This window comes from Phyllostomus hastatus, unplaced genomic scaffold (genome assembly GCF_019186645.2).
Source record: "Phyllostomus hastatus isolate PE091 unplaced genomic scaffold, TTU_PhHast_1.1 phas_contig_17, whole genome shotgun sequence".
Classification (NCBI taxonomy): Eukaryota; Metazoa; Chordata; class Mammalia; order Chiroptera; family Phyllostomidae; genus Phyllostomus; species Phyllostomus hastatus.
Window position 1 is genome coordinate 13,927,607 of NW_025333664.1, and position 109,600 is coordinate 14,037,206.

A 109,600-nucleotide genomic window follows, 5' to 3' on the forward strand; every position below is an offset into this window, starting at 1 on the left:
AAAACAGCCCTGCATATTCTTGCTCCGTGTGTCCCTTCCCCCAACTCACACCTGTGGGGTAAGGGGTGAAGACATCTTAAAATCTCCTGGACACCTTGAGTTCTGGACTCTATTTGGAATGCCCATTGGGGTTCCCCCTCTTGGCTGCACCCTGTAACAGTGTTGCTCGTTCCAGTAAAACTGAGCTCAACTTATAACTCTGTTGCATCAACTATACATTTGACAGTTTCTTTCCCGCTTGAGAAAGTTCATCAGAATGTGAGTACAGGTGACATTATAGGGACCACCTGGAATCTGCTTAAATCTTTTTTAAAAAAGAAAAATAATGTGCTTTGTTGATAAACATGATTGTGATACACCTCCCCAAACTGGTATGAAGTGCATGCTGTTTTCTCTGCCTAGAGTCTTGTCCTTACTCTTTCTTTAAATCCAGCGTAATGTCCGCCCAGCCACCTGCTAGTCTTCTAGTGTAAGTGTAGGTTCAGGATTCCAGCTCTGGTTCCATTAGACTGCAGAGCTCTTCGTCAATCACTAGATTAATCACTGATCCTACAGGTGGGGGCCACTTTCTCAGCACATTTGCTATAGGTTCTGTGACGAAAAATGGTGCCTGGAGCATGTGACAAAACCTCAGAAAAGGGTCCACTCCCACCCCAGGGTTGCAGGTTACACAATAGAGGCTGTGAAGAAAGGCCGTACCTGAAGGCACTAATTGATGCTTTATAGTTCTCAAGTGCCTGAAGATTGATTGTTAAGGAAAGCAGTTATCAGAAGTTGTTGATCTGTTTAAGAAACAGGCGAGTTTCAAAACTGCAGTGACGTGCTGGTTGGTGGGATAAAAGAAAGGCTGACTCCCCAGGTGACCCACGTTGGGAAACGCCGGACTAGGGGAGGGGGAGGGGACGGCCTCTGGCCCCTGCCCTGCCCACTTCCTTTTGAAAGTGTAACCTGGCGTGGCCTTCCTTAGTTGTTTCTCTGGAAAGACCAGGATATGGAGTACAAAAGCCGGGAACCTCTGGGGCCGCAGCATCCGCCCCTGCCCCTACTCTCCCACCCGCTTCAGGTTGCCTGCCGGGGAAAAGCGGGACGGAAGCCCGCGCATGCGCCAGAGGGGCGAGGTCTGCTCACTGCGACGTCAGGGGGCTAGCGCCCGCGCGAAAGACCCGCCCACCAGGAGCCAAGGGCGGCCTGGGCGGGGGCCTCGGACCACGCCCCCAGCCGAGCCGAGCGGGGCCGAGCGGAGCCGGGCGTCTCCGAGCACAGCCGAGCCCAGCCGAGTGGCCGGGAGTCGGTTGGTGCAGCTGCGTCCCCGCCGCTCAGCAGTCCGCGGCTCCGGCGTCGCCGGCGTCGCCGCCGCCGCCGCCGCCTCAGCGGGGCCTGCGCCGGCCCGCCGGCCGGCCGCCAGGAGGGAGGCCCGGAGCGCGGCAAGAGCGGCCCGGCCGCGGGCGCCGCCGCCGCAGCTGCCAGGTGAGCGCCTGCCGTGGCCCGCCGGCCCCGTGTGCTCCCCGCGAGTGTCAGTTCCCGTGTCGGTGTGTCTCTCTGCCTGTCAGCCCTCTGTGTCTGCGCGAGCTCCTTCCCGCCACGCCTGACCCTCAGCCCTGTCCGTAGTGCCCGCCAACCCCTCCCGCCCGCGGCTGCCCTGGGTCTTTCTGTCAGCCGCCAGCACCCCCATGCTGGGAGGCTCCGCCCCTTCCCCCCGAAGCCCCGCCCTTCGCCCATCTGTCATCACCCCCTCCCCCAGCTCAAGTCTAGGGCGTCCTGGGGGCGCGGGGTGCCCCCGCTCCCGGGGGGTTACCGTAGCTCCCGTCAGGCAGACAGCTGCGCAAGGAGCAACCAGGGGGGTGTGGAGGGGGAGTGGGGGTCTGCCGATGCCCTCCTGCCGAGTGAGGGTGTGTGTCCGAGGGTGCGCCGGGTGGGCTCGGCGTGTGCACCCGAGAGCAGGGAGGGGAGCGCGGGGGACGGCTTGATGGACGTGAGGCGGAGATGCTGGGAGGCCAGAGCCACTTGCTGCAACTCCCGCCAGCCGGTTTGCCCCGCGGAGATGGGCTGGCTCCTGCCTCCGGGAGGCGAGTGAACCCAGACTCGACCCGCTGGCGTCCAGTAGGATCCTGAGCCCTGGGACCCTCGTTTGGCCACGCGGGAACAGAAGACCCGGGCGCCACGTTCCCGGATTCCACGAGTGGAGTGTGAGCGGAGTTTGGGGCTAGTGAAACCTTCTGGGCTTGGGATTTTCATTCAGGGAACCTTGTTGGAAGTGATTGCGGAGCGGGTGGGATGCGGCGCTCAGGTGCCTGGGTGAGAGCTGGAGTCACTTGGAGTCGAGTGGTTTGCATTTCTGAGCTGTGATTGCCTTGGGCTTGCGCCCTGGGAGAAGCTGTTCTGTGATGGCGGGGGGGGTTAGGCAGAGGGGGCGGGAGGCCAAACTACTTTCTGTTTTTATCTGGGTTACGTGAACACACAGTATATTTATTCATGAGACCTCTACACATTCTCACTTTAAAAAGGGATTACTGCAGTTTCCATTTATATACATGTTCTCCTATGTTGTTATCTTGATGTTCTTTATTTGTAGTAACTTAGTATTGCAGTATTTCAAAACGAAGAGAAAATGCATCCCAGAGCGATTTGGTATTTTGCCGGATAATTCTCAACCATGGGGAAAGAACCAAAAGCGCACTTCATTAGCTGGAACAACTTATTTGGGCTTAATTTGTTTCTAAGAGACATACAGTGGAAAAATCCAGAAGCAGCAAAATAGTATCAAAGAGTCTTAGGAAATTAATGAAAAGGGCTTTCTATTGCTGCGGTGGAAAGATGGTAATCAAAGTTGCTTTAGAGGACAGAGCTACTATGTAATGATAAACATATTAACCAAGTGGGTTTTGTGACCTTGATACATGGAGCAGCCGCTTGATCTGTGCAGTGCTCCACGACAGGCAAACATTGCATGGGCAGTCGGGTAATTTTTGGAGAAACGTTCTCTTGTGTTTTGTTTTTCGGTTTTTCATAATTAAGATTTCAGACTGAGGCAGTTTCACGGTGGGAGTGGGTTTTTTTTTCCCTCTTAAGATAACATTAAAAGTTTCAAAAGTGATTCATGTGTAAGGCAGAAAAGCCTAAGGAAAAATTCACTGTCCCACAAACCATAAGTAATCCAGTTTGGTATTTATCTTTTTTAATCGTTTGTTCCCATGTGTTAGTATTTTTTCTTACAAAAAATGCAACCATACTATAAGATTGTTTTATTGTTTTTTTTTTTTTACTTATAAATAGATTATGAGAGGTATCTATTTGGTTTGTTTTTATGAGTAAGAACTTACATTCCCTGTGTGATCTTTTTAAAAAGTTAGAACCTCTGCTTAGAGCATTGAATAGCTTCTTGTTATATAGTATAATCTGAAGTCCTTGCCTGCTGGGCTGCTCCCCGTCCTCACTTTCAGCCCTGCTGGACAGATCTCTTTGCTATGCCTTACAATCTTCAGTGCCTTTACACTTGCTGTTCCCTCTACCTAGAACTCTGTTTCCTGGGTATGAGAGTTCTGGCTGGAGGTTTCTGCTCAGATATAACCATCAGCCTTTCCCTGACTACTGTGTGTACAATACATTCCATTCTCCAATCCTCCTTAAACCCACCTCACTTGTCTTCATAGCACTTACCACCGCTTGGTAAATACATACGGAGTTATTTGTTATTTTATCATCTCTTCCCCCTATTAACCCAGAAATGTGAGACTTTTTCACTGATAGAACCTGAGGGCCCAGAAGAGCACCTGACACATCCTGGGTGCTTAATCAACATTTGTTGAGTGAATGAATGAATGAATGCTCATTATCCATCTATTCACGTGACCTTCCTGGTGACCTCCTAGGCTTTTATGTAGCTAGATCATGAAATGGGATAACAATCCCTTAAAAGTCAGCATAGCCCTGTCCTTTACATATCTGAGAAGAAGAATTTTACAAAGTGAGCCTCGATTGTAAAAAAGAATTAGTCTTGATTTAACTTCACAATTGAGATAAGGAACGTTTTTGGCAAATATTACTGACTTTCCTTCTAATACACCAACCTTTGTGTCTCAGTGGAAATCTCTGAAACGTATAAAGTGCCTCAGTAATGTTTACAACTGTGATTTCAGTTGGGTGGTTCTTAAGTGAGAGTATAAACCTCAAGAACGTAGTGAGTTTTTGGGGTTAACAGATACCCAGAGATGTAATTACAGCTTTGATGTGTTTTCATTTGAGGAGTAGCTGTTACACTTACATATTTTTTTTCCTGGCAATTCTACCCTTTTCAGTGCCTTGCTTATCAGTTTTTGGATGGCTAACAGGTATAGTTAAGGTTTTTGTTCTTGTTTTTCAACATTTTAAAATAAATCCTTGATCTCTTGGGCATTTTATCTCTCATGTGACTCTTGAACTGTTCAACAGGACCAGTTTCATCTTTCAGGACAAAATGACATCAGTAATAAAACATATCATTGCATTTTTATTATAAGAATGGGAAAAACTGAATCTTAAGGTAGAATGTTTACAGAGAGGACATAGAATGAGAGTAAGCTTTTTAAAGCCTTGAATTTCAAGTAGGTTACTTGTAGTTTTAGTGAGTTTTTGAAAAAACCCTTGCTTTTGCTCTTAAGGAAAAGGATCCCTCTGAACACAATCCATGCGGAGAACTTCAAATATTTTTTTATTTTCAAAACATTTAAAAAATATTTTTTAAATTTATTTTTAGAGAGAGGGAGAGAAACATCAATGTGTGGTTGCCTTTCACATGCCTCCCACTGGGGACCTGGCCTGCAACCCAGGCATGTGCCTTGACTGGGAATTGAACTGGCAACCATTTGGTTTGCAGGCCCGTGCTCAGTCCACTGAGCTATACCAGCCAGGGTCAAAACATTTTCTTTAAAAAGATTTTATTAATTTTTGAGAGAGGGCAAGGGAGGAAGAGAGAGGGAGAGAAACATCAATGTGAGAGAGAAACATCAATCAGTTGCCTCTAGTAGGCACCCCTACTTGGGGACCGAAGCCGCAATCCAGGCATGTGCCCTGACTAGAAATCGAACTGGCAACCTTGTGCTCTGTGGACAATGCCCAACTGAGTCCAAACCGGTCAGGGCCAGATTATTTTTCTTTTTTTTTCTTATGATTTCATTTATTTATTTTAGAGAGATGGGAAGGGAGGAGGAAAGAGAGGGAGAGAAACATCAACGTGTGGTTGCTTCTTGCAAGTCCCCTACTGGGAACCTGGCCCACAACCCAGGCATGTGCCCTGACTGGGAATTGAACCAACGACCCTTTGGTGCAGGGCCAGCACTCAATCCATTGAGCCACACCAGCCAGGGCTAGATTATTTTTCTTATGACCCAAATATACAAGAACTTGTGGAAAAAATCCTAAATGAAAATTTTATTCTTTTAAAGGCCTAAAGGGAATATGTTAAGAATTTGTTTTTAATTTTCCTACAGGCATTTATTGAGAACATATTTGGAGTACTTCTCTGTGTTTTTGTATGGGTTACAGTACTATGTTCAGTTTTAGATTACCAAGTGATTTTTTATTATGTCCTTTGTCATTTGATTACCTCCCTTCTCTCATCATATTTTCTCCCTAAATGATCTCATTTATTCCCAGGACTTTAATATCCTCTGGATACAGATGACTCCCTCAGTTACACCTCCTGCCTGGGCCTTTCTCTGGTTCCAGACTTGCATTTTCAGCTACAGCCCTCCTATTATCTTGACTCACTTGCCTCACAGTGATCTCAAAGTCCACATATCCAAAACCGACCACTTCCAAATTAGTGTTCTCATTTCTGACCCCTTCCTCCCCTCTCCTCCAGCCTTCCCTGTCTTTTTGTCACTACTACTCACTCATTGTTCAGGCCAGACACCTGAAAGTCATCTTTGATTCTTCCTGATTCCTCACCCCATGTTCAATCTGTCAATGTGGCCTGTTGGCCTACCTGCCAGAACACCACAGATCCTTCATTCCCTCCCCACTCCTAATCCACCCACCATCCTCAGCTGGATCCCTACCTTTTATTGCGGTACCTAGCTTCCACTCTTACCCTCTCCTAACCCATGCTCCCCTGTACAGCCAGAGAGACCCTACCAAAAACATAAACCAGGCACGTCAGCCCCCTGCTCGGTGGCTCCCTGCAGCAGTTAGCCCATGTCTGCACTTCTTACACTGAGGTGTCCAGCCCTTGTCATCCTCTCCAGCCTCCTGTCCTTGCTCACCATGCTCCTGTCAGGTTGGAGCCCCCTCAGTCCCTCATGGGGCTGCAACAGAGATGCCAAGTGCCCCTCTGTAGACCTTCTCCCTGCCCGGCAGCCCCCAGCCCCTTTCTTCTCATAGAAGGATCCTTCTCGAACTTCAGTCTCAGCCAAAATACCCCGCAGAGGGCCTGTCCTGCTCAGCCCTTCTACAGTACATGTAAATTTCCTGCTTAGCTGACATTCCAAGTATTTCATTTATATGTTTGTCTTCTTCTTTATTGTCTACTCCCTCAGTAGACTGCAAGATCTACAAAGGCAGAGGAAACTTTGTCCTGTTTATTGTGCAGTCCTGGTACCTGGTGCTCTGCTTACAATCCAATAGATGCAGGGCCTTTGTATATTTTGAATAGTTATTATTATAACAGGTAACTCTTTTTGAGACTTACTTTTGAAAAAAATTCTCACCCAAGGATAGGTTTTTATTGATTTTAGAGAGAGAGGAAGGGGAAGAGAAAAAGAGAATGTGAGAGAGAAACATCGATGGGTTGGTTGCTTCCTGCACAAGCCCCAACAGGGAAGGGGGCAGGGTGGATCAAACCCACAGCCTTTTGGTGTATGAGACAGCGCTCCAACCAACTGAGCAACCCAGCCAGGGCGTTTTGAGACTCACTTTGTGCCAGGTCCATTGCTAAGTGTATTCACTCATATCTCTCAATATTGGGGAGAATAAAAAAATTAAAAAGAAAAATATAAACAAAAGGAAAGGAAAGAAAAATATTTAAAAATAAACAAATAAATATCTGAGAGAGCCTTTAACCAAGGTGGTGATGGTTTTACATGATTTCTATTTTTAGTTGAGAAAATTGATCTGAGAGAAGTTAAGTCATTTTTATTTATTTATTTTGAATTTTATGTAATTTTAAAGATTTTATTTATTTTTAGAGAGAGGGGAAATGGGGGAGAAAGAGAGGGAGAGAAACATCAGTGTGTGGTTGCCATTTGCACACACCCTACTAGGGACCTGGCCGCAACCCAAGGCATGTGCCCTGACTGGGAATTGAACCAGCGACCCTTTGGTTCACAGGCCAGCACTCAATCCAATGAGCCACATCAGCCACAAAAGTTAAGTAATTTTTAAAGTTAAACAGCTAAGAAAGTGTTGGAGCTAAGATTGGAATCTATATGATATGACTATAGAAATGCCCCCTTATGCATTACTACCTTCTGATATACCTATAGGAAGGAATGAATATGAAATGTGCAATAATATTAATATTTATGATCCCTTATGTTTTTATTTCTAAGCATATATTGGAGTATAAAAAATCAGAATGCTTGGGTTTGGATTTTGCATTTCCTGGGAAGTTTCTGGTAATAACCACTATGCCAAAGCACATAGATTAATTTATGTTCAGGCTCTGTGTTTTAATTTTACCTTTGCCACTTTCAGCTGTAAGCCCTTGGGCAAATTACTTAACATGTCTAGGTATGTTTTTTCAGCTGTAAATGGAGAAAAATAACAGTTCTTATCTCACAGGGTCATTGTGAGGAACATAATTATACACACACACACACAAATCAATATTAGCTTAATATTATAAGGAGGGGGGAAAAGCCCCCAGGAAAAGACCTGTAGCCCCATCAACAAATTAGAGTTCTGGTAAGAGTGAAAAACAGATCATAATGGTATTTGTTTCACTGACTCTGGTTTTGAATTTATAAAAACTATCAGGGAATTGACTATTTGGCTTGGGATTTATAATTACTGTATTGTTGTGTAGCGACTTTCTGTTTGGATTTCAACTTGTTAAATGTCTGTAGGCAAGACAGCTTTCTTTCTTTTTTTAAACTCCTTCCTATCCTAAGGAAGATTCTCAGGATAGAGAGATCTTTAGAGAAGCTGGCCATTTTTGAGAGGCTGGTTAGTTTTATACTTTTCACCAGAAAGGCGCTCATCACCATCACTGCATACTTCAGGAAGAATTACCACCAGGAGCTCCCTTCATATACCCAAACAAACAGTAGCCTAGTACAGATGCAGTAGGCGCAACAGACCTTATGATGAAATATGTGGGCACAGTTGTATTTTCTGGGCTTATGAACAAGTGCCAGACTGGTGGCTTCCATTATCTCTGTGAAACAGGGTGAGGTTTTCTGCTAAAAGTGGGAAGAGATCAGAGAAAAAACAAGGAGATTTGACATACAATTGAGGTCAGGAAGAAGAGTGACCTTGGGGCAATGTCTGTGACCTCCAGGCAGTATGTAGGGCTCTGTTGAGGTAGGAGACCATGGATTAATCGGGACACCAGTAGCAGGCAACTGCCTGATTTTAGGAGCAAAGAAGATGTATAGTTGGATTGAGCCAGGGTTGGGATTTGCAAGGGGTGAGCAGCAGAAGGAGTAGAGCCGAGGAACTGAGGGTATTGGCCAGGGAGTGATTAACACGATAGGTAACAGTGTCTAGGCTGGATGGGGAGGAGAAGAGGACCAGAGGTGTTGATGAAGTCAGGGAATGGGTATATTGCAGTGTTAGAGTAATGGGAGGATATGGTTGGGAAGGAACACGTGAGTGGAAGATTTCAGAGTGGGAGCAATAATTACTGGATGTGCCGGGCTCCCGGGTTTTGCCACTGATGTGAATGGCTGAAGTGAATGAACTCAGTGAAGATCAGTGAAGTCAAGGGGTAATCGAGAGCTGGAGAGTTTGGGTTGTCCATGTGGTCAGAGAAACCATCAGAAGGATGCCAGGACATTTGGGGTGGAGAGAAGGAAGGTGTGCCGGGTCTTCAATGAATGAAGTACCAGCAATGAGAAGTGTGATGGCCAGCCTGCAGGAGTCTCAGCAGATCAGGGGATTTTGCCTGAGGGCCACGGGAGAGCAGTGAGCTGGAAGCTTGATTGATTACAAGGCTGGCCCAGGTTCGTCTTGCTTCTGAAGGAATCCTTACCCCAATGGGCAGCACTGATGACTTTTAGTATTGGTTAAACTTGGTCATGAAAGTAATTTGAGGGTGTATGTTAAAAATACAGATTTCAAGGCTCCATCCCAGGCCCACTGAATTAGATTTCTAGGAGAGGGGACTGAGAATGTATATTTTTACTCCCTCCCCCCTCAACATACACAGCTGGTAGTTCTTCATAATTAAGCCCCTTCGGGAGTTCAGCTGTAGTGGATGAAAACGTGGGGTCTGGAAGCCAACTGCCTGGGTCCAAAGCTTGAGACATGGGAATGAGCCTCAGTCCGTGACCCTTTGCAGACTGCCTTTCTAGGTCTCTCTGGTATCAGAAGCTATGAACTGAGGGACCCTCCATTACGGGCAAGCACACTGACAAAAGCAAGAAGAGACAGCTAGCTGGTGATGAAAGAGGCAGAAATGTTATACAAAATAATTCAAAATATAGCAGTCTTGTTAGCCTCAGTGGTCTCTGAATACAGTAATTAATCATCATTGTTATTCTGTTCAACAAGAATAGATCAAATTATGATTTGGTTCAGAAGTAAGTAGTACATTTTAGAAAGCTTTTCATCATAACGTTGCATGTTCTGTTGCCTCAGTTATCCATAAAATTAACATATGTGGCACAATTCTGTCTCTGGAGATACTGGATTAAAAAACCATTTACTCCCTCCTCTCTCCAGCTGAGCTCAGGGAGAGTTGCCTGTCCTTCGAGGCCCTTGTGGCTGTGTTGTTGCAGTTTCTTTCACATTGTAGCCTCTGTAGGAAGGACTCTGGGAGACCCGGGAAATCTGGAAATGAAGTCATGTGGTAGATAGAATGTGTGGTGGGAAAGAGGGTAGTCAGTGTGAAGAAAACATGAACCTTATTCTAAACCTCTCTGAACAAGAAAGCTCTTCCTGGAGTAAAACCATGGGAATACAGTGTGTGTGCGTGTGCGTGTGCATGTGTATGTGTGTGAGAAAATCTTTATTCATTATTCATCCCATAACATTCACATCAGATGTCAAACTGGACACAAGCCATATGAGTATCAGAATCATGGAGAGAAGCCATATGTATGTAATGTATCTGGGAGAGCTTTCAGTTTTCTCCAATGGTTTTGAAAAACATGAAATAAAATACAATAGAGAGAAGACCTGTGAATGTAAGGAATATGGCGAAACCTTTAGTTTTTCACCATCCCTTCAGATACATGAGAGAACGCCCATGGAGAGAAACTGGATCCATGTGAACAATATGGAAGTCTAGAGATGCATCAAACTTTCAAACATGCGAAAGGACTCACACAGGAGACAAACCCTGTGAATGTAAAAAATGTAGCAAAGTTGCCTCAGTTTTCTTCGAATACATGCAAGAACTCACAGCACAGTGAATGTAAACTCACTGTGAATGTAAACAGTGTGGCAAAACCTACATATACCAGAGTGCCTTACAAACACACCAAAGAACTCATGCAGGCGAGACGCCCTGTAATGTAAGCGATGTGCCGAAACTTTGAGTTTCATCTAGGTTTCCAAAAACGTGGAAGAAGTCACACTGGACAGAAGCCCTGCGCGTGTAAGGAGTGTGGAAAAGCCTTCACCTGTTATCATCATTTTTGAAGATATGAAAGAAAATTCCCTGGAGAGAAGCCCTGCAAAAGTGAGGCATGTGGGAAAGCCTTCAGGTGTTATCAAAGGTTTCAAACACAGGAGGAATCCCCCAGGCAGAAACCCCGAGAATGTGAGCCGTGTGGGACAGCCTGAAGACACTCCAGCACCGTGCGAAGACAGAGGGACACGCACTGGAGAGAACCCCGTGGAAGTAAGTGATGTGGTGAAACCAACAGAGGTCACAGTTCCTTGAAAACACAGCTCAAGCTGGGGAGAGAATTCTTACATTCCCTGCATTTGTGAACAATGTAGTGAAGCATTTAGTTGTCTCAGTTCTCTCCAAAAACTTGAAAGAAACCACACTGGAGAGAAATGTAGTGAAATGTGAATGTGAATGTGAATGTGAATGTGAATGTGAAAATGTAGTGAAGCAGTTGGGTATCCCAGAGAGCTTCAAAACCATGAAAGAAACCTCACTGGAGACCACCTGTCTGAATGCAAGCACTGATGGAGCCTTCTGAGATCCCAGTTCCTTACAAACACAGGAAAGGACTCTTTGGAGAGGAACCCCAAGAACGTAAGGAATGTGGAAAAGGCTTCATTTATCACACAGATTTTTGAAGACATGTAACAATGTCTTCTGAAGGGAAACCTTGCAGAATTGCAGAATTTGGGAAAGGCTTCGGTTACCCTAGTTCCTTTCCAACACATGGAAGGACTCACTGGGTAAAACCTCTCGAATGTAAACAGTGTGAGAGACTTAAATTGGCACACACCATTATTTGTGAAGACGCCCATGGAAAAAAAAATAGAAATGTAAGTAACAGGAGAAAGCCTGGTAGAAATTAAGCCATGTACAATGTGACAGAGAACTTTCAACATGGAAGTTCTTATTAATGCAGTAGATATATTGTGTGTATTGAATCTCTGTGTATAAGTACATCACTGGTCTGAGAAGTTCTACTAATTTCAGAAGTGACTATTTATGTGAGATAATTCAGAGCATTTTCTTTCAACAATAGTACATAGATTAATAGGTAGTGCTTTTCCCTTCAAACATTTAATAATGTTTTCTCTCCACTTTGAAGCCGGTTAGATTTACGGGTGAATTGAAGTGTATTTTTATACGCAGTTAGGTTAGGTATCTCTTTATAATGCTTTATTTGTTCTGTGTTAAGGGGCCATTGAAAAAGGACCGTTTGGTATTTGGGTTTGCCAAGTGACCTTGTGGAGGTCCTTTATATCCCTAGTCCATTCTCTCTATTCTGCCTTTCCCTCTGACACAGCTCCTTTTTTGGGGGATTGGGAATAGGAGCCTTTTTCTGTTTTCCATACTAACAAATAATTGGAATAAATTCTATGTATGGCAAAGTTATGAAAGAATATAGTTTCATGCAAAACATTTTAATTTTTGGCCTTGTACTTTTGTCGTCTTCTTCTTCTCCTTCTTTTTTTTTGGCTGGTATTTGGTGAATAAATTTTGATTTAAGATGAGGGATCTGTGATAGGTCAACAAAATCTAGAGTTGGAGACATTCTTCCCTGGGGGTAATGTTAGGAACTTGATTTTCCAACATCCATCTTCAATGTGCTTCCAGGTTAGAATTCATGAATTCTAACACTTGCATGAGATTGGAAGGCAAAAATGAAGAAGGCACTAATCAGATTTTGGAGCCACCATACAATACAGACAGACAGACACACACACATAGTGGCTATGGGAACGCCATCTTCCAACCTATTATCTGGATTCTTTGACCTTCCAATCGAAACCACCACCGAGTGTCTGATATTGTCGCTTTGCATTGGTTTCTTCACAAGGTCCACATCGAAGACCCGTCAGAGCTTGGATTTTTCTGCAGGCCCTCTTGTGTCCAGCAGGAACCTAATTCAAACTTTTATGCTTATATCTGAGTCCTGTCTTCTCTAGATTGCACCTGTGTAAGGTCTAATTTGAATAGGAAACATCTTACGCACTTAGCAATGCTAGTGAGTGTGCTTTTCTGATTGGCCCTGCTGTCCACAGTGGTGCAGTGAGCGAGGAGGACTGGGAGTTTGTTTCCCCGCTGCAGGTGCAGTGGCTGCCCTGACCTAGACCTTCCCTCTGTAGGGAAGATGGTGGGTGTGTCCTGTTACTTGTAGCTGAATGTAATCCCTCATTTTGTGTTCAATTATGTTTGATTGTGATTAAAAGTATGCAGAGTGTCTTTTGTTGCTGAACAAATGAACACCTCTCTAGGTGTTTCATAAAAAAAATTTATTAACTGTTTCCAAGCTGTTGTATGCCAACAAATATTGTTTTTCATTTCCTGAGAAAAATATGTTAAGATGTTCCATTATAATTATGGATTTTCAAATAAACTTTGAAAATTATCTTTATTTAAAAAACATATTTACTCCATGACAAGCCAAAGGCAAGCAGTTTCCCCCAAGAGGCCATGGACATGATTAGATACTTAGTATCATGATGCCAGTAGCGCTACCCTCCCATTCTCCCTATTTTCTCCGAGAAACTTCTGTTCCTTTTCATGACAAGGAAGAGGAACCCTGCAAAACAATAGCTGCTGGAGAGGGAAGCTGGGAGGTAGCTGTTCTCAGCTGGCCAATTAGAATCCGCTATTGCCAGTAAGGAGGCTGTGAGTTTGAGGTGCAGTGTTCCACCCAAACACTGAATAAAGCTTCGGGAAAAGAATGCTGTCAGCCCTGCTAGAAGTGGTTGCTATGGACCTTGAGCCTAAAACTTGATTTGCTGCAGCATGTGTTCCATTTCTAACTTCCTCTGAGCACTGCTGGCCCTGTGAAGCCTGGCTCTCAAACTGGTGAATGGGGCGCCAAACATGGCATGGCGTCTCGGTTATATTCCTCTCACTTACCGCATCCTTCCACTCGCCGACTCATCTCCCTGGTGAAGTGCAGGGAGCCGCTTGAATGCGCGTCCTGAGACCTAGAAAATGTGGCAGCGGAGGGTCAGCAGTGCCAACTCAACCAGAACTTTCAGTTTGCAAGTTGAGAGTTTTAAAAAGTAATTCTATTTTTTTAATTGGAGTTCAGAGTATTTTTTCCGTTAGACATTTTCTTCTAAAGCTGGGAAATACTGATCCAGACGCCAATGAGTATTTTAATGATAGTGACATGTTCCCTAATATCACACTTTCCTGCCCTATGCGGAGCTCAGGAACTCTTGAAGTTTCTGCTTTATTCCAGTGTTCCTTATAATGTTTGAATCACATTGGAGTATTCCTTTTGTGAAGTGTTTATGTGCCTGTTGTGAACTAGGCCCCTTGGGGTTAAAAAGGAAGGTCTCTAGTCTCAAGGAACTTATTTTTTTAAAAGTTAGACAAGGTGCATTTAAGTCTCTCACCTCAGGCAGAACATGCTGTGCGCTACAAAGCAGGTATAATCAGAATGTGGGATCACAGACAAAAGAGGTTTTTTCTAGTGGCGGGTGGAAGTGGTGGGTGGGGATCAGTGGGTGCTTTCAGTGGGAGTGTTTGTAATTAGATTGCACCTTGAAGGCTGGGTAGAATATTGAATGATTATATTCGATATTCTCTGTTTACTAAGGCATCCTGTATTTTGGTAAGACTACAGAAATATTTTGGTGCTGAATGAATTAGCTTTCACTAATCCAGAATGCCTCATTTCTCAATTATTTTGGATAACTTGTCTTTGTAATTAACATATGAAATAATAAAGGAAGTATGATGGACAAGGGCTTTTATGAAAGCCCTTAAAAATAATTTGGGATCATAGTGAATGTCTCAAGTGGTGGTGAATAGGAAATCAGAATAATGGAAGGTATGTGTTTTAATGCACGATTTAGGGTTTGGGGGAAGATGGAGCTCTAAGTGACGATGGTGAGGCCCTCACAGGAAAGGAGTAGTCTGCCAGGCAGGAGGCCTCTCGACCTCTCACCATCTCATTCCTGAATGTCTTTCTCAGGGGTGGTTGGCAGTGAGGGCGGGAGAGCGCTGTGGGCTGGGGCCGTAATAAACTGAAGGGAGCCAGCTCCTCCTCGTTCTCACTTACTCTAGCTAAGCAAGAGGGGTTCACAGCAAGGCTGTGAAGCCCTGCCTGCCCAGAGTTTCTCTCCCTGCCCCCAGGCCTCTGTGTGCCTTGTTTCTGGGCTTGTCCTGCCTCAAAGCCATATCTCTCCTTACCACAGAGCAGTTTTCCTCTCGCTGATGTGTGCCCCTCTGGGTGGATCCTCTCTCCTTTAGCAGTCCCATTTCTTTGCATGTAAGTTAGCTACAGCTGGACCATTGCACAGTTTGCCAGTGTTGCAAATAGTTATTATGCCTGAAATCTGGCAATTTTTCCTTTCCTCTCTTAAGGCTCTATTTTCCTTTACTTTCCTTTCCTCCCCCCCCCCCCCACTTCCTTCTCACCTGAGGATATGTTTATTGACATTAGTGAGAGTGAGGGGATTGGGGGGAGAGAGAGAGAGAGAGACAGGGACAGACAAACTGAGAGAAACAGATTGGTTGCCTCTTGTACATGCCCTGACTGGGGATGGGGACTTGAACCTGACACCTATGTATGTGCCCTGATCAGAGATCGAACCCACAACCTTTGTAGTGCATGAGACAATGCTCCAACCAACTGAGCCACCTGGCCAGAGCAAGGCTCTATTTTCAATCTTCCATTTGTCCCATTAGTTCAATACCTAAATTTCCAGGAAGCTGAAAACCACATCACCTGTACATACTGTGCTGAAATGGGGCTCTGTCTGGCTCAGAATTCTGATCTCTTTGGGAATCATCATGTATGGGTTTGAAAGACAGTATTTTCCTTCTGTGTCCTGGTCATGCCAACAGCATTTTAAGTCCAGCTTATTTGGCAAAGCTATATGGCCAATTTTACCATACTGGTGACTAAAGCAGCTCTAAGAAAATGCATTCAGTTTCTCACCAATAGTGCACTTACTGTGTGCCTAGTATGTGTCCGGTACTATGCTAGACACCATTGGGGAGTAAGTTAGACATGGTCTCTCTGGTCTCATGATACTTACTGTCTGGTGGCCCCACAGCCAGGGGCCATGATAGATTCATAGCATAGCTGTCATCCAGGGGGCAGAAAGGCCTGGTCTCTAGTCTTGCTTTTGCCTTTTATCCATTACATGAGCTCATGCATTTGCCTCTATTTTCTGTCAACTGGGATAAAACACCTTTTAAAAAGACTTATACAAGTTTTATAATACTGAAATGACAGTACATAGAAAGAGCTTTGAAAAGGTCAAGTTACTATAGATGCAAATGTAAGTGGGGGTAATCAGCCTTGCCTTGTTTAATTGGAATAGCTAATGGAGGTTTCTAGTACTTCATGGCTTCAGAGAATGCCATATAGCTTCAGAAAATCACCAAATGCAATACGTGGCCTAAATATTTTAATTTTCACTAGTTCTAATGTTTACTAATAAATAAGACAACCTGTTGTTTTGGGGTGGCTTGGTTAATATAGGCTACTTAGTCATTCCTAAAGAACTGTAGATTTATGGAGATCACATGGAGGGTTAGCAACAGGGGAGTGGGAGGAAGAGAGAGGGGGAAGAGGTACAGAGAATAAGTAGCATAGATGGTAGGTAGAAAACAGATAGGGGGAGGGCAGGAATAGTATGGGAAATGTAGAAGCTAAAGAACTTATAAGTATGACACATGGACATGAACTAAAGGGAGGGAATGTGGGTGGGAGAGGGTGTGCAGGGTGGAGGGAAGGGGAGAAATGGGACAACAGCAATAGCATAATCAGTAAAATATGTTGAAAAAGGAACTGTAGATTTAATACATATTGGCATTATTTCAGAAAACAGTGCTTCTGGATATTTATTTTACAACCAGAAATTTTATTACTACAACAGTAGATATATGATAATGCTAATAATCTAATATGTACCTGGAATTATAGTGCAGCAAGACAAAAAATGATCTGAATTATAATTAAAATAAAAAGTATCCTTTGTAAATAGTAGAAGATATCTTTAGTTTTTGCAGATTTAGGTGCATAAGGAACTTGGAATTTATTTCATGCTTCCCTTGTGGTTCTGACCATCTGTTATTTTACGGTCCCTCTCATGGGCATATCACTGAGGAACTAGGACCTTTCATTGTAGACATTTTCTCTAGCAACCTAGAGAAGACCCTTAAGTCTTTTCGAGCCTTAGTTTACTCATACACTGTAGCCTTTTCTTCACCACGCCAACTTCACAGAGTTGGTGAGACATGCAGATGAAGTATTGGAATGGACGTGCTTCTAGCTGCGTGGTGGTCCTCCTTCAGTCAGAGTTGTAGTGGTCAGGTCATCCTGGCAAAGGCACGCCGCAGCAGGGCTGTGTCTTGGTTTATAGCATAGCCCTTGTTCAAGTTTCCCAGTTCTTCCCCATCATGACTTAGTGCCTTCCACCTCCTTTTGTTTCATTCTCACTTAATAGCATTTCCCTTCCTACCTGCTGGCCGTTGGCTAATATTTGAGCTTCTGCTCTGTGTCAGGCATTTTTTAGCCTGCTGGGAAGATGGAGGTGAGAGAGCCAGACCCTGACTCCAGAGTGTCCTTTTGAGTAGTGTATGAGCTCAAGACTCCAACGTCAAATTGTTGCCTGAATTTTCAGCCTGCTAGCCTTCATATAGATTTCAGACTCACCAGTCCATAATCGTTAGGTGAGCCAATTCCTTAAAATGAAATTCTTAAATTTCATTTGTGTGTGCATACATGCATGCACACACACCTACCTGCTTACATATATCCCACTGGCCCTGTTTCTCTGCAGAACCCAGGCTGATAGTACTCAACAAATGCTCTTACACTCAATGCAGAACAAAGGGAAACAAATATGGTAAGCAAGCTGCTTAGGTGGTTTTTTCCATGTTGAGTTTGTGATGCTATGGAATCCACATGGAAATGCTTACTGGCAACCAAATGTAGCCCGGGGATGGGGAGGTCACATGAGTGGTCTGGACTGCGGATATGTAAGTTTTCAAGTCACCAGTGTGTAGCTGTCAGTTGAAGCTGTTTTTTATGGATGATTTCACACAGAGGAAAGAGTATGTAAGGTAAGAGGAGGTATCCAAATGGAACCCCAGGAAACACTAACATTAAGGGGAGAGGTGGAGGGAGAGAGGCCAATAGGAAACCAAAAAGGAGTAGCCAGAGAGAGGAAGATCAGGAGAGAGTGGGTCTTCGAACTCAAGGCAGGAGAGAATCTCAGGAAGGAGAGAGTGCAGCCTCAAAAAGGTTGAGAGAAATGTTGGTTTCTGCCCAGTGAACTTAAGCTCCTGGGTGGTGTTGTTAGAGGTCTATTTCAGTGTCATGGCACATTCCAGAGGGTGGAATAGAGAACCCATGGTGATGAAGTGGAAATGCGTGTTTGCTGCTGCCCTTTCTGGAAGGAGCTCAGTAATGAAGCAGGATGAGGGGGGCTGGGGCTTCCTGAGGAAGGGATGATTTTTAGGATAAAAGGGACTATGTGACTGTAGCACATCAGAGGCTGAAGAGATGGGGCTGGAAGACAGGAAGAAGGCAGAGATTCAAGGGAGAGAAAGGACAGTGATTGGTCTAGGTCTCCTCCGTGGAGGGAGGGACGTGCACGGGGATGGTCAGTAGCATGGCCAGAGGAGGGATGCCTTTTTCACTTGGCATGGCAAGAAGAAGGCTATCTGGGGATAGAGCAATGTTTATAGAAAGTAGGGTTCTGGAAAATTTGCCATCACAAAAGCTTCTATTTTCTTTGTGAAGTGAACCTTTGGCAACAACTGATAGCCAAGAGGAGATGGTGCAGTCAGGTCTTTGAAGACAGAAGTGGGTATAAAATTACTGCTGTGAGGCTTGAAAGTGGAGGCTGATGATTGTTCTCATTGTCTGTGGAATGTAAGTTATACTCCCCAGTCTGATGTTTATAAAGTCCTCCGCAGTCTGCCTTTAACCAATTCTGTTAGACTACCGATCTTCTTTGTTTCATTCCAGCACTCTTGTGCTTCAGCCAGGAGTAGCTCTGCTGTAGCACTAGAATGTGGCTGTGAGAGACTGGAGGCTGTGGCGAGAGTGCCACTGGGCCGCGAGTCAGGAGAACTGTGGTTCAGTCTTGCCTCCTCCATTTCTAAGCTATGGGACCTTGGACACACCTTAACTTCTCTGTCTGTTTCTTTTTTCATTTGTAAACTGTTAATTACAACAAAAACAAAAGCGATGATGGTGGTGGTTGTGACCGATGAGAAGATGTATTTTAAAATACTTTGAAGGTGATAAGTAAGTATATAAACGGAGCTGGCGTCATCAGCCGTGAGTAACCCTAGCTCCAGGTTTTCGTGCAAACTTTCTTCGTTACCACTAGAGTCCTCCCCCTGCTCTCCAGAGATCTAAATTCAGCCCGTATTACGCAGAGAAATGCTAGCTTCTATAACTGATAAATGCTGCTGAAATCTTTTATTTTTTAACCTTTTTTATTTTTAGTTTCTTCATAAAGTGAGGAGTTAGGTACAGAGGATTTTTAAGGTCCCTTTTATAATTATTTATTTTTAATTCCAGTTGACATACATTATTACATTAGTTTCAGGCGTACACCCCAGTGATGAGAGATGACTTGCTAAGTGATCACCCGGATAAACCTCATACCCATCTGACACGCGCGTAGTTACTCGAATATTGTTGACTGAGTTCCCTGCGCTGTGCTTTACGGCCCATGACTGTTCTGTAACTACCAGTTTTACCTATTAATCCTCTCACCTTTTTCACCCAACCCCCTCCTATATGGCAACTGCCAAAATGTTCTCTGTGTCTACAAATATGTTTATGTTCTGCTTGCTCATTTTGTTGTTTAGATTCAATTATTGATAGATATGTAATTATTGCCATTTTGTTGCTAATATTTTTGATATTCTGTTTTTCTCTTCTTCTTCTTAAAGAAGACCCTTTAACATTTCATATAATACTGGTTTGGTGTTGATGAACTCCTTTAGCTTTTCCTGCTGAAATCCCAGTGGCTTAAAGCAGTGGTGTACTTCAAATCCAGTCAGCAGTGGGGGCGGAGGGGATCCAACTGGTGGATGCTGTGCCATCTTCATGGCTTCCAAGGTTGCCCTGGGTGTCTGTGCCCAGCCAGCAGCGTGGGGGAAGAGAAAGAGTAAAGGATTGTCTGAGAGGCTTTTATGCACCAAACCTAGGATGGGAGCTGTTGACTAAGGCCGAAGGAGAGATGGTTGAGAGGAGGCATTCACCGGCTGGGAGGTGCATTTGGGGTGTGTGGGTTTTACTGGGCATAGCTTGGTGGAGGGGAAGCTGAGGAGAGTGAGGCAGGACCTGTGCAGCCCTAGGACAGAGCAGAGAGGCCACTCCTCCTGCCTCGATAGACAGAGACTGGGAAGGGCTAAGGGGCTTAGGGCTGGTTTCCAATAAGACAAGTGCTACAAATGTGGGAAAGAGGCCCTCGGGTCATGGGAGATAGGTGAATGAAAACTGGGGTGTTGACATTCCTTCTGAGATGAGCTTTTTAACATCTGGGGAACTGGACCCTGTTCATCTTTTCTAAGATGAGAAAACTGATGAGGTGGTGCCTTGACAAAAGCCACACAACTAATAGGCAGCCGAGAAATGAGCTAAGTCTTGAGTCTTTTGCTGTAAAAGCCCCTGCTGGTAAGAGCCTGGATATACCCCACCTGGAGAGCTGGAAAACCTGGAGTCTGACGTTGCTTTAGGTGAACCCCTGAACACAGGGCGGAGGAAGAACTGTGGTGGCTGTTCCTTTATAAGTGACTCACCCTTTGGCAGCTGTGGTTGGAGGAGGGAGGGCAAGAGAGGAGCATTCCAGGCAGAGGGAGCAGCCTGAGCAAAGCTCCTAAGGCAGAAACATGCTTAAAGGGTTTGTGGGCTGAAAGAAGAACAGATTGGTCCAGGACCAGCGGGAGGGAGAGATGCATGAGAAGATGCTGGGGAGGGGAACAGGGCCCAGGTCACAGAAGAACATACAGGCCAAGGCAAGGAGTTAATTTTTCTAAGGGCAGCAGGAAACCACTGCACATTTTGAGTAGAGACTAAGATAGTCCCATTCACAATTTAAAAAGACCACTCTGGTTGGTTATTGTACGGAGAATGGGTGATGGAAGGAAGGCCAAAGTATATACTGAATGTAATGGTAAGGGAAAAGGAGAACTTCAGGAGGAGAACTGAGTCTGGAGCTCAGAGCAGAGAAGTTCAGGTTAGCGAAGAAAATTTGATCCTCTATTTCCTATCAGCTCACTCCCTGTTCTTAGCCAGACTTTCTGTGAGTAGCCTTATCCACAGTCTCTACTTCCTCAACCCAACTCTGTGCTCTGGCCTCTATCATTGGCCACTTCTCTGAAATGTTTCAGGCAAAGGGCACCTGGGGCCCTTTATGGTTGGCCAAGTCTAGGCCTTTGGCCCTCCCCTGGCTTGACTAGCATCCAGTCAGATGAGCCCCTCCTGCCTTGAAATGCTCTCCTCCTTAGCCTTCTGTGTCCTCTGCTTCCTTATCCAGTGGCCCTTTTGTGGTCTCCAAGTCCTCTGGCCAGTCCTGAAATGATAGCATCCTCAGGCTTCTAACCTTGGTCCTCCAGGGTTTCCTCTGTCCCTTTCTGAATAGAGAGAGCCCCTCCCTCCATCATCAAGCCAATTTCTACTTTTCTTTCCAGCTTCATTTTAGGTGCCCCCTCTTCCAGGAAGCTTTCTCTAACCTCTCAGACTGGGTTAAGCACGGCTGCTCCTCCTTTTCCATTTCTCCTGGAGCATAAAGTGGATTCAATAGGTAGCACCCTGCTTACTTATTTGTCTCCTCAGTCTAATAGTACTTGAAGGATAGAGTTACAACAAAGTACCAGTGATCTAGGTCAAAGATTGCTTTCTCTAGTTCAGATGAAAGCCACACTTTATAATGAAGGTATCTACACCTGATTGTATGTCCTTTGGTAGACCATTCATTTCTCACTGAGTCTCAGGGCTGTGAATTCTGGTATAATATCTCCTGTGAACAAAGGAATTAATTTAACTCAAAAGAACTAGTAATTGTCTCCATCTTGTGCAAGGAAAAAAATCTGAGAATTTAAGAATATTAATTGCTTCAGAAAAGCTTCCAAAGACCTGTATTGCCTGGTAATTTGGTTCTCACCTCCCTTGCTCCTACCCTAAAACATATTACATGTCCCTCATTTTGTGATCTCACAGTTCTGGGTTTGACATTACAATTGCCTCCATGGTGATGAGCACTAATGTTCTCCTGGGCTGAATTGTGATAGCCGTGCAAGGCAGCAAATAGGCTGAATGAAAGATGAGCTTCTGCCTTTATAGCCTTCCCTCCTGCTAACCTGCTCAATGTGTGCATGAAAAGAGAACTGGGTAGGAGCAGTGCAGTGAACATACACTTAGGTGTACAAGTCACACAACTGGGATTTCAGTGAGGTTCTGGGTGGTTAATGTCAGTAGACTCTTATGTTTCTCTCTCAGATGTCTTTTTCTGCCCTTTTGAATTCTTTATTTTTGTCTTTCTCACAGTTCCAAACCCACTTTATCTTTTTTGGCAGGTGGAACAAAGAAAATAAAATGTTAAATTACTTTCTTCCAAGTGGCTTGATTTTTAGAATCTTTCTTGATTTTTTTTCAGTGTTTAGTTTTCTGAGTTTAGCAGAATGAAAAGAAGAGATGCCTTTGACTAAAGAAAACTCTTAGCTTCATTAGTCAAAATAATGCTATGGTTGTACTTGTGCCTTTTTTGTTTATTTTGTGGTACTTGTGCCTTTTTGCTGTGGCGTTGGGATGATTATTTTTTAAGAAGAAACACTATGGGTTTCTATATTTTTTAACTATAGACATCTTGCAAGTGAAATAAGACTGCCTCAGTATGTGTAATAGTGGACTCCATGTGGTCCCATATTACCCCCTCACGGGTTTATTGCTATGAGGGCGAGAAGTGCTTACGTACAGGAGCTGAACTCTGTCAGTTCCACCTTGTTTGCTTCTGGTGTTCAGACAAAACATTAGGATTTCAGATGGTCAGACAGGAAACAACACAGGGTTTTGCATCATGCCTACCGGTGTGATGCCAACTCTTCTTCTTATGTGGGGGCCTCTCTGTTAGCCTGAGCACATTCTTTCTCACAGGAAGCTACAGTCTGTGCCTTGTGACCTTTGACCCATTCACTAAGTGACTCTTTACCGTATACAACATACGGATCCTTCCCTGTACTTGAAGGCAGCTACCACCTTCCCTTTCATCCCCCAGCGCCCTTCTCTCCAGACTCCAGGTCCTGGGTTTCTTCAGATGGAGCCTCCTTCCTTATTCTGTATTTTGTGATCCTAAGAGATGATCCCAAGATTTTGTTGGCTTTTTTTTTTTTTGGTGGCTTAATCTCGTTTTGAACTTTCCTCATGGAACCCCCCGCCCCTGAGTGGAGGTTCTAAAATGTCTTATTTAATGGAATATTTTTATCTCAGTGGTCTTACTTAACAGTACAGCATTTTGTTACATTCAATAATATTGCAATCTACTTCTCTCTAAAAGAAAACAAAGGCTTTTAAGTCCTGGAGTGCAGGTAAAATGCCAGTAAGGCCGTACAATTTGATTTCTAGCCAGAGGAGACTTAAGCGAATTCAGCTGGGTCTGGTACTAAGCGCTAGCATTGACTGAGCCCTCACAGCATGCCAGCTGCTGTGCCAAGAACTGTTACTCCTACCATGTCATTCAATACTCAGAACAGCCCTGGTAATTAATGCTATCATTGCTAGTAGACACTGCTAGTGACCTCGTCGTGACGATGAAGAAACTGAGGCTCAGGAAGGTTGGGACTCACCCCATGTTTCACATGTGTCGGTGTGACCTAGACCTTGAGCTCTTTATACACCACTGTGCTGCTTCTCTGACACCTGGGTAAGGCTCTGTGTATAGCTCCCTTCTCTTGTGCCTCATATTTAGCTCTCTGGTACTTTTAGTTAAAATGTAAGTTAAAAAAGAAAGAATTGGATGATTTTTGCAACTCACCAGGGCATCTAGAAGATTCCTCTTCACATGGCAGGTGCTGCTGACAGTAGAGCCAAGGTCCTTGACTTTATGTCTCGAGACCCAGTAAAAAGAGATTATTTCCTGTGAGTTATTTAGTCTTGGGAAGGCTAAGGCCACTCCAAACCCCGTAAGTCAATCAAACCAACGTCTAATGCCATCATAGTAGGCTAGGACTAAACCTTTGCTATGCTTTTGGGCAACTGGCTAGCACAGAGCACATGGGAGAGATGGTGACTGTTATAGTTGAAGTTGAACTGGTAGCCAGATACCTGTATCCAGTCCTAGCTCTGCCTTACACACTGACCCTCTGTGGGCCTCATTGTCCTGTTTTCCTGGGAGCTGGGAGGGAGAGAAAGGTATGAGGCTGGGGGCAGTTGGTTATTCCTTGTTCTTTCCCTACTCTTTCAGAGACTAACATAGCCCTTTTCGTATGGGAGGGTCAGCTCTTGTGTCCTGTTTCCCAGCTCCACACTTGGAACAGTTGGAAGTTGGGGTCTTTGAGAGTCTGCTATTTCCTCTTTCTCCATCCCTAAGAGATTGATGAGTTGTACACCATTATCAGTTTGGGGTAAAACTGGGACTTTGTAACTGAGCCTGGACTGAGGAATTAAAGTATGGCACTACCTAGAACTCCTCCTCTGAGGGTTTAGGAACCAACCTTAATTCCCCTGTGGTGTGAGGAGAGTGGCTCGGCTGTGGGACGGCTTCAGGCCTATTGGGGAAGCAAAGTCTTGTCTTTCGAGTCTGGTATTTTAGAAGCATCTGGTCCTACCTGTGTGCACATCTCCTCCTGAGCCGAAATCTAGAACTGCCCACTCTCCCTGTGATTCAAGGCATACATAATTCTGGAATGCTATAGATGGGGCTTTATCAGCCAGAGTCCCTACCTGAAAAGCTGGTATTCTAACTTAGAATAATTCCAGGAGAGTTTACTTAAAGAGGTAAATCATTACTTAAAGAGAGTTCACTTAAAGAGGTGTGTAGAACGTAGAAACAGAGCAGGAATCCAGAGGTACGGTACTAGTGGAGCTAATAATACCATTCCTAGCCCCACTAGGACAAGTGGGTGAAGTGATTATCAGGAACCAGAAGGGACTGTCCTATAGAAGAGGCCACCTTGAGAGGAGCAGCGACTCTGGTTAAGGGAAACACCCAGCGTAAGTGGAGTGAATTCCCAACCTCACCCCTCACCACCACTGTTTGCTTCCTCTGATCTCTTGCCGGGACTCAGCTTTGGACGAACGCAGAGGTCAAAGGCAACAGGGCCTGTTGATGTAATCTGTAAGGATCAGCCTGCTGGGGCAGAGAGCGAGGCAGAAAAGGGCGAAGAGTGAGTCTGGAGGAGCAACACGAAGACATTAGATATGAGGGCTATGCAGTTTCATAATGGGCAGAACTCTGTGTGTGTGTGTGTGTGTGTGTGTGTGTGCGTGCGCGCGAGCGTGGTGGATGGTAGGAAAAAAGGATGACATAAGCATTTCTCGAGCATCACCTAGGAACTTTCTCATGACACAATCACATTTTGGGGTAAGAAGTAGTATTTCCGTGTTATAGATGTGGCGAACTTGAATCTAAATCTCTTGGCCTTAAGTCAGCTGAGCCCTGGTGATCCCCGTGGTGACAGATGGTAGCCAGATAGCCGTCACATCTGACTCTCTCTGGAGCCCCTGCCAGAGAGCCGCAGTTCATGGCATTGCCGGGAGAACAGGGAAGGACTGTTCAGAGCTGCTGTGTATTTTTTTCTTCATCTATGAACTTGAAGAGAAGGAAAAGGGGAGGAAAAAAAACTCAACTTGGCATGAATAATGTTAAGTGAGATCAAATAAGGTGAAAAGCAAAATAGAATCCAGAAATTTAGTTTTGCTTTCACCCAAAGTTCATGGGCGGTTGCTGTACAAAGTCCTTTTTACTTTCCACAAATGTTAAGCACTTTTCATAACATGAATCTCATTACCTTTTACTTTTGGTTGTTTATGAACTTAAATAGCTTCATAAAAGACAAAGAACTAATTGAACATTAAGATCAGACTATGTGTTCTTTTATTTATTTCACTTCTTGCTAATGTATAAATTATTACACTTGTGAGTTAAAATTATTTTGGTTCCTGATACATTTATTGTAATAAAAGTATTATTGAAACATCAACAGTGAAGTAAAAGTTTTAAATAAAAAAGAGAAGAATCATAACACTCTAGAAAATAAATATTAAAAATTTCTCTGTTCTTCTAGTTTTTGTTGTATGTATGCATAAATTTTACATGGCTAAACTGTACAGGTTTATATGATCTTCTTTTCATTGTGAGTATTTTTCCATGTTGCTATATAACCTTCATAATTATTGAGGATAGTTTGTCAGTTTACCATAAACATTCTCTGACTTCTTGAATATTATTATTTATTTATTCTGTTTCATGCCATGAAAAAGACTGGTGGTTTTGTTGAGAATTTAAATGGTTTATTTATTATTTTTGTTTATAAACATTGTTCATTTGCATCTTCATGTATTTAGTTTCTCCTCTCCCTCTTTTATTCTTTCTGGCAAAGGGAAAGGAATTATTATTTTTTAAGGATAATTTCTCAAAAATAGGATGAGCATTTCTGAAGGTGCTACTATTTCAAAGAACATTGAAATAGTAGTTGTAGAAGTTGCTGGGAGAAGCAAGATTATAATTAAAATGAGTCATTAAGCAGAGTTATTGCTTAAAATGTTGATGTTGATTTTTTAATTAAACCCTAGGTTTTAAAAATTATTGTTAAAAGAAAAGTTGGACATCACTTATAATTTGCACACAAAATTTAGCTGAAACCCTAAATTGTGATTAAGCTTTAAAAAATGTGTTCTTGGCTAAATTGAATGTAGTGTAATTCTGAACAGATCTTGCTTTTGATTTATGATATTGGCCCCAATTATCTTGCAACCCTGTAATATTAGCATTGGCCTCGTAGTTCCCTGGGCTACTCCCTGGGCTCCTCCCTGGGAGGTGGTCGTCCCCTCCCAAGCCCATCCTGCTCAGGCCTGGGGGGCCTGGCCCCTCTGTTCTATTCACTCCTTTATGAAGCTTGAGCCCTCTGGCCAGCAGAGTTGCCTGGTATGGTGGCTTTGCTCTTCCATTTGCCTTCCATTGGCCACAGTTCTGCTTTCTGGAGCGACAAACAAGCTTCTTCCACTAGTCATGAATCTTCAGAAAATCAGAGATCAGTTCTGGTTTTCATTCTCTGTGTCCTTAGCTCCTGGCATAGTGCCTGGCACATAGCAGATGCTCAAAAACTCATGTTCAGAATGAAATGTCTTGAGACAGTCCTTCAAATGTGTGAATACAGCCACAGTGTTCCCACTTAGTCGCCTTTTCTTCGGGTGTAATGTCCTCCAGTTTAGCCATTCGTCATGGTAGAATCTCCAGCTCCCTTTCCCTCCCACTTTCTCACCATTGTCTGTGGCTGCCAGTCACTGTGTTGGAATATGTGGCCAGATTTACATCCAGTTCTCCAGAAGTGGTCTGATTTGCAGGAACACATTCAAGTGTGCATGACTTTGCTTTCTGTAGCAAATCCCTGGTTGCTTCTGTCTTTTCACATGATCTGCTGTCAAGATGGTCTCTTCCAAAGAGATGCTTGTGTAATTGTTTCCTTCTAGATTAATGGCACTTGGGATTTGATGAGGGCTCTTCAATATCCTCTTGTGAGTCTCAGTAAAAAGAGGAACAGGGGAGGCCCTTGGAAGAGCCTTGTGGAAATCTCCCTCCAAATTGACAGTAATCCTCTAATCCCATGCTTTTCAAATGTGATGTGCATGCAGATTACCTGGGAATTTCGTTCAAGTGCAGTTCTGATTTAATAGGGCTGAGTGCAGCCTGAGATTCCGTCCTTCAAACAAGTTCCCAGGTGATGCTGATACTGTAGTGTCTCTCGGGTCATACTTTGAGCAGGAAGGCACAGTTTTTTGGTGGCATTGTTCACGAGAGCAAATCCTTGCAGGTTTGGGAAGCTGTCCTGTCCCATTAGAACCCCTAGCAAATACTGTTTGATGCAGGCACTCAGAGCGTCATCTCCTGCCTCACTAGGTGAATGGACAAGACCAGAGTGGCGCAGTTTCACCAGCTTCCAACATGGTTTTGGACCTCTCCGAGCATGCTTGGCTGGCCCTTTGTTCCAGCCCAATGAGCTGTTATCCAACACAATTGGTGCTTTTCACGTTTCTTGTTATCTGGACACTTCTTAGAATGCTCATGTATACTGAGCACTTTTTAAACCAGAAAGTTACCCAAAGAGAAAATAAATAGTTTTTTTTAAACATTGGTTGGAAAGTACAGTGTTACTGATAAAGTTCTTTTTATAAGAAATGTTAGGGCGCATCCAATTTTTTTTACTCCATTGGAATTTGGAGAAAATGGGCGCATTGTTGAAATTACATTCCTAAACTGAAAGATACTCTTGCAGCTGGCAGCCTGTCAACAGCAGATGAGCAAGTGAGCTCTGTAGCACACAGGGTGGGGAGATCGTGAGCACCTGATCCCCCCTCCCACCCCTCATCTTCTGGTGTATTAAAGTAAATATTTCAGATATTCTGTCATTTCACCCGTAATACTTCAGTATGTAACTTAACATAAATATTTTAATTTTTTTATTGAATTATAGTACACATAAGGAAAAACGAAAGGGTGAAGGGATTAAAGAAAAAAATAAATGGGTCTGCCTTTTGACCCAGCAATTCCACTGCTGGGGCTATATCCTAAGAACACTAAGACACCAATACAAAGGAACCTTTGCACCCTGATGTTCATAGCAGCACAATTTACAATAGCTAAGTGCTGGAAGCAACCTAGATGCCCATCAGTAAATGAATGTATCAAAAAACTATGGTACATTTACACAATGGAATTCTATGCAGCAGAAAGAAAGAAGGAGCTCCTACCCTTTGCAACAACTTGGATGGAGCTGGAAAGCATTATGCTAAGTGAAACAAGCCAGGCAGTGAAAGACAAATACCATATGATCTCACCTTTAACAGGAACCTAAACAACAAAACAAACAAACAAGCAACATATAACCAAAGACACTGAAACAGAGGACAGGCTGACGGTGACCAGAGGGGAGAGAAGAGGGAATTTCAGGGGAGAATGGGAAGGGTTTACAGGAACAAATTTAAAGGACACATGGACAAAAACTAAGGGGAGGGTGGTAATGGGAGGGAAGTGGGGAGGGTTAGGTGGGCTGGAATGGGAGTAAAAGGGAGAAAACTACTTGAACAATGATTAAAATAAAATATATATATATATATAAAAGAAAAAAGAAAATGACATCATAGACAGGCAGCAGCATGGTGATGACCAGAGGGAAAGGGGGCTGGGGAGGGAGAAGAGGGTGAAGGGGAGGTTACATGGTGATGGAAGGATACTGGACTTGGGAAGAACTAGGAACATGAGTGTAGAGGCTGGTGAATTTTTTTTTAAGATTTTATTTATTTATTTTTAGAGAGGGAAGGGAGGGAGATAGAGAGAGAAACATCAATGTGCAGTTGCTGGGGGTTATGGCCTGCAACCCAGGCATGTACCCTGGTTGGGAATCGAACCTGGGACACTTTGGTTCCCAGCCCGAGCTCAATACACTGAGTGAGGCTGGTGAATTCTTACAAACCGGATGGACCTATATGACCGGCACCCAGATCAAGAAACAGAATATTGCCAGCACTCCACTGTGGACTTTTGTGGGTGAATTCAATGTTAATCTGCAATTTATCCTTTCCTGAATATTCTGAACCTATTCTGGTGCATAACTGAAGCTTTCATGGTATGTCTGCAATTTTTTCAAGAGCCATATACTATGCCGACTTTATTATTATTTTTCTTTATTTTTATTGTTGACACTAATACAAATGTGCCCATAACCCTCCCCACCTCAACCTTCCCCCCACTTGCTCCGCCCACCAGCCTCCATCCATCTCCTTCCCTCCTTCCCTCTGGCCATCACCAGGTATGTCTGCAGTTTAATTAGGCAAATATACCATATGTACGTTTGCATTTCAAATATATACAACACAATTTGTGTTAAAAAACCCCAAACCAAGTATTATTAGTCTCAATGAGTTGAATACTTTACCCTTGTTCATTAATATGTTTAGAAAGTTCTAACTCCTAGATACTACAGACTGTGTTTTCCAAATATGTCACAAAATTGAATCCTGTAACTTGAATCCTGTAACTAGACATTAAACTCAGAAATCCCAATCAGAGGAGAAATGCAACACAGCAAAAATTAAGCCTTGACATTGAAAATAGTAAGGTTGTTTTAGTTTCAGTGACTAATAATGCCCATACCCAATTCAGGTCAAAAGGAATGACTTGGATGTGTTAACAATGATTGAATAATGGAACTTAAAGAAAAGTCTTGTAACTACAGTTCCATTAATATATCTAAAAAAAGCAATAAGTTGTTTAATATCATCTAATATTCAGTATATTAAAATTTTCTGGATTGCTCGAAATGTCTGTTTAACAAGTTCATGTTTTAGTTTTAATTGGTCCGTATAGAAATTATAGGCTTAGAATATATATATTTTAACTCATCTTTTATTGTTTTTGCATAACCACAGCTTTCTTGTAGTACTTGTGTTCTGTGCTTGCTAAGTTGTTAAGAAAATGTAGTCATTTCTGTCATACTTATTGCGTTTTTGGTTAGAAGAGAACATATTTTAAAAACTGGTCCAGTCAGCCTTTCCAAACCTGTGCTCACCTGGTCTACTGCAGAACCTGCTGACAGACACTGCTGCGGCCTGACTTTTGAGAAGTCATTTGTATTGTTCTGGGTTTGCCTTTCCCTGGCATCACCTCCCATCTGTCTCTACACATTCTTCAAGTTTTGTGTGAATTCTATTCTCTGATCTTCCTTTCTCGTGTGGGTAACCCACCTTGAGGTTATGTCATTCCCCGTTCAGTGGTGAAAGGGGGCACTGCATGGGGGAACAAAGGCCTGAGTTCAGACCTCAGCTCCACCACTTACTTAGCTGCATGGCCCGAGGCAGTGGACTTAACTTCCCCGATTATGAGTAATGTGTTTAATTGCTTTTCAGTGGCCTGCATCAAACAATACCACAAATTGTTCAGAATATCCTAAAGCTCTCCAAACTCACAGGCAGGGAGGAAGCAAATTACTGGGTCACTGCTTATTTTCCCAAATTACAATTTTGGGAACATTGCCTGGGGAGCCAGGGCAGGAGGCCCGTAGATGAAGAAAGTGGGAGAGAAGACACAGGAAGGGAGATAGGTAATATTTACTGAGCACCTGTAACTACTTTTTTACGTGCTCATTTAGACCTCACAGCTACCCTGGCGATATTATGAGCAGAGAAACTTTGGCTCTGCCACCATAGCTAAGTGGTTAAGAGCAACAGTCTGGGTTGAAATCCCTGCCTTGTCACTGTGTGACCTAGGACAGAATCCTCTGCCTCTCTGTGTCTGATTCCTCATCAGTATGTCACTGTGTGACCTAAGACAGATTCTCCCGCCTCTCTGTGTCTGATTCCTCATCAGTATGTCACTGTGTGACCTAAGACAGATTCTCCTGCCTCTCTGTGTCTGATTCCTCATCAGTATGTCACTGTGTGACCTAAGACAGATTCTCCTGCCTCTCTGTGTCTGATTCCTCATCAGTATGTCACTGTGTGACCTAAGACAGATTCTCCTGCCTCTCTGTGTCTGATTCCTCATCAGTATGTCACTGTGTGACCTAAGACAGAATCCTCTGCCTCTGTGTCTGATTCCTCATCAATAACATGAAGATAACAAGCATTTGTTTCATAGGTATTTGTGAAAATTACATGAAATAAATGTCAGGTGCCAAACACAGTACCTAGTACATAATCACCATCCAGTAAAGCAAGCTGTTATTTATCTGTAACTTCTTTTTAGACTTAGTGTTTTTAAAGGAAGTCTGTGGAGTTTTAGTAGCTTAATAATTGTGATGACAAAGCAGATTTTCCAACTGTAACAGAACTTTGTCAAACATATGAGTGCTCTCCTTTCAAACTGGCCCTCTTAAAGTGCTTTTATTCCATTGTTGCTTTTGCTCAAAATGTGTTTGGACTTCTTATTACTAGTTTATAGTCTATAGGTATTTTTAAAAAATTATTTATTTATTTATTTTTAGAGAAAGGGGAAGGGAGGGAGAAAGAGGGAGAGAAACATCAACGTGTGGTTGCCTCTTGCATGTCCCCTACCGAGGACCTGGCCCACAATCCAGGCATGTGTCCTGACTGGGAATCGAACCAGTGACCCTTTGGTTCTCAGGCCAGTGCTCAGTCCACTGAGCTACACCAGTCAGGGCTATAGGTGTGTTTTTGATAAAATTACAACTGGGATAAAGGTGAACATGTACATCATTAAACTTAGTTGTTTATTCAACAGACTTTTATTGACCACCCACTATTTGTCAGACATACCACTAGGCACTAGGAATATAGCAGTAGATAAGGAAAGGCCATTTCCTGGTGGCATTTGTTATCTAGGGGGCAAAAAGCTTTCATCAGCACCATGGATTGTGTCAAATATGTGACACATTAAATAACATTGTCAAAACTGCTGAAAGAAAAAATGCAAGTTTGGAATGTTTTACAGTTATATCCAGTACTTTTATTGGTACAAGACCACATCCTTGACATCTGACCCAAAGGAAGACAGGTGCCTTCTTTATGAATAACATGAGGTGTACCAAGGGAGACATCAATCCGTACCCGGTTCAATGATGTAATCAGCCCTTTAAATTCAAATTTGAAATAAAACAAGTATCTCTTTTATTTTCTTTCTGTTTGACTGTGACTTTGGAGTTATTTATGAATTTGAAATAGGAAGCACAGTTACACTGAACAATACAATTGAAACTGAGTTATCATTCACCAGATACCTATTGATTATTGGAAATGGTTATATATTCAGTAGTATTTATTAGGTTTATTAGTTAGCAGGTCTGAAAAGTATGCTGATTTCCTTTTAAAACTTTGCAAATGTTTGTGTCCATTCAACTTAATACCTTAATATTAAATATTTGCAAAGTACATACAGTTACCTAACCAAAATTCCAGAGTGCTGAAATTCAAAGGGGCTTTAAAGATAATTCAGGACAATTGTCCTTCCAGTGCAAAAATGCCCCCAGCCTGTGCCTAACACCTCAGGTGATGGCTAATATTTAACTAAAGGCCACGGGTCATGTGCATATAATATAAAGGTGGAATTTGTCCGCTATAAGACAGGAATGGTAGTTAACTATGGGAAACTTTTGGGCCCTATCTGTAAATACAGTTTGTTTGTTTTTTTCTCTCAAAATGTCATTCTGGTCAACTAAGACTCGTTTTCTGCAGTCCAGTTTTTCTGCCTATGGGCCTCCAGTCTGTCGCCCTTCTGGTAAAATTTGGCATTGGCTGGGTAAATATCCCAAATTCTTTTTGGTCTTCTAAATGTGTAGTTACTTAGAGCACACAATTCTAACCATGTATTTATTTAGCAAATATTTGATGAGTGTCTATTGTGTGCCAGTCACTGTTCTGGGAAAAAGGGATGATAGTGCTGAGCACAAAGTCGCTACCGTCGTGGAGATTTCAAGTTCGTGAATGAGTGGCTCTCAAATTGCAGTCAGGAAAGAAAGGAAAGAAAGAACAGGAAAGAAAGGAAATGAATCAGGTCTGAGGGAGATGATTCTGGTTGGGGACAAGTTGAGCTTGGGAGGCAGTGGGCCATGCAAGAGCACATGTTGTGTGGGCAGCTGGCTCTGTGGCCGAGAGAAAGCCAGCTGTGGGCGTTGTTGGCATGTAAGGTGGGTTTGGAAGCGGCTGGAGCAGAGGAAGCGAGCATGGGAACGGGAGCCGTCTGAGAGCAGGAGAGTCTTGGACGGCCTGAGTCTTGGTGCCGTGTTAGTACCAAATACATGTGATGAATTCTTTCATTTGATCGACAGCTGTCTTCCTCTTTAAGTGATTATGTAAATAGCATTCTTTATTTGGTAATTGTAACATTATGAAGCAAGTACAATTTTCTCATTACTTTGGGGGAACTCTTTTCTATTATAAAGGTTTGAGAAGTGGAGGTTTTTGTGAGATCACTTTTCTTTTTAAAACTATGTAAGTAATATACAAACATGTATATATGCTTATTAACAGCCCAAATATATGCAAGTATTGAGAGTACAGTTTGTGCTTTTTACCTCTCTGCTCACCCTTCTCCCACCCAAGACTTCATTTTCTATGACTTTCCACGTACTCTTTTTCTAAGAGAAACTGTGCTCCAAACAGTTTGGGTTGGAGACTGGAGAATGCTATTCTTCACGTTCGTCTTAGACTCTCAGTGCCCATGGATGAGTTGTGTTAATGCTCAATGACTGCCTCTCCAGGGGATGTACTTGCCTTCGCCCTTAGTGGTGGGTGACCTTGCTTTTTATAGGAAGTCATTCAACTGCATAGTTAGTAGACAGCTGAAGCTCCAGATTATGGACTTGTGCAAGCTGTACAGTAGCTGTACAGGTGCAGGTGAGAGTGGGAGACCTCATTTTCAGAGTATAAAAAGTTATTGGCATGTGAATCATGTGTGTGCACATGCATGTGTGAGCACATACACGTACACACACACACAAATAGGACATCTAAAGAATTGTGAAGTATCTCCAGCGATGCACTTGGTTTTGAATGTTATTGCCTGTACCACTCTCTAGCTGATCAAAATAATTATCTTCAGGAAATGTTAGTGAGAAGCACTCATGAGACATTTTCTTAGGTTTCTATTTGCCTGGTTTTACTTTATGTAAGGGACCTAGACTTCTAGAGTTGATGTGTGGCCATCATTTAGAGGTGGGCCTCATTAGAGGCATTGGAAGCCTAATTCTGTCTAATGAGAAGAGCAATTATGTGATTGCCCTTGGTGTTGGCAGCATACCCTTTGGTTCTCTGACTTTTTTCAAAGGTTCTGATTAATTTTCTGTATTTCTATGCCTGTTTTCTTTCAAGAATTCTTATTAGCAGTTGCATTGCACTGTCAAGATTTAACTGTAAGTTTTACTAATTTCTTTGATCAACACTGCTTCCTGTATCCCAAATTGAATTTTTCTTCTACTTTTTAAAAATCCTCACCCCAGGATACAGTATATGTTTATTGATTTTAGAGAGAGGTGAGTGAGAGGAGAGGAGAGGGGAGGGAGGGGGGGAGGGGAGGGGAAGGGAGGGGAGGGGGGAGGGAAGGGAGGGGAGGGGAGGGGAGGGGAGGAGAAGAACAGATAGACAGACATAGATCTGAGAAAGAAACACTGATGTGAGACAGAAACATTGATTGGTTGCCTCCCACGTGCACCCAGACCAGGGATCATATCTTCAACCTAAGTGTGTGCCCTGACTGAGAATTGAACTTGCAGTCTTTTGATGTATGGGATGATGTTCCTACCAACTGAGACATCCAGCTAGGGAGACTTTCATTTCTTAATGCCTTTGAGGTCCATCCATGTCGTTGCAAATGGCAAGATTTCATTCTTTTTTTATGGCTGAATAATATTCCATTGCAGACCACATTTTCTTGATCTGTTCACCCATCAATGGACACTTAGATTGTCTCCATATTTTGGTTGTTATAAGTAATGCTGTAACAAACAGGATAGTATGTATATCTTTTTGAGTTAGTGTTTTCATTTTCTTAGGATAAATACACAGAAATGGAATTGCTGGATCATATGGTAGTTCTATTTTTAATTTTTGCTTTCCATATTGCTTTCCATAGTGGTTGCACCAATTTACACTCCCACCAATAATGAACAAGGGTTATATTTTCTCCACATCCTTGCCAGTTCTTATTTGTTGTTGTTATTGTTGTTGTTGTTTTTGATAATAGCCATTCTTACAGGTGTGAGGTGATATTTCATTGTGGTTTCCATTTGCATTACCCTGATGATTAGTGCTGTTGAGCATCTTTTCCTGGACCTCTTGGCCATTTGTATGTCAACTGGTATTTTTCAAAATCTCTCCAGGTGATTCTGATGCGCATGCAACCTGCTGAGAACCTTGGTTATGTGATCAGAGTGGTAATGCAGTGGGTTCCCTCAGCATAAATGGGGATTATTTTTCCAGAGTACAGGATGCCTGGTCCTGCTGAGTGGTCAGGATATCCTTCCGGGGTTCTGGGTGGGCGTGTGCCTTGTCATGTGTGCTACCATTTCTTTGTCCTCTAGTCTTAGCTCTTATGCGGGTGGTCCCTTGTTGCTGATCCCCCACTTTATCACAGAGAGCTGTGCTCACAGCTTAGCTTTCTCAGAACATTGGAGGACACAGACCTTAATTATCCTCCTGGCAGTCCCTGGCCCTCTTCCATATCCAGTTTCCACTGTCTCTGAATTTGGATGTATTTTCCCCATCCTCTTGGATCTCTTGGGCACACTCACAGTTTTAGAAGTCTTTTCTTTTGCTTGGTTCAAGTTGAAGGTTCCTCTTATGACTGCCATATAGTTCAGTTCTGATGACTTTTTGTTTGTTTTTGCCCAGAATTCCTCACCATTCTCCTGATGGCATATTTCCTGTTGATCTTGTAATATTGTGACTTTATTGTTACTGTTATGTTTTTATAATATATATTTTTGCTGTTATAATAAGTAATTAGTCTTTTAAATTTGTCATATTCAAGAAAAGGGAGAACTACATTCTAATGCTCCATCATTTGTCCTGAACCAGAAGTCCCCAAACACTTTTTGGTTACCTCTGAAAAGTGTCAGATAACCAAGGAATTTAGCAGACTATTCATAGAAGTGGTTAAATCAAATGAAAAACTATTTAATTCCATTCGTGAAAAATGCATTTAAAGTTGTTACATACCATTTTCTCAAATCAAATTAGCACTGTGTGTTTGGGGGCGTTATAGTGGGCGATGTAGTGCTGGATGGGGAGTCTGTGTGTGTGAGGGACAGAAAAGGAGCCTTTAAGGCTACAAAGGGAGAAGCACAGACATCCTTGCATGCTGCTTGTAGATTGCAAACTGATGTAACTCTCAATGCAGCTGGGCAATATGGGCCTTAAAAATGTTCAAATTCTTTGACCCAGGGATTCACAAACTGGCAGCCAGTCCCAAGGAAATAATCATAGGTTAAGCAATGATTTATATACAGAGATGTTTATCTCCCTATTATAAAGTAAATAAAAACAAAAACAACATGAACATGTTCAAGTGTCTGACACTGAGTAATTGTGAAATTATGGGACATTTGTGTGGCTAACAAAATTCCACAAGCAAAATGAAACTAACAAAAATAAATGTTTAGAGAGACTTTAATAACAAAGAGAAAATGCTCATGTAGCTTTTAATGATGCTAGGTGGAAAAAGACATATTCAAAAGCAGATTTATCCAGAATACCAATTCTATAAGAAAAATGTATATTCAAAGAAAAGTAAAATTTAATAGTAGTGATTATTTTTATAAATTGGATTATGTGAGTTTTCCCCGTATAATCTTATACTCTTCTGTATTTACATTTCTGCAGTAAGTGTATTACAATCAGGAAATACCATAAATCAATATAATTTTTTTAAGATTTTATTTTTTTTTAGAGAAGGGAGGGAGGGAGAGAGAGAGAGAGAGAGAAAGAGAAAGAGAGGGAGAGAGAGAAAGAAACATCAATGTACGGTTGCTGGGGGTTATGGCCTGCAACCCAGGCATGTACCCTGGCTGGGAATCGAACCTGTGACACTTTGGTTCCCAGCCCGTGCTCAATCCACTGAGCTACGCCAGCTAGGTCTTCAGTATTATTTTTTAATTGCCAAGCTGTCTCACTGAGAAATAAGAATGGCCAACAATTACATGAAAATATTTAACATCAGTAATAAAAAATGCAAAGAGTGCTCAGTGACACAGAAAATGTTACATATATATGTGAAAAAAGTAACTACGTACACTGTGATCCCAATTTAGTTAAAATTGTGTGTGTGTATCAGAATGTTGACTGTACTTATCTCTAGGTAGTGGGTATTTTTCAGGTGCTTTTAATTTTCTTCTTTATGCTTATGATTTGGATTATGTCAGTCTTCTCCCCCATAGTCTATCTACTCTTCTGCATTTTCCAGTTTTTAGGCAGTGAATGTATATTGCTCTTAAAATCATGGGAAATTTTTTTCATACATTAAAAAAAATCAAGTTACTTTTCCCAACCTCTACACTACACTTTTCTGCTCTTAAAACATGCTTAAAATATTTTAACTTAGATGTTAGAGTAGGAGAAATCTGAGAGAATTCTTTATGTAATTCAGTCTTAAAAATTAAATGAATACATTGATATAAATTTTTATACCCTTTTAAAGAGATTTATCTTTGCTTTGTCTGAAGAAGTGTGTTTGAGCCCTGGTTGGTGTGGCTGGTGTGGCTCAATGGAGTGGGTGTCGCCTTGGAGACCAAAAGGTCACTGGTTCCATTCCCTGTCAGGGCACATGCCTGGGGGGCCAGGTCCCCAGGTGGGGGTGTGAGAGAGGCAGCCAGTCAATGCTTCCATCACACATCGATGTTTTTCTCCTTCTCTTTCTCCCTCCCTTCCCCTCTCTCTAAAAATAAATAAATAAAGTCTTAAAAAAAAAAGAAGTATATTTGAGTACTTCAAATATCTTGCTCCTTTCTCAAAATGGACACATAGGTGCAACATGATGGAAAACTGTCTTTTTTGCCATTTTTGCAAAGACTTTAAACTTTATTTCTAAAAATTGAGATTTCTAAACTTTATTTCTAAAAATTGAGAAAAACGTGCAACTTTTAAATGTATAGTTCAGTAAGTTTTAACAAACGTTTATACCCATGTTAATACCACCTAAAGATAACCTGATTTTTACCACCATAGATTAATTTTGATATTTTTCTAGAATGTTATATAAACAGAATCATATAATATATTCTTTTCTGTCTAGCTGCTTTTGCTCAACATGATTTTGAGATTCATGAACATTGTGTATATCAGAAACTTACTCTTTCTTTTAAATTACTGAGTGGTATTCCATTGTATGAATACCACCATTTGTTTATCCATTCTCGTGATGGCAGACATGTGGGATGTGCCTGGGTTTGGACTATTTTAAAGTCAGGGATCGTTGGTTTGTAGCTGTGTCGTAAATCCCAGCATGTCCCCCTGCTTCTCTTTTCCTGTGTAGCAGTGCTTACAAATCAGGCATTTGCTGGGCATTTAAGGGCTTGTTTCCAAGAGCTCGTATCCAAGACCACCACAAAACTAGAGAGCAGAGAACAAAACTAAAGTGGCTCCGCCAAATCCGGGACAGACGCCTCAGGAGTTCAGCTCCTGGGCACGGAGTGGCAGGCCTGCAAATGAACTGAGAGCTCCTTTTACAGAAAGAAAAAATAGCAGAGTGGGGTGGGGGTGCTTCCTCACCCCAGCTGGCCCTGCAGCAAGTGTCACTGAGTGCCCTTCTGCAGGGCTGCTGTGGTAAGGAGTGGCAGGGGACAGGAAGCATTTGCAATGCAGCCCCTCACTGCTCTTCCAGGACAAGCTACATAGCAAACATGGCCTCTTGGGGCAGATGGTTCGGTAACTGGAAAAGAACTCTCCCTAGACATAAGTGGTTGTCACACATTCAGATATTCAGTGTATTACCCAAGAGCAGGAATTGTGAGTTCTGGGTTTAAGAGGCCCAGGATGTGTCTCTCTGTGACAGAATAGGGCACAGCGTGTCCCCCCCCGCCCACACACACACATCTCACTCCTTGTAGAGTGCATCACCCTTTGTGCTACCACCAGCCAAGGAGAATAGGGTCATCATCCCACTTTGGGCACTGCCCCATTATCCCACCTGTCGCCTGAATCTTGACACACAGTCCAGGTTAACCGAGTGCAAACAGAGCTGAAGAAGTATGGAGGGAGAAGTATAGTCATTCAATTATTATGTTGAAAATACTCTTAGAAGATGGGAAATTGTGTGGGCCTTGAAGGCAGGGTCCTCATTAGTCAGTGTCAGGATCAAAGGAGAGGGTACTCTCTCCACCTGCCATGCTATAAGGGCTATGCAGTTCTCATGCCAAGAGTGAGTCTACCACTGGTGTTATGATGACCAGCTTTGCTGGCAACTGAACTGAAAGGGTCTTTCCGTGCCCGGAGGCAGACCCAGCCGACAAGCAGCCCACTGCGTGTACACCCTGGGCTAGCCTTCCCCCGGCCTGCACTGCTGTTTGTTACCTGGCTGCATCAGCTTCTTACCTTCTCACCTTCTGGCCTCCGCTTCTCAATTTTTTTCCCTTGCCTCCCTTTTCCTTGCTCTCTTCAACTTAAACTTTCTCGTAAGAACCAAACATAGGTAACATTTACTGCCAAGGCACTGACCCTGAGCACCTTCCAGAAGATATTTGTATTGCCTTTAGTTTCATTATAGATGACAAAATACATGGAATTAGATTTCTTTTTCCCATGATTTGGTTGTGAGTTGTTTATTTCAGCACCAGATGGTATTTTCTGATTAAAATTATTTAAAGGTGATTTGATTCTTAAAACCCTTTTTGATATCACTGGATCACTTTGGACTGTGAGTCCTATGTGCTCTGTATTGAGAAGAGATATAAAGTGAAGCTTTGAAAAGTTGACACCAAACATAGGAAGTGAAGCAATCCCTGCCCCTCAGACTAATAATCTATTGGTTTTAAGATGACTTTTAGTTTGGGGGAGTATATAATTTCCTTGAAATTGCTAGTCTTAGAAAAAGCCACAGTTATTTTTCCTAGGTTACTATGTTGTCTTCATTTCTAATTTTGACGTGAGAGCAAAGAACAGATTGTGTCCAGCCCCAGTTACATTTATAACTTCAAACAATTGTTCTCTTACAGACTTTAGCAAACAAAAAATTTTTAGAGAAAAGACTTTTCAAGTCTTCTCCCCAGCCTTCCCAATTATAGTTGACGATTTAAGCTGTAGCAAGTGTGTTCGAGTGCAGTCTTTGGTAAAGTAGCTTGTGTTTCATAATAAATTTTGGGGGATTTGAACTATACCAGAGAGAATTCATGATACCACTCTACAAAGTCTGTTGAACAGCTTACTCTTATCAGTGAACTTTTGAGGCTCAGGAGTATCAATTCCTCTAGTATGAACGCAAGATCATGAAAATAAACTATGAACCAGGGAAACCCAATCTCCACCAAAATCCTGGCAGTTTTGTTTTCAAAAATGAAAAAGTTGATCTTAAAATTCATGTGGAGTTGCATAGGACTCTGAATAGTCAAAATGATCTTGAAAAAGAAAGATAGAGCTGGAGGACTCATGTTTCCCAATTTTAAAAACCTACAGGCATTGAAACAGTGTGGTACTGGAGTAAGGGTAGGCATATGGACCAATAGAGTAGAATAGAGAACCTAGAAACAAACACACACATCTGTAGTCAATCGGTGTTTGACAAGGACACGAAGACCACTCAATGGGAGGAGAATTTCTTCAACACATGGTGCTGGGACAACGGGATATCCACATGCAAAAGGAAGTTGGGTCCTAACCTCATACCATATACTAAAATGAACTCAACATGGATCAAAGACCCAAGTGCAAGAGCCAAACTCTTAGAAGAAAACAAAAGGCTAAATATTCATGCCCTAAGTTTTGTTAGTGGATGCTTAGAAACAACATCAAAAGCATAAGCAACTAAAGGAAAAGTAGGTAACTTGGACTTCATCAAAGTTGAAAACTTTTGTGCAGCAAAGGAAACTATTAACAAAATAGAAAGACAGTCTACAGAATGGAAGAAAATGATTTTCAAATCTAATAAGGACCTGGTATGTATACTATATTAAAAAAAAAACTCTTACAACTCAGCATTCAAAAGACAAACAATTCAGTTGAAATATGGGCAACAAATATATGAAAAGGTGGTCAGCATCATTGGTCATTAAGTAAATGCAATTTAGAATCACAATGCGATAGGTACCTCTTCACACCCATAATGGTGGCTATAGTTTTTTTAAACCCCAAACAAACAGAAAATAAGTGGTGATAAGGATGCACAAAAATCAGAACTCTCATATTTTTGCTGGTGAGAGAGTCAACTGGTGTAGCCACTTTAGGAAAGTTTGGCAATTTTTCAAAAAGTTAAATATAGAATTACCATATGATGCAGCAATTCTACTTCTAGGTACATACCCAAAATAATTGAGGACAGGTATTCAAACAAATACTTGCACACAAATGTTCATAGCAGCACTATTCACAGTTGCCAAAAGATAGAAACCACTCAGACATCTATCAATGGATGAATGGATAAACAAAATGGCATGTCCATAAAAAGGAAGATTTTTCAGCCATGAAAAGGAGTAAGCACTGACAATGTAGGACCTCAAAACATCATGCTAAGTAAAAGAAGGCAGACACAAAAGGTCACATATTGTGTGGCTACACACAATATCCTAGGCTAAATATTCATGCCATAAGTTTTGTTATGGCGTGAATATTTATATGCATTTATATGAAATGTCCAGGAAGGTAAATCATAGACACAATCAAGCATATTAGTCGCTGGTGGGGCTGGAGCAGGGGAATGGTAGTGACTGCTTCATGAGTTCAAGGTTCCATTCTGGGACGACTGAAAATGTTTTGGAACTAGGTAGAGGTGATAGTTTTACAACATTGTGAATGCCACTAAATTGTATACTTTAAAATCATTAATTTTATGTTAGGTCAATTTCACCTCAATTTTTAAAAAATGACATCATATGGTTTTTGTGATCTCATAAGTGAGTGGCTTTGCTGTCATAGTTACCTTGTGACTGTTGGAACCCAGGTGCTTTATAGCATTGGTGCATTGGGAAAGTTCTTTCCACTGTGGGCAGGAAAACTTGAAGATGGATTATCACAAGTGGGTTTCTTTTTAATATAACAATTAAGGAATATGGTTTTGCCTTTTCAGTTTTATTTGTAGAAGCTGGTAAAACTTCTATCTTGAATGAGCCCTAGGTTTTAAAATGTAACCTAGTCTGATATTGGTTGGTTTCTTTATTTACTTTGAAAAAGCACATTTAAAATAACTATACTATTTAGAGATGGAACAGCTTCTGGTTTTATAAAAATTGAGAGTAATTTTTAAAAAAGAATCTAGGATATACATGTGGAGTTGCGGTAAGATTTTTTCTGATGGTTTGCTCTTCTGCATTGCTGGAGATTTTTGTGACACTCTATCTAAAACGGTCACAAGTGCTTTTTATTGTCAGTGGAATTGATGTCAGGAATAAGAAATTTCTGTTTTAGATCAATCAAGCAGAGCTCATGCAAAAACTAAAAACCTTAGTTTCTTATTTTATCTTACACTTGTTTTGTTTTTTGAAGGAGAGACTTTAGGTTAGGTTCTGGCAAAAAGCCTGAGATTGAAAAGCGCTTCTTACTGAGAAAGGTGGAAATGCTTTGCCATTGATAATGAAGCTTGTCTTTTTGACTGAAGCTGATGCGTCTGCCCCACAGCTTCTCCCCCTGGTTTACGTGGACTTGTTTCTCCAGCAGATGTATTTGTGCCAGTTGTCTTGCACACTCCCACCTGATTCCTGTTATGATCCAAAATATGACACTCAGGCTAAGAGTTTGCAGACATAAAGCAAACAAAACTAACTGGTTGTGGTAGATCGAACCCACAGCTTTTGGCATCATTAGCTCCATGTCCCAGTCAACAGAACTAGAGAGTGAAAGAATCAGTGCCTTGTTGAGTCAGAGCTTTGTGATTTTACAGTTAAAAGGAATCTGGTAAGCATAGCAAACTATCTGGAATAAATCTAATAAGCTGAAGTAGTGGGTGAATGTGAGCATTCAGCTTAAAATAACTATTGCTTCTGACTTCCATAAAATTAAGATTTCCTTTTTGTGATGTGCACTGGATAATTTTTTAAAATAAGAAAAGCTCAGTCTTTAAGTCCTGGAGAATTAAAAGTTAAGTTTTTCACCTTCGCTGGTGTGGCTCAGTGTTTGAGCACTGGTCTGTGAAACAAAGAGTCACTGGTTCGATTCCCAATCAGGGTACATGCCTGGGTTGTGGGCCAGATCCCCAGTGGGGGAGCGCATGAGAGGCAACCACACATTGATGTTTCTCTTCCTCTCTTTCTCTCTCCCTTCCCCTCTCTAAAAAATAAATAAATAAGATATTTTTTAAAAGTTAAGTTTTTCAATAAAGTATTAATCCAAAAAGAGCTAATTTAACCAGACATTGAGCTACTATACCACGACAGCAGTTGAAGGAAGTGAAATAGGTGGATGAGACTCACATGAGATTCCATTTACCCAGGGACCTCTGCCTATGAACAGTGATTAGTGTATTTCTTACCCAATTTACTTAATCTTTCTGTGCCTTAGTTTCTCTCTCTGGGCAACTGAATACTAGAATCCACCTCATAGAGTTGTTATAAAGATGGAATTAGTTGATGTGGTTAAAGCTCTTAGAACGGTGCCTGACGCAGAGTTAAACTGGCTATGTGTATGTTAAAGACGTAGGAATGACGGTGAAAGATGAACAGGAGCTACTTTGGTCAGGGGTGCTTTTTGGGGGGCAAACTCGTTTCCATTCGCAGATACCCATAGTCCCAACCCTCTAGGGCACTGATGCACTGTTCTGTTTGAAGTTCTGAGACCCTCTGGCACACTCTCTTTAGGGCTGTTTTACTGCTGATGGACATCTCAACCAAAGAAAATGCTTTGGGAAGGAAGTGATTTTAAGATTGCATGAAGCATCTCTGGTGGTTTGTTGAAGACTTAGTGACTGTCTAATTTTTTCACCAAGAGTTACTGTGTGTCCATCATTGGCACTGGGCAGAACGGGATGACACTGGAGTACCGGTCAGAAACAAAGATGAACATAACATCGTTTTTGGGCTGGAACTCACAGCTTAGACCATTTTGGTACCTCTAGATTCCATGGCAGCAAAACCCCAGGGCTGTGAATGGAAGAGGGTCAGAAAATAGTACGTCCTTGATGGTGCGCATCCTTGAAGCTGTAAGGCCACACAGGCCAGTTAATTTTGTCATTTCTGCTAAGCCATCTCAAACTTAGCTAGGAGGGAGAAATGGAAACTCATTTGTCAAAAGAATGTTAAAGTTACAGCTTTTAATGAATCACCTTGTTCTGATCCATTATCAGACAATTGAGTTTGCCTTTCTTCCATTTATATTTTTCATTTTCTACTAGCATTTTAAATAGTTTAAAATGGCTGGTTTGTATTCTAATGACCTCTTTTGACTCTCCCCACCATGTGGCTTTTCTGTGTGTGTGTATAGTTCTGGTGAAAACGAATTAGGAAAGGAGACTGATGAGATTGGATAACTCAGCTTCCTAGAATATACTTTATCTTTTTTTTCATGAAGTGATGATGTGCTGCTTCTTTTATAGGACTGAATTACAACTGCAGAAGCAACACCAAGTGAACCTTTGAAGATGTACACGGGCTGCATAAAGTGAAGAGACAAACTGGAGAAACTGATGAAGTAAGAAAAAAGTATGTTTCCCAGGTAAATAGTATGCTCCTGAATTTTAGCAAGTTTCTTGCTATAACAATTACCATAACTATTATAATTTAGTCCTTGTATTGTTGTTAAGCTGTTTTTAATTTTCTCCTTCAGTTTTTATTACTGAACTCTTTGATTACATGGTTCTTTTTAAAGTTAATCTAAACAATCTGTATTGAACATGGAATTTATGTTATTTCTTAGGTCATCTAGGGACTTGTTGCATCTAAGGTTGACCATTGGGTACTATAAAAGCAGAGGCATGTGTTGTGTCTCTGTGATGTGCAGCCTTAGTCCAAGGTCAACTTTTTGTTTGAGTGAAGAACTTAACACTTCTGCTTTATTAAATGACTGCCTTAAAAAACTAGAGCACTAGTTTGAGTACCAGGTTACCAAGCTACATTCTGCACTGCCCTCAGAAACAGGAGACATTTTTCAGTGCCTTCACTTGATGAAATAGATGTGTCCTAGTAAAGTTTTAGTATTACTTATTTTAGTTGGGAACTCAATTTATTCTGTTATTCAGCTATTTACAGACTTAGATCTTGGGGTTTTTGGTTGTTGTTGTCATCAACATTTTTTAAGTAAAGGAAATCTACTACCTTATGTTTCATTATAAAGTCAAGAGCCCTTTTCCAGTGTGCTGAGTAGAAATTTTGGGGAAAAATACAGAGGAAATTGAGTCAGAGTGATCAGTGGCAGTAATGCTGGGAGTTCTGTGCACAGCATTCTCACTTAGACATGGCAACATCGCTCCTTCTCCACAAGCCTGGGGCCACCCAGCTCGAGGGAAACTGTAGCTTCTGGAACTTCCCGCCTGAAGGTGGATTACAGCAGGGTTTACTGTTGGGTGTATGGTGTATTCCAGCTAACTCTTTCTTTAACTGAGTCATCAGGCTGAATAAAAACTATTTAGTGCTCTTGTATATCAGTCCTCCAAACTAAAAATGGCATAAGACAAGTTTATTTGCAAGTGAACTTGCACACACATTTTCTAATGCTCATCATTACGTTGACTCCTGTCTCAGATCTCCTCCCGGACAGCTGCACGGTGCCTGCCCTCCTCCTCCTCCTCCATCGGGTTTCTGTGTGGGGCCAAAGTTGACAGGAAGGCCAAAGCCAGTTTTCTGTTATATCCGTGTCTTTACCCAGTACCTGGCAACACGGAGCTGTCTTGCCTACCTCCACCTTACCTCATTTTCCCCATTCCACTCCTACCTGTCAGGTATGATGTTGTACTTACTCTACACATCATGCTTTTTCTGTTTTTCACCTTTAAGATCTTTTTCATATTAACCTTTCACTCTTCAAGGCACATACCATTTAACTCAGCAATTGCATTTCTAGGAATTTATCTCACATATAAGCTCATGCAGTTATGCAGGTACTCCTGAACCTCCTCAGCCTCTGTTCCACCCTCACGCATGCTTCCTATCTCACAGCACTTAGACGGAGACTGTCTCGTCCACAGGTCATGTCTGCCTTCAGAGGCAGCAACTTCCGCCAGTGTCTTGTGGTCTTTCCAAAGTATTTTGGTTTTTCCTTTCAGAATATCTAATTCCTTCCTTTTAAAAAAAGTTCCTCTGAGTTGTTTTGGTTGGTTGTTTCTCAAGATTATTTCGTTGTATGTTTATTATTTATTTTTATTTTTTTTAAGATTTTATTTATTTTTAGACAGATGGGAGGGGAGGGAGAAAGAGATGGAAAGAAACGTCAATGTGTGGTTGCCTCCCACGTGCCCCCCACCTGGGACCCGGCCCACAACCCAGGCATGTGCCCTGACTGGGAACTGAACCAGCGCCCCCCTAGTTCACAGGCTGGCTCAATCCCTTGAGCCACACCAGCCAGGGCTATTTTTATTTTTTTTTGCCAATGCTTAAATTTTTCTCTATTCTTCCCCCCTCCCCATAGGCTGTAGATTTTTTTGTGTAGAGATTTTGGTACATTTTCTGACTTCCTTGTATCTTGTAAGCTGTGTTGGATTTTGTCTTCAGTTTGGCTAATCTTGAAGATTCTATAACTTACGTGTGAATTTGTCACCTTTAATTTATGGTTAATAGTACATTGGTTATGTTTTCTGTATACCATCTGTTTCTTAATTTTTATATTTCTTGTCTCTTTTCTGTTATATGGAATGTTTTCTTCCCTCCTTTTCAGCTTAAAAAATTTTAAGGGTGAACAAACTTTTGAATTCTCTTATTGCTAAAAATAACATTTGTTTCTATATTTATTTACTATCATTAAAGCAAAAACAGAACTTCCCTTTCCTTTTATACAAGGAAACTCAATTTCTCCCTGTTTTGGCATCCCCTCTTCCTAGTCCATATCTACTCCCACTACTATTTCCTTTGTCATTTTATATTTGCTCAATGAGATGTGCTAATTCTTCTGAGCTTCAGCCTGTTATTCATAAGCATTTTGCTATCCTTGATTTAGTGAACAACCACAGAGGCCTCACTCTGAGCTGGACTAACACTGAGCTAGGTGCAGGAGCTACAAAGATAAAGGCAGTCTCTTCCTGCCTCCAGGCCCCCTTTCTGGTTGAGGAGGTGGCATGCATGCAGATCAACAGTGGCAAAAGGTGTGATGTGTCAGGTGTCCTGGAGACGCAGAGCGGGGGAAAGCGGGAGTAATGTTTGTTGAGTCAGCGAAGGCATCCTGAGAGCTGAGTGCCACTGTACCTGTAGGGCTTTGTGAGATCATGGATAGGGCTGAAAGTACCCAAGTTCATTGCCCAAGTTCATCAAAGCTTCAAGCTACCAAGTGGCTGGAAATGAGACTGGGCAAAGGGATGTTGAGGCCAGATGGTCAGGCACCTTGGATGCCTGGCAAACAAGTTTCAGTTTGTATCCTGTGGGCTACACCACAAAGGCTTTAAAGCAGTGTAGTATCATGCTCAACTTTGATTTTAGAAAGCGGACTCTGCCATGTGAAGCACTGGAGGGAGAAAGTTAAGTGGCTGGGGCAGTCATCCAGGTGAGGGGTGATAGACCTTGAACGAGGTGGTAGCAATGGTGATGGAGAAAAGAAGATGAGGTATTTTGAGGCAGTGTAAAAATTCTAGTGTTTGATTCAGGTGATATTGGGAATTCAAGGATGACTCAGAGGGTTTTCTGTTTGTTTGTTTGTTTTAGGGAAGGTAATAAAAGATGGTGGAAATATTGACCAAATTATGGAGGGGGGTAAAGTATGTGGAGGGGGTAGAAGAAACTGATTTGAAGAGAGACTGAGAAGAGTTTATTTTAGGGTTTGGTAAATTTTAAGAAACCTTCAAAAGATCTAGGAAAACATATCTAGGAGCAGTCAGTAATAGGGCCAGAAACAGGTGAGACTTGGGGGCTGGAGATAAAGGTGTGAGATGCACTTTCCCCAAGGAGGATGTCAAAGCCATGAGAGTAGATATAAAGTCCTCTGCAGACCCCAGGCAGAGCATGTAAACAGAAAGTAAAAGGGCTCAGGATGGCTTCTCAGCAAAAACTGGTGTTTATGTGTAGGAAATAGAAATGTACTGAGCACTGGAATACATGTCCAGTGTGGGGTCGCGAGAGCTTTTTCAAATGGCTTACTTTATCTTCTCAATAGCCCTGTGTATGGATGTTATTACTACCCTCCTCTTAGCCAGGACACTGAGACTCCAAGGTACCAAGCTAGTAAGTGGGATTGCACACCAGGCCTGGATGCATGTAAATGCTAGGGGAGGAGGTGAGGCAGAAGCAGAACAGAGTGGTGTAGAAGAGATGACTTACTATAAGGGATGGTAGCCAGCAGTGGCCAGCAGTGGCTGTACACCCAGAGGTCCAGGTGGGTAAGGAGGGGCTGAGCCACTGTTTTTGGCAACTGGAGAACGGATAGTAATCCCAGCATGCTCAGTTCCCACTGTGTGCCTAGTTAGCTCTCATGGAAATTAGGGAGCTGAGGGAGTGTGGACAGCGGCTGTTGACTGCAGCTCTTGGGACAGCTTATGGTGCAGGGACGACAAGGGCACCTGGTCTTGGTGTGTGTGTGTGGGCGGGGGCAGTGGCATCATTTTGTTTGTTTACAGAAGACAGCTTGAAGTATTCTGATTTGCTCATCCTTTTCTTCTTTTTTAAAAATATATTTTATTGATTATGCTATTACAGTTGTCCCATTACCCCCCCTCCATTCTCCTCCACCCTGTACACCCTCTCCCACCCACATTCCCCCCCTTTAGTTCATGTCCATGTGTCATAAGTTCTTTAGCTTCTACATTTCCCATACTATTCTTACCCTCCCCCTGTCTATTTTCTACCTACTATCTATGCTACTTATTCTCTGTACCTTTTCCCCCTCTCTCCTCTTCCCACTCCCCCACTGATAACCCTCCATGTGATCTCCATTTCTGTGGGTCTGTTTCTGTTCTAGTTGTTTGCTTGGTTTCCTTTTGTTTTAGGTGTGGTCATTAATAATTGTGAGTTTGCTGTCATTTTACTATACATGTTTTTTTTATCTTCTTTTTCTTAGATAAGTCCCTTTAACATTTCATACAGTAAGGGCTTGGTGATGATGAACTCCCTTAACTTGACCTTATATGAGCAGCACTTTATCTACCTTTCCATTCTAAATGAAAGCTTTGCTGGATAGAGCAATCTGGGGTATAGGGCCTTGCCTTTCATGACTTGGAATACTTCTTTGTAGCCCCTTCTTGCCTGTAAGGTCTCTTTTGAGAAATCAGCTGACAGTCTAATGGGAACTCCTTTGTAGGTTACTGTCTTCTTATCTTTTGCTGCTTCTAGGATTCTCTCCTTTATTTTTACTTTGTCTAATGCAATTATGATGTGCCTTAGTGTGTTCCTCCTTGGGTCCAACTTCTTTGGGACTTTCTGAGCTTCCTGGACTTCCTGGAAGTCCATTTCCTTTGCCAGAATGGGGAAGTTCTCCTTTATTATTTGTTCAAATAAGTTTTCCACTTGTTGCTCTTCCTCGTCTCCTCCTGGTACCCCTATAATTCAGATGTTGGAACGTTTAAAGATGTCCTGGAGGTTCCTAAGCTTCTCCTCATTTTTTTGAATTCTTGTTTCTTCATTCTTTTCTGTTTGGTTGTTTCTTTCTTCCTTCTGATCGATTCTATTGTTCTGAGTCCCAGTTTCCTTCCCATCACTATTGGTTCCCTGTGCATTTTCCTTCATTTCTCTTATCGTAGCCTGCATTTGTTCATCTAATTTGCAACTAAAATCAACCAATTCTGCTTGATCACCAGTGCTTTGAACTGTGCATCTGATAGGTTGGCTATCTCTCAGTTGCTTAAAAATACTGGTTCTGGGGCTTTCAGTTCTGTTTGAGCCTTTTTTTTGTTTGTTTGTTTCCTTTGGTCTGGTCACGCCTGTTACATATGAGGGGCAGAGCCTTAGGTGTTCACCAGGGCAGGGCACCTCAGTCACTGGGTTGTGACCTTTTATGTGTGGGCAGGGTCTGAGAGGGAACAATGGCACCTGCTCTGTTCTCCTTTGGACCTCAGTCCATTCCACCACTTCCCCTGAGCAAACTGGGCCCCTCTGGTGCCAATTCCCATGTGGGTGGGCTTGTGCACCCTCTGGGACTTCCTAAGGACCTCTCTTGTGAGGCTGGGAGTCTCTCTCTGTGTACCTCAACCCCCATGGGTGTTTTCAATCAGTGCCCCGAGACTCTATTTCCCAGCGCTGGGATCCTGGGTTGCACATCGTGCCTTGCTTCACAATTCCTGCCTTGCTGGGTCTGCCATTTGCCACCCCTCGGCTGGGGTCTGCCAGCTGCCGCTTGTGCACCCAGGGTCCACCCGCTGTGGTCTTGAGTGCCCAGGATGCCTTACGCACCCGGTCCCAATGCTCTCCGCTCTGTGCACCATGACCCGAGCCCAGCTGCCCGACTGCGCCCCTCCTATTGGTCTGGATGAATGTGCCTATTTTAACTTCTTGGTTGTCCAACTTCCATACAGTTCAATTTCCTGTCAGTTCTGGTTGTTATTCTGTTTCTAAATTGTTGTTGTCCCTATCTTGGTTGTGTGAGGAGGCACAGTGTGTCTTCCTACGCCTCCATCTTGGCCAGAAGTAGGCTCATCCTTTTTTTCTTAGATAAAAGATTGTATTGTTTCTGGACTTCTGTTACTAAGAAGAAAAAAAGAATCAGAGTAACTCTGCTGGATTCCCTTTCACATAATCTGCTTGTTTAACTTGTTTACTCAGAATTCTTTTTTTTCCCCTCTTTTCCTACAGCACATTGTTTTCATACGTTTCCAGGCTCTGTCTTAGTGACCTTCTTTGATTGCTCATTAGGTGTGAGACACTGGGCACCCCTCCTGGTTTCTCCTGTCAGGTTTTTCCTTGCTGGAAGTGGTTTTCTTCTGCCGCTTAAACCCTCTGTGCAATTCAGCTTCCTCCAGAACTCTAATTCACAAATTGTGTCTCCTCCAGATGATCATTTGTTCTTGTACTCCTTGACGACAGGAGAGTGACGCTAAGAGCATGCGCTCTGGGACTGAGCAGCGTGGGTTCAAATCCTAGGTCTGCCAGCTACTAGCTGAGTGACCTTGGGAAAGTTGCTTAGCTTCTTTGTGCCTCAGTGTCCTCATCTGTAAACTGGAGGTAATAATAATACCGATTAGCCAGGGTTGTGATGAGGGTTCAATGAACTGCTGCATGAGAAATGCTGAGGATGAACAGAGTCCAGTGTATGTGCTTCACCGTGGTTAGCTGTTGTTGTTTGGGGAGAAGATAGCAGGAAAGGTGACCTTTGCCAGATTGTCATTTGGACCACACAAATAAGTGATACATTTACAGACTGTTGGAGCTTTCCTTGATAAACTATAAATAGACAAATCCTGGGACCCAGGTAGCATTTTTTAAGATGTTTTTAAGGAGTTCAGCAATGAACAATTTTAGCCTTGGTCCCGATGTGGCATTGGGCATTGCAGGTATCCATTGTGTGACCTCACCTTCCCCATGGCAGCGTTCAGTTGACTTTTCTTAAACACAGGCTATAAAATTTTTATTTCTACCTCACTGAATAGTTCTTTAAAAAATGTTATTTTAATTTTGCTCATCCCATTTGCAAACAACAGGTACTGACCACTCAGCTCACAAAGTTAAGTACTTGCCTGAAGTCCGTGGTGAGGCTGGGATTTAATGAAGCCTGTGGTGTCTGACTTCAGTAGCGTTAGAAAGAGGAGAGAAGGCTCCCTGGAATATATTTACATCAGGCTACCTATAGCACTGTCTTAGTTCAAGCTACTGTAATCACATACCGTAATCACATACTGTAATCATATAAGACTGGGTGGCTTATAAACAACAGATACTTATTTCTCACAGTTCTGGTGGTTGGGAGTTGAAATCAGGGTGCCCACATGGTTAGGTTCTGGTGAGGGCCTTCTTCTGGGTTGCAGATGGCCTTTGTCTGTATCCTCATCTGGTGGGGAGGGATGAGAGAGCCCCGGGGTCCCTTCTGTAAGGGCTCCACCGTCATGATCTAATAACCTCCCGGAGGCCCAGGTGCCAATCTCTAAAGGTGTGGTTCTGAGCTCTTCACAACTGTTTTTGACCATGAAGATACGCTCTTTTTATAAAGAGAAGAAAAATAAAACTCATTGAACAAAGTAATTAACAGCTTGCATGACAGAAATAGTAGGGAGAAATCATGCCACCTGATCTCTTAGAGTTTTTAAGGAAAAGTGAAGAGGCTTGTGAATGAGGGAGCCCGTAGTCCTTTAAGAAACCCTTGATAGAATTTGTGTGGTTTCAAATAAACTCCTTTAACATATTTATTAATGATAAAGGAAAGGAAAAGCAGTAACTTGGCAGTAGAGAAACCACCTTAACCAAGTGGTCAAGATCCACATTACTGGTAAGGAGACAGAGCAGCATCATGATGCAGCAAGAAGAACGCAGCATCATTACATGGTAGTGTACCAACAATGCCCAACCCTGGGGTAACCATGAGAAAACACTGGGCAAACCCAAACCAAGGGATATTCAACAAAACAATTGGTTAATACTCTTAAAAGTGTCAAGAACATGAATGACAAAGAAAGACTGAAGAACTGTCACAAACTGCAGGATACTAAGATAAAATGACCAAGTACAGTGGGGATCTGTTTAGGATCCTGGGACAGAAAAAAACATTAGTAGGAAAAGCTGGTGAAATGTGAATAAGCTCGTTGGTTGAGTTGGTAGTATCGTACCAATATCCCAGTTCCATTCCATGTACTATAGTCATGTAAGATGTCAGCATTAGGGGAGGCTGGGTCACGAGTATATGGGAACTCTCTGTATCATTTTTGCAACTTTTTTATGAGTCTAAAATTAGCTCAAAATTTAAAATTTGTTTAAAAAGAAACTTTTGACAAGATTTCACACAAACATTTTGTTTTCTGTCTGATTTTTTTGTTAAGTAAAAAGACATCATGATTAGAGAAACTATTTGGTTCTGGGTAGGAACTGGCTTAAGAACGGGAAGGAAAGCTTAGAGTTAGTTAAGTCTTCTTTGAGGGGGTAAATATTCATGATGACCTTCCACAGTGTTGCTCATTTCATGTGTTGAATTTCCTAGACTTTTCTAAAGGGTATACTAGTGAAGAGCTAGGTTGATGGGAGATTTTTCTGAAAATTTTATGAGACCAAGAGGGCAGAAAATTCATCAATGCAAGATACTGCACTTAAGTGAAAAAAGAAAGAAAGAAAATCCCAAGTCAGACTTATGCAGAATCATGGATCCAAAGATGGCATTTAGTACCTTGGAATTCGCTGAAGACACTGCCACAGTGTTGGCCGCTGAGGGCAAAACGGCTTGAAAACTGGGGTGTATCCATGCACAGATGATCAGACCCAAACAGTCCTCTGCAGGCATATGTAATTGAAACTCCCTTCTTAGTCATTAGGGAGCAGCCAAGTTAAAGCCTGAAACACAGGAAAAAAATCTTAAAAGCTAAGGGTTTATCACATGTTCAGAGGAAGAATGCTGCACAGGAAAAGTGAGTCTGCATGGAGCCTAGGAGGGTTTGGAGGGTGAAGCTCAGAGTGCGTCTTGCTCTGTGCCCAGGAGGAGAGAGACCACACTGACCTGGGACACACATTCCCGTAGCCATGGAGCTGGGTTTGCTGCATACGGAGACCGCAAAACCATTTCAGAAGCTCTAAATGTGTTCCTTAGGTGCAACCTGACGAGGGATTCTGCTTCCCAAACACAAATGCCCTGGTATTAAGAAAGGACAGCGCTGGCTAAATGACAGGAACAGTGAGGCTCCTGGAAAGCCGTACCCTCTCTAAGCTGGGGGCAGAAATCTAGTGCGTTTCCAGTGGGTTGGGTTGGTATTAAATCAGTTCACCCCAGCCAACAAAAATTTAATCTCGCCCTGGACAGCGTGGCTCAGTTGGTTGGAGCATTGTTCCATAACCAAAAGGTTGCAAGTTTGATTCCCAGTCAGGAAACATACCCAGTTTGTGGGTTCAGCCCCCAGTGCAGGCACATGTGAGCCTAACACCCCCAGTCTGTGCGTACAGGAAACAACCAATTGATGCTTCTTTCTCACATCACGTTTCTCTCTCTCCCTTCCTCCTTCTCTTCCTCCTTCCCTTCCTCTCTTTCTCAAAGCAATGAAAACAAAATGTACTCTGGTGAGGATTAAAAAAAAATTAATTTCAGTGAACTAAAAATAAAGTGTATTTCTGAACTTAGAAAGCTGGAAACCAGACCATTTACTTATTCAGTCAACCAGTCTTTCGTGAGCACCCATTACATGCCAGGCACTGCACTGGGCTCTGAGAGTACGGCAGTGAGCAAGATAGTCATGGTCCTGCTCTCATGGAGCTCGCGGACCAGGGGGTTGTTCCTTTGAGCCTGAGTCAGCCAGCCCACCTACCTCGCTCCAAGGTGTCTCTGCTAAAAAGGCTTGGTTTACACCAAGGTAAGAGTCTACCTGTATATAATCCAAAAAATTTTAAACCTCAATACATATGTTAGTTTCCTTCCAACTGTGCAGCAAAAGTGTTTTAATGTGTACTTAATATGCTGAATTTACACACTTTTGAAGCAGTGTTTGATGCCTTTAAGTCATAAAACCTGTTTCTCCCCTGGCCACTTCTTTCAGTCTCTGATGTTGACTTTTTAGTGGGGCTTAGTGGTTTTGCTCAGTGCTCATGACAATCACCAACGTGTTTATTTACCAAGGCGCAGTGAACTCCGAGGGGCTGCATGGCCAGCTGGGGCATCCAAAGGGAGCCAGCTCTTCTCTGCTGACGTGTGGATGTTTTCCCTTCCTGAATTCAACCTCTTGGGTCAGATTCCAAGTTGAAACTCACAGCAATGAAGCAACTGAAGTGGTGCTAACTAATTTGACTTTATGACACTGTTAGTAAGCTCTTCCCTGGCCCTTCCCCCAGAGATTCTGGGCCTTCTGATTGAGTAGAGATATGTATTTATGCCTTCAGTTGGTAAAATGGCTATGATTATGAATTTTTAGTTATTTTATATATATATATATATATATATATATGGAGGGAGAGAGAGAGAGAACAGTGTATAAATGATGGGTAGTATTTGTTATTTCTCAGATAGAAAATCAAGGATAAGTTCATGGTTGACTTGGGAGTCAGCTCTAATTTGGAAGACTCAACTGTATTTACCCCAGTGGAGTATATGAATGAACAATCATTTTTTCAGAACAAAGTCTACATGTATCAGCAGAGCTTTCTTTCCACCATCGTATCCCCATCCCTTTCCAGACACAATCTTGCAACCTACCCCTACCTACCTTTTATTAAGCTCTGGTAGGCTGTGCCATGTACTTGAACATCATCAGGCTTTCTCTTCCCCTGCTCTTCTTTCAAGTCCCAGATCGTCAAATGCCACCCCCGGAAGCCATCCTCGGTCTTCCTCAGTCACTGTTATCAGTCTGTTTTTCCGGTGCCCTGAGCCCATGGTCGCCTGTCTCCTACAGCTCCCCCCACACTCCACTTGGTGACACTTCTGTCGACAGGGCTTTCTCCTCTCGTGGATCATCAGCTCCTTCAGGTGTCAGGGGCTTAACAAATTTATCTTGATATCCTCTCAGTGTACAGCATAGTGAATTTGCTAACATTAATTGTTTATACCTTGTCAGCCACTGTCTAAGTACTTTATATGTATTATCATGTTTAATTGTCATCAATTAAATAATTGTGAGAGACACTTATCATGGCACAGAAAGGGTAAGAAATTTGCCCAAAGCTACAAAGTGGTGGAGTTGGGATTTGAACCCAGGCACTCAGGAGCCAGGGCTTCTAACTACCACTCAATATTAGAATGATGTGCTATAAGGTGCCTGCTCAGTACTGCATGCTATACTGGCATAAATGGCAGCTAGCATTTATCAAACACCAGCTATGTGGCAGGAACTGGGCTAAGTGTTATATGTGTATCATCTTAATCCTCACAAAAATCCCATGAGTCACATAGTTACTATCCCATAGATGAGGAAACAGATTCAGTGGCCTTGAGGTTAAGCAACGTGTACTAGGCAGTACCACAGTATGTGCCTAGCATTTCCAGGTAGATGAACAAGTGGGTGTGTAACAGGGAGAGGGTGCAGGAAGAGAGCTAACCTGTATTGAGTGCTTTTCATTATTTTCTGTAGGAAATTCTCCTCCAACATTTTACTATGAAAAAATTTAAACATGCCGCAAAGTTGAAAGAATTTTACAATGAGCAGCAGCACGCCCACTACCCGGTTTTGGCCATTAACATTTTACTCCATGCGCTTCCTAACCCTCTCTCTGCCCAGCTGTGTGTTCATCGTATTTTTTGTGTATTCCCCCTCAGTACTTCAGCATGTGTACCACTAAGTAGGGCTCACTATTTGTTTTATAGTTTTTTCTTTTGAGGTAATTTTTGTACATTTGTAGTTAAATTTGTAGTTAAAATTTAACTGCACATTTGCTGAGTTTTGACAAATGCATACACCTGTGTAACCAAACACTTATCAAGATATCATTACCCAGAAAGTTGCCTCATGTTCCTTCCCAGTAAAGGTCCACTTCTGCTTCCCAGAGGAGTGTCTACTATTTTTATGTTGCATGTTTATGTGTCTTTTTTTAATCCCAAAGAATTTAAGGTGACTCATTCAGGTCCATAAAATACAGCATGAAAACATAAATGAGAAGCAAGTGGAGAAAAGAAGCTAAGTTAGGAATATGAAATGGGGCCAGGAGAGCACCTATGATACACTACTTTTATAAGTAATATATTACTTAATCCTCACAAGAGATACGCATAATTATTTCCAGTTTATAGATGAAGAAGCTGCGAAGTTGTGTAGCTAATAAGTAACAGGGATACTCTTTGACTCCAAAGTCCACGATTTTCCTACTCTAGCACCCCAAAAATAAGACAACAGTTGAAAAAAGTGTATTTTGAGAGTTCATATGGCCTCAAATTTAATATTTGCTCAAGTGTTTATAAAATTATGTTACCTCATTATGTTGGTAGTTTAGCAATGGGAGACAGCAAAAGGTGGGGGCACTATAATAGTCCTGCAGTATTTGCACCTGAAGGTCAAGGTTGGCTTTGAGTTATCTTGTATGGCCCTAGAGATGGAATTCCATGTCTTCACTAAAATAAAAAATTGATGGTAAAAGTGGGAAGTCTTGAAATGACCCCACTGACTGTTAAATAGGGCCATAGCAACATCAGCAAGGAAGCATCTTATGCATGAAAAAATCTTGGTCGGAGCTTTCAACTTGACTTTAATTGGACTCATTTGTTAGTTGTGTTAAGTGGCCTTGTGTGATGTGGCCTTGGGGGATGGAGTGAGGAAACATGGGAGCCAGCTCAGTGGTCAGACCTGTGAAGACCAAGAGCAGCAACTCTGGAGGCCACTGGAAGTGAGGCAGGTGTCCCATTGTCCTGCACCCCAATTCATCTGTTTCCTCACCACTCCCTGTCCCTCTCCCCTGAATACCATGCCCAAAGCTCTCAAAGAGAACATTTTCTGGACATTCCAGGCCTTCTGCCTGTGTCTCTGGTCCTCTGGGGAGCAGGGAAGGGGTGGACAGCCAGGTAAAAAAATCACCAGTAGAAAGATCCACGTTAATGGTGGAAACCAATGATAAATATTAGTTTCTCCTCCCTAGGCAACAACAAAGTTTTCTCTAATAGACTGCTTTAATTGGACAGAATTCAAAAAAAAATTACATTGTTTTCTGATTACAAAATCCATCCATTCATTAAAAAAAAGATTTTATATGTTTATTTTTAGAGGGAAAAGGAGGGAGAGAAACATCAGTCGGTTGCCTCTTGCATGCCCCCAACTGGGGACTTGGCCTGTAGCCCAGGCATGTGCCCTGATAAGGACCAAACCATTGACCTTTAGGTTCACAGGCCAGGACTTAATCCACTGAGCCACACCAACTAGGTTGCCATTCATTATTTTAAAATTTTTTATTGAATTTATTGGCGGTAACATTGGTTAATAAAATTATATAGGTTTCAGGTATACTGAAATTCTATAATATATCATCTGTATATTGTATTGTGTGTTCTCTACCCCAAGTTGTCTCCTTCCATCACCATGTATCCCCCTTTATCCTCTTCTACCTCCCCCCACCCCCTTTCCCTCTGGTCATCACCGTTCATTCTCATGATAGGTCATCTGAAAAATATGGGAAAGCATAGTGAAGATAATTGGATTCCTGTTAGAGATATCTTGACAGCATTCTTTTTAGGCATTTGTTTAAAAATTGTTTCCATAGAGTTGAAGCGATTCTATATACACATTTTGTATCTAGCTTTGAAATATTGACATATTATTTAATCACCATGTCTTATAAAATATAATAGTCTAAATATTTTCCTGTATTAAAATTATTGATAAGTGTAATTTTAAATTGCTCTTGACATTTTACCTATCATATGGATGGTACTCTATTTTCTGCCTACCTATTTTATTGAATTGTGAGTTTCTTGTGAACAGCATATAGTTGGATTGTATTTTTATCTACTCTGCCCATTTTTATTTTTCAGTTTTCTATTTAGACCATTCACATTTAAGGTAATTATGGATGTATTTGGTCTTGAATCTGTCAATTTATTATTTGTTTTGTTTCCTGTTTCCTGTTAGGATTTTATCTTGATTTATTTTGTAGTGTTTTTGAGTGTATCTCTTTGCATCATTTTCTTAGTCGTTACTGTGGGTATTATTGTATGCATAACTGACTTACAATAGTCTTTCTGCTTTCAGTATTTTACCACTTTAAGTGAAATGTAGAAAATTTACTTCCATATAGGTGTCCCTTTTCCTCCCTCCTCTTAAATATAATTATCTTGGATATCATATGGTGTTTTGGCTTTTTTAAGTCATTAAATATAACTGAAAAACTCAAGAAGGATAGACTATTATATATATTCATATCCTTTTTCTGTCCTTTTTAAAAAATTTTTATTGATTTTAGAGAGAGAGAAAAATATCAGTTTGTTATTCCACTTATTTATGCATTCATTGGTTGATTTTAGCATGTGCTCTGACCCAGGATCGAACCTGCCACCTTGTGTATCAGGACAATGTTGTAACTAACTGAGCTATCCATCCAAGGCCTTTTTCTGTTCTTTATTCCTTCCTATTGCTCAAAAATTTCTTTTATTATTTCCTTTGTACTTGAAGAACTTCCTTTAGCCATTCTTTAAGGGTATATCTTTTAGAGACACATTCTTTTAGTTTTTCTTAAACTGAAAATGTCTTTTTTCCTCTCGTTTCCCTAAATATAGTTTCCTCAAATACAGAATTCATGGTTGACATTTCTTTTATTTTCACATTGAAAATGTTGTGCTACTTTCTTCTGGTCTCCATGGTTTCAAATGAGAAATCTGTTGTCATTTGAGTTGGTGTTTCCTTATAGACAATGTGTTGTTTTTCTCTGCTTTCAAGGATTTTTCTTTGTCTTTAATGACCATAAACTTAATCATGTGTCTTGGCATAAATTTCTTTGGGTTTATTTTTTCTGAGGTTTGCCCAGCTTCTTGAATCTGCAGGTTTATGTTTTTTACCAGATTTGGGAAATTCTCAGCCACCTTTTTTAAATACTCTTTCAGCCCCCCCTTTCTCCTTTCTTTCTGGGACTCCAGTGTTACGAACATTTCGTATTTTATTATTGTCTCAGTGCCTGAGACTCTGTTCATTTGTTTTCAGTCTACTCTCTTTTGCTCATATTGGATAAGTATTACTGATCTACTTTCAAATTCACTGATTCTATCCTGTCCTCTCCACTCCATCTAGCAAGTTTTTATTTCTGTTATTGTATCTTTCAGTTCTATAATTTTCATGTGGTTCTTTTTTTACAACTTCTGTTTATTTGATTAAATTTTCTGTTTTTCATTTGTTTCCAGAAAATTTGTAATTACGTGTTGCAGCATTTTTAGGCTGTTTGTTTTAAATTCCTTTGTAAGCTAATTCCAACATCAGATTTATCCAGGGGGTGATATCAATTGATTATATTTTCTCATTCAAGTCATGGTTATCAAGTTCTTGGTATATTGGATGATTTTTTTATTCTGTTCTGGACATTTGTCTGTTGTGTTAGGAGACTCTGGGTCCTATTTAAATTTTTTATTTTACCAGGAAGTCACCCTGATTAAGTTAACACACAGGTTGTATCTACTCTTGTAGGCCGTGGTCCTAATGACAGTTTACTTGTCGGAGCCTTTGCTGTTACTCTTTCGGTCTGCTTGGCTATCTGGTGCAGCGGGGCTCCTGCTAGTCCCTGCTGATGCTCTGATGAGAAGAGGAGTGTCCCAAGGCAGTGCAGCCTGGTTCCTCTAGGGGGGAGAAAGGAGCCTCCATTCTACAGGGATGAAGAGTACTTCCTGGGGTCCCTGCGAGGACAGAGAGTGCTTTCCCAGCCTGTTTTATTGTCAGTGGTCTCCCCATCTATCCTCTTTGTTGGTGTTTCCAGCTGGCCTGGTACTGTCAGCAGAACTCCAGTTCTGCCATGGAGAAGGATGAGCCTACCTGGGTTATCTTCTGTTGCTAGGCTGTGGCTTGGGGAACTTCGGGTCTGGGCTACCTTTTTTTTTTTTTTTTAAGATTTTACTTATTTATTTTTAGAGAGGGAAGGGAGGGGGAGAGAGAGAGAGAGAGAGAGAGAGAGAGAGAGAGAGAGAGAGAGAGAGAAACATCAGTGTGTGGTTGCTGGGGGCCATGGCCTGCAACCCAGGAATGTGCCCTGACTAGCAATCGAACCTGCGATGCTTTGGTTTGCAGCCTGAGCTCAGTGGATTCACTGAGCTACGCCAGCCAGGGCTGGGCTACCTTTTTAGTAGGATGGAACTGCTGTGGGGATGGTCATAAGATGCCCTGCTGCTTTGTTGTTCCTGCAGCCCTGGGATCCCTAACCTGTTCACCTTCCTTTTTCTACCATTCAGACTTCTTGTTTGGTTGCCGCTTGTGTTATTTCCAGGGTTTAGAGTTGTACTCAGCAAGGAGGCTGGGGGAGAAACAAGTTACATCATCTTGTCTGAAACATGACAGTGTTCTACCTAACCATTTGTCTTTTGGGTGATTAGGTTGTTTTAAATGGTGAGTACTGTAGGCATCGTGATAGAGGCGGGTCCGGGGAGGGAGGAGGGTTGCTGACTAGGGTTGCTTCCAACAGTCTCAGAATCTGAAAGGCTTCCTGACTCCACAGACCCATGGGCTTGGGCCTGGTTGGCTGCCCAGTACAGGCTGTTATTCATCTGCTCGTTTGGCTGGTGATGTCAGTTCTTCATGTCTGCTCTAAAGGCAGGCATTTCTTGTTGTCCTTATGCTCATTGAATAATGCAGTAGTTTGTCACACTTCTAGCATGATCAAAACAGATTAACTATCTCCTTTGTAGAGACTTCTCTTAGCCTATCCTTTTGTTCAGTTTTCTCTGTCTTTTGGCAAAGATTCTTAATTAAATTCAGCCATGTAAATTGTATTATTTAATTGTGATTTAACTGTGAGCTATTTAATTTTTTTATGTGACCATTTCTGTTTCAGGGCTGTAAAACAATGACCAAGATTTTTCATAAATTAGTGTGGAAAGGTTTTTGACATTTTCCATTTGTGAATGAGAAATTCGAGGTCATCTGAGTTCTTCCCCAGTAAATGTGCCTTAAAAACATCAGAGTGGGAAATTCTTTAGATTGGAAGTCATGGGTCCCTTTGTATACTTTACAATAATAGTTTTGCACAAGTAATTCCAGGTTACTATTGCATACTATTTATTCCCACCCATTTCCTTTATTGGCTGTGACACACAGGAATTACGCCCATTGCTTGACTAACCTTTTTGACCTTTTGTTACTTGGCTATAAATTGACTTGGGTCTTTTGCAAAAACACTTGTCGAGGGGGGGGAAATCTTTTTGTTAGAACCCAGCCAATTCCTGCTTCAGTGCAGAACAGTTTGTTCTCCTGAAGAAATGAGCCAGTTCAGTGAACAGAAAAACATAGCCATAAACTGGCATCGCCAAAAACTGCAAAAGTGATTGCCCATGATCATTCCACAGAACGGGAAACTTTATAGAAGAATGAGGCTTTGGGGAGAAAAATATAGTTTTCAGTTCCACGGGCTTTAGGTAAATGTAATTGACTTGTTAGAGTTGTAGCCATATAACTTCTAGAAAAGAAAATGGTTTCTTTTTCTGAATGCTAGCAGCCCCGACATTTTGACATTTTAAATGGGATGCTGTCAAACTCTCCCTCTGCCTACTCTCCCAGTCACAGACTGTGTTGTAGCACGTCCACCTGCATGTCAGGTGATCTTCCCACTGGGTTGGAAGCTCCTTCTGTTCAATGGTACAAATATTTCCTGAGTAACTTTTCTATGCAAGACTGGGTCCTGGCCCCACGCCCCAAAGAAGATGTTTATTTACAGTGGTCTAGTGAAGTACAAAAGCCATGAAAAATAATTACAGTATGGCAGGCACAGTCACAGAAAAACATACAGGCACAGAGTCAGTACCTTACATACTTTCACAGAAGGGGAGATGTTAGAGTGAAGTTTAAAGACTGTCTAGGAGTTTGCCAACTAGATGAGAGGAGGAAGGTGTTCTGGGCAAGACAGGAGTATGTGTGAAGTTGAAGAGTGGGGAGACAGCATGGGGGCTCCAGGCACTGTAAGTGTAATTGCTTGGTCTATAGTAAGGAGGGAAAGGAGTGGTGGACAGTGAAACTGGAGAGGGACAGGGACTGGATACCATGTGTCTCAAATGCCACTTGAAGCAGTTTGAAGTTCATACAGTAGGCTGTGGGAGCTGTGTTAGGGCTTGAAACAGGGGGATGGCCTGGGCAGAGGTAGAGTGGGAAGACGAGGGTGCATGAAGAACCAGGGGCTCAGAAAGGACCAGGTTGAGGACCATGACACCAGGCCCAAGTGGGCAGACTTTGTCCTGCAGGAAACCTCTGAAGACAATGATCTATGTGTCTTGAAAAGGCAGATGTGGTTGCAATGCAGAGGACTGTATGGGGAATGGTGTGTGTGTTTGCAGGCAGCGTAGGTCAGGGAAGTCACTGTGCCGTCTACACGTGAGAGGAGGAGGACAGCGCTCAGAAACCTTGCACTGGGGCCCCCTTGGTGAGTGGGTATTGCAGAGAGCCAGGAAGGAGGCAAGAAGCCTAAGACTTCTGCTAAACCTCAGCGTGTTCCACGAGGGTGCTTTCACATATACTCTCTTGCTTAATTTTCAGAGCGAACCTTGCACTGTATACACTGATAGCATTCCCATTTAAAAAAAGGTTGGAAAGTTAATTCTTCATCCAAGACCCAGTTATCTGCAGTAGGAAGTTGCCAAATCAGGGTTGGAACTCAGGTTTCTCTGCCTCCAGCCGTAGTGACCGGCCACTGTTGAACAACACTTGCTGTAACGGAGCCTCCAGTGTCAGCAAGTCTCCAGATGCCTTCCACACTGTCTGCACGAGCTGTGCCTATGAGTACTGCTTGCACCAACCTACTAATACTTATACTTTAGTGTGAATGCTGGTACAATTAATATTTTTTTAATGTAGGGTTTTTTAAAAGATTTTATTTATTTATTTTTTTAGAGAGGGAAGGGAGAGAGAAAGAGAGAGAGAGAGAAATATCAATGTGCGGTTGCTGGGGGCTGTGGCCTGCAACCCAGGCATGTGCCCTGATTGGGAATTGAACCTGCGACACTTTGGTTCACAGCCCGCGCTCAATCCACTGAGCTACACCAGCCAGGAATCAATTAATATTTTTAAAGCCTATTTTTTTCCTTCTTCACCTGCTGTCCCGTGTAAATATCAAACACACTATTTTATTTCTTAATAGTTCACCATTTTGGAAAAACTGGTGTGGGGGAAGGCCCAACCAAATTAGCAAAAAGTATACAGGATTGAATACACTTAAAGAAATATAATTTTTAATGTTCAAGTGGTGTGTATATGTAACAATTTATATTAGAATAACAAACTACGCCTTTCAGTAATTAGAAAAGCTTTTAGAATTGGCATGCAGTTAATATGGTAATTTTTAGTAAATGTGTGTTTTTAAAGGCCTCAGAAAACACTCTTCATGTAACTGTACTAAAGCTAAAGAAGAGATTTATTAAGCAAAAACCATCTTCAATGAAGTCCCAGGGCAAATGGATGTTTCTTTCTATGAAGTATTCATTCTAGCTATGGTCACGGGGCCATGAATTCCAGGGCTAGGGCCTAGGAGGCAGATGGGAACGAACCAGAAACAAACCTGACCTACTCTGGGTCAGCAATAGAGTTTCGGTTAATGGGTCAGCCCCTATTTAGTTACCAAAGGGAAATACTGTCCCATTGGGGACTGGAGCCCTGAGGCTCCTGCATCCAAGCCTGTAGTTACGGAGTGTGGCAAGCTGTCTCTTCAGCATCTCATTGGACCCTTCCTTTGCTTCTCAAAGTGGAGCCGGGAAAAAAGACCATTTTTTTGAGGTAGAAAAATGCTGGAAATGTGGGGAAAGTATTTTAATCTTAAGCTAAGTTTGAATTACTATTTTGTGGCATCAGTAGTTTAAAAAAAATCCATTGCTGGGCTTTTAAGAAAAAATTAATATCTAATGTGACAGAGCCGTGGAACTGCAGCCCGCCGCCCTGCCAAAGCAGATTATATATAGCACAGGAAAGGAGAGGCAGCCCTGCTTTCCTCAAGCGGCTGTGGAGCGTAGCGAGGGAGAGCACTTATGTAACCGGGTGTGCTCGTCACTTCTGCTGGAGATCCACACGGCCGGCCTCGGCGCGTCCTTTGTTCCCCTCGGTGTTAGCTCTCTCTTGCTTCCTCCGTGGCTATGGGGCCTGTGCCTGGAAATGGAGAGACACAGAATCCAAAACGCAGCCCCTGACCATCTGGTCTGGTGGAGGAGACAGACAAGCAAGCAGCCACAGCTCCCGTGGAGCAGGAAGCTGTGGACTCTGGAGCCCAGAGGTCGCTCAGTCTGGAGGAACCCGCCCACCACGCCTGGGGCCTGTGGTCATACTGGAAGGCCCCTCCGGCTGTCAACAAAGAGAAACCACTTGCCTCCCTACACCTCCTGTGCCTCTGCTATAAAAAGATGATAATACCCACATCATTCATAGATACTAATATGAAGCTCTGAAGTAGAATGTCCATGCAAGGCACCTTTCCCAGAACTGGCACTGAGCACTTTGTAAAGATGCATTTCTTTGCCTCTTTCCTTTTCTCAGCCCCCCAGGCCCAGTTCTACTCTTTCTTCTCTTTACTGATCAACAAGTTCCCCTTTGTAAACTCTGTCAGCACATCTCTCTTGAACTTCAAAATTCCCTCACTTTTACCCCCTTCTCCTTTTTCCTTCCCACCCCACTCCCAAGAGTAAGTATACTGATTCTTTCCTACTTTTCACGGCAACAGCACGCTGCCCGAGGGTGCGAGATGCAGGCTTGGGACGTGCCTGTGAAGGAAGGGACGACATTGCAATGCTCAGTAGTTCTAATCCAGGCCCCTCAATCCTCCCAGATAGGTTTGGGAGTTCCAGGCTCCTGTAGCACTCGGTATGTCTTCTTCTCGATAGGTTTGGCTCCTGTTTCTTGGAAGGAGAAAAGAAAGTGAGGGTTTGCCCTTTCCAAACAGCCTAGGCCTAGGATCTTCCTCTCCTCCTGTAGATGTTTTATTCCCAGCCAGGCTTCTGCTGGGCATTCTTCAAAGGGACCTCGGTGTGGGATCACCTTTGGCTGCGTTTGTCCTAATGTCGTCAGGGCCCACAGCCAAGGGAGTTGATCAGAAGACACTCGGGGCACACGGTTTTCCCTCTCCCATCTGGTCGCAGTCTCTCCCTCTTACACTACTCCTCCCCAGCCCCCACATCCAGCCAGGCCCCAGTTGTTCATCTAAGGCAATGGTTCTCAGCAGGGGACACATGGTAATGTCTGGAGATTTTAAAAATTGTCACAATAAGGGAGCGGGTAGGAGGTGCTAATGGCACATAGTGGGTAAAGGTCAGGGTCATTGCCAAATTTCCTACAGTGCACAGGACAGCCCCCCAAGGTTGAGAAACCCTGATCCAAGGGGTTTCCCACATATCCCTTTCTTTGTGCTTGCCTGCCTCCATATCTGTGTTAGGGGCTTTTGTTAACCTCAAAAGTTCCTCTTGCCCAGGGAGGGGATGGCCTTACCTTCTGAGGTCATTCCTCATCCCTACTCCAGTCAGAGCAGGTCCTCGCCCTAGGGTTTCCAAACTGCTTGTGTGCATTCATTGCAACACTTACCACCCTCTGCCTTCTGGCAGCTCCCTTTAACATGATTTCTTCTTTATATTTTGAGAGCAGAGTAGGAGCTTGGCTATAATGAGGATGACTACACCCAGTTTATATGATAACATTCCCAGGCCCTAACCTTTGGACTAGGAGAGTCAATGGCACCATGTAGAATGAACACCAAATGTGGCATCAGGAAATTCACTCTGGTACCCAACTATAATGTCCCAGCTCTGTGACAACAGACATAACCTCCCTGAGCTTTGGCTTCCATGCAGGTGAGGTAGAGGTAATTAATATTCATTTCCCAGGATTGTTTGAAGCCTTGAGGAGATGTTAGCACAGAACCCTATACACAGTGGTCAGTCAAATGTGAATTGAAACTGAAGAATGAATCCAGGGCCCCAGATGAGACCCTGAAAACAGAATTGTTTCCTGTTGCCTTGTTGGCAGCGATCTCAATTCCAGAGAGCATCCCACCATGACACCTTATAAGAATGAGCAGAGCCCTACCAGCATCAGGCCAACAGCACATCCTGTTCCCTGGAGAAGTACTAGAGTGCCAAGACTTCCCTAATCCCACGAAAGCAAAGGCGATCCCAGGCACTCCTGACTGCCCACTGCTTGATAAGGAGGCATGCCTACCCCTCTTGCATCACTGAGGCCCTAGAACTGTGCCCTGAAGTTCGGGAGGTCTGCACTGACTCAAGTCACCAAAAGTCAGCTGCTTTGTAAGGAAGCGAGCTGCTGAGGCATGAAAGGGACACTGCATCCATTTACTCCCACGGCTTTCTGGTACACGGAGACCAGCCCAGAGGAAGTGGTGTTGCATTTTGTTCAGACATTATATTACATTCACCTTTTTCCACAGTGTAAGAGGTTAGTAACACTTGACCTGTGGGCACAGGCAATGTTCACATACTCCTAGACCCTGGGTTATAAAAGCCATATAAATATCCAAGAGTGCAAATACCAGCCTGGGTTTGCCCAGAGAATTGCACTTACTTCCTCTACATATGGCCTTATTTTTAGAACAGAGAGGAAGTCTGTGCACATCAAAGAAAACTGATTCCATCCTTGGGATAGCTGTGAAATGTTCTAAGGCCTGCAGAAATGTAATTGGCCTTCCATTTTTATCAGCGACTAATGAATGAAGAAATACTACATGAGTAAGTCGTGGGTCAGAGGCCTGGGGACAGATGGTAACTGATCCACTGGCCATCAGCATCCACAGGGCTCACACCACTAACTCATCATGTGGGAATGAGCTCATTTTTAGAAATTTGATACATAAGAAGGAGTCTAAGATAAGTCAGCCCCTATTCTTTGCAGTAAATTAGATCATTTGAAAGGAAAGCATCTGGACCGTTTCATCTCAGCCCTGTGCTGAGATAGTTTCACTTGGTTAAGATTTACTGTCACCTCCTCTGCCTTCTGGGGGATCACTGTAAAAGGATGGCCTTTCTGAGTGTGTTTCAATGTATCTTTCCAAACTCGGCCTGCTCTCCTCACCTTTACCAATTTTCCCCTACATAGAGTTCCAAGACATGATTCTCCTTGAGTTTACCTCCCAGAGAATTTGTCTCTATGTAAGAATAAATATTAGTCTTTGTTAAATGATCAAGTGTCGCTTAAAATGCACTTCCGTGTTTGCCCCTGATACTGGGATCTCAGAGTCAAATTCGGTACCAGGTGAGATGCGGAGGACATTCTAATGGTCCCCATCCCAACATCCCTTCTACCTCCCCACTCCCTCCCATAGCAGACAGTGTTTGTTTACGTCTTCTGGTCAGGATGGTAGCATAGGCAGATGTGGCCTGCCTCTTTGCACAACCACATCAAGATTACAACTAAAATATAGAACAACCATCATTCAGAACTCTCAGAAATCAAGTTGAAAAGGGTTGCAGGTTTGATTCCCATTAAGAACAAATATGTAGGTTACAGATTTGATCCTTGGTCTGGGAGCATATTGGAGGCAACCAGTCAATGTTTCTCTCCCTTTCTCTCTCTCTCTAAAAGCATTGGAATAATAATAATAACTCATAATTGTAGCTCATGGAAAAGAGGCTGCTGCTGGCTCTACATAGGTACAAGCAAGCTAGCTGAACTCTATTCATTTCTTTCCTGCTAAATAAAGTACAGCTGCATGCAAGGGAGAGAGACTTCTTACAAGGACAACCTTGAATTATGTCCCAGTTAGTTCAAAACAAAACATACCAACTCTGGTGCTTCACGTCTGCTTCTAGAATGCCACAGGAGGGCCAGGCTGATGTGGCCAGCTGGCTGTGGAGCCCTTATTCTAAGACTGTGCTGCCACTTTCTTGTGACACGGGAGTCAAGCAAAAGGCGCTAGCTGCCAGTAACCCAGAGGGCTGTACTCAAGCAGTGACCTATTTTTACACAGTAATCGGGTTGGGTTTCTCTGTTTCCCTCGTGAGGCAGTAATCTCACATTCTTCTGAGTGTGCGAGAAGCTAGTTCCTTGTTACCTCTTTGGCTTGGTGGTTTCATTTTGACATAGGTCACTCTTAACTGGGAACAAGAATATCTGCCCTTTTTCCCAGTCAGAGGGTAAGAGTTTATTTAGGAGAAAGTGAAAGGATAGGGAAGCATGAATGGGATGAGGAGGGATGGCTTATAAGGAAGAGCAAAACAAGGGGAAGTAGATAGAGGAGGGTGTTCGGGATTGCCAGTCCAGAGCTCTGCTCTTTTAAATTCTGGTCATGCATATGAACTAGGCACTTAACTTGTTCATTAAATTTTGTTTGAGCTCCACGTTCACTGAGTGATAAAGGCATGGTGATAAAAAGATACAGCTTTCGCTTCAGCCCATCATCTCGTGGGAGGGGAAGCTTGTACCCGCGTTACAGGGCATCGTCCCCAGTGCTCCAGGGGGATGGGCAAGGAGCAAGGCTGCTGATGCCAGAGGAATTCCTGCTGGCCTCCCAGTGCTCTCCACGTCAGCCTGGTCCCTCCTCCATCAGACCGGTGCCTGGTGTGCTTGGGTTTTGTTTGCTTGCTGCCACTTAGGCATGTGCTGTGTATAATGTGTAGGAGTTGGGTTGTTCAAGTGTTCGTGTTTCCTCAAAGAGACCTTTGGAATAAGAGGAAGTGTGTTACACGGCTCCACCCTCCAAATAGTGATGTGCTGGTGGTGGCGGGGGGCATACTTCATTTTTTAGGCCTTGAGGCGTCTTTACACTTGAAATGGTATGTGCTCCTGTGTCCTCTGCCTGGACAGCACCTTCTCACCCTTTAAGACCTGCTTCCACAGGATTCAAGTCCTGCTCCGATGTCCTGAGGAATGCCCAGATAAAGTTCTCCGGTGTTTTCACCGCCTTTTACTTTTCCTGTTAGTACTTACAGCTTTGAGCTTCAACTTACCTATTTTTACCTGTGTCTCTGTCTCCCCCATTGGACTGTGAGTCTCAGGCACAGGGCCTGTGCTGTGTTTATCTAGGACACACCAGCTGCTTAGCAGTAGTGAGTCATATGAGTAAAGTATGTGTGTCACTTAAATGAAGTTCCCACCCAGCACCAAGATGAGTAAAGATCTGGGGAGGAGCTCAAAACATTCTTGATTGATTCTCAGACTCTTTTAGCTGGCGGAATGCCTCTTGTGCTTAAAAATAAGAGGAGAGTAGAGGGAAGAAGTTTTCAAGCATATAGCCTAGGAGGATGTCCTGTTGGCATTCAGGGTACAGAAAGATCCGGCTTGATAAGGAAGGGCTGTGCACACCACGGCAGGGAGCGGGACCTGTCGGAAGAGTACCCCATTCAGGCTTTCCCTAACTTGTGTGTATAATGTTCTCCTTGATGCATGGCAAAATTGAAATGATCTGGTAGGCAGCATTGTCATGCCTCAGCACGAGATGTCCATGTACCAGCTTACGTATCCAAGTGTGAATTCAGCATTCAAGAGTGGATTGGAGGTAGCCCTGTTTAATGTTTACATAAACATTAAAACGTTGAGCTTGCCTGTGTAAGCGCCTTCCTGGCACCAAAGGAGGAAATGCATAGTAGGTGCTTGATAAAGTTGGATGTAGTGACTAAATGAATACTAGAATCATCCTGGTGTACGTTTCTCTCAACTCTGTCATGGTTTGGACCTTCTATTTTGAGAAATACTGATACATGTCAAGAATCTCGCTCAACTGAAATACAGCTATGTACACCAGAGGGTGCTGTGTTTCAATTTTCGTATCTTTAGGTCTTTTCCATTCCTATGGCTGTATGTTACTTGATTCATCTGAGGATGAGCGAGTTGAGGATATGCCCTCAAGCAGGGGTTGTAAAGGCCCAACCACATTACCCGTTTGCTGCTTTCTTAGCATGATAAAGGCATTTGGAAGTGGCTACCACACACTCCTTGGGTCTGCTTTGCTGTGTACTCGTTCTTAGCCATTAAGTCCTTTCTTTAAAACTAGAGTTTTCTTATGGTGCAGCTTAAGTCCATTTTCAATGTTCTCTTTGGTGGAAACGAAGACCATCTGGTCACCATCATCTGTGTAATAACAATGATTGAAGATGGTTATTAAGTCACCCTTCGGCCTTTTCTCTTGTCTAGGCAAAATTGTCTCTGTTCCTGTGGCCATTCCCCATAAATCTCATGTTCCAACTCTTTAATCATCTTGGTGGCTTTCTTTGGAAACTACATCAAAGGCTCAGTCCAGTGCCTCCATTCTGGTGGGGTCTGGGCTGTCAGCTAATGGGTATGGAATGTGGTTGTTTTAACCATCCAGTTTCCATAGCCAGTCCCCGCATTTCCAAGGCGATCAGAATCCGCTAACAATTAAAGGGCCGATTACCATCACTAGATTGTGATGCGCTTTATAAATGTTACTAAGGTGTTGATTTGATATAAAACACAAATTTTAGCTTGTAAATAAATCTAGCTTTTGATTGATACACATTTGCAGCTGGTGTGTTGCATTTATGATGCTTTTCTGAGCTGTGTGACTGTTAAGTGGGTATATTGTCCCTTATTGTGGGATAATCTGAATTTTGTTCTGTTTCCTTCGTTCATTTATTCACTCAACGTATGTGAGTGCCTACTAAGTGTCAGGTTCTGTGCTAGGGATTGAAGACCCAAAGATAAACAAAACACAGTTTCTTACTTCAAGGAGTTCACAATCCACAGTTTAGAGGGAAAGTCAAACACATAACCAAAAAGAAAAAATTACAAAGTACTATGAAAGGGGACTTAAGTACAGTGGACGTTTAGAAAGGCGTCACTGAAGATGTCATATTTGAGCTGGGTCTGAACATGAATTAATTAGCCTTTAGGGATAGGGGAGTTAAAGAAGTCTCTAGTGGGGGACTCTAGTGCACATGCAGGCAAGGTGGCTGGCGTGTCAGGGTGCATGCAGTGAACTTGGTGTAGCCGAGCATGAACTTGAGTTGCTGGAGAGGCAGGCCGATGCCAGACCGAAAAACTGCCCATGTCAAGCCAACAGGTGTCCAATAGAAATATGACGTGAGCTGCACATGTCATTTTAAAATTCTCAGAGCAACATTTTTAAAAACAAAAATAAACAGGAAATGAGCTATCAAGCCTTGAAAAGACATGGAGGAATCTTAAATGCGTATTGCTAGGTGAAGGGAGCCAATCCAAGAAGGCTACGTACTCTGTGATTCAAACTGTATGACATTCTGGAAAAGGCAGACAGTAAAAAGACCTTGGCTGCCAGGGGTGAAGAGGGAGGGAGGGGTGACTGTATGGAGCACAGAGGATGTTTAGGGCACTGAAACTTCAGCTCCACATGATACTGTAGTGGTGGATACATGTCGTTGTAAATTTTGCCAAACCCTTAGAATGTACAATGTCAAGAACGAATTATAATGTAAACCACAGACTTTGGGTGCCAACGACGCGTCCGCGCAGGTTCATCGGCTGTAACACGTGTGGCGCTCTGGGGCGGGATGTTGGTAATGGGGGCGGCTGCGCATGTGTAGGGACAGGGGCGATGTGGGAAATCTCTATACCTTGCACTCAATTTTGCTGTGAACCTAAAACTTCTCTAAAAAAAACCTATTCAAAATAAACGAGTCTACTTTTAATAATATATTTTAACTCAGTCTTTCAAAAATGTTAATATTTCAACATGTGATAAAGATTATTGAGATATTTACACCACCTTTTTATAGTAAGTTTTTGAAATCTCATCTGAATTTTATACTTACAGCACATCTCAATTTGTAGCAGTCACATTTCAAGTACTCAGTAGGCTTATATAACTGGTGGCCACTGTATTATTAGACAGGACAGGTCTTGAAGACTGAAACCTGAGCTGACCTGATTCAAAACCCTCAATGGTTGACCACAGGGCTCTCCTGCTCCCGGAGCACTGTAGTAACAGAAGGAAGGGAGCTTGCAGACTCTCACTAAATCCTGTGGTGTCAGCTCTTGCTCTCCACACTGCTTGGTGGCCCAAGTTCAGAGCATCCCGAGTACCACTGTCCAGCAGAAACATGATGCGGGCCACATGTGTGATTGAAAATGTTTTAGGAAACATTGAAAAAATAAAAAGAAACAGATGAAGTTAATTTAAAGAATGTATTTAACCCAATATATCCAAAATATTATCTCGACATATATCTAATATTAAAAATTATTCATGAAGACATATAGACTAGTGAAATCTAATAGAAAGCCCAGATATAAACCTTCACAAATAGAGTCAAATGTGTTGACAAGATTCAACAGAAAAAGGATATTCTTGTCTTTTCTTTTTTAAAAATTTTATTTATTTATTTTTAGAGAGAGGGGAAGGGAGGGAGAAAGAGAAGGAGAGAAGCATCAATGTGTGGTTGCCTTGCACACGCCCCTCTGGGGACCTGGCCCACAACCTCAGCATGTACCTTGACTGGGAATTAAACTGGCAACTCTTTGGTTCACAGGCTGGCACTCATTGCACTGAGCCACCCCAGCCAGGGCAGGAAAAGGACAGTCTTTTCAACAGCTAGCGCTGGGAAAACTGGATATCCACATACAAAAGGATGGTGTTGGATCTTTCCCTTACACTGTATACAAAAATTAACTTAAAATAGATCAAAGACCTAAATATAAAAGCTAAAACTAGAAAACAAAAGAAAATGGAAAAGGTTCATGACATTTAAAAAAAAATCTTCACCCAAAGATATGTTTATTGATATTTGGGGGTGGGGGGAAAGACAGAGAGAGAAAGATAGACAGAGGGAGACAGACAGACAGACAGACAAAGAGAAAGAAACGGATTGGTTGCCTCTCATATGCACCCCAACTGGGGATTGAACCCACAACCTAGCTATGTGCCCTGACCGAGAATTGAATCTGCAGTCTTTTCGGTGTATGGAACAATGTTCTAACCAATTGAGCCCCTCGGCCAGGGCAGCTTCATGACATTTGATTTAGCAATTATTTCTTGGCCATAATACCAAAGCAAGGCAACAAAAGAAAAAATAGATAAATTATTTTACATCAGAATTAAAAACTTCTGTGCTTCAAAGGACACATTCAATAGCGTGGAAAGCCAACCCATGGAATGGAAGAAATTATTTGCAAATCATATCTCTAATAAAAGGTTAATATCCAGAATATATAAAGAATTCCTACAACTCAACAACAAAACACAACTTGTTAAAAATAGGCAAAGAACTTGAATACACATTTCTCAAAAGAAGTTGTACAAATAGTGAATAAGCACATGAAAAGATGTTCCCTATCACTAACCATTAGGGAAATGTAAATCAAATCCACAACAAGATACCACCTCACACCCATTAGTATGGCTGCTATTAAAAAAATAACCAGGAAATAACTAATGTTGGCATGGATGTGGAGAAATTAGCACTGTTGGTGGGCCTGTAAAATGGTGCAACTTTTGTAGAAAACAGTATGGCAGTTACTCAGAAAGTTGAACATAGAATTACTGTTTGATCCAGCAATTCCACTTCTATGTAAAATTTATTTATTATTTTTTATTGTATTTTTGCCATTACCATTTACCTTCCTGGGTAAAATTTTACTTCTGGGTATACACCCTAAAGAATTGAAAGCAAGGACTCAAGGAAATATTTGTACACACAGGTTCACAGCAGCATTTTTCACAATAGCCAGAAAATGGAAGCAAGTGTCCGATGATGGATGAATGGACAAATAAAATGTGGCAGATACAATACAATGGAACATTATTCATCCTCACAAAGGGAGGAAATTGGCACAACATGAATGAACCCTGAAGACATTGTGCTAAGTAAAACAGACCAGCCACGGAAGGACAAACACACTGTGTGCTTCCACTTACATGAGGCACCTAGAGTAGTCCCATTCATAGACGGAAAGCACAGTGGTGGTTTCCAGGGGCCAGGGAAGGGAATGAGTGCGTGTTCAATGTGTACAGAGTTGCTGTTTTGCAAGGTGAGAAGAGGCCTGGAGATGGCTGGTGGTGATGATCACACAACAGTGTGAATGTACTTAATGCCACTGAACTGTGCACTTAAAAATGGCTAACAAGGTAAATTTCACATTATGTGTATTTTACCATAATATTCTTAAAAAAACCCCTCCTTCCAAAAAAGATATAAGGACTTCTGAGACCATAAAGTTTCAGATGGGAAAGAGAAAAGGAAAGGAGCCCTGAGGAAACGGACTAAGAAACAATGAGAAACTGCCAAAAACTAGAAGCATGTTGATTTAAAAAGATAATTTAAAGGTGATTTAAAAGATACTGGATCAGGGTTTCACCCCACTATCTGCAGAGGCCAGGCTTGTGGGCTGCCTAGATTGGGCATTCGGGGTCCCAGGCACAAGATTTCCGATAGGGATTGTTAAAATGAGTCTTCAGAAGCAAACCCCAGTGACTTCTTAAAGCAAATCACTGGACGACCAGCTGTGATGAAATTAATTTCTGGACCAGATCATCGAGGGGTCCTGGCTTGCCTGAGTAGCTACATGAATGTAGCCTTGGAGCAGACAGAAGAAAGTGTGAACGGGTGCATTTGGTTAAGGAAACAGTGTGTTACACATACGCACACAGCAAAGAAGGATGTGAGGACATCAAAAGTACTGTACTTTCCATACTTGGATATGCATTTTATGAGATCTTTTGGTTCTTTTTGATATACTTTGTCATATTTCATAAGCTGGTGATTTTTCACTAACGTGAATAAAATAAACATATAAAATTGTGGATGTAATTGTAAATAATTTTTCATATTTAAGTTTTAGTCATTTTCTTTTACCTCTGTTAGTGTGCAGAATGCTAAAAGAATTTTTTAAAAGATTTAGATCACATTTGCTCTGTTCCTCTTGAAATAAAGAACTCTTTCCTATTAAAATATTATTGAGCCCTGGCTGGTGTGGCTCAGTGGATCGCGTGCTGGCCTGTGAACCAAAATGTCACTGTTTCAAATCCCTGTCAGGGCACATGCCTGGGTTGTGGGCCAGGTCCCCAGCTGGAGGCATGCGAGAGGCAGCCGATAGCTGTATCTCTCACACATTGATATTTCTCTACCTCTTGTTTTCCCTCCTTTCCCCTCTCTCTAAAAAGAAATAAAATCTTTAAAAAATTACCGAGCTATTTTACATTCCTTTTCATACTATGTCTTCAACCTGGTGTGCCTTTTATCCGTATCGTACATCTCAATTTGGACAAGCCACTTAAAGTGCTGAATAGCCACATGTGGCTAGAGGCTCTCGCATCAAATGGCTCATGTGTAGACTCTTCTGACTGGAGTAGAAAGCCAGCTGAAATTCTTTAAATCAAGGAGTGACACGAGCAGATTTGTTTCTGAGTATGTTGTTGACTCTGGTGGCAACATTAGAAATGGGAGCTTGAAGGGTTGTTACAGAACTGACGAAGGACTGGATTATGGTAAAAGACTCAAGGATGACACCAGTAGTCCTTGCCTGCGGTGTACTTGTCATGTGTCAGGCATGGCGTTGCACTCCTCACATCCACATCTTAATTCGTGCAGCAACTCTGAGAGATGGAGCCTGTTATCTCCACTTACAGAGGAGGAAATGGAGACAGAGAAGGCACCAGCACCATGTCTTGGGTCCCAGAGCTCATAGGTAGCAGAATCAGGATATGAACCAGGCCTGTGTGGCTCCAGAGCTTAAGCCCTTAACCACTGGACGGTGTCTCACAAGGTTGGAGACAGTAGGTCAGATCTGAAATACTCTTAGATTGATAGGATGTGATGACAGCTGGGTAAGGGGAAGACATGAGAAGGCTGCATAAAGGATGCAGGAATGATGGAGATCAGATCTCTGGCTTGGAGAAGTGAGATGGAGATCTAGGCAGTAGAACAGGACGGGGCTGCGTGTTTTGTTTGCTTATTTTGTTTTGGTTTGTTTTTTTCTGTTTTGTTTTTGGTTTTTTTTTCTTGAGGGGTAAATGCCAAGGTAAGGGAAGGCAGAAACTATGTGCACAGCTTTCAAAAACCCACAGGGACCAATGGCAGTTAGAAGTGATGCATTTGGAGCTTGGCAGAAAATTCAAGCTTAGCGAGTGTGATTTGGAGGTCACTTGGGTACAGGATATTGCAAAGTGCTGGGCAGGGGTGAGTTTGCTCACTTGTGGAGAGCTTTTAGAGGCATGAGTCTTGACCTCCTCTGGGGCCTAAATGACTTTGAGATTCGCCAAGGAGTTGGAGAGAGCCACTTGACTGTTGACCTTGGTGCAAGTAGTTTAGGCAGAATAGGAGGATGGAATGGCGCTTCAGTGTGCCAGAGGCTCATTGAGCAGGGAAGTTAAATAAGTGGGGCGGTGGAGGCTGGCTTTGTGGGAGAAGGCCCGTGAGGGGAATGACTTCTGTTCCCATGCAAGTTAAGTGGTATTTTAAGTAAAGTCAGGTAAAATTTTATTGTCCCAGGTTATCATACACCCACCACCACCACCAGAAAATCAACGCATAATATTAAAGCAGCTCTTTGGTTTGAAAACAGATAAGTGTAACTTTTACCAAATTTATGGTGGTAAGCATGTCACATCAGTTCTCATATATCCCATCAAGAGAAGTCCCTAGAAGCTTTATTTAGGCTCCTCAAATCTCATGGAAAGAAAACAAATATGCTTACTGGTTTGCACCAGAAGTTACACCTCCCTACACTCTCCTAAGGGTGTCAGTGGTGAGCGTGTGTGTGCACACATGCATGCTTGTGTGTATGCCCTCACACATCTAGGAAGAGGGTGGAGATGGGAACAGGGGGACATGTTCTTTATTCCTGGTTTGACACTGGTCGTGAAGAAATAGTTATTGGAATTTTATATTTTGCACAATCATAGCCACTCTTTCCCGAAGTACTTGACTTCACTGCTTTATAGATCAGAGAAGGCTCAGGTGCTGAGGCCTATTGTTCCTCCCTACCCCTGGGTGATCTTGGCACCCTAAGGTCCCTCAGGACAGAGCCAAGCACCCCCAGAGGCTCCCAGTCTATCTTCCATCTGGTGCTTAACACCTCTGTTCTGCTGCCCGTCATGACAATCATGTGAAAGTGCGGTGATCGCCAGGAGTTCTGGGAAGATGTGGAACTTCTTCGGCTCAAATCCAGTTGGTCCCTTCAGTTGGGCTTCATTAGATTGGAAGTGGATTTGCATAGAAATATCCTGGCTCTGAGTCACAAGGCTGATAAACCCAACGAATGTTTGTTATCTTACTTGTCAAGGGAAGCTAATAACTTCTTGATGAAGTACTAACAGCATTCAAAACATTACTCACAAAGTGAACATTATTAAAGTCGTCATGGGCCAGCCGAGGCAGTGCCACAGCCCCGCATCGTCCTGGGGCACTGGACCCTAGTTTCCTGCAGCTCAGTTCTGCTCAGGTCTGGGCCAGTGTCCTCCTCTGGGTCAGGGACCTGGAGATTTTCCAACAGAGAGAGGTGGAAAGGCTTAATAGCTTCCTTCCCTTCTTGGCAAGGAAATAAATTCAAAATTTAACCTGTGGAATTCACATAAAAATAGAGGACCTGTCCTGGCCAGGTGGCTCAGTTGATTGGAGTGCCATTCTGTACATCAAAAGGTTGTTAGTTTGGTCAGGGTACACACGGGAGACAGCTGATCGGTGTTTCTCTCTCACACCAATGTTTCTCTTTCTCCCCCTCCCTTCCCTCTCCCAAATCAGTGAACATATCCTGGGTGAAGATTAAAAAAACACAAAAATTAAAAAAAAACAAACCTGGAGGACATCTGAAGGGACTAGGGAGCAGGCTTGAGAGGGAGATAATTTTGTGCCAAGAGCAAAGAGGTGAAGACTGGTAGGGCTGTCCCCTGGCATCATTGGATGTTGGGAAGCTTAACAAAAAAACAATGTATACCCCCAAAGTGGAAAGCAGGGTCTTAAAGAGATATTTGCACACCCGTGTTCATAGCAGCATTACTCACAGTGGCCAACAGATGGAAGCAGCCTAAACGTTCATCAACGGATGAGTTGATAAAGAAAGTGTAGCTTATACAATGGAATATTATTCAGCCTTAAAAACAGGAAGGGCATTCTGTCACATGGTACAACACAGATAAACCTTGAGGCTATTATTATAAGTGATATAGGCCAGTCACATAAACACAAATGCTGTCTGATTCCACCTATATGAGATGGTAAAGCAGTCAAACTCTTAAATACAGAAAGTAGAATTGTGGTTGCCAGCGGGGAGGGAAGGGGAAAAGGGAATTATTGTACAATGGATATAGAGTTTCAGTTTCACAAGGTGAATAGAGTTCTGGAGACTGGTTGTACAACAGTGTGCATGTACTTAACACTATTGTACTGCACACTCAACAGTGGTTAAAATGGCTCTGGTTAGTGGGGCTTAGTTGGCTGGAGCGTTGTCCTATAGCTGTAGGGTTGCCAGTTCGATTCCCTGTCAGGACGCATGCCTAAGTTCTGGGTTCAATCCCTGATCTAGGTACATACAGTCCCTGGGCTGGGTGCATATGGGAAGCAAACAGCTGATGCCTCTCTTATGCATTGATGTTTCTCTCTCTCTAAAATCAGTGTAAAAATGCCCTCAAGTGGGGATAAAAAAATTTTCTTAATGGTTAAAATGGTAAATTTTGTATGTGTTTTTTTTTTTTACCACAGTTCAAAAAAAGTGAACAGGATAAAGTAGCCGGTGTACCTTTTGCTATTACTGTTAGTTAATTGCCATCCCCCAGTGAGCAGCCTCTGAGTGGGAGGTGGTGGCATGAGAGCAGCAGCAGTAACTGTGACCTACTGAGTGCTCACTGTGCACCAGGCAGCACACTGGATCTTTCTGTGCACTGAATATCACGTCCACTCTGTGAGGTAGGCATTATTTTCTCTATTTTACCATTGAGGAGTCAGACCATGAGGAATGAAGTCGTTTGCCCAGGAACACACAGCTTGTAATAGTAGGGCTCTTGGATACAAACCAACCCTGTCTGATATTAGAGTTCTTAACTGCATGCTCGGCTCCCATTTGTTCATCCAGTCATTCAGTGAAAATTACATTGTGTGTCAGGCACTGTGCCGGATGCTGGGGATACTGTGGACATAGGCCCTGACTTTACGGAGCCAGCCAGGGTGAGTGACATTAAGCAGAAGAAGCAGCAAATAAAGATCCAGTGATGAGTTTGGGTAAATGTCGTAGAGAAACAATTAGGGTGCTGTTATAGAGGATGACTGATCAGCGTGGAGGTTGGGGACTGACTTAGATATTTAACATGGGTGTTCAGAGAAGACCTCTCAAGGGCTGTGATTCTTAGGGAGAGAGGTGTTACAGACGTGGCAGGGTCTCAGGTGCCGTCACCACGGAGGAGGCCCTTGGGAGTCTGCAAGAGCCTCATTGGCCACCAGCTGTGATCCCGGGTGGCATGGCTATAATAAAGAACAAGAAACTGAAACATTTCTTCCTTAAACAAGAAGGTAGGCTTCAGAGAGGCAAAAGAGAAGAAAGCCCAGAACTCCTCCATCAGAATTGTAAATGAGTGTGTGAAAATGTGTCCTCACATGGCCTTGTGATGAAGAACCCCAGTGCTGCCAAGTTCCTGCAGCGCCGCCTGGTCCCCCGGGTCTCAGATTTCTCGTCTGGGTGGGGAGGGAAGGAAAGCAGAACTGCCACTCAGACAGATTTTTCCTGTTGTTAGCAGTGGTCGTAGAACGATTAAAAGTTTCTGTTGAATTCTCTGCTTGGACTACCTTTAAAAGCATGTTCAGTTCTAATTGCCACATTTTGAGAGCGACGTGGACAAATTAAAATGTATTCAAAGAGCAGGTCACTAGAGTGTGGAATGAATCCAGCTGGTTACGTGCGGAGGTGACAGTGAGGGGTGAAATGACGACCGTGGACTGTGTGACAGGCTGACATGTAGAAGGAGAGTGGGCTGGCTGATCGCACAGTGAGCAGCATTGACTTGTTTTGTGTCAGTTCAAAGGGCAGCTCCAAAACCCGGGGATCGGTCCAGCTAAGAAAGGAACTTTCAAGTTGTCATATGTGATGCCAAGTCTCAGACCTTGGGGATACTCAAATGGAGGCAGGATGACAGGCTGCTGTAGGGTGTTTCAACTGGGAAAGAGGCTGCTCTGCAGGGATGATTGTCGCTGTCCTCTGTCTTGGATGTTTCTGAGTTAGTTCAATGCTCTGTATGTGAGCTGGAGACAGATGGAGTATATTTAGTTGCAAGTATTATATTTAGATGTAGGTGAAGTGTCCATGTGTACCTAAAGCTACACAGCAGTTAAACCTAAAGCCTGTATTTATTAGAAGTTTGAATGTCAAGTTCTCCTGGTATTCAAGCCCGGTCACAGATCCTTTAAGGGCCTCTGCTTCAACCCCATTTAGCCACGAACCTTTTCACTTGTTGGTCTTTGTAACAATCCACTCACTTTGGAAAACGTGCTAATGTTTCTTCCATTTATGTATTCAAATTTTAAGTTTTTGTTTTGAGTACATAGCATCTTCACATTGTTCAGAATGGTAAAAGGTTCACAGGGAAAAGCTTGCCCGTCTCTCTGTCCCCCCTCCCCGAGGCAGTCACTGGTTTCTCGTGTATTTGTCTAGAGATATTTTAAGTGTGTATGTACATAAGCACAAATAGATGTTGCTTTTCAAAAATAACAAATGTCAAGATATCTTGAGGACTAATCCATAGCAATATAAAAAGTGTTGGCCCATTGTTCACAGGTACATACTGTTCCATTCCCATTCGTGGGCAGTTAAGTTGTCTGTGGACAATTAGGTCATTTCCAGTCCTTTTCTACCACAGTGTTGACAGTAGATTACCTTATACATGCCTTAAAGCACACATGCACAAGTATGTCTATAGGCTACATTCCTAGAAGCAGACTTGCTGAATCAAAGGGAATGGGCATTTGTAATGTTGTTAGCTATTACCACATAGTTCTCAATAGAGGTTTTATTAATTTTCAGTTGTGCCAGCAGTGTGTGAGAATGCCTTATTTCCTCAAACCCTTGCCAACTAAGTATATTGTCAGATCTTTTGAGCTTTTCCCAAGTGAGTGAAAGAGAATCGAAGTGATTTTAATTAGTATTTCCCTTGCTGTGAGTGAAATCGGGCATCCTTTCTCCTGCCTGAGGTCTTGGTGGGCTCTGTAGTGAGGCCATTGAAGAAGGTCCTCAATGCGGACGGGGCCTGGAAGGCGGGGAGCAGCGCCCGCTCGCCGGGAAGAGCCAGAGAGCTCCTTTTGCAGCGAGTGTTCTCGGGAGGTGCCAGCAGGCCCACTAGCCTTCGAGCTATTTAGCCTGTAAACTCTGTGGCCCACTGGAAAAATTCAATTAAAACAAAACAAATCTAGTTCAGAAGTAAAACCACATCCAGAACAAACCACTTATATTGCTTTTTAAAAAAATTTTAGTTTTAGACAACACACAACTATCAACAACTTAACCTAAAAAAAACCAACAACAAAAAAAAACTAAGCAAACAACCAGAAGAGGAACAGAATCACAGAAATGGACATCACATGGAGGGTTAGCAGTGGGGACGGAGGAGGTAAAGAAGGGAAAAAGTACAGGGAATAATAAGTATAAATGGTAGGCACAAAATAGACGGGGGGAGGTTAAGAATAGTACAGGAAATAGAGAAGCCAAAGAATTTGTATGTGCAACCCATGGACATGGACTGAGGGTGGGGGGAATGCTGGAGGGAGTGGGGATGCAGGGAGGTAGGGGAGAAAGGGGAGAAAAAAATGGGACAGCTGTAATAGCATAATCAATAAAATGTACTGTTAAAATTTTACTTTTAATTAAATGAAATAATTTGCTTTTGTACTTGGAACAAAATTTAGGATGCAAGTACATTTTAACAGAACATGTTCAACTCTGGAAGGAGCTGCTCCACACCTCTGAGGACGTCGCTTCCGACTAGTTGGCTCTCAAGGTGTCCTGGGTTTGCCCCCAGGCTCCCTCATCCTCACCCTCTCCACCCTCTCCACCCTCCCGCCCCTTGCCGTAGTTTCTCTGTTGGTTCAAGCCGATTTTGGTAGAGATCAGAGTCTTTTCACTGGGCACATGGGCATTGTACAGCCGCCCCGCTCATTAGCAGCCTGAACCCTCAGTTCTCTGAGATGCTTCTGACCAATGCTCAGTCCAGTTTTCACCTAGACAGGGACCGTCCAGTCTCAGCAGCACAGACCTGCCTTTGCTTTTTGCAGTAAGTTCACAGGTTCAGACCTATCTTGGTTGGTGGCAACGCCATCCTTTCAGATGCTTAGGTCAGAACTCTCCGGGTCATTCCTGATTCCTACAGATACGCCGATCACACACTCCATCGGTTCCTTAGGAAATCCTGTTGGCCCTACTTCTGAAATGGATCCAGACCCCAGCCACTTCTCTTTACCTGCATCTCCGCCTCTGTGGTCCAGGCTGCTGTCATCTCCTGCCTGGGTTGCTGCCATCACCTCCTGACAGATTCCCTGCTTCTCCACTTGTTTTCCCTGCAGTCCGTTCTCAACACAGCCAGCAGAGGCATGCTGCCGGCCACAGACGGGGTCATGTCAGCCCTCGGCTCCAGGCCCTCCCGTGGCGCTGCCCATCTCAGAGACACCCAGCCATCACGGTGGCTCTGCACAGCCGGCCTCCTCGCCTCTTCTGCCTTGTCTTCTCCTGCTCTCTCTGCGACTACTGCTCAGCTGCACTGGCCTCCTTGCCCCGCTTTGAACAAACCAGGCATGCTCCCGCCTCCAACTCCCACCTCCCATCCTCTCCCCAGGTTGTGCCTCTGCCTGGCACGCTCCTCCCACACATCCAGATGGCTCTTGTCCTCACCTCCAGGTCTCTGCTCCATCGTCCCGACTCAGTGAGGCCATTCTGACCACCATATTTAAAAGTGCAGCCTCGCCCCCTCCCTATGCACCACACTCTGGGTCCTCTTTCCTGTTTTATTTTTCTCCATTCCACTTGTTACTCTTTAACACAGTTTCATTTACTTATTTGGTTTATTATCTCTCCCTCAAACTAAAGCATAAACTCCAGGAAGGCAGGGTTTTTATAGCTCCTTTTTCTCACCCATATTCCAGCATGTAGAACAGTGCCTGGCACCGGGTGGGTGCTTGGTGAACATTTGTTAAATAAATGATCTTTCTTTTCTCTAGCAAACTTATTCCTCGCAATCTGCCAAACCTAAACTGAAACAACACCTGTTGTGTTTTGATGCTGGTATTGGTGATGTGAACGAAACCCTCGCATACGCATCCATATTTTTCTGGGGAACATCACAGCATACCTAATCTGGCATCACTTGGGTAACAACTCTTACAGACAGACGGATTAAGTCCAACACGAGGAACTTCACAAGGAAAGTGATACATACATTTGGACTACATCTGGAGACTTAGATTGAGACACAGGCCCTACTTCTCAGAGGGCTGCCGGCAGGGAAGAGCACGTTCAGAGGAGAGCAGCGGGGGTGGCACAGACGTTCCGGCCCCCTTCCAAATGATGAAAAAGGTCAGCACATTTGCTCTGTAGGTCTATAATCATGTCATTATTGCCCTCCACCCCATCCAAAGCAGATCCAGCTTTTGTGGAATCTGAACATTAGGGGGAATTCCTCTTAAGGTAAAAAAAATATATATATATAAATTTATAAAAATATAGATACAGGCCTTGGAAGGTGCCCATGCAAGTGAGGGTCCTTGAAGCTTCAGCTTCATTAGCTTCACAGTACATCTACCACGTTTAGACTTTCTGTGTCAGCAAAACTGAACTCCATCTAGCTCTCCAAACCGGTTTTCTCTTCCCTCTGGCTTTGCATAAAGTTCCCTCTGTCTAGAGCACCTTTTTCTCAGCATGTCTACTCGGCAGCATCTACCTGTCCTTCAGCCTCCAATTCAAAGTCTCCCCCTTCTGTCAGGCCTCTCCCAGTCCTCAGAAAACTTAGGTGGGTGGTAAGTCTTTTCCTGCACCCTCGTGAATCTTGTGCATGTCTCCACTACAACCCTCGGCTCAGTGTTGGAGTTTGGTGAACTTGTTTGTCTGCTGTCCTTATGCTGTGTATCAGTCAGGATGGGCTGAATGACATGTAGTAACAAGCAACTCCAAAAACCTCAGTGGCTTGAAAATACAAAGGCTGTTTCTTGTTCACACTGTGTGTGCATTGTCAGTCCGCTTTTGTTCTCCCTCTTTAGGGCCCAGGCTAATAGAGTAGCCACAGTCTGGAACATTGCCAATTGCTGGGCCAGAGGGTAAATTGTAAACCAAAGCATGGGCTTTCTGCTAAAGCTTTCCCCTGGAGATAACGCATTTGCTTACATTTCATTGGTTATACCTTACTTCAGTGGACAGGGAAATCAGTGTGTCTAGAAAGCGTACCTGCCCCAGGGTCTTGATGAATGGGCTCATATCCCCAACAGGCTGTTAGCTTATTGACTATAGGGTGGCATCCGTTCAAAAATCTTTGCATGTCCAGTACCTGGCCTGCAGTATGTAGCAAATAGTAAGTCCTCAACTCTTGTTGAGTCAGAGATTAATTTAGTAAAACCTACAGGAGGTAATTTTTTGAATACTTACACAAGGAATCATTTCCAACATCTTTCCAACCTCAGAAAGTGCTGACCTTGCTGTCTTCAGCGATTTTTCAAGTACAGACTATATAACCACCTAGTGACACTTTCAAGATGATTCATGCAAAGACAAGTGGTTGAAATATGTGGTCTCTAAAGTCCCTTTAATTCTGAGGCCTCTGTTTACATCGTAAACACCTTTCTGAGCCTGAGAGAGAATAAGTTAGTGTTCACTGCGAAGGTGAGAAGGTGATAACATCTGGCGGGGGCAGGTTCTTTCTGCTGGTGCCTTCACAGAAACAGGGCTGTCGGCAGGGAAAGCTCGGAGAGGCCCGGCCCTGACCCCTCAGCTGGGTGGCTATTACCAAGTGCAGGAAGTACTGAGACCCTTAGGTGTCCAGACAGCAAAACAAGGCCAGCTCTGGGCTGGATGCTCCTTTGACACTTGAGGATTTGGGCTTGGAAACGGACTTGAATTCTTTTTAACTCCTTGGTTTCAGCAGAAATCTGAAGATTCTAGCCTGAGGACTTGCTGGGCGGCCCCTGTCCTGCCCACACACATTCCTGAGGATGGCCCATTTTCCTTGTGTTTGTTTTGTTATTGACTCCTGCTGACTCACTTTGGTCTGATCGCTTAGCTCCTCTGTAACCGAGTTCTCTAGTGAGACACGAGAGTAAACAATACATCCCCTCTTCTGACTGCGAAAATGTTCTAAATAATGAGGCTCATGATAGCCCTGCCTAGTCCTTTTAATTTAAAAAAACAACACTGGAATAACTGAGGTTTAAGAACTTCGAGTCCTCTGTAGGAAGGCTGAAAATAATATAATTACTAATGTAAATAATGTAAAAATAATGAAAGGCAGTGAGTTTATTATTCAGTTGGTATTCAGAGTGAATGTGGCCTGAAAAGGAACATGGGCTTTAGAGTCGGAACACCAGGCTCACATACAGATCTGCGGTGTGACTTTGGTCGTATCACCTCCCTTTTCTTGCTCAGTAGCTCCTTCATGCTAGGATGGGGAAAGGGTGATAATACCCAACTCAGGAGGCTCTGCGGATGGATCAGAGGAGATGAAAACACTCTGAGTGACGGAATGGAAGAGAATCCGGTGTCCTGGCTGGCCGTGGAAATTTCTCAGACTTTCTTTCTACCATAGCAGTGGCGCCACCAGTGCCAGTCGGCCCTCCGGTGTGTGGTGTTATCTTACACGGCAGAAAGTTTTGAGATGGAGGAACCCACTGATTTAATTCAGAGTTAAGGGCCGTAGTTTGCAGTACCAGCTGCTACCACTGTTGGGACCTCTTGATCCACGCAAACATCAGCTCTAAAAGGTATCATGGACTCTGTCACTTTCAGCCTGGATTCGATTCACGGGAGAATCGGCTGGGTTCTTTGTTTTGGTTTCTTTGCACATCTGGCCCCGGCACAACTTTTCAGCACTTCCAGTGCATGGCGTCCACTATTTGTGTCAGCTATTGTGTGCGACCTCACACAAATATGCATTTTTCAGGATGTTTGTAACTAGGGCTCTTTTCAAGTGTCAACACTCTGCATTTCCTGAGGGTTCTGCCTCAATTAAATTGTGCCCCTATGGATTTCAGGGTGTCAAGGGTCCATTGAAATGGTCCTATTTGTTGATGGTTTGAAACTGATACTGTTGTCCCTTGGTATCCTTGGGGGATTGGGTCCGAGACCTTCTACTGATACCAAGATCTGCAGTGGTTCGAGTCCCTCATATAAAATAGTGGAGCATTTGCACACAACCTGCACACATTCTCCCATGTACTTTAAATCACCTCCAGATTACTTATAACACCTAATGCTGTGTAAATAGTTGTTAAACTATACTGTTTAGGGAACAATGACAAGAAGAGAAGTCTGTCCATGTTCAGAATGGATGCAACTATTGTCAGCCTAACTATAGGGTACATGTGAACAACAATATAACTTTTTAAAAATATTTTCAATCCCCAGTTGGTTCAATCTGTGGATACAGAAGCCTCACACACATACCTGATTGTAGTATTTGAAAGCTATGAGTGGTCAGATTCCCTCCACCTCCCCAGTATAGGTCAATCCGTAACAGTTATCATTCATTGTTCCCATTGAATTCCTTCGACAAGATGGGTTGCCAAGTAAATGATAAGATAGAGATACCAGTTAGGACTCCGTTAGACAAAGCCTTGGTGTCTGGGGGTGTGTCAAGACCCTCTCCTGCCAGCCTCACAGACAGGACAGGACAGGTCATGTCACACTGAAACCTCCCCACTCTAAATGAGCAACTCACCACCACTCCATATTCCTGGCCACCCCATTTGCACTGTTAATTTTATTTATTTTAATCTCTACTGCTACTTTAAAATTAAAAGCAGCACATGACTACAACAATTCAAACAATATAGAAAGCATAAAGTTTAAATGTATTTAATGGGTTTGTATTTATCCTTCATTCTTGCTTTTTGTCAATGAATTATTTTTTCTTCAAGATTTTATTTTTAAAAATAAAACAAAAAAATAGTAGGCACGTTCTATTTTTTGTTTTATCACTACCTTACCAATGGGCATTGTGCTAACAAGTGATGGAATGAACAAGCTTGATGTCTTCGTGATCATGTACATGTATGTTTGTACTTCATTGGACTATGTGGGTTCTTAGACGTAAATGGCTATATAAAAGAACATGTCTTTTTAAACTGTGACAGGTATCACTAAACTGACCTTCATAATCATTTTAATCCGTGCTGTCACCAGAGGTTCATGAATACTGCCTAGTCTATCTTTCTAATTTCTGCCAGTCTGTGTGAAAGAGGGGGAAATCTTAATTTAATGATAATTTTCTTAATTACTAGAGAGGATAAACTAGTTTATGGCTTGTATATTTTGCTTGTTCATTTTCTTTGCCCTTTTTTCTAATATTTTGTCTTATTGTTTTTTAAAATGTATAATCCTTATTATATTTTCTTCCATTACCATTTAGTCCCCTTTACCCCCCTCCCCTCAGCAATCACCACTGTGTTATCTATGTGAGTTCTTTTTCTTTTTTGTTCAATTGTAAACATTAGTTATAATATGTTTTATAAATTTTCTCCCCGGCTGTCACTTTGTTTAAACCTTACTTATAGTTTCCTTTAGTATTCAAAAGTTTGTAGTAGTTATGTAGTCAAATCAATCAACCTTTTCTTTTGAGATTTCTAAATTTTGAGTCTTGTATAGGAAGAACTTACTCAGCACAACTTAAAACATTCTCCTGTATTTTTTCTAATAAGTTTACAATTTGGTTGTTAAAGTTCTCTGTTAAATTCACTTGGAAATTCTTGTTCTTTAAAATGTGAGAGGGACTGAACTCAGCTGTCTTAATACGTCTTCATTTGTCTCTCTTTCCCAACCGACTTCAAGCCGGCACAGCTTTCATAGCCTGAAAATCCTAAATCTACAAAGTGTATCTAGATGACTTATTCATACATTTCTCAGTTTTATGCTAATAATACATTATTTTAATTATTCAAGCTGTAAATTATGTTTTGATATCTGGTAAAGCAAATTCCTCTAAATAGTTCTGTTTTAAAACTTTTAAAGCTATTTTGTACTTTTTCCCCATCTAGAGGACTTTCAGGTTTGGCTTTTCAAATTCCATAAAACATCCTGCTGCCATTTTCCCCAACATTTTTTAAATAAAAAAGTTTCAAACATACAGAAAAATTTAAGCATCCATCTACTCACTATCTAGATTTTACCATTAACATTTTACAACTTGATGGCGTTTCTATTGTGATTATAATTGTACTGAATTCAGAAATTAATCTAGAGAAAACTGACATTCATATAATTTGAATTTTTTTTCAAGATTTTATTTATTATTTTTTAGAGAAGGAAGGGAAGGAGAAAGAGAGAGAGAGAAACATCAATGTGCGGTTGCTGGGGGTCATGGCCTGCAACCCAGGCATGTGCCCTGACTGGGGATTGAACCTGCGACACTTGGGTTTGCAGCCCGAGCTCAATCCACTGAGCTACGCCAGCCAGGGTGTGTAATTTGAATTTTAAACTCCAGGAATATGCCATGACTCTCCATATATCTAGGTCTTTTTGTTTTTGTTGAAGTTTTGTAATTATTGTCCTATAGATTTTGCACATGTCTTACAAGGTTTATTCTGAGATCTTTTCCAGATTTGGTTGTTAATGTGAATGAGCCTCCCCACTCAGAACCCCATTATTTTCTCTAATTGATTGTTTTGACATGTTGGAAACTTAATGATTTGTGTGTTGTAGATACACCTCATCATCTTAGTTCTCTTATCATTTTTCAGGGGATAATCTCATATGCAAATAACACTGGTTTGTCTCACCTTTTTAAATGTCTGTTCCTCATATTTCCTTTTCTTATATTTTACTGTTAAATAATGATAGTGGAACTCTTTATCTTGTTCCTGATTTGAATGTTTCACTATTAGGTACCATGTTTGCTGTGTTTTCTACTAGAGATTCTTTACCCAAGGACATTGTTTTCTTTTTCCCTTCCTTGCTTTTGTTTGCTATTTTTTCTTTCAAGAATGAGAGTTTATACTTGAGCAACAGCAAAGAACAATTGGATCTTACAGACATATACAGAACATCCCACTCACCGACAATATATAACTTCTTCTCAAGTGCATATGGAACATCTCTAGGAGATCACATGTTAGGGCACAAAACAAGTCTCATCAAATTTAAGAAGACTGAAATCATACAGTCTTCTTAAGAACCTTTTCAACCACAGTTGAACAAAACTAGAAATTAATAGCAAAAGGAAAACTGGAAAATTCACAAATATGTGGAAATAATACACTCTTGAATAATCAATGGGAAATCAGAAAACATCTTGAAAAATAAAAACAAAAACACAACATACCAAAACTCATGGATACAGCAAAAGCAGTACTAAGAAGGGCATTTATAGCTTTAAGTAAATGCCTACATTTAAAAAAGAAGAAAAATCTCAGAAACCTAACTTTATACTTCAAGGAACTAGAAAAAGAAGAACAAACTAAACCCCAAGCAGCAGAGGAAGTAAATAATAAATATTAAGGCAATAATAAACAAAACAGATGCAAATAGCCACAGGCATGTAAAGTACAGCATAGGGAATATAGTCAATACCACTGTAATAAATATATATATTGCCAGGTGGCTACTGGAAATATCGGGGGATGGAATATTTTGTAAGGTATATGGTTGTCTAACCACTGTGCTGCACACCTTGAAATAATACAAAGTAATATTGAATGTGCTTAGCCCGCTCCAGGGTCCTGAGCCAAGTGCTCCTCCCCCACTGTGACCCCAGTAAGATGGCTCAGAGTGGGGAATGAGCAGCATCCACAGTGTTTGGAAGGAAGAAAAGAAACCCACCTACTGACACACGAATTTCCACAGGACTGGAAACTGCCTGAAACCTGCTGTAACTGCTGTTAACTCTGTTCAGCTCCAATCCGGACTTCCTGATCAGTTTGAAGGACGTTGATAAACTGTGCTTTTACAATGACATTGTCATCCGCAGTTAGTGTTTACAAAGCTGCTTTTACCTTAAACTTCGTAGATGTTTACGTCCTTTTTGTTTTGTTTTAAGATGATGTTGGTAATTCGTGCATTTAGCTCTGTTTAGAACAGTTAAAAGCATTGTTGCCTTCTTTGGGATTACACTCAGGGGTCTGAGAGGCAGTTTGATTTTTTTTTTAACACATTTGAAAAAAGGTTGGAGTAACCAGACTTTCATACATAACTTGGTGATTATCACCCTGTTGTGAATAAGACTTGTTTGGATTCAAACATATATTACGACAGTATAAGAAAACCGAACACTGCAAATGGTCAATTAGAGTTTAATTTCTAAATAAATGGTCTTGTACTACTCAAAATAGCAAAATACTATGTTGAGCAAGGGGGAAATATAGCATAAGGTGTGGAATGGCAAGTTAAGAATTTTTGATCCTGTAACCATTACAGTTCAGGGAATTCACAAACTCCTATCAGAGGGAAATATTTTTAATTAAAAATTTAAAAAAAGGAAAAAAAATACCAACTTTTGTTTAAAGTAAAAACCTACAAATTTGTTTCTTCCAAGCTTAGTCCTCAAATTTAGAGAGTCAGTTAAATATTCTAAACAGTTTTATTTCTAATGTAGGATTGTTGATTTATATTTTGCTACCAATGTGTGATCAACCATTTTAACTTTCATTCATCTGTCTCTAGGAATGTTTGAAAAGGAATACCTTTATATGTTTATATAATTGCAAAATAAATCAACTATAAAAAGAAAGTAAAAAAAGGAGAAATAAAAAGAATAAAATTATTTCTGTTCACAGGTGAATTTATCACGTATGTAGAAAGCCCTAAAAATTGTACACGTACACACACACACAAATGTAAGAAAAAATAATTTAACACGGTTGCAGGACACAAAATGAACACACAAAATCAGTTTTTTCTATTTATTAACAGTGGAAAATCAAAAAAGGAAGTTAGGAAAATAACCTCATTTATAAGAGTATCATAAAGAATAAAATACTGAAGAATAAACTTAACCAAAGAGCCAAAAGACTTACACAAAAAACCCTACAACATAATACTGAAAAATTAAAGAACACGTAAAACATATCTCATGTTCATTAATAGGAGGACTTAGTATTGTTAAAATGTCCATACCACCCAAAACAATCTATAGATTAGGTGTAATCCCTATCAAAATTCCATTGGCACTTTTTTTTTGCAGAAATAGAAAAAAATCGTAAAATGTATACCAAATCTCAGAGGACCCTAACAAGCAAATACACACACACACACACACACACACACACACACACACACACACAGGGTGAGGCAGAAGTAGGTTTACAGTTGTTCATATGGAAAATAATACATCAATTAATAAATAATAACACAAGAACAAGCTGTTTTCTGTAATCACAGCTGTGAACCTACTTTTGCCAAACCTGTGTTACAAGGGCACAGTGATCAGAACTGTGTAATGTGGCAGAAGGACAGGCACAGACCAGTGGAACGGAACAGAGCCCAGAGGTAAACTCTTCCGTGTCCAGTCAGCGGTCTCCCACCAGGGTGCCACGGCTACCTAATGGGGAAAGAATAGTCTTTCCCGTAAGCGGTGGGGGAAACCGGGTGGCCACATGCGAAAGAGTGAAGGTGGGCCGTTACTTTGTGCCATCTGCAGAAATTAACTCAAAGACCTAAGCCAGCGATCTTCAACCTTTTTCATCTCACGGCACACATAAACTAATAAAATGCTGTGGCACACTAAAATATATATATTTTTTGCCTATCTGACAAAAAATGGGTGTAATTTTTATTCATTCACACCAGATGGCTATTGTGCTGGCTGTTGGCATTTTTTAATTTGACAACCTAAAGGAAAAGAGGTCAGGCCCCTGCCTACACAGTCAGGTACTGCACCCCAGTACGCCTCTTGCTGCACGCGAGCTGAAAATTACCTCAACATGAGACCTGAAACTATAAAACTCCTAAAAAAGAAAAACCATGTGGAAAAAGCTTTATGACACTGGGTTGCCAATGATTTCTTGGATCTGACAACAAATGCAAAAATAGACAAATGGGACTCCATCAGACTTAAAACTTCCGTGCATCAGACGAAGCGGCCGAGCGCAGGGGGCGTGCAGCCATCCGCAGACGCTGCGCAGCGTTCCATCCCCACCACCAGTGACGCGGTCCGTTTCTCTCCACCCTCACCCGCGCAGATGTCCTTGTTCTTGTTTTTGATGGTGGCCCTCCTACTGGGTGTCTGCTGACGCTGTGGTTTTGATTTACGTTTCCCTAATGACTAATGATATTGAGCACTTTTTTAGGTACTTACTGGCATTTGTACATATTCTTTGGAGAAATGTTTTTTCAAATCCTTTACCTAATTTTTAATTGGTGTTTTTGATTTTTCATTGCTGAGTTGTAAGAGTTCTTTATTCTGGATGCAAGCTCCTTATTAGATATATGATTGCAACATTTTCTCTGATTTTCCAGATTGTCTTTTTCACTTTCTTGATGGTGACCCTATTACAATGCAAACACTTTTAGTTTTGATTAAGTCTAATTCATACGTTTTTTCTTATGTCACTTGTGCGTTCAGCTACTTTATGTCTTCAGTGATTTATCTGGAAATTGGATTTGCTCACTGGAAACACACCTGCATTATTCTTAGTTTTCCTGGTTTGGAATTATAAAGCCCTTGACTTAAAATGTTTGTCAATAGTGTGCAGAACCTCAGAAATGTTGATCCTCATTGAGCTGATAAATACATTCCTGTGAATTTAGCCTCTGGAAATAGTTTAACAGAAGAAATACAGCCATATACCCAGAGATCAATTCTCTGTCACTTGTAAGGGAGGGATGCTGGGGGCCTGTTCAGTAGCAGAGGAGGATGAGTTAAGTCCATAGTGATACGTTACGAAGCAGCTATTGAAGGCTACAATTGTGAAGCTTACTCAACGAAAATGGTTATGATGTCATGTTCAGTGAAAAGAAATACAAGTGTGTGTCCATCATGATTAAAAATATGTATGAAATATTTGCACTAGATGGAAGGCTATACTAAATTATAGGTGGTTTAATTCTCTTAAATTTTATTTAATATTGACATTTTATCTTTACAATAAAAAATTAAGTAAAAAAAAATATGTGCTGACATTTCCAGTTGGTAGGGGAAATGGTGACAGGTGGTTAGATCCTGGGCATGTGTTTATTCTTTTCTTACCCTATTTTTTAATTGTAATGATTTTTAAAATATATTGATTATACTATTACAGTTGTCCCATTACCCTGCTTCATTCCCTTCCACCCTGCACACCCTCTCACCCACATTCCCCCACTTTAGTTCATGTCCATGTGCCATAAGTTCTTTAGCTTCTACATTTCCCATACTATTCTTGCCCTCCCCCTGTCTATTTTCTACCTACCATCTATGCTACTTATTCTCCATACCTTTTCCCCCTCTCTCCTTCTCCCACTCCCCTGTTGCTAACCCTCCATGTGATCTCCATTTCTGTGGGTCTGTTCCTATTCTAGTTGTTTGCTTAGTTTCTTTCTGTTTTAGGTGTGGTTGTTAATAATTGTGAGTTTGCTGTCATTTTACTATACATGTTTTTTTATCTTCTTTTTCTTAGATAAGTCCATTTAACATTTCATACAATAAGGGCTTGGTGATGATGAACTCCTTTAACTTGACCTTATCTGAGCAGCACTTTATCTGCCTTTCCATTCTAAATGAAAGCTTTGCTGGATAGAGCAATCTGGGGTATAGGGCCTTGCCTTTCATGACTTGGAATACTTCTTTGTAGCCCCTTCTTGCCTGTAAGGTCTCTTGAGAAATCAGCTGACAGTCTAATGGGAACTCCTTTGTAGGTTACTGTCTCCTTATCTCTTGCTTGCTTCTACAATTCTCTCCTTCATTTTTATCTTGGGTAATGTAAGTATGATGTGCCTTGGTGTGTTTCTTCTTGGGTCAACTTCTTTGGGACTTTCTGAGCTTCCTGGACTTCCTGGAAGTCTATTTCCTTTGCCAGAATGGGGGAAGTTTTCCTTTATTATTTGTTCAAATAAGTTTTCCACTTGTTGCTCTTCCTCGTCTCCTCATGGTACCCCTATAATTCAGATGTTGGAACGTTTAAAGATGTCCTGGAGGTTCCTAAGCTTCTCCTCACTTTTTTGAATTCTTATTTCTCCATTCTTTTCTGTTTGGTTGTTTCTTTTTTCCTTCTGATCCACTCTATTGTTTTGAGTCCCAGTTTCCTTCCCATTACTATTGGTTCCCTGTGCATTTTCCTTCATTTCTCTTATTGTAGCCTGCATTTGTTCATCTAATTTGTGACCAAAATCAACCAATTCTGTGAGCATCTTGATCACCAGTACTTTGAACTGTGCATCTGATAGGTTGGCTATCTCTCAGTCGCTTAAAAATACTGGTTCTGGGGCTTTCAATTCTGTTTGAGCCATCTTTTTTTTTCCCCCCTTTGGTCTTTCCTTTTGGTCGCACCTGTTACATATGAGGGGCAGAGCCTTAGGTGTTCACCAGGGTGGGGCACCCCAGTCACTGGGTTGTGACCTTGTATGTGTGGGCGGGGTCCGAGAGGGAATAATGGCGCCTGCTCTGCTCTCCTTTGGACCTCAGTCCCTTCCACTGCTTCCTCCAAGCAAACTGGGCCCCTCTGGTGCCAATTCCCGTGTGGGTAGGCTTGTGCACCCTGTGGGACTTCCCAAGGACCTCTCCTGTGAGACTGGGAGTCTCTCTCTGTGCGCCTCAACCCCCACAGGTGTTTTCAATCAGTGCCCCGAGGCTCTATTTCCCAGCGCTGGGATCCTGGGTTGCACACAGTGCCTTGCTTCACAATTCCCACCTCGCTGGGTCTGCCATTTGCCACCCCTTAGCCGGGGTCTGCCAGCTGTCGCTTGCGAGCTCAGGGTCCACCCGCTGTGGTCTTGAGCGCCCAGGATGCCTTATGTGCCCAGTCCCAATGCTCTCTGCTCTCTGCGCCGTGACCCATGCCCAGTTGCCCGACTCCGCCCCTCCTACTGCTCTGGATGAATGTGTCTATTTTAACTTCTTGGTTGTCTGACTTCCATACAGTTCAATTTTCTGTCAGTTCTGGTTGTTATTCTGTTTCTAAATTGTTGTTGTCCCTATCTTGATTGTGCGAGGAGGCACAGTGTGTCTACCTATGCCTCCATCTTGGCCAGAAGTCTAATTGTAATTATTTTTTATTATGATCATTGGCATTAGACTTATAAACAGAAAAATAGTTTGCTGTGTTTATTCACTAAGAATTTGAATAAAGATATTTTAATCTTTTTTACTTTTGTATATCAAATCCAGTGATAACAACATTATTTTGGTATTAGAATTACTATTATTATAATCATTAGCAGCGTTACAATTTGCTAAATGAAAGGTAACGATTATAGTGATATTATGTTAATAATAGGGATCACACTAACACTTTCCCAGGCATCTAAAGAAAGAATTGTAATAATAATTATTTTAATCAGTCACCCCAGCTTTTGAAATAAATTTCAGATGCATCAAAGACTTAAGAGTTTTTATTTTTAAGGAAGACATTGAAAGAAATAAAAAGTAAGCACAATGCAAGGTCATGTGTACCAAGGTGAGACCACACGTTACACTGTTGAGCCCAGAGAGAGAACACATAGCTGACTGGGCCACAAACTGGGTTCGTGGGTCCCAAGACCCTATAGCCTTTGGCTTCACCTGAGTGACGGGTCTTGGGCACAGCCAGCAGCTGTGAGGGGGCCCCTGGTCTGTGGCCTGGAGTGTGTCTGATCAGGCAGCAGGCAGGGAAGGGCCGCAGAGAGAGGCCCTGCTCCTACAGCCAGCTCGTGCCCCTCCGCCCCCCCGCTGGCTTGGCCCTGCCTGCCTGGCGGAGGCGGAGGCGTCCTTGTGTTGTCCTGTGTGGGAAGGCTGTGAAAAGAAAACCCTGGTTGGCCCAAACATTTAAACAAGAGTTACACTAGGATCTTTTGTTCTCCTCTGGACGTGGTCAGAATTAATTTGGTGTTTCAAAGGAGGGTTATTTTGTTGTTAGCGTTTTCAATTTTGAATTTGAGTTACTTAATGAAATGATGCAGAGGGAGATATGAAATAAAAACACATGGCTGAAGTCTGTTAAACGGTGTTGGGACATCCCCAGGCTGTTCTTCAGGGCACCATTTTGTCAGTGTTTGGGGGGCTCCTGACTCAAATTTGACACCCCGGCTGCTGCTGAACTCCCCGTGGAAAGGTCCCAGTAACTGAAGTCAGGCGGTGGAGGGGGCTGGGTATCTTAGAAACACACCGAGCTTAAGAGACAGTAATCACTCTTGTCTCCCTCCTCAGGTTCAATACTGAAAACCTGCTTTCTGCAAACAGTTGGAAAAGCCGCCCTTGGAAACTTTCTTTGGCCCTCATGGAGCAGCTGGGACGCGGACTGTGAGGCCCTTGAGGGACAATATCTCACCGAGTGACCACCCAGAGCGCGTGTTGCCATGGCCAGCAAGAGGAAGTCCACCACCCCGTGCATGATCCCTGTGAAGACCGTGGCGCTGCAGGAGGCCAGTGCAGAGGCCCAGCCCGCCGAGGCTTTGCCCGAAGGGCCCTCGCAGGACCTGCCGCCAGAAGCGCCTGCCACCAGCAGCGAGGCTGCCCAGACCTCCAGCAGCACCGATGGCGCCACGCTGGCCAATGGGCATCGGAGCACTTTGGACGGCTATTCGTATTCTTGCAAATACTGTGATTTCAGGTCCCAGGACATAACTGAGTTTGTGGGGCACATGAACTCCAAGCACACAGACTTCAATAAAGACCCAGTTTTTGTATGCACTGAGTGCAGTTTTCTGGCGAAAACCCCCGAGGGGCTTTCTCTGCACAACGCTAAGTGTCACTTGGGGGAAGCCAGCTTTGTGTGGAATGTGGCCAAGCCAGACAATCATGTCATCGTGGAGCAGAGCGTCCCCGAGAGCACCAGCACTCCTGACCCACTGGGCGAGCCCAGCGCCGATGGGGCCGACGGACAAGCTGAAATCATCATCACCAAAACTCCAATCATGAAGATAATGAAAGGCAAAGCTGAAGCCAAAAAAATTCACACGCTCAAGGAAAACGCCCCCAGTCAGCCCGCTGGTGAGGCCTTACCAAACACGCCAGCTGGGGAAAAGGGTGTGAAAGAGGGGGACCACTCCTTTGTCAATGGGGCTGTTCCGGTCACCCAGGCATCCACCAGCTCCTCCAAGCCTCCCCATACGGCCAACGGGCCCCTGCTGGGGACAGTGCCAGTTCTGCCGGCCGGTATAGCCCAGTTCCTGTCCCTCCAGCAGCAGCCCCCCGTGCATGCCCAGCACCACGCCCACCAGCCCCTGCCCACCGCCAAGTCCCTTCCCAAAGTGATGATCCCCCTGAGCAGCATTCCGACGTACAATGCAGCCATGGACTCCAACAGCTTTCTGAAGAACTCTTTCCACAAGTTCCCCTACCCGACCAAAGCCGAGCTCTGCTATTTGACGGTGGTCACCAAGTATCCGGAGGAACAGCTCAAGATCTGGTTCACGGCCCAGAGGCTGAAACAAGGGATCAGCTGGTCCCCCGAAGAGATCGAGGACGCCCGGAAAAAGATGTTCAATACGGTCATTCAGTCCGTCCCTCAGCCCACAATCACCGTTCTGAATACTCCTCTGGTCGCCAGTGCTGGCAACGTCCAGCACCTCATCCAGGCTGCCCTCCCGGGCCATGTTGTGGGGCAGCCAGAGGGCACGGCAGGGGGACTCCTGGTTACTCAGCCACTGATGGCCAACGGGCTGCAGGCCCCAAGCTCGTCTCTCCCTCTGGCCGTTACCTCCGTCCCCAAGCAGCCAGCCGTGGCGCCCATCAACACCGTGTGTTCAAACACGACGTCGGCGGTGAAGGTGGTCAACGCAGCCCAGTCGCTGCTCACGGCATGCCCCAGCATAACTTCCCAGGCCTTCCTCGATGCCAGCATCTACAAAAACAAGAAATCTCACGAGCAGCTGTCAGCTCTGAAAGGTAGCTTCTGTCGGAACCAGTTCCCGGGACAGAGCGAAGTGGAGCATCTGACCAAAGTGACAGGCCTCAGCACCCGGGAGGTGCGGAAATGGTTCAGCGACCGGAGATACCACTGCCGGAACCTGAAGGGCTCCCGGCCGCTGGTGCCCGGAGAGCCCGGCTCCATCATCATGGACTCCATGCCAGAGGTGCCCTTCTCCCCAGCGCCCAAGACTCCCGAGGTGACCTGCCTCCCAACAGTAGCCACCCTGGCCACCCACCCTTGTGCCAAACGACAGTCCTGGCACCAGACTCCTGACTTTACACCAACCAAATACAAGGAGCGAGCCCCCGAGCAGCTCAGAGCCCTGGAGAGTAGTTTTGCACAAAACCCCCTCCCTCTCGACGAGGAACTGGACCGTCTGAGGACCGAAACCAAAATGACCCGAAGAGAGATCGACAGCTGGTTTTCTGAGAGACGGAAAAAAGTGAATGCCGAGGAGACCACGAGGGCCGATGGGAGTGCCTGTCCGGAGGAGGGGGAGGCCGCCGAGGACGAGGGTGGAGCAGAGGAGTCCCCCTGTGACCTGAGAGTCCCTGGGGAGAACGGCTCCCCAGAAGTGCCCGGCAGCCACACCTTGGCCGAACGCAAAGTCAGCCCCATCAAAATCAACCTCAAAAACCTGCGGGTCACTGAAGCCAACGGCAAGAGCGAGCTGCCCGGGCTGGTCGCCTGCGATCCCGAAGAGGACGGGTCGAACAAGCCGGCCGCGCAGCTGCCGGGCAAGGTAAGCTACAAGAAGACGGCGCAGCAGCGGCACGTGCTGCGCCAGCTCTTCGTGCAGACGCAGTGGCCCAGCACCCAGGACTACGACAACATCATGGCCCAGACGGGCCTGCCGCGGCCGGAGGTGGTGCGCTGGTTCGGCGACAGCAGGTACGCCCTGAAGAACGGCCAGCTCAAGTGGTACGAAGACTACAAGCGGGGCAACTTCCCGCCAGGGCTGCTGGTCATCGCTCCTGGCAACCGGGAGCTGCTGCAAGACTATTACGTGACACGCAAGGTGCTCCACGAGGAGGACCTGCAGAGCCTCTGCGACAAGACCCAGATGAGCCCCCAGCAGGTCAAGCAGTGGTTTGCTGAGAAAATGGGTGAGGAGACGCGGGCCGTGGCAGACACAGGCAGCGAGGACCAGGGCACCGGTGACCCTGCAGCCGCTCACAGAGGTCCAGGGGAGACCTGTTCAGAGGTGTCTGAGAACAGTGGGCCGTGGGAGCCCAGTGCCCCTGAGGCCAGCTCAGAGCCCTGTGACACACCAAGCCCCAAGGCCGGACATCAGCTGGGTAAGGAGACCGCAGGAGCCATGGTGGTCCTCCGTGGGGATGGACAGGGGCCCCGTGGGTGGGCCCTGGACATGCTGCCTGAGGGCGTCTGCTGTGTCGAAGGCTGCCTGGCTGCTCTTGGGCAGCTGGCAGGAGACGCCATCAGAGAATAACACGACAGCGGGCTGAGAGTTGTTCATTTCATGTTTTTTTTTTTTAAACTCGCATGGGAAGGAACATAGGGAACCTGCAAGGGTCCAAACTTCTCTAGCCGCTTCTTGGCACTAGGAGGACAGGTGAGAACGTCGCCTGAGCCAGGCAGAGCCACGAACACGGGACAGGAGAGAGTGATAGGACTTTTCAGGAAGTTCAACTCAAATTGGTGAACAAGGGGAAAGAGAGTCTTTACTTGTCCTTAGATACATGAAGCGGTTTTTTAATGGTGGAGATCCTGTAATTTGCATTCCAGTTGTTCTCCCTGGTGAAGAAGCGATGCGAAACCCTCCTCCCTCTTAGATGTCTACGGAGCCAAAGGCTGGCTCATAGTATTATTGGCACTTGACAGGAAACTCGACGTGATTATTTTATTAGAGATGGTTTTCTTGAAGCCACAAGTCACGTGATCGGGTGTTGATTTTCCAGGGTCTCGGGCCCTGAGCTCCCAGCCTCAAGCCCGGCCCCCCCCACCCCGTTGGAGGCCCCTCCAGGACAGCCAGGAGCCGTGGAATGCAGCTACTCTCGGGGCCTCTGGAAACTGAAGGAGTGTCTGGGCTCCCTGAGGGTCTGGTCTGTGGGCCGTGAGAAGTCGGTGCTTCCAGGCTCAACCTGGGTTTCCCCCAGGCCCCTGGGAGGGGGCACCTGCGGACCAGGGGCAGGTCTGGCGTCTGCACCGGGCCTGCCACCGGAGGACGTCCGCCTGGGCTTTGGCTGTGCTGGCAGAGCAGCACAGATCGCTGGGGACTAGAACAAACTAGTTTTGTTTGGGGTTTTTTGGGGTTTTTTGCTTTTTAAAGTTAAAACTTAACTAAATTATATTCTTGGGCAGCTGGAAATAGGGTGGTGGTTACACAACATTGTAAATTAAATGTACTTAATGCCATTTAATGTACACTTACAAATGGCAGGATTTATGGTCTGTATATTGTACCACAGTTTTAAAGAGAGCTAACCTGGGGTGGGGTGAGTGGGTCTGGATTGCAAGTATTTGCTCCCCTCAGCTGCTCAGCCCACCAGGAAGTGGAGAGCTGCGTCCCGGTGGGACCCAGCCGGAGCGGCAGGGGTGGCCCGACCCGTGGCCACGTCCTCTTTTCCCCAACACGGGTCACGGGTGGGGGCAGAGCCTGTCTCTGGGGCTGCCCCTGACCGCCCTCGGCCTCCGCGCGGCGCCCCATCTGTGAGCAGCACGGGTGGCGGCCCCTCGGAGCGGCCCCACTGCCTTCGGCTTGAGGGTGGGGACTGAGAAATGGAGTGAAGGCGTCGGTAGAATGCACATCAGAGAGTAGCCCCAGCTGCCGTTATTTTGGAGCTGTGTTCTGGAGCGCCAGAGGGAGCGGGCAGGAGAGGGTGGGTTTGTTAGGACAGGACTCCAGAGGTGGCGGCGGCCTGGGGAGCTGGGCCCAGGGGACAAGGCAGGGGCCCAGAGAAGACAGGCCCCGCACAGCTGCGGGGCCTGGGTTTGGTGCGGGCCCCTTGCCGGCTGTAGCCAGCCTGAGTCCTTAACTCACGGGCCTTCTTCACGTTCCCTCGGGCCGTGGAGCTGGGGGGTGGCTGGCAGGAAGCTGTAGCTCATGGAGTTCAAGAGATCCCAGAGGCCAGTGAGGCTGCCCCAGGGGCAGCTGACACGGAGGTGACAGGCATGTGCTTTCTCCTCAGAGACAGACTGAACTTGAACCGATCACTGTGAAGGACTGGCCAGTCTGGGATGCCGCCTGCCACGTGGAAGGGCCCAACCCACCTCTGCTGCCACATCGGTTCCCACGCTGGCCTCTGGGTGCACACAGAGTTTCTGGAAGCCTCACAGACAGACAGCCCAGATCCTGCCCTGTCGCCTTCGGCCACCACCGAGCAAGAAGGGAGAGCAGAGTTTTCATCAGTTTTTCCTCCCACAATGTAGGACCTTTCCTTTGCCTTCCAGTGGATAAAGTAGTTCGGATTTCATATTCATAGATACAGAATCACGTTTTTAACATGTAAGTCCGCCTGTACACATTTAATGAAACATTGGATTGTAAACACTTTTATTACATAGAAGCCTTGGTTAGCAAAGCAGTGCATTATCTTTTACATCATCTCTAAAAATGCCTTGTGTCTGCTCTCTGGACGTTACCGGGGCCACGGTGCCTCACCTTCCGGGGTCAGGCCGGGTCGTCAGCACGCTCAGACCACACCCGGAGCCCTGGGCCCCCTGGTCTTCCCCGGGGAAGGCAGTGCTTTCGAGGAGCTCTCTGCTCCGTGAAGTGCTGACCAGTAAAATGTCCTGCCGGGCTCGCCTCGCCCGACGGGACAGTCCGTGCAGAACCCGCTGTTACCGCATTTGAAGGTGGACTGGTGATGTGATTGGCGTTTGATGCTTGCCCCTCTCGTGTTTCAGGAACTCTGCTTTTTCATGGAAATCTGAATCATGGACCATTGCTTTTCAGTTATCAGATCAACTAAAGAAACGTTTGCTGTTCGGCCTCATGTTCTGACCTGTGTGCCCGCATTTCAAAACAGAAATCTAGGCTTGTTTAGAGTGAGAGGAGAATTGAAAACAGAACCAGGGGTGGGGACACAGTGAAAATGCAGGGCCCCAGCCGGCAGCTTGGGGCGCTGTGGCGGTCGGAGACCTTTACCCTGACTCCCTGCAAGGCCGCCTGCGATTGGGGGAGGAAGACCCACCCCTGCCCAGTAGCGAGAGTGAGAACTGATGGGGTTCGAGAGTTTCTGGAATTATCGGCACAAAGACCTGCAAGTGGGGGTTCCTGGCAGAACACCCAGAGTACTCCTGGCCCCCACGCCGAGGGCCCGGCTGCTGTGCCGGGCACTCACCCAGGGCTGCTGGGCATAACTGGACAGGTCTTGGTGAGGATGCGTAGTTTCAAAGGTCTGTACTTATAGCTGCAAACTGGGAGACAAGATGTCCGTCTACCTTAGCCTAACCCTCCTATCCATTTTTTTAACTGAGAAAAATCACAGGAAAAGGTGCCTTTGAAACATTGGGAAACTTGCTTACATTACAAAGCTCAACTGGATGGTAACTGTTTCCCCAGGACTGGCTGCTTTGAGAGCAGCAGGTAAACAGTGGGGCAGGCGAAAAGAGGGGTCTCTGCAGCGCTGCTCACCTGGACACCACGTGCTGCTTCCCAAAGCCCCAAGGCCTTGTGGGCATGCCCCACCTGGCCCAGACTGGGTGGGCAGCAGCAGGAGACCCCAGAGAGAGGGCAGAAGCTTTAGGCAAGAAACACTGGTGCTGGGTTAGGTGCGGTCCTTCCCCTCACCCCACCCCACCCGGGGAAGTGGACCGTGCACGGCCCTTTACTGGCTTGCCCCCGAGGATGAGGATGCTGGCAGCAGCACCTCCCCCTGCCAGGAGAGGGCTTGTTTTGCAAATCAAAAGCCCTAGACTGGTGTTCTGCAGAAATGTCTCCTCTGCCCTCTCTGTCCCAATAGGGACCACCTCTTTTATATTTCAAACAGGTGACTTGTGAGTTCTTTGCAAGTTTCGCCCCTGTTTTTGTATCCTTTCCATTTGGGGGTGTGAAGCTATTTAGCCCCAAAGGCCTCTTTGCAGAATTGCCAAGAATGGTGAGTTAATGCCTTCCTTCAGAAAGACACCTGGAATTTTTCCTTTAGGGTTTATGTACAAGCAGATTAATTTATATATACACATATACAGTACAATACTCATTTGATGCTTTGCTCGTGGAATGGACATCCGACGCGTGCACTCGAGGGACTCAGTGGCGTGTGGGCGTCGGGGAGAGGAGCCCGTACTGAGGGAATGCCGGTCGGGACCTTGGGAGCACGGGGTGGCCTGGCACGAAGCCCTCTCCAGTGTCTGAGACGCACCCTGTGGCGTCACCGCGGCACCCCGCACACTCTGGCTGAAGGAGTGTGTCTTTAGAGATGTTTGTCTTGGTTATTTGTATTCACATTTCATTTATAACCCAAACAGCAAGACAGAAAACATAAATTACATGGTGGACACGTTCTTGCAGGACAGAGAGAGTGACCCAACCTTGGCACCAGATCGGCTTTAGAAGGTGGAAAAGTTGGCAGGTTCTTCTCACACTGTTGGCCCTGCCCACCAGCCGGGGCCGTGCAGCGAGTGACAAGACTGCCCAGGCAAGGGGCCAGCGAGTGGACAGATCTTCCTCCTCCCTGTGCCCTCGGACTGGAGTGAATAAGTGGGGTGTGGGCATCAGGCTTGAGAGAATAACATCAAATGTGACGGTCAGAGATGGCCGGGCCATCAAGCTGGTGCTTAAGGGGCCATTGCAGGTGCCCAGGGCTTTGGTGCGGGTGCAGAACTGGAACACAGCCAGCCGGGTGCAGAGAAACGGCCCCACGAGCCCAGAAATCGGGACTGCACCCACAGTGTCGCGGGAGCTGGGACGGCAGCAGCCAGCCTCGCGGCCCTGTCACCGTACAGATCACTGCGGTTCTGCGAGCCACCGAAGGGGTGGGCTCTGCGACGCTGCTGCCGCAGAAGGCGGTGCACAGGCTGCAGAGTTGGGGTGGGGGTGGGGGGCGAGTCTCTCAGGAAACACCAGCCTGTTCTGTGAGGTGACGAATCTCCCTGCTCCTCAGGGTGCACTTGGACTCGTCAAGACAGCGAAGTATTTCTGTTTCTTGTTGCCTATGTCTTCTTATCCATGTTTGGTTTATTTTTCCACACGGGGTTGTAGATCCAGGTTTAAGAGGGAAACCAGATCATCATTCTGATACAGGAAAGCTGGGTTTATGATACCTGCACTCTGCATGTTTTGGTTACTTGCTTCATTGACTCTCGAGGGGCCTTTTGATGAGGGAGGTCCTGGTCACCGGGAGCTGCGGGCTCCTGGGCCGGACCGCCTCAGTGGGAGGGCCGCCAGCGCTCGGGCCCCCGCGGCACTCGGGCTTCGGCCCCTTTCTTGGCCGGGGACAGCCGCTGTTCGGGTGGACCAAAGCGCCTCCACCCAAGGCCTCCGCACCCTGCTCTTCAACAACAACAAAAGGTGGGAGCTCGGCAGAGTGCTGGGTGGAGGCCGGCGGGCTCCCACCTGTACGAATGGCCTGGCGCTTGCGGGGGGGCGGGGGGGGGCGGGGGCGTCCCAGCAGGAAGTCTCCGTGTGCTCTCCAGGCTGAGATGCGGCTCTTGGGGTTTGCTCCTGCGTGGCCAGTGGTCCGAGGACAGGCCGGTGTCACCTTCCTCGGACTCTGGGACGTCAGTGCCAGGCTGCACCCCCCCCCTTGCTGCCCCACGCAGGGTGGGCGTCAGCCTTTCTGGTCAGGTGCTCGTGTTTCTCTGCACATCCGCCCCCCAGCCCCTGCTTGTGCTGCCCTCTCTGGGCCCCGTCGCCTCGTCTTCCTGTTTTCTTCTTGGACCAAAACGTGGGGACTGGAGCGCTCTGTCCGTTCGAGCACCGCAGCCCAAGTGGATGAAGGCACTTTGCGGAGAGGAGGACCAGCCAAGAAGAAAATTTGAAATAAAACCAAACCTGGAGTTTGGGCTTTTCTTCAAGTTTTTTCTCCTTTCCCTTGCTCAGAGTTTACCTGGGGCAGGTTATCAGTTTGACTCACCTTGTGGATGAAATTTAAATGGCCACGTATCCCGTAGATTTGCAAGGCTCAGTTGTATGCTGGAGAGGGCAAGACCTCAGACGTGTGACGGTCTGTCTGCACAGCTGGCAGCCTGCCTGGCTCAGGAGGATAACGGGGCACAGTGCTCCCCACTCCAGATGGGGGTGCTCCCCCTGTGGGGTCCCCTGGATCAGCTTCCCTCGAGGCCTTCCCCTAGGAGCACAGGCCTTCCCAGCCTTCCTGGTCAGACCTTGGGGGCCATCTCCGTGTGGCTTGGGGCGCACCTGCCCTCAGCAATGCTCCAACAGCTGGGAAAGGGGACGTGGAGCCCACACCGTCTCCCGAGTAGTCCCCCCCTCAAACCTCGCTTCAATCTGAGGTGCCCGCCGTGCTGGGTTCTCTGGCCCATTTGTGGTTGCTGAGCGCTGTGACACCAGGGCTGCAGAGGCTGGGGCAGCTTCTCAGCAGAGGGGTGGGTCTGGATTTGGGCCAAGGGACTAGAGGCAAGTGGCTGTGGTGGGTGCTGCTTGGCTCGCTCCCAGCTCAGCTGTGCGTGCAGCGCCAGGTCACACAGTAAGAGGGTGGGGCTGCATCTGCAGCAGCCGTGGACAGCGGTGTTTGACCCCAGTCTGCTGTTTTGGTTCCTTAGTCTTGAGCCCACTTGTCAAGACTGGCCGTTCTGTGACCTGCCAGCACCTCTGGCCTCTCCTTTGAACGGGACCCTAGTCCTTCCCAGCCTGGGACATGACAGCCCGGAGCCAACAGCAGTGGAGCACTCTGCCTGCCCCCAAATCCACAGTCTGGGATGGACTAGGCGGGCCCTGGTTACCACATGGACAGGGACAGGGCAAGCTCCTGTGGCCTTGATTTTTTTTTAAAACAGACCTTTTGGTCTGCAGGCGTACAAGGATACACACAGTAGGTACAGTGTCTGCTCTGCTGTCACCAGCCCCAAGGCTCTCGCAGCCCTCAGCACCAGTCCCTGATGCTGTGCTCAGGCCTCAGCGGGCCCTGCGGAGGGAGGGGTGAGCTCGGAGGGCTGGCCATGGGGCTGGGGCTGGCCACGGGGCTGGGGCTGGGGGCATCGTCCCTTCTGGCTGCTTCATTGTCTCTCCTGCTGTGCACTCCGGGCGAGTGGCCGGCCAGGGTTCCCGAGAGGGGTCGGGGTGTTTACCTGTGCCGTCAGGGCCTCTTCTGTCAGGGAGCGGCTCTGTTGCGTGCCCGTGCGCATGTGAGCACTTGAGTGTGTTGATGCGGAGCTTTTCTCAGCAAATGCTTTATGCCTTCTGTTCCCTTCCCTGATTAATGGAGGGTTTACGAGTACTCGGTGTGACTGGAGCGGAAGGTGAGATGTCTAGGATGATAGAAGTTGTTCAGTCACTGAATATAAAAAGCTCCAAGTGCACGGTCTTTCCCAAGCCAACCCCCAGCCTAGACACACTGTTAGGGTGAGAATCTACCCGCGTGGTACCTGTTAGTCCTGTAACTTGTGTTTAAAGACAGATGATGTCACTCACCCCTGGCCCTGCCCGTAACAGCTGTCTCATTCTAACAGTTCACTTGAAATGCAGGCCTGGCTGGAGCCCAGCCAAGGTAGGGAGAGCCAGCACCACCCCTCCCTGAACAGGGACCCAGCTCTGAAACCCGGCTGATTGGCGACAATGGGCCAGTGCCAGGGGAGAGGTGGTCGCCCCTGCGTGGAGGAGTTCCCGCCGTGCTGCTGGGCAGTTGCTTTGTTCAGCTGTGTCAGGAGGGCCAGACTGTGCCATAATTGTTAGTAAAGAGAGAAAACACGCCAACCTTCCCCTCTGCCCTGCGGCCATTGTTCATTGAAGGTTTACTGAGTGCAGTCTTTGTGGAAGTCGGGGAGGCTGCCAACGTCCTGCAGATTCTTTCCCGACAGTCCTGATGCCTGGTTTTCTGCCGAGTCGATTCTGGTCTCAGCGCAGACCCTTTGTTCCGGAGGGCGGGCTGCTGAGAAGTGAGGAGGGGACTGGCTGGAGCTGGGGGCTTCCTGTCTCCCGGAGACGACTGAAGAAGTGATCATCTTGGTGCTAAGAGGCAGCTGCCCTGTTTCTGTTCAGCCAGAGGCCAACGAAAACATTACCAAACTGTGTACGGGGGTCCCCTCTGCCGCAGTTGCCGAGTGTGAGCGAGCACACGGGAGCGGCCCGCTTTGCCCTGTGGGTCTGGGCTGGGGAAATGGTTTCAACGGAAGAATGGAACTTGCCTTTGGACGACGGCTGTGCCGAGGTGGGCGGAGGGGCTGCCCTCTGGGCGGCTTCCAGGCCTCACAAGGTCCCCTGTGGGGATGCTGCTATTTCTAAGATGCAAATTGCACATTTCCTAGATTTTGTATCTGTGGATGTGGATAAGGGAGGGCAACCGGGACACACTGCCTGTACAATTTGAAATGGGTCGAAATGGTACTTTGAATGTTTTGACTGTTCCTAAATAAAAACGTAAATACACTTCACATCTGCTGACTTTATTTAATGGGGGCGTCAGAAAGAAAAGCTAAAAACACTTCACATCTGCTGACTGATTTTGTGGGCAAGACTGACCACTCACTTGGATGGACGAGCGGGGCACTTGCCCTGGACCCCGTTCAGGAAAGTTTCTCCCGCACTGCTCGGTCCATGGTAAAGGCTTCTTTTTTTTTGACAGAATTGAGACCTTTTTTTTAAGAAATTTCGCCAAATAAAGACCAGATGAGTCAAGCCAGGAGTCATCGGGTATCTGGTAAGAGGACATCGGCAAGCCTTTTCCTTCGTACGACGTAGAGCTTGTGGTTTGCTTTGGGGGGGCGGGGGGGGGGGTGAATATGCATAAGGACCCAGGGGACTCAAAGGAATAGGAAGCGGCTTTGTGTGGGGCAGGTCCCTGGGAGCTGGGCCGCACAGGCGTGGGACCCGGTGCCAGTCACCTGACCCCCAGCGCGGGGGCGGACTCGGGCAGTGGCTCACTTAGGGCACAGGTGTGGACGGGGTTGGTAGATGTGGCCCGCCCACCCACCAAGGGGTGGCCGAGGGGCTTCCGGGCGGGGGGCAGAACTCGACGGACCCCTGGGCACGCATGCCCTGGGGATTGTCAGAGGATGCCCCGGTG

At 44.1% G+C, this 109,600-nt stretch overlaps 1 protein-coding gene across 4 annotated transcripts; it reads left to right on the forward strand.

Moving 5' to 3' along the window:
* Window positions 1-1,251: 1,251 nt before the first annotated feature.
* On the forward strand, window positions 1,252-108,963 carry ZHX3 (zinc fingers and homeoboxes 3). 4 transcript variants are annotated; one of them, XM_045833654.1, is made up of 4 exons: window positions 1,252-1,467; window positions 45,106-45,224; window positions 97,751-100,753; window positions 102,605-108,963. In XM_045833654.1, the coding sequence occupies exons 3-4, from the start codon at window positions 97,900-97,902 to the stop codon at window positions 102,613-102,615; spliced, it is 2,865 nt and encodes a 954-aa protein (XP_045689610.1). In that variant the 5' UTR covers window positions 1,252-1,467; window positions 45,106-45,224; window positions 97,751-97,899; the 3' UTR covers window positions 102,616-108,963. The 4 variants fall into 4 exon arrangements, with proteins under 4 accessions (XP_045689610.1, XP_045689613.1, XP_045689609.1 ...); XM_045833657.1 differs by having other exon boundaries at window positions 45,106-45,211; XM_045833653.1 differs by lacking the exon at window positions 1,252-1,467 and adding an exon at window positions 1,808-2,186.
* Window positions 108,964-109,600: the final 637 nt, after the last annotated feature.

Excerpts from the sequence above, each read along its gene's own strand:
- ZHX3 (XM_045833654.1), top strand. The coding sequence starts at position 97,900 with ATGGCCAGCAAGAGGAAGTCCACCACCCCGTGCATGATCCCTGTGAAG.